At 48.2% G+C, this 102,550-nt stretch overlaps 1 protein-coding gene across 5 annotated transcripts; it reads left to right on the top strand.

Annotated features, from left to right (window-relative positions):
* The first annotated feature begins 21,224 nt into the window (after positions 1-21,224).
* On the top strand, positions 21,225-89,892 carry PXYLP1 (2-phosphoxylose phosphatase 1). Of its 5 annotated transcripts, none has more exons than XM_079922773.1 (8): positions 21,225-21,463; positions 21,923-22,068; positions 22,640-22,890; positions 57,833-57,964; positions 73,067-73,225; positions 74,579-74,705; positions 82,520-82,659; positions 87,345-89,892. In XM_079922773.1, exons 4-8 carry the CDS (start codon positions 57,886-57,888, stop codon positions 88,280-88,282), a joined length of 1,443 nt encoding a protein of 480 aa, XP_079778899.1. In that variant the 5' UTR covers positions 21,225-21,463; positions 21,923-22,068; positions 22,640-22,890; positions 57,833-57,885; the 3' UTR covers positions 88,283-89,892. The 5 variants fall into 5 exon arrangements, with proteins under 5 accessions (XP_079778899.1, XP_079778898.1, XP_079778897.1 ...); XM_079922772.1 differs by having other exon boundaries at positions 21,854-22,068; XM_079922771.1 differs by lacking the exon at positions 21,225-21,463 and having other exon boundaries at positions 21,744-22,068.
* The last annotated feature ends 12,658 nt before the right edge of the window (positions 89,893-102,550 follow it).

Genomic DNA, 102,550 nt, shown 5'->3' with positions numbered 1-102,550 from the left:
GGTACCAGGCTCACAGCAGGTACTTAGCAGATGGAAGATTAAACCTGAGAATGCAGGGGGCCTTGATTGCCATTACCTACTCCACACACACAGCCTGTGAGTTGATAATAAGTCTCCCGAAGAAGAACTGGCTGGAAGTGACTTTGGGGTGAAAGAGGGAAGTCCCCAGGAAGGGCCTGCTGCAGCCGAGCTAAAATGCCAACGCTGAGATTTGGCCTGGCTCTTCCTTTGCCTGTGACACCATCCCAGCTGGCTGGCGCCGGAAGAAATGGTGGGGCAGATGGGGCTTGTCCCTGGGGCCTCACATCCCTTCAGGTGTTCCTCCTCCCTTTTGTCTCAGGCGGTCCAGGCCTAGCTCCCAGGCACCTTCACCCATGCAAGTTTGTGCATTCGTCCTTTTTTTTGTTTTTGTTTAAATACATTTAAATTATCACACTGCTGCCACATCTCATTTGCATGAAATTCTGCACCACGTATGCTAATCATAGTAAAGTTACCACCCCGCTTCCCGGGGAGGGGAAAACTACTCTGGAAGATAATTTTCACTGAAATCTAACCAAACTTCGTTAAGTGGACTGTGACAGGATTATAAATGATATGAAAAATAACATTTTCACATTTGGCCATCAACTTAAGGAAGTGGTTTGCCTATACACATTTTTGTAATTTTTAATATATTCTACCGTCGTAGCTCGCAGGCACTCTCAGCTCCCCGTCTCCCCTTTTGTCTCAGGCTTAGCTCCCAGGATCGCTGCCTGCGTCCAGCAGTTTCCCAGCATCCCAGGACCCCGAGAGCTGTAGGTGGTCATGGAGCAGTGGTTTAGGGTGGCCTGAAACAGGACCTAGAAGCAGTGTGCATCCTGAGATGCAGTGGCAAGGCAGGTATGATAGGATTTGATCACTGGCTGGGTCTAAGGAGATAGGAGGGAATTGAACGTGACACCACGGTTTCTAGTCTGGACAAAGGGTGAGCCAGGAAGGGAGCTGGGAGGGAGGGGTGGTATGGCACACAAGACAAGCAGCAAGTTTGGGAAGGGAGAAGGTCATCAACTTAATGGGCAAGAGGAAGAGAGATGTATCAGGATGCCTGCTGACTCCCTATCTCCACAGATTCAACAGGGACTTAAACACACTGCACAAGTGTTCTGTTGTCTGTGTTTGTTTTCCTCTCCCATAAAAGAAGTCCTGGTGGGCATGCAGGGCAGGTGTTGAGGCTCTACCAAGTTATCCAGACTGCTCCCATCTTTTTAATCTACCACTTGGGGCTGCCATCCTTAAAATCGCCTCATGATCCAAGATGGCAGTGGAGTCAGGCATGACATCTCCTTCCAGTCTGTGAAAAGGAGGAAGTGGGAAAGGTAGGCGGGAGGTGACCCCGCGTGAAGTGAGCTTTTCTGAAGTAGTCTTCTTAGAAATCCCGCATAACACGTTCGCATCAGCTGGACCGAGTCACATGGCCACAACCTCAGGCAGGGGAGGCTGGGAAATACCGTCTTTATTGCGAACCACCACGTACCCAGGTAAATATCGGGGATCCGTTACTAGGTAAAAAGGGGAGAATAGATGCAACCCGCAGTCCTGCTATAGTCATCATCCCCAAGATGCCAGCACTTTCCAGGGAGAGGCGTGGTGTGACAAATGATGGTTATGACATCAGCCTTGCTCAGCGAGAGCACCCAGAGTGGGAAGGTGCCTGAAGACGAAGCCGGGCAGAACTACCCTTTCAGGGGCGGGCGGGGGGAGGTGGGGGAAGGACCACGTGGAGGGGCAGCCGGAGCTGAGACGCAGGAGGGAAGCCCCCGGGGCGAGGGTAAGGTCCCAGAGCCCGAGGACCCGGGTCTGGAGCGCAGGGCATGTTCCCAGCATGGAACGCAGCGGAGAGAGAGGAGCGGGGCTGCGGGGTGGGCACTGGATTTCGCAGCAGAGAAGTCGCCCGTGGTGTAAACGGAGCAGGTTTCTGTGGAATGGAGAGAGCGGCACCCCGATGGGAGACCTGGGACTGGGGATGCCTGGACCGTGAGCAGAGACGACTTTTCCAGATCTTGGCTGAGAACTAGGGCAGCAGCTAGAGATGGAAGACGAGATTTAAAGAGGGTTCGGGTGGGCTTGGGGCTTACCTGGTGGCGCAGTGGTTGAGAGTCCGCCTGCCGATGCAGGGGACACGGGTTCATGCCACGGACTGGCTGGGCCCGTGAGCCATGGCTGCTAAGCCTGCGCGTCCGGAGCCTGTGCTCTGCAATGGGAGAGGCCACAACAGTGAGAGGCTCACGTACCGCAAAAAAAAAAAAAAAAAAAAAAGGAGAAAAAGGGTTTGGGTTTTTTCTTTTTTTTTCCTCCCCCAAAGACTGAAAGAGAATTGAGAGTCTTTAAATCCACATGGAAAGAAGCCAATGGAGATAGTAGTTCAAACGCAGACAAAGAGGAGAAAATAGATGAGGGAGGAGGGAGCAGGCAGGAGGGGTGAGAACAGAAGACTCAGGCGATTTGATTCTAGGGAGATGAGCATCTCTTCCATTAAGGGGGACTGACTGGGGGAAGGGGCGGGCGTGTTGGGGGAGTGGGACATGGGAGACCTGTGTCCCAGGGAAAAGAGTGGTTTTCTAAAATCAAAACTGGAGACTGCCACACTGCCAGATGGAGAACCCCCACACTTAGTCTTGGAGGATGGTTGAACTAGTATAGAATTCCTTCAGCTCTTTGAAGATGTCATGTCAGTTTTTCCTAGCACTTATTTTTTGCTAATGAAAATTCTTCTGCAAGTGCAAGTCTCTGACTATCTCCAGGTGGTGTCAGTGGCTCCTGGAAGCTGTAGAATAAGCTGGTCTTCAAATAATATGATCTCACAGAAAGAGAGAAAAACATCTCTTCTTCAGCAGCCTTATCCATCCCTGAGAAAGATTCAAATTGGCTTTGTCGAGCCATGTAGCTGACAGAGTCTTGGTGCTCCCGCCTGGTGACAGGCCTGAGCCTCTGAGGTGGGAGAGCCAAGTTCAGGACATTGGACCACCAGAGACCTCTCGGCCCCATGTAACATCAATCAGCGAGAGCTCTCCCAGAGATCGCTGTCTCAACGCTAAGACCCAGCTCCACCCAATGGCTGGCAAGCTCCAGTGCTGGATGCCCCATGCCAGTCAACTAGCAAGACAGGAACACAACCCCACCCGTTAGCAGAGAGGCTGCCTAAAATCATACTAAGTTCACAGACACCCCCAAACAAACCACCGGACGTGGTCCTGCCCACCAGAAAGACAAGATCCAGCCTCATCCACCAGAACACAGGCACTAGTCCCCTCCACCAGGAAGCCTATACAACCCACTGAACCAACCTCACCCACTGGGGGCAGATACCAAAAACAACGGGAACTACGAACCTGCAGCCTGCAAAAGGAGACCCCAAACACAGTAAGTTAAGCAAAATGAGAAGACAGAGAAATAAATAGCAGATGAAGGAGCAAGGTAAAAACACACCAGACCAAACAAGTGAAGAGGAAATAGGCAGTCTACCTGAAAAAGAATTCAGAGTAATGATAGTAAATATTTTGATCCAAAATCTTGGAAATAGAATGGAGAAAATACAAGAAACATTTAATAAGGACCTAGAAGAACTAAAGAGCAAACAAACAATGATAAACAACACAATAAATGGAATTTAAAATTCTCTAGAAGGAATCAATAGCAGAATAACTGAGGCAGAATAACGGATAAGTGACCTGGAAGATAAAATAGTGGAAATAACTACCACAGAGCAGAATAAAGAAAAAAGAATGAAAAGAATTAAGGACAGTCTCAGAGACCTCTGGGACAACATTAAACGCACCAACATTCAAATTATAGGAGTACCAGAAGAAGAAGAGAAAAAGAAAGGGTCTGAGAAAATATTTGAAGAGATTATAGTTGAAAACTTCCCTAACATGGGAAAGGAAATAGTCAATCAATTCCAAGAAGCACAGAGAGTCCCATACAGGATAAACCCAAGGAGAAACACTCCAAGACACATATTAATCAAACTATCAAAAATTAAATACAAAGAAAAAATATTAAAAGCAGCAAGGGAAAAACAACAAATAACATACAAGGGAATCCCCATAAGGTTAACAGCTGATCTTTCAGTAGAAACTCTGCAAGCCAGAAGGGAGTGGCAGGACATATTTAAAGTGATGAAATGGAAAAACCTACAAACAAGATTACTCTACCTAGCAAGGATCTCATTCAGATTTGATGGAGAAATTAAAACCTTTACAGACAAGCAAAAGTTAAGAGAATTCAGCACCACCAAACCAGCTTTACAACAAATGCTAAAGGAATTTCTCTAGGCAGGAAACACAAGCGAAGGATAAGACCTGCAATAACAAACCCAAAACAATTAAGAAAATGGTAAGAGGAACATACATATCGATAACTACCTTAAATGTAAATGGAGTAAATGCTCCAACCAAAAGACATAGACTGGCTGAATGGTTACAAAAACAAGACCCGAATATTTGCTGTCTACAAGAGACCCACTTCAGACGTAGGGACACATACAGACTGAAAGTGAGGGGATGGAAAAAGATATTCCATGCAAATGGAAATCAAAAGAAAGTTGTCATATCAGACAAAATAGACTTTAAAATAGACTATTTCAAGAGACAAAGAAGGACACTACATAATGATCAAGGGATCGATCCAAGAAGAAGCTATAACAATTGTAAATATTTATGCACCCAACATAGGAACACCTCGATACATAAGGCAAATGCTAACAGCCATAAAAGGGGAAGTTGACAGTAACACAATAATATTAGGGGACTTCAACACCCCACTTTCACCAATGGACAGATCATCCAGAATGAAAATAAATAAGGAAACACAAGCTTTAAATGACACATTAAACAAGATGGACTTAATTGATATTTATATGACATTCCAACCAAAACCAACAAAATACACTTTCTTCTCAAGCTCTCATGGAACATTCTCCAGGATAGATCATATCTTGGGTCAAAAATCAAGCCTTGGTAAATTTAAGAAAATTGAAATCATATCAAGTATCTTTCCTGACAACAACACTAGGAGACTAAAAAAAAAAACCTGTAAAAAATACAAACACATTAAGGTTAAACAATACACTACTAAATAACCAAGAGATTACTGAAGAAATCAAAGAGGAAATCAAAAAATACTTAGAAACAAATGACAATGAAAACACGACGACCCAAAACCTATGGGATGCAGCAAAAGTAGTTCTAAGAGGGAAGTTTATAGCAATACAATCCTACCTCAAGAAACAAGAAAAATCTCAAATAAACAACCTAACTTTACACCTAAAGCAATTAGAAAAAGAAGAACAAAAAACCCCTAAAAGTTAGCAGAAGGAAAGAAATCATAAAGATCAGATCAGAAATCAGTGAAAAAGAAATGAAGGAAACAATAGCAAAGATCAATAAAAGTAAAAGCTGGTTCTTTGAAAAGATAAACAAAATTGATAAACCATTAGCCAGATTCATCAAGAAAAAAAGGAGAAGATTCAAATCAACAGAATTAGAAATGAAAATGGAGAAGGAACAAGTGACACTGCAGAAATACAAAGGATCATGAGGGATTACTACAGACAACTATATGCCAATAAAATGGACAACCTGGAAGAAATGGACAAATTCTTAGAAAAGCACAACCTTCCGAGAGTGAACCAGGAAGAAATAGAAAATAAAAACAGACTAATCACAAGCACTGAAATTGAAACTGTGATGAAAAATCTTCCATGAAACTAGGCTTCCCTGGTGGTGTAGTGGTTGAGAGTCCGCCTGCCAATGCAGGGGACATGGGTTCATGCCCCAGTCCAGGAACATCCCACATGCCACAGAGCGGCTGGGCCCGTGAGCCGTGGCCACTGAGCCTGTGAGTCCGGAGCCTGTGCTCCACAATGGGAAAGGCCACAACAGTGAGAGGCCCGTGTACCGCAAAAAAAAAAAAAAAAAAAAAAAAAAAAATCTTCCAAGAAACAAAAGCTCAGGACCAGATGGCTTCACGGGTGAATTCTATCAAACATTTAGAGAAGAGCTAACACCTCTCCTTCTCAAACTCTTGCAAAATATAGCAGAGAGAGGAAAACTCCTAAATTCATTCTACGAGGCCACCATCACCCTGATACCAAAACCAGACAAAGATGTCACAAAAAAAGAAAACTACAGGCCAATATCACTGATGAACATAGATGCAAAAATCCTCAACAAAATACTAGCAAACAGAATCCAACAGCCCATTAAAAGGATCAAACATCATGTTCAAGTGGCATTTATCCCAGGAATGTAAGGATTCTTCAATATATGCTAATCAATCAATGTGATACACCATATTAACAAATTGAAGGATAAAAACCATATGATAATCTCCATAGATGCAGAAAAAGCTTTTGACAAAATTCAACACCCATTTATGATAAAAACTCTCCAGAAGGTTGGTATAGAAGGAACTTACCTCAACATAATAAAGGTCATATATGACAAACCCACAGCCAGCATCATTCTCAATGGTGAAAAACTGAAACCATTTCCTCTAAGATCAGGAACAAGACAAGGTTGCCTATTCTCACCGCTATTATTCAACATAGTTTTGGAAGCTTTAGCCATGGCAATCAGAGAAGAAAAAGAAATAAAGGGAATCTAAATAGGAAAAGAAGAAGTAAAACTGTCACTGTTTGCAGATGACAGACTATACATAAAGAATCCTAAAGATGCTACCAGAAAACTACTAGGGCTAATCAATGAATTTGGTAAAGTAGCAGGATACAAAATTAATGCACAGAAATCTCTTGCACTCCTATACACTAATGATGGAAAAGCTGAAAGAGAAATAAAGGAAACACTCCCATTTACCACTGCAACAAAAAGAATAAAATACCTAGGAATAAACCTACTTAAGGGGACAAAAGACCTGTATGCAGAAACCTAAAAGACACTGATGAAAGAAATTAAAAACAATACAAACAGATGGAGAGATATACCATGTTCTTGGATTGGAAGAGTCAACATTGTGAAAATGACTATACTACCCAAACCAATCTACAGATTCAATGCAATCCCTATCAAACTACCAGTGGCATTTTTCACAGAACTAGAACAAAAAATTTCACAATCTGTATGGAAACACAAAAGACCCCGAATAGCCAAAGCAATCTTGAGAAAGAAAAACGGAGCTGGAGGAATCAGGCTCCCTGACTTCAGACTATACTACAAAGCTACAGTAATCAAGACAGTATGGTACTGGCATAAAAACAGAAATATAGCTCAATGGAACAGGATAGAAATCCCAGATATAAACCCACACACATATGGTCACCTTATCTTTGGTAAAGGAGGCAAGAATATACAATGAAGAAACGACAGCCTCTTCGGTAAGTTGTGCTGGGAAAACTCGACAACTACATGTAAAAGGATGAAACTAGAATACTCCCTAACACCATACACAAAAATAAACTCAAAATGGATTAAAGACCTAAATGTAAGCCCAGACACTATAAAACTCTTAGAGGAAAACATAGGCAGAACACTCTATGACATACATCACAGCAAGATCCTTTTTGACCCACCTCCTAGAGAAATGGAAATAAAAACAAAAATAAACAAATGGGACCTAATGAAACTTAAAAGCTTTTGCACAGCAAAGGAAACCATAAACAGATGACGAAACAGCCCACAGAATGAGAGAAAATATTTGTAAACAAAGCAACTGGTAAGGGATTAATCTCCAAAATATACAAGCAGCTCATGCAGCTCAATATCAAAAAAACAAACAACCCAATCCAAAAATAAGCAGAAGACCTAAATAGACATTTCTCCAAAGAAGATATACAGATTGCTAACAAACTAATGAAAGGATGCACTACATCACTAATCATCAGAGAAATGCAAATCAAAACTACAATAAGGTATCACCTCATACTGGTCAGAATGGCCACCATCAAAAAATCTAGAAACAATAAATGCTGGAGAGGGTGTGGAGAAAAGGGAACCCTCTTGCACTGTTGGCGGGAATGTGAATTGATACAGCCACTATGGAGAACACTATGGAGGTTCCTTAAAAAACTAAAAATAGAACTACCATATGACCCAGCAATCCCACTACTGGGCATATACCCTGAGAAAACCATAATTCAAAAAGAGACATGTACCACAATGTTCATTGCAACACTATTTACAATAGCCAGGACATGGAAGCAACCTAAGTGTCCATCAACAGACTAATGGATAAAGAAGATATAGTACATATATACAATGGAATATTACTCAGCCATAAAAAGAAAGGAAATTGAGTTATTTGTAGTGAGGTGGATGGACCTAGAGTCTGTCATACAGAGTGAAGTGAGTCAGAAAGAGAAAACCAAATACTGTATGCTAACACATATACAAATAAAACAAAGAAATGGTCCTGATGAACTTAGGAGCAGGACAGGAATAAAAACGCAGATGTAGAGAGTGGACCTGAGGACGCAGAGAGGGGGAAGGGTAAGCTGGGACGAAGTGAGAGAGTGGCACTGACATATATACACCACCAAATGTAAAATAGATAGCTAGTGGGAAGCAGCTGCATAGCACAGGGAGATCAGCTCGGTGCTTTGTGACCACCTAGAGGGGTGGAATAGGGAGAGTGGGAGGGAGATGCAAGAGGGAGGGGAAATGGGGATATATGTTTATGTATAGCTGATTCACTTCGTTATACAGCAGCAACTAACACACCATTGTAAAGCAATTATACTCCAATAAAGATGTTAATAAATAAATAAATAAATAATAAATAAAGTCAAAACTGGCTGTGGCTTCTTCCCCACCACCACTCTCTTATACCAGAGGGTCAGAGGGGGAAGGAATTTCTCTCCTTCTCCTGAGCCTGGCAGAGACTGGGGTACTGCAGAGACTCACAGGAGGTGCCCATTGCTTGGCTGAATATGTGGTCTTTGGCCACGTAAAAGGAGGTCTGGGGTGATTTAAGTGTAGAGGCTGGGGAGGGCGACAGTGCTCTGAAAAAGAAGTGGGGGAGGAGTGTTGCCATTGCTGGGCTGTGAACAAAAGCGAAGCAGAGGGCAAGGGAGAGTGGCGCCCCGAAGACGTACTCGAATTGGCACAAGTCAGTTAGACTGAGGGAATTTTACAAACAGGAAATTCTAACGTTCAATTTCAGGTTGTTTGTACTTCTATGATCTAAACTCCATTGGTGGCCAAAATGATCAGTAAAATCTACCATACCCATGATGCTTTGTATGAGCGGTATGACTTCCCTCTCAGATCCCCAGAGTTGGTATAAAGATTATTTTAAATTGAAAGCATTTGAGCAACAGAAGATGTGGAAGGAAACCTTATCTGACTAAAGTAGAGCCTCCCCAAAACACAGCTGCTGAATCCCCTCCCAGGGAGTTTCTTGCGAATATACAGCTGCCTAGAAGACCAACTGCCCATTCCCCATAGCATCAAAAAGCCCGGTAGAAGGACTTCCCTGGAGGTCCAATGGTTAAGACGCTGTGCTTCCACTGCAAGGGGCACAGTTTTGATCCCTGGTCAGGGAATTAAGATCCTGCATGCTGCCTGGCACGGCAAAAAAAAAAAAAGCCCAGTAGAATTTCCCACCATACTTTCCCACTGAAGCACTAACTCCCACTTTTGTTAAGTATATATATATTTTAGTTTGAACTATTTTGTGAGTTTTTCCTTTACTAGGATCTCCTGCTTTCACGTGTGAAAATAAACCTTGTCTTTTCTCCTGTTGGTCTGGCTTTTCTCAGTTAATTTGCAGGCCCCCAATCATCGGACACAAGTTGGAAGAGGAAAAGTCTTCTTCCCAACAGCGGTTTTATGTGGGCATTAAAAAAGGGGAGGTATGGAGTAGGGAGGAGGGGGCAGTCAGCCGGAGGGATGGGAGTAAGGCTGAGGGGTCCACTGAGGCAGGCACTCAGGACCAGAAGGGATGGGGGGATATGAGCCCCCAGGTATATGCAGACAATTTTTGGGTGAATGTGGGAAGGGGGTTAACATTTGATGGTGTGCCGGCAGGATGCTGAAAGACCACCCCTCCTTAGAAGCGGGGGCAAAGTCACCTGCCGAGAGTGTGAGGGGAGGGGCGGGGCTGGAGCTTGGAGAGGTTTACAAAGACCTGCTGTGGCACTTTGGGGGCAGAATTCCTGCGGCATTGAGGACCCAGCTGAGTTGCATCCATGGGGTTATATGCTGCCAGCCAGAGATTGTGGGACGTTCCCCCAGAAACTCTCAGCCACGGGGAGGTGGGCACAGTGGAGCAGACACTTGGATTCCTTCAGAACTGGGGATTTGGGGGTTTGAATAAGATTACAGAGGGGCAAGGAGGTGGAGGATACCGTGAGAGGGAGGAAAGCTTGCGTGAAGAGCTGTGAAGCCTGGCGGGAGTCTACTAAATGCTTGCAGATCTCACGGAGGTGAGGGGCAGGTAGGGGGGAGGAGGGAGGGAGAGCTGAAGATGGGCTGGGTTTAGAACGTGTAACGGGGATTCAGGGTGCTCATCGTGGAGAGCAGCTAAGGCTACGTGACGGGAGGTCTGCAGTGTGGCTATGGGAATGGGTGGCTCAGGTAGGAGAAGGTGAAGGTCCTGGGAAACATAGCCGTCTAGGACCTGAGAGGCTAAGATCTTGGGAGGGTCAGCCCTGTAGGCACTGGAGCCCCCGGGCTAGTGACAGTACCTGAAAGAAGGCATCCCGGAGGGTAACACAAGTCAGCCCTAAGCAGGGGTAGAGGGAGATGTGGTTGTACGGCAGAACCCCAAGGAGAGGGGATTTCATGCCAGCTGGTTTGGGAGTGCCAGGAGGAGTAGGAAGACTGGGATTATGAGGCACGAAGGAGGCGAGTTACCTGCAGCGAGGAAACCTGCAGGGGAGCAGTGGCCCAGGGGCTAGACAGTGAAGGGAGATGCTGGAGGAGGACTTGGGTTAGAGGGGAAGGACGAAGAGGGGTTGTTTTCTGTGAAGCAAGGGTTCCCGGGGGCTCAGTTTGAGGAACTGGCTGGTCCCCACTGCCACGTGATTGCCTGACTGCTCTGTCGTTTGGGGGTTTTTTAACTTATTTATTTATTTATTTGCGGTACACGGGCCTCTCACTACTGTGGCCTCTCCCGTCGCGGAGCACAGGCTCCGGACGCGCAGGCTCAGCGACCATGGCTCACAGGCCCAGCCGCTCCGCGGCATGTGGGATCTTCCCGGACCGGGGCACGAACCCGTGTCCCCTGCATCGGCAGGCGGACCCTCAACCACTGCGCCACCAGGGAAGCCCTTTAATTTATTTTTTAAATTTTAATTTTGTTGGAGTATAGTTGATTTACAATGTTTGTTAAGTTTCAGGCATACAGCAAAGTGATTCAGTTATACATATATATATATATATATATATATATATATATTCATTCTTTTGACAGACATGACTAATGGATCATTGCACTCTTCTCTGGTGAATCCTGAAGGGGTCTCCACCTAGTTTTCCCAGAAAGTCACCACCAATGGACTGGATCAAGGGTCAGCAAACTACAGTCTGCAGACAAACCTGACCCACTGCCTGTTTCTGTAAATAAAGTTTTATTGGCACACAACCACACCAGCTCATTTATTTATTGTCTGTGACTGCTTTCCTGGGGCAAGGGCAAGGGTGAGTCATTGTGACAGAGCTGGTATAGCCCAGAAAGCCGAAAATATTTACTATTTGCCTCTTAAGAAAAATGTAGCTTGATTACAGCCTGAATGAGAGATTAAATACACTTGTTCTTCCTGGATTCGAGGAATACCCTGCTCAGGACTAACTGCATTCTTTAACATTTTCCCTATTTTTCCCTATCTTGTTTTCTTTTGTGACGTTGAAAAAGGGTGACTTGAAGTAAATTGCCAAGAGTGCACTATTTTTCAATGTACGGCCAATGAATTTTCACATATGAATACACTCATGTCGCCACCAGCCAGATCATGATAAAGTATATGTCCAGCCCCCAGAAGGTTTTTCTGTGCCCTTTCTCAGTCAGTATCTGCCACCCTGAGGTCACCTCTACTCGGACCTTTCCTTTTCTTCATGGCAATAATTTCCTAATTTACTTATTAATAACTTATTAATTTACTTTACTTATTTACAACTGGAAGGGAATGTCCATGAAGACAGCAAACTCTCTGCCTTGTCTACCAGTGTGTCCATGTCACTTAGAACATCGGTAGGGGCTTGTATGAGTTATCTACTACTGTGCAACAACTCGTCACAAAGCTAGTGGCTTAAAACAACACGTATTTATTGTCTCTGTGTTTGTGTGGGTCGAGAATCCAGGCATGGCTTAGCTGAGTCTTCTGCTCCAGGATATCTCATGAGGCTGCAGTCAAGGGGTTGGCCAGGGCTGGAGTCTCATTTGAAGGCATGTTTGGGAAAGGATCTACTTCCAAGCTCACGTGGTTGTTGGCTGGATTCAGTTCCTTCCGGGTTGTTGGAATGAGGGCCTCAGTTCCTTTCTGGATGTTGGTCAGAGTCTGCCCTCAGTTGCTTGCCAGAGGGGGGTCTCTCCATAGTGTAGTTCACTATATGGCATCTTGCTTCATCAAAGCCAGTGAGGGAGAGAGTCAGCTAACAAGACAGAAGTTACATCTTAGGTAACATAATCGCAGAAGTGTCATCTCATCCCCTTTGCCCTATTCTATTGTTTAGAAGCAAGTCACAGGTCCTGCCATCACTCAAGGTGAGGGGGTGACACAAGGGTGTGAATCTCAGGAGGTGGACATCACTGGGGGACATTTTAGGGTCTATCTGCCACATTACTTGCTCAATAAATGCCAAATATTACTAAATCCAATGTTAAACGATGGCACTGGGCAGGAGAGCTGTAAGAGTCAATATTCTTGCAGTTCCTCTCTTGCACAATGTAGAACTTCTGTGAAATGTACTTGTTTTTCTCCCCCCAACTTCCTTCTGATACTTTGTCACCGGCCTGGTCTGCTAGCCTGTGTGGGCTGCCCCAGGTTTTGAGGATTCACTCAAGGGAAGTGACCCACCCACAACCCAGGCCCTTCAAGAATCTACAACCCGAAGATCACCATTCACAGAGCTTATTCTTTATACGCCAGGATCTCTGGAATTAATGAGTTGTATCTTATTTATTCTGTGCTGGAAGCGGCGTTCTTGAATGGGCACTTTGCATTTATGAGGTCTTGTTGCTAGCCAAGTTAATAATGCATCTAATAAAAAAAAGAAAGAAAGAAACATCGTTCAGTTGGGTAGATCTTATTAATATGATTCAATTTTAAAAGGGCCATTGCTTCAGAGTCTTGATGTCTGGGATGCCGTTAAAGAAAAAAAATTTTTCAGAGTCACCATGACAACAGAGAGACCCCCCCCCTCCACATCCCTTTGAATCAATTACAGATTTGTCCATGTAAGAGACTGGAACACATCCAGCTTATTGGAAATTCTTTTCTGCCTCCTTTGGCCAAAGCCCTGGCTTGTTGTCCAGAGTGAGCAGGAGCCTCAAATCCATCAATATTTACTGATGAAGTGGTTGCCATTCATGAACAGGAACAGGAACATGAACAGGAACTTGATCAGCAGACGTTTATTGATCACGAGAAACTCTGGGGGATTCAGCACCATGACCATCTGAGAAGCTTACAGGCCTACTGCAGTGACGAGGCACAGCCACGCGAGGCATCAGGAGCTGCATGGGGCCCGCCTCTGGGTTGTACAGACCCTGCTGAAGGACCTGGGACCTGCACAAAGGACCCTGGTGAAGAACCATGATGTCATGACATGCGTGCTGGACAGTTCTGCCCTGCGAGGCGCATCTTGATCTGTGGGGGAGGGCTGCAGTGATGCGAGGGTTGGGGAAACCTACCCTGGGCCTTGATGTTATACAAACTCAACCACCAGATTGCTGGGTCACCCAGGCATGCCCTTTAACCTCTCTAGCCATTACTTTTATCCCTTACATAAAACGGGATTACATTTTTTCCTGCTGAACCCACAGTGATCACATGGCGATCTGTTGCTTGTTTGGCCAGGTGTCTCCCCAGACAAGCCTTGGAGGCTGTCCTGGCAGTGACGATTCACTGTTGTCTTTGAGGCCCCCAGCACAGTACTGGGCATGTCCTAGGCACTCAATAAATGAATGAATGGGGAGTGAAGGCTTCTTGCAACCTCTCCATTCTTTGCCCACCCCTCCACACTGCCCTTATGCTGGCCTCTCACTCTTCCAAAGGGACTTGGGTCCATCCCCCCTTTGGTTCCCCAGAACAGCAGGGAGCACCCCAGCTGTCCCAGGCCTGCTTTCCACTCCACCCCAGATATGGTTCAACTCAGCTTCTCTGCTTTGGACCATTTTGCAACCCAGGGAGGCTCCAGGGGAGTGGGATAGGGTGTTGGAGGCAGGTAGGATGGATAGAGAGAAGGGGCAGAGGAGGGAGGGTGAGGGCTGTGTAGCTCCTTGCTCCCTGTAAGATGTATGAGAATATACTGGGTGCTCTGGTATTGAGGGAGCGGCTAGATCTAAGAAGTGCTTTAGTTTCTTGGGAAACTAAAGAGTGGAAGGACTCTTTTGAGCCCTCATCAAAGTCAGGTGGAGAGGTTTTTCACTAAGCCCCCAGCAGGAGAAATGAAAGGAAAACTACATCAAAGCAAATCATCATCTAATTGCTTAAAAGCAGTGATAGAGTGAAAATTATAAAAGCAAGCAGGAGCAAAAAAGACACATTACATAAAGAGGAGGAGAGAGAAGAATGACAGTAGATTCTTGTCGGAAACAATACAGATCAGAAGACAGTGGTGCAACATCTTTAAAGGACTGAAAGAAACAGACGGTCAACCTAGGATTCTATACCCAGAGAAAATATCTTTCAGAAACAAAGGTGAAGTCAAGATATTATTCAAACATAGAAAAGCTGGAAGAATTTATCACCATAAGACGTATAGTACAAGAAATGTTAAAGAGAGTCCTTTAGGCAAAAGGAAAATGATATTAGATGGAAATGTGGGTGTACACAAAGAAATGGAGAGCGCCGGAAACGGTGAATACGTATGTAAGCATAAAATGCCTCTTTCTTATTTTAAAAACCACCTTAAAAGATTGTTGATGTTTTAAAGCAAGAATGATAACAATGTATTATGGAGTTTGTAACAAATGTAGATGTAAAATGTATGAAAACAGTATTGCAAAGAGCAGGAGGGGGAAACCGAAGCATATTTTAATAGGTTTCTGATACTGACCATCAAGTGGTACAACGAAACTAGCATGACTGTGATAAGCTAAAAATGTATAGTATAACCCTAATACAACCATTGGAAATAAAAAAACAAAGAGATATAACAAATAAGCAGAGAAGGTAAAAAGAAATAATAAAAAATACTCAACAAAAAAGAAGCAAAAAAATATAGAATGGGACAAACAGAAAACAGATAGTAAAGTGATACCATTAAACCCAACCAAATTATTAATCTCATTAAATAAAAATAGTTTAAACACCTCAAATAAAAGGCAGAGATTGTCGGATTGAATAAGAAAGCAATGTACAACTTTTTGATGCTTACCAAAAAACTACTTTAAATATAAAGACACAAATAGATCAAAGGGAAGAGGGAAGGAAAAGGATGTACCATACTAACTAAAACAAAATTAGAGTGGCTATGTTAACATCAGATGAAGATTTCACATCAAAGAATATTAAAAGGGATAAAGAGATAAAGGGGCAATTCATCAAGTGTACATAAAAATCCAAAACATTTCTGCACCTAATAAAAGCTTAAAAACACATGAAGCAAAACTTAATAGGTCTGAAAGGAGAAATAAATCAGTTATAGTAATTATAGTAGACATCAACTACTCACTCAATAATTTTTAAAAATTAATTAATTAATTTTACTTTTGGCTGCATTGGATCTTCGTTGCTGCATGTGGGCTTCCTCTAGTTGCAGAGAGCGGGGGCTACTCTTCGTTGCAGTGCACAGGCTTCTCATTGCGGTGGCTTCTCTTGTTGCGGAGCACGGGCTCTAGGCACGTGGGCTTCAGTAGTTGTGGCTCGCGGGCTCTAGAACGCAGGCTCAGTAGTTGTGGTGCATGGGCTCAGTTGCTCCGCAGTGTGTGGGATCTTCCCGGACCAGAGCTCGAACCCGTGTCCCCTGCATTGGCAGGGGGATTGTTAACCACTGTACCACCAGGGAAGTCCTTCACTCAATAACTGATAGAAAAAAAAATTAGTGAGGATCTGGAAGAGTTGAAAAACACTACTGAATTAATTTGCCTTTGTATGACATTCCACCCAATAATAGCAGAATGTACATCCTTTTCCATTACTGTGATTGATTTGGGGCAAATCGATTACCCTCTGTCTCTCGTTTTCTCTGAACATAGAATTCGACATTGGCAATGACTTCCTTTCAGCATTCTAAGGCTGTCTCCTAGCTTCCATCTTTTCTGTTTTGGGTCCTAACAGGAAGTCTGGGGTGTCAGCTGGGCCTCACTTCTCTCATGGACACTGACCTCCCGTTTTTGGTCTCCCAAGCGGCCATGAGATCGCAGAAGGCTCCACCAGATTCCCACTCTCCTCCTGTCTCCTTTCTGCTTGGCTTCTAATTGTAAAATGAGAGGGATGGGCTCCTGGCCCATTCATCCATGCATCCAATTTTTATACGTCAGTTTTTGGCACTTTGGGCACTGTTGTAGATGAAATAGACAGTCGAAATCCTTGTTGTCCTTTTATGATTCCTAAATAAGATCTGTGTGAGTTCATCTAGTGCTTGTTTGTTTCTTTTTTCCTTAGAAACATCTTTTGGTTGGGCTCAGAGGTGAGAGGACAAAAATGAATATTTAGACCTATTAATCAGCAGATGACTTCAGTTCTTTGTGATTTTTAAATTTTATTTTTTTTTTATTTTTGCTGTGTTCGGTCTCCGTTTCTGTGCGAGGGCTTTCTCTAGTTGTGGCAAGCGGGGGCCACTCTTCAACGCAGTGCGCGGGCCTCTCACTATCGCGGCCTCTCCTGTTGCGGAGCACAGGCTCCAGACGCGCAGGCTCAGTAGTTGTGGCTCACGGGTCTAGTTGCTCCGCGGCATGTGGGATCCTCCCAGACCAGGGCTCGAACCTGTGTCCCCTGCATTAGCAGGCAGATTCTCAACCACTGCGCCACCAGGGAAGCCCCTCTTTGTGAATTTTTTGGCTCAAGGTCAGGTTTGAAGCCATCTCTTATTTTTATTTAATGTGGTTATTTTGTGTTCTGTTCTTCCAGATTTGCTTTTCTAATTAGATTTCACCCAGATAGATGGTAAAAGGAGTTTGCGCTCCCTGGCTGCTCTTAGGAGGGGCAGGGGCTTGTATAATAAGCCTGCTGGGGTGGGGGAAAGAGGTTGCAGCTGGTAGCAAGTACAATGAATCATGCACACATAAATAATAGAGCACAGACCACCCTGGAGCTGGGAGGCCAGGACTGCAGTTTTGAAAAGTGTACGTGTGGTAGGGAGAGTGCAGGATTTTTGAAAGAACCTAAGAAATGACCCCTAACCTTTTGCAGGATATTTATATCCCTGAGGCCCTGGGGTCGCCAGTGGTGAAATGGAAACATGTATGGATTAGTCTTCTCACTTTAAATCTTAGTTTGATGTTTACTATATTATTTGACATCAATTTATTGCAGATAATTAAAATTTTCATCTTTATGTGTACTTAGTCTTTTCCCAAGTTTTCACAATGAATGGGAACTTTTATAATCAGAGAAACAAAACCCACGGTACCTGGAACTTAAGAATAACATTTGTCATCTAGATATTGCGGCGGTCACAAAAGAAATGCTTTGTACAGATGTATAACTCTGTCGGAAGGCAGGGCTGTGGGCAGCACAGACCTTTGGAACTTAGAACCTGGTGCTAATAAACCAGTTCACCTGGGCCCCTAGGGGCCTCCCTGGTATTGTTAAGTGACCTCAGACTCTGTCAGAGACTAACTGTCTTCCCCCAGTCAACCCTTTCAGGGTGGGAGCAGTAGCCCATTGTTCCTCTAAGTCTACAGTGCAGGACAAAGGAGGCTGTACAAATATTTGTTCAGCTCTTTTTTGCTCAACGGGTTGAAACTGAATTGAAGATGGCATCTGCTCCCAGCAGCTCAGGCAGGGACTGCTTGCATCAAATGACAGCAAGTGCTGCCTGCCAGAATATTCATGACTTGGCTGAGTCTGGGACTTTTTTTTTTTTTTTTTTTTGCGGTACGTGGGCCTCTCACTGTTGTGGCCTCTCCCGTTGCGGAGCACAGGCTCCGGACGCGCAGGCTCAGCGGCCATGGCTCACGGGCCCAGCCGCTCCGCGGCATGTGGGATCTTCCCGGACTGGGGCACGAACCCGTGTCCCCTGCATCGGCAGGCGGACCCTCAACCACTGCGCCACCAGGGAAGCCCCTGGGACTATTTTTATAAGATGGGAGGGTTCGACTTTGAACAAATTTTGAGTTTCCCTGGGGGGCCAAGATGTGTGTGTGGCAAGGACAAATGCTGGGAATAGAAGGGGAGACTAAGGTTTGGAACCAACGGCACTGCGCTTTTTCCTTTCTACTCTGTTTTATCGTCATCGATGGGCATAGCTTGCTCCTGTATCCGATGAACAAAGATGCTGATGGTTACTCTTTGGCAGGGACCAACGTGCCAGGAGCTGTGCTATGGGTTTGTGCTACTCAGGACTCTTGGGTACAAGTGATAGTAGAACCAATTCCAGTTTGCTTGGGGAGAAGCAGGGATACATGTACTTGAAAAATCCAGGTCCTAGTTTTAGGAGCAACAGGAAGCTGCCTGTCTCTGGACTCTGTTTTCCTGTGTCGGCTCTGGCATGGCATCCCCTGGTGCTGGTCAGAAGGCCACCAGCTGCTTCAGGCCCCATCTTACCTCAACAACAACAGAGGAAAGAGGTTTAATGGGGGGAACGGTTTTGAGATGCTGCCCAATATATATTTTCCCTGTGGAAATCTTTTTCTTTCCTGTAGCCCCTTCCTCCTTTAAGTTTCACCCAAGAAGTGTTACTGCCCCAGGGGCAGGGAAGGGTGGGTACCGCTCCGAACCCAAAATCCACAGGGAGGAGGGAGAGGACACCTCCTTCAGAACGGAAGGGGGGATTAAGCCATCAGAGAATAGGGAAAGTGAGGAAAGAGATTGAGAGGGTGAGTCTAGGAAGAATATGACGTCTGGTTCCCCGAGGGGCCTGAGGCCATCTCCGTACCAAGTCTTGACTTACGGAGGGGGTATGATACAAAGACAGAAATCCCAGATAGGCTGAGGAGGAAGTTGTAAAGAGAGAGGGCCTGTGCCCCACTTCTTGTTTGGAACAAAACACCCCGTGCCAACACAGGAGGGCTGCAGCTAGGTGAAGCGTATTGTGGTATACTTTGTGGGGAAATGGTTAGCAATGGTGTCCCGTGTCACCTTCAGTCCCACTGTGACAGAGAAGGGATCCAGGAGCAGGCACTGGTTCCCTGTGGAGGATGAGAAGGTAGCAGAGAGGGGGCGCTCACAGTGGCTGGGAGAACAGGATGGACAGGTGACCCAGTCGTGCCAAGCAGAGTCGGGACACAGGCTTGCGGGAAGGGTGGGCAAAGAGAAGCCGTTTTTCTGCTGGCTTTGCTGCTGCGAGGTTGTGAGCCTGAATCTGCTGGGGTCTCGCATGGAGCCCGAGAGTATAGCTCACATGGAAGGAAGCAAAGCTGGGAGATGGAGAGTCCTTGAAGGCTTTGGTTTCCAGGGCCTGAAGCAGACAGTGCCCTGAGCTTTTAATTTACGTAAGTCAATCAATTCCTTTCTGTTTAAGCGAGTGTGAATTGGGTTGCCTGTCATTTAGAGCAGGAAGTGCCCTAACTCATGTAGGGAAGACGGAGGCAGCACCGGGGAAGGGGTAGAGCCTGGAATTAGTGAGAGGACAGCCAGCAGGTTCGTGGAGGGAAGGAGGAGAGGTGTTGGGTGGGGGTGGGGTGCGGTGGACTGAGAAACAGGTGGGAGAGTCTGGGGCAATGCTGAGGTGGACAGTGAAAAGATTTTGTGCTGGGAGGTGCGGTTCATGACTGGGAAGGGGTTGTGTCAGTGGTCAGGGCAGGAAGGAGCTGAGCACAGTGTGGCATCCCAGAAATGGGGAGAGAAAAGCAGGTTATCAGGATTTAGAAGCAAAGCCTCCCTGGACATTGAGCCTTCAGCTGAGGAAGGCAAACCAGGGGGCTGCATAAACGGTGAGACCATAGAGCAGATGTAATTGGGAGCTGGCAAGAGATAGAATTTGGTGCTGGGAGTGCTGAACTGAGATGGAAAGTTCTAAGCAGAAAACCAGAGAGTAGGTAGAAATATGGGTAAAGCATCTCCGTGTCGAGTGTCGTCGATTAGGGAGCCATCAATATAGGAGTGAAAGCAGAGGCCAAGTGAGAAACTCCTCCAGAAAGTGCGCCCCGGGAGGTCAATAGTAAATATACTTAGGAGCCTGTTTTCCGCAAGATCAGTTGCTCTAGGGCACGTAGGGGTCACTGCAGTTCCTGAACTGACACCAAAGTCCTGTCTGACAGTCGCAGTTGGTCAGATCATCTCACGCAGAGAAATCAGGTAGGAATCACCACCAGCTGGGACCCAACATTTGAAAGAAATGACCCCCAATACGGTATCATATCAAGTTCAACTGCACGTCTCTCGGGTGTCTTAACAGGGAGTTACAGAAATCAGTCAAGTGCTCTGTGGCTCTCCAGTAGCTCCGAGAACGCTGAGAACCACGGGACGGGGAAGGGGTGGGGAGAGACGTTGCCCGGGCCGCGACCTCGCCAGGGCGCCTGCAGGCCATCCAGAGACAGCAGGGTGACGGTCTAGAGTTGACACACAGGGCCGGATGTGGTGGGAGCCGGAAGGGAAACGTGGAGTAGCCTGCAGGGGGGGGGGGGGGCAAGGTGGCGAGAATCGTGACAGTTTGGATCAGTCACCGGCAATGGTGGACCCCAAACACTCGCGTCCAGCTCAGCACCGGCCCCCGGGTGGCGCCGGGTCAGGCACACGGTCCACAGGCACCCACACTAGGGCCCCGGGCCGTTACTGTGTACCCGGCCTAGGCGTGCGTCCATGCATCCCTGATCCCGAGTCCCGCGTTGTTACGCGCGCAGAGGCCCTGCGCTCAGGTGGCCGCGGTCCCCGCGCACTCAGGGTGCCCGTGACCGTGACTTTCGCACGCTGGGATCTCTGAAGACTGGCCCGTCTCTGGGGCCTGTGTTTGACCTCCTCCCATCAAGTGTCCTCTCCGCAGTCCCTCTGCTCCCTTCCGGCCGGCCGGGCCGCACCGCATCGCCGCCTCCGGGGCGGAGCTCGAGGGCGGCGAGGCCACTAGGGGACGCTGCGCACCGTCGCGCTGCCCCGAAGTCGTTGCGCGCCGCCCTCGCCTCCCCCTGCGCCGGGCGGAGCGGGCGGCGAGCGCGGAGCCGGGCGCGCTGTGGCGGAGCCGGGGCCGGGCCGGGACCATGGGCGGTGAGCGCGGCGCGGGCCGCGGTCGGGGTGTTTACCTTTGAGGCTGAGCGGAGCCTCCCGCGGAGGCTCGAGGCGGGCGGGTGTCCCGGGGTGCCGGTCTCGGAGGCCGAAGGGGTCCTCTGGACGCGCCAAGGCCGGGACGACCGGGCGGTGACTCCGGTGGGAGAGGGGTGGGGGGTCGGGGGCGCGCTTGTGAGCTCCGGGTCTGAACCCCCGTTACTGAGCTCCCTCCTCCATCCCCGCCCCTTCTCCAAACCCCAGCCCCCGACTCGCTTCCACTCCCCCACGCCCACGCGCCCGGATCCCAGTCCCCGCCTTCTCATCCACCGTCCCCTCTCCTAGCCCCAGCGCCCCCTAACCCGGCCTACGATTCCGCCGCCCTTTCCCCAGGCCTTTGCCCCGCAGCCTCCGGTGGGTGCCTCCCTTCACCCGCGCTGCGTCCTGCTTCTCCACCTCCAGCCCCGCACCTCGCCTGCCTCCATCCGCGGTCCCGCCCCTCCAGCCCGCTCCTGCCCGGCCCCCGCACGCCTGCCGCCTGATTCCTGCCGGAACTGGAGCTCGCAGGATCCCCCTTCCACGGCCGTGGCGAGCCAGCTGGTCTCCAGGTAAGGAGGCTGCGGTGACGGCAAGTTCTCTGCCGTCTTCCTCGGGGGTGGGGCCGGCTCCTGCCGGCAGCTACCTGCGCCCGGTAGTCCCGGGGCCCAGCGGAGGGGGCCGCTGCGTGCGCAGGTTAACATTCCAGGATGCTCAGGTTAGGACTGCGTGGTTTACACCCCCGGCGTTGTTTTTGCTCGTGAAATTGCTTAGGTCGCAGTCTTTTAAAGAAGCCGGCTTTGTTACACACACGAAATTGGTTGTGCTTCGAGCTGGTGGCCTTCTTGGCGGCTGCAGCCGTCTTTCAAGGTGTTAAGTGTGGGTGGTTAAAGGATTAGCAGTGCCGGAGGATGTGGAGCCATATATTCCCGCTTCGGCGGGGCGTTTCGAGGGGAGGGAGGACATCCCCGCCTGGGTGGCCAGTGCCTTCGTGGGAACACAAAGATGCTTTGTAAGCATTCGAAAAGTAAAATCAGGAGAGATGTGGAATCAGATCGCGTGCGAATGGGCAAGTGTGGGGTGGACGGCCAAGGGAGCCTCAAGAAGGCTCCACAACTTGGGAACATCTGTTGCTGTTTGCAGAAGGCCCGCGGGTGAACCCGAGTGTGGAACAGGCAGTGCCCAGCCAGCCTCACAGACGTGACGTGACTGCGGACGGAGCTTGGCAACAACTCCTCCTCGGAGGTGTTGGTGCCCCGTCAGGACATCTGTGCGAAGAGGATCTAAAGCAGGTGGTTTGAAAAGCCTCGTGTTCCCTGGAGAGAGGTGGAGATGCAGGGTGACAGCCAGAAAGCCAGTGCATGAACCTGCCCCATCCCTTCTCCTGGCTTTCAGTAAGTCTTGGATTAAGTTAATTGCCTATTTTAGAGAAAGGGCTTGTAGGAGTTGTGTCTCTTCTACAGATTAGCTCCTGGCCAGCCCACCCTCACTGATGATGCTTGGGATGCTACTTTTGGGCACCAGGGCCTAGATGGGCCACCTGACCTTTGGAGCACTGCATTTGGAGCATTTGCGGAACTGCGATATCTGCAACTCTTCCTTTTTAGTGATTGGCTCGAAGAGTAATTAGCTCAATATTCGTTCACTGTTGAGTAGTGAATTAGTAAGTAATTAGCCCAAGGTCACACTGGGGCTGGGTAGGCTCCCTCTGAGTGCCTACACACTCCTGTGGGTATCCCCTCAACCCCCGCCAGGTTGCTGTGTGATGAGTTGTTGAATGTCAGATGCCCCACTGCCCAGGATGACCTTCAGCTGTGGGGTGGAACCATCTTTGTGGCCCCAGACCCAGCCTGGCACCCTCTAAGTGACAGGTACTCAGTGTTTGTCTAGTAAAGAAGTGGGTGTCTTTCCTGAATCCGGGCTGAGTCCATTACCCATGGTTCTGCGTTGTGCTGCACTGTTTCCAAAACATCATCCTTTGATTTATCAGATTTTAAAGAAATACCTTATCTCAACAGAGACATTCATTTCTGTGTATATTGGGGGCAGAGAGCTCAATTTATGGGTCAGGCTTTGACAGCTGGGTCTCTGACCTCAGAGGGCACTCCAGAATTTCCGTGAAGCAAAGCAGTTGTCCTCATGCCACAGCTAGGGTGAGGTGAGGGGCACTGCGGGCAGCTAAGGCTTCCTGCTGAGGGGTGCGTCCTCCACGGCTTAGCCTCCAGGGCCCTGAGCTGTGGCCGCGGCCCCCTTCAGCGTCCCTCATCCCTGCGCATGGTGGGGGAAGCCCCTTGCGGAGCCCTGCTGCCTGCTTCAGACCACAGCATCTTCACTCCAGTGGCTGCTGCCCACACCAGGGAGAGCTGGGAGCGCCTCTTCTTGCACTTTTCGGGCAATCTGATTTGCTGCTGTTGCGGGGGAGGGAGGCTGGTGTTTGGGCAAGATGTTTCTGTCCGTGGGAAGTGGCCGTGACCCACTGGCAGGTAGATCAAAGTCTAGCTCTTCGGCCTCTGTCAAAGGCCAGCTCTGGAGAGAACGGCCAGAGGCTAAAGGGGTGGGAGCAACCTGTGTCCCCTTTTCTCAGGAGTATGGAAAGGGCTGGAATTCAGAATGTCCCTTTGATGTGGGAACCTGCACTGCCCACAGGTTCACAGCTGTCATGGGCTTATCTTCCTCACCTGGACTGTCTGTGTCTCCAGGTCTGGCTCATACCCAGGATAGCTGCAGCTGGTGAAAATCTGTTTTCTAGAAGACATTTAATTAATGCCTGCAGTTTGTGAGTGAGAAAGAAAGGGGGGGAGCGAGAGAGGAAGAGAGAGAGAGAACTTCCTCTGTGGAGGGGGGTAGGAAAAAGGGTAGCAGAATAGCCAAGGTCCTGAAAACTCACGGAGGTAGACTTCAGCCCCGGGACGAGGCTCTGGGCTGGTGGATGAGGACATGGGCCCACATTCAGGTGGAGGGGTTGCCATTCTGAGCAAAGTCACTGTGATTGGAAAAACGGCCCCACAGTTACCTGGAATAAGGTGTGCTGGGCCCACTGTTCTGCTTCCTAGAAAGCCTTGAAAGCCAGGTGAGGGCTGGGAGAGCACTGAGCCATTTGAAGGTTTGGATGAGGGTTGTGCCCCTTTGGAAAAGGTGGCTTGAGTGATGCCATTGGTCTGGGATCTGGTCTGGGGGAGGCAGCTCACACCTGAGATGCTGAGGGGAGCGTTCAGGCCGGTGGCCAAAAGAGATGCGGCTGGGAGGGTCTGTGCCCCTGCACTTAGGGGGTGGAGAAGAGGTAACAGCTGCCTTCTGGTAGGATGGTGGGCCTGTTGGCAGAAGCAGCCTCCCGCACACTCTTCTTGAGCCTGCTGGGCAGCCTTGCGGATGGTGTAGGGCCTGCTAAGGCCCCTCAACCTGGAGATCCTGCAAGGCAGCCACGAGGAGGCACCCGTGAACCGGGAATGACCTGTAGGTCTGCTCTGAGTCCAAAAGGCAGGAGGGCCAGGGTGGCCTGAGCCGCAGACTCCAGGATAGTAAGTAGCCTTCATCCCTAGAACCAGGAGGCTGCTCTGAATCTTCTTGGGCCTTGGTTAGGGAGGCCACTGGCTTTGGAAAAGAAACAGGGCTATCAGTAACGAAGAGAGGAGACATTGCAGGAGCATGGAGGATGTTAATGATTAAAAAGGCATTGAGGGCTTCCCTGCTGGCGCAGTAGTTAAGAATCCTCCTGCCAATGCAGGGGACACGAGTTCGAGCGCTGTTCCGGGAAGATCCCACATGCCGCGGAGCAACTGATCCTGTGCACCACAACTACTGAGCCTGTGCTCTAGAGCTTGCGAGCCACAACTACTGAGCCCGTGCGCCACAACTACTGAGCCTGCGCTCTAGAGCCCACAAGCTACAACTACTGAGCCCTCGTGCCACAACTACTGAAGCCCACGTGCCCTAGAGCCTGTGCTCCACAAGAGAAGCCACCGCAATGAGAAGCCCACGCACTGCAATGAAGAGTAGTCCCCGCTCACCGCAACTAGAGAAAGCCCGCGCGCAGCAGTGAAGACCTGACACAGCCAAAAATAAATAAGTAAATAAATAAAATTTATTAAGGAAAAAATAAAGGCATTGAGAAAGGACTTGGAGGAGCCTAGTTATGTGGTTCCTGCAGCCAGGAGGCAGCCTTCACCCATATCCTCTACTCCGCAAGGAGTATCTGGGATTCATCCCTGCATTCCGGGCCCTCCCTCCCTCCCTCCTGGTCCCTCTGCCCCACCCGCCTGCACTGCACACATTGATCGAGCCACCTCTGTACTGGTACTAGGGTGGAGGAGAGGTTGGGCAACTCAAATATCTAGTGGTAGCAACTTAGGAACTTGTAAATTCTGTGTGTATTTGCGTAGTCACTTCCCCAATGTATGTGTTCATGTTTCTGTATTATGAGGCATCCTTTTGTCATCTGCTTACCACTCTCTCTGTCTCTGTGTATAACCAACTTCCTTAGAGAGAGCCACAATCAACAGCATAGAAACCAGAGCTTTAAAGAACAGACTAAGATGAAAATTATTGCACCGGGTCCTGATACCGCCTGCCCCCTCCTGTCCTCTCCTCTCCTGTTTGTGGTCAGACTCCTCATTTACACCCAATTTACAAATAGTTGGAATACTATTTGAGCTACCCCTCAATTACATGGAGACATGTGTCTTGCCAGCTAACAGAAACCACAGCTTACTTTCCTAGACCCACCTCATTCTTGGACCTAACACCAAACTTCAGGCCTTCAGAGATAGAGCAGTATCATGTTGAGCTTTTTAGCTATAAAGCTCAGATGAAGCTCTGTTTGCTAGTTGTGTCGGCTGCTAATATAGGAGAATTTGAAGTTAGAATAAGACATTTACTGCCTTGTTAACTATGCTTCTAAAATGAAAGGAGCAGTTGGATTAAGGTAGGGGATGTAGAAATGTCTGGAAACTCAGAAGTGATAACAGAGGGACACAGTCTTACAGAAATAAATTAAACTGTAAACGTTGTTACTGAAATGTGGAGAGATAGAAATAGGAACTACGGTAGAAGTATATGCAAATACAAAACTCTGACAAGTATAGATTGATAGGTAATAGAAATTCTGGTCTGTCATTTTATTGAAATATATTAATTTTATGGTCATATATTATGCTTATGTAGTAGCTTACCATTTAAATAGGCAACTATGTCCATGATCTTGTTCAGTCCTTCTAGCAAGTCTGGGATCTTCTTAGAGATGGGGACATGGGACCACAGAGTCTTTATAAGAGCTCCCCTAGAATTCAGGTCTCTTGAGTGGAGAAATACTATGTACGTGGATTTCCTGCTACAGTTGCTTGATAACTCAATGTGGTTACATAGTTATTTGAAAATTACAGAACATCTTTACAATGTTCTGTAAGCCGAACAAACACAAACAGTGTATGCTTAGCGCCGTCAGAAACTGTCTGGAAGGATTTTTCAGGGTTTGTGGATGTCAGAGGTTCTCTTTTTTGATTTTAATTTAATTTTTTTTAATGGAAGTATAATTGATTTACAATGTTGTATAGAGGTTCTCTTTTGATGACTTCCTAATACAAAAGTTCCTGTGATTGTGTCCTCATCACAGTGTAGTGGTTCAGCGGGTAGGCTCTGAAGCCAGATTGGCTTTAAATCCTGGATTTATCATGATTAAACTTGTACCCTTGGATAAGTTACTTAACCTCTCTATGCCTTGGCTTCTTCTCTTTTGTGAAATGGAGGTGATGATAAAACTTACTTCATGGTATTGTTGTGAAGCTGAAATGAGATAGTGCATGACAAGGACTTAGAACACAGAGTGCATGCTTAAATGTTAGCTGTTTTTTGTTTGTTTGTTTTTGTTTTTGTTTTTTACTATTCATTCATTCCTTAACATATTCATCCAAAAAACATTTTTGGTACCAACCAACTGCACTGAGATGGTGGGTGTAGGATGACGGGTAAGATACACATAGCCTCTGTCCTCATGGAACGGAGGATATCACACTTAAGTTCACAGCGAAGGACAGGAATAATAGCGCAGGCATTTCCCAGGCACTCACCTGGCTCCAGGCAACCTTTTATGGCCATGAGAGGCTAGGGTGTAGCCTATGAAGGGTTCACCGTGACTGGGGGTGGTGGCAGGGGGCTGGCAGATGGTCTTCAGCGGGTACACAGTGGTGACGTGGCCTTGCCAACTGTTGAAGACAGGCGCTCATTTGACTGGTCTGTGTCTGACACACGCTGGTTGTTCACGTTTTAACTATCACTCTTGGCCTCAGGTTGTTAGTGGGAAGCGTGATACGAGACTGTAAACCCCGTGTTTACTCACCTGGTTTGCCAGCGCTGTTCTCGGTCCTGGTCGACAGCACCAGATGCCCTGACCACTGTTCTGGGCTGGCTCTCTAGCAGCCCTGGAAGCCCACGATTCTATCAGAGACCCAGTTCTCTGAGTGAGGAATGGCACAGCTGCTCCCGAGGGCGGGTAGGGGACTAACCTGAGGCAGAGGCCAGACTACCGCTCGCACACAAAATCCAACCGAGTAAATGTGAAGATCTAATTGGCTTTGTTCAACGAGTCGTGAATTGGGCAGCATCCCATCTTGTAAGTAGAAGCCCCCTCTGAGGAGCTGCACTAAATAGAAGGAGGGAGGGGCAAGGAGGCTATTAGTAAAAGAAAGTCAAGGGTTGCTTCAGGCCAGGTCACCTTCTGGGTGAGGGGCAAGGGTCTATCATGTCGTTTACCTCTACTTCCTTTGGGGGATGTGGGGGGATAGAGAGGACCCATGTGACAGATTATTTCATTGGTGCTGGCCAGAAAATTCCAGACTGGCCAATTAAGATTACATTTCTGGGGAAGGCTGAAGCTGCAATTAGGTTAGGTAATAAAACTAGGTTTGGTATCATGGGTTTTAACACAAGTGATGCCACTTGGGGCCTGTGGTTTTCTCTTTAACACTATCATGTGTCCTGTGTCTGCCATAGCTGGAATCTTCTTCATCTGAAGGTCTCTGGGAAACTGTTGATAGGCTTGGGTTTAATAACAGGTCCTGGAAAGGGAGGTCCTTCCACCTCAGACCTCACCCCTCCTTGCTCCACGTGTTCTACAAAGAAACTCCAGTGTGGCAGCCTGCCCAGCCAAGCCCTTGCCATCCTGCGGTGGCCCCCAGCGGCGGGCTGAGGACTAGAGAAGCCTGTGATTGCTGCCTCAGAACTCGAGCGCTCCTCTGCCTTGCGTGATTAGCACACCCGCTGCTCTGCACTGGAGTTCTTTGTACTCATGAAACAGCAGTCAGACTGGAAGCCTGATAATAAGTTCTCTTATTGGAGAGCCTGCTTATTTTATTCATTTTTAAACTTCTGGAGTCTGAAGTCAATGAGGCTTTGTCTTTTTTTCTTAAAACACTTTCCCCATTCTTGGAAAGTAAAGAAATGGCAAGTAATGCCATTCATTAAAAAAAAAAAAAACATTTGTGTGTAGGCAGCATTGAGTTAAAAGGAGGAAAACCTTTTCTCTAGTTTCCGGTTTGTTCCCTAGCTGCTCTGACTTCTCTGGTTTGGTTGCCTCTTGATTTCCCAGATGGGGTTGACTTCTGTCACCAGTTTGTCTCCATCACGGTTCTTAATGGAAGCACAGACCTGAGAGTCGGAGCTTGGACATTTATGGTTGAAGGTCATGGCTTAGACGTTTGATTCTTTGGGCTCTGTCTTCAAGGTGAAACATGACTCTGTCTTTGAGAAAGAGAGTATATTTTAGGAGATCCGAATATCAATAGGCAGGATGATCTAGGCCAGCCTGCCTCATCCTCGGTTCACGTAATTTCCAGCGTTTCTGAGTCAGCGGCGTATGTGTTTTTATGTTCTCCTCTTGTGCATCTTGCTCTAATGACTGCTGACTATCTTGAAACAGTTGCATCAATTGATGGTGTTTAGGGACTCAACATGCGGCAAGTAGTTGCAGTTGCCTGGCTCGGCCGAGCATAGCACGTTCTCGCTACTCGCTTTTTTATAGCTTGAGGGGTGTTTGCTGTGTGTGCCCAGTGCCAGAAAGGGAGTGGGGAACTCCTTGCCTCAGTGCACACCCACCCACCTCGCCCCCTGCCCCCACCCCCAGGACATAGTGTGTCACTGCAGCATCCGTTCCCCCTGCACGCAGGTTGTCTGCTCAGAGGCCTTCTCCCCAGCTTGACTGGGAGCTTCTGGAGGGCAGGGGCTACACCCAGCTCACCCCTGAATCTTCATCCTTAGCCCAAGAACTGGCATGAAATAGGCCTCAATAAAGGTTGGGTGAATGAATGGTTGCAAAGCGGTTAGGATTGTGTTTGGCTGCAAAGCAACAGAAAACCCTACCTTAGTGGCTTAAGTTGACAGTGGTTTATTTTTCTCATGTAACAAGATGTTTGAAGGTAGTGGTTGCTGGCATTGGTCTCAACAGCTGATGTCTGTCTGGACTGACACTCTGTTATTTTCTCGGCCTTTTCTTCATGATGGCAAAATGGCTGCTGCAGGAAGGAGACACCAGCCACATGGGTACCTTTTATTAGGAAAGCAGACATCTTCCCCCAAACATCCAGCAGACCTCCTCTGATGTGCCATGGCCAGAACTGTGTCACACGGTCACTCCCAGTTAAAATGGCCATGTGAGCATTTAGCAGGGCACATTGCTGCTTAGAACAGTTAGGGAGGCTCCCCGCTGAAACAAACAAACCGAATACAGCTGACCCTTCAACAACACATGGGTTTGGGGCACTGACCTCCCCCAACCCCCAAGTAAAAAATCTGCAGGTAACTTTATAGTTGGCCCTCCATAGCCACAGTTCCGCATCTGTGAGTTCAGCCAGCCTCAGATCACGTAGTACTGTATTTACTATTGAGAAAGATTTGCCTATAAGTGGACCCATGTTGTTCAAGGGTCAGCGGTACATTTAATGACTCAAATATGGCGGACATTTACATTTTGCTCACACAAAGTCCAAAATGGCTGTTCCTGATTAGGGAGGTAGGGCCTCTTTTCCAAAAGGCCGTTCAGGGACCCAGGCTCTTAAGGCTGCCATGCTCATTTGCATCAATCAGTGGAAGAGGAAGGGACATGGAGGATGGAGTATGGGAAGATTTTATGGGCCAGACTTGAAGATGGAGGATTACTTCCACTGACATTCCATTGGCCAGGGCTCAGTCAGATGACCACACTTCCTGCAAGGGAGGCTGGGAAATGTGATCCAGCCCTGTGCCTAGGAGGAAGAGGAGATGGGTCTCATGGTGAGCTGGCCATCTCTGCCACACTTTCCCTCCCCCGCCCCCCACCAAATCAAGATTCTGTTGGCAAGGAAGGAATGAATATTGAGGGGCAACTGGAGGTGTCTGTCCTGGAAGGAAATGCTGTGCTAAGAAAGCTCCAGCCAAAAATAGTCTCTATTCCCAGATCATGTGTCTTAAATCCTGGCCTCTGTTCCCGTCTTTGGGAGCCGGACTAACAGGACAATGGAAAGTCCTCATTATCCCTCTTTCTTAACTCAGGCCATGTTCTTTTTTTTTTTTTTGCGGTACACAGGCCTCTCACTGCTGTGGCCTCTCCTGTGGCGGAGCACAGGCTCCGGACGCGCAGGCTCAGCGGCCATGGCTCACGGGCCCAGCCGCTCCGCGGCATGTGGGATCTTCCCGGACCGGGGCACGAACCCGTGTCCCCTGCATCGGCAGGCGGACTCTCAACCACTGCGCCACCCGGGAAGCCCTCAGGCCATGTTCTTAACAGCTTTGAGGGAGTGAGTCCTAGTGGATTCCCTTCAGCAGTTGGAGGTTACCCCAGAAGAAATGGCCTTCAGCCTCAAGACCAGAGGAGCCTCTGAGAACTCGAGCCCGTGAGAACTGCTTGCTCATGAGCCTTCCAAGTGCCCCCACTCACCCATCCTCCCAACGTTTCTCCTCCTCTCCATCCACCACCCAGCCCCCCTCCAGAGGAGGAGAGGCCACAGCAGAGTGACCTCAGCTTCCCACTTAAACCCACTGAGAAGTATTTCGCTACCACTTCCTGCTGTCTTTTCCCGGTTACCTTGTTGGTCAGTGGTTCATTGATCTATTGGGTTTCAGTGCTTTGTTCTTGTTCAGTTTGCCGTAGGTTTCAGTGACAGGTGCTTCTCCAACCACAGCATCCTTCTTGGTGTCCTTTCTTCCCTCCGTCCCTTCCTTCTTCCCACACACATCTAATGACTACCTGCTGCTTTCTCAGCTCCGCATCCACCGAGCCCTGGGGGGAGGTGGGCGAGGAAGCTGACACAAGCCTGTGGCGTTGAGGAGTGTTGTGGGAGGGCTGTGGTTGCCCCGTGTGGGAGGACCTCACCCAGCCTTGGGTTCAGAGAAGGCTTCTAGGGGGAGGTGGGATTTGAGCTGAGTTTAAGGATGAGCGAGTTAACAAGGTCAAGAAGGCGTCTGGGCCGAGAGAGTGAGATGGCACAGACACTGAGTCAGCGGAAGGGGCTCTTGGGGTTGGGGGGACCGGTAAGTGCAGTGCGCTGGAGTTGATGCACCGGGACGTGCGTCGTTCACTCATTACGCACTCCTGTGCTCCAGGCCCTGGGGTTAGAGCAGTGGACGAGGCAGATAAAGTCCCAGCCCCAAGGGAGCTCGAGGTCTGGGCTGTAATGGGGGATGAAGCTGCAGAGGAGGGTGGGCTTGGCTGCTGTCCTAGACTCTGCTCAGAAGGGTTTGCTGTTGGAGTCCGAGTAGGATGTGGGCCCCGTTGCCTGTGCCCTCGCCTCTTGTGCCCTGTCCCTCTGTCTCCAACTGCCGTCTGGTCCTTTGCATGACACAGGCTATAAAAATAGACGCTGGCATCAGAACACCAGCATGTAGTTGGTGAGGAAAGCTGGAGACTGTCACTACGTATCAAGATACGCACCAGCTAGATTTTTGGTGGAGCTCGTTCTTGGAGCCCCAAGGATAACGTCCTAAAGTTTGCTTACAATTTTTTTTTTCTCCTTTCAACTCATACCAACGCTTCTGGCCACTTGGCTGAGAATGAATATGTACTGGTTGTGCCGATTCCCCACCTATGCGCTCGTTGAAATGAACGTTTAATGCTGAGATCCACCAAGTGAGGACTGGCCTTGCCCTGGGCCAGCCTGATCGGAGGGGCTGAGTCATCTCCACAGGGCAGTCCATCCAGGGTTCGCGTCCAGGTGAAGACTCTGGTCAGCACTACCTGAGAAGGGACCAGCTCTCACCAGCCTGAAAGGTTTTGCTCATCTCCCCAAGGAAATGAGGGCTGAGCCAGGGTTTGGAAGAGCTGTCAACTGCCTTTTCTGTGACGCATGGGGGCAAGCGTGGTTTCTTTCTTTCTCCCTTCCCAGCCCTGTTTATTAAGGTGGAATTGACAGTGCTGGAGGCCGGGGGCGGAGTGCAGAGAGAGGAAGCTTCATGCTAGTCTGAGCTCAGGGCTGAATGAAGGACACTTTGTTTCCAGATAGAGGGATCTCAATCCGTAGGCCAGTCCTATGGTGTTTATTGGGTACCTTTTTGGAGCCAAGTGCTATAGGGAACGTGCATAATAATAAAATGAGGAGAAGGACATCACATTACAACCTGGGATGTTGTGATTTATAAAAAGAAGTATATATTTGTTCTTCGTCACTGTTTGTGGCACGGAGCTCCTACAAATCTTGATGTTTCCTAGAGGAGACTGGAAAGGTGTCTTTTATTATGTTAATGAGGTGACTTTTGGAAAGACCCTAGGGAACCTAAGGATGGGGGCTGGTTGCCAGGAGAACCAACCTTGTGATTAGAGGATTGGAACTTTCAGTCCCACCCCTGACCTCTGGGCAGGGGTGGGGGGCTGGAAGTTGAATCCGTTGCCATTGGTCAATGATTTAATCAGTTATGCCTATGTAACGATGACCTTGGTTCTTGTCTTCTTTGAAAAAAAAATTTGGAAAGAGATGTAGGTTGTAAAGCAGGTAAAGTGTTTATTAGAAGCAGAGTACGTGTGAAAAGGACATACGGGTGGACTCGGAGGGAGAGTTGCCCTTTTCGGGTGACTTCAATTGCTCATATGGGGCATTTTTCCAGGTTTCCCCGGGCCAATCATCTTGCTAGTTGTCCGTATCTGATCTGATTTTAGGGCCCTGCCCAATGTGTGTGCGCATCTTTTAGCCAAGATGGATTCCAGTGTGAGGGTTTCTGGGAGGCTGGCAGGACATATTATGGGCTGGCACTTCCTCCCTTCCCTGACCCCTGGGCAACCTTTCAGTGCACATGTAGTTTGGGAGGTCTCCTTGACCCCAGGAATGAGAAATACGTGGCTTCCTTTTTCACCCAAGCAGGGATCAGCTTCTGCAGAGAATTATCTTTATCTTGAAGTATCTGTCCTCAAGAGACAAATTCCAGCTGCTCAGCTGGGGCCCATCTATCTCCTCCCTCAATGATGCCTCCATAAAAACCCAAAGGACACAGATTGGAGAGCCTCCAGGTTGGTGAACGCGTGGAGTTGTAGGGAGAGTGGGAGAGAGTGGGAAAGCTGTAACACCTTTCCCACATACCTTGCCATGTGCATCTCTTCCATCTGGCCGCTCCTGAGTCAGATCCTTTTGTAATACACTGGTAATCTAGTAAGTAAATTGTTTCTCTGAGTTCTGTGAGCCCCTCTAGCAAATTAATTGAACCCAAAGGGAGGGGGGTCGTTGGAACCTTCAGTCTGTAGCCAGTTAGAAGCACAGGTGACAACCTGGATTTGCGGTTGGCATCTGAAGTGGTAAGGGGACAGTCTTGTGGGATTAAGCCCATAACTTGCGAGATCTGAGGCTATTTCCAGGTAGACGGTGTCAGAGTTGAGTTTCTCGACTGAAAAAAATGCATAACCTAAAATTTGAGAATTATGTTTTATTTGGCAGACGAAGCTGAGGACTTAAGTCCAGGACACAGCATCTCAGATGCTCTGAGAGACTGCTTCTGCAGAGGTAAGGGAGGAGCCGGGATATGTAGGAAGTTTTGCTACAAAGATCACGCAGTCAGAACATCAAAAGATTACTGTTAATTAAAGAAAACCAGACATCACAAGTTAAAGAATTTAGCGCTTTTCTACGTGTGGGAAGATGCAAAGGTCAGGGCTCGTTGAAATCATTCCTTTGATACGCACCTCAGCTCTCTAGGGCCAGTATCTTGTGCTCTCTCATCCTAGTCTCCTCAGGGTGCACCTTGGGGGGTGGGGCGAACAGCCAGCTGGTGTTGGAGAAACGCTTGGTGCTGTGGGGAAGAAAACCCCACACACACTGGAATTAGATGAAGAATCATTAATACCCTAAGTGCTTTCCAGGAAATATCTAATCCCTTCGACAAACCCAGGAATGGGGAATTTTACATTCCCCTAGAATGTAAGCTCTGCGCGGGTAGGAGTTTGGACTGATCTGGTCACTACTCATCCCCAGTTTCTATGACTGTACTTGGCATACAGCAGATGCTCAGTAGCTATTTGTTGGATAAATAATTGAATCACCATTTACAGGTGAGGAATCTGCAGCTCAGAGAGGTAAGGCAACTTGCCTGAGGTGCCACAGCCTGGATCTCAACCCCAGGGGAGGTATCATGAGCTGCGGCTTGGGGTTCCCAGCCCTGTTGCCCTTGGAATACGGATTACTTCTAGGATAGCGCTGCCCAAGTGCAGCACAACCGTGACAAAACCTTGAGCTGAGTGGCCCAGAAGGTGGTCTGTCTTCCTTCTGCCAGTGCCTTGTAACTCGAGGGTAGGCTGAATATGCAGGAGTGTACCCATCAGCAGATGGATGCGTTCGGGAACCTCCCGTGGCTCTCTTCTCCTACGGGAACCTAGTCTGGTCCCAACCGTTCTCCACCTGTTCACCGATGAGTCGCTGCGTAAAGCCTGTCATCAGTCGACGGTTCAGGGAGGACTTGGCTGCCCTGCCGCCGGCTCTGTACCACCGCCCACAACCTTCGCCCTCCTCCAAATGCCTGCTCACATCAGGAGCGCCCGCTGATGTCCTCCTTGCCCTTTTAGTTTTGACACAGTTTCTGCCGCTTCCCTGAGGCCTTCTCTGGCCATTCTAGCACAAGCCACCACCATCCCCCTGCAGCCCCAGTCTGTTTGTACAGTGCATTTCCTAATGGTGTTCCTGGAACCCTGAATTCTGCAGTGTGATGGGGCTTCTGCTGAGTGGGGCATGAGGCCCCTCCTAGCATACTCTGCCTTTATCTTTCTAACACATCAAGTTCCATGTTGCATTGTGTTTTCAAAGGGGGTACTCTTTCAAAACCACTGGTCTCTTTATAATTTATCCTGTACCCACCTTGTGACTTCTTGCTTAACTGCATGGTAAATAAATTTTACAGCTTGCTTTCTTTTCTGATTTTAAAAGTAAGACATGTCTACTTAAGAAAATTTGGAAAATGCAGAAAATTACCAAGGAGAAAAGAAATCTTCTAAGATCCCACCACCTGCTTAAAGAAATGTAAGCCAGTCTTCTGTCTTGACATTTGTTTGTTTTAATTAATTAATTAATTTATTTTGGCTGCATCAGGTCTTAGTTGCAGGATGTGGGATCTTTCATTGGGGCGCGGGCTCTTCATTGTGGTGCGCCGGCTTCTCTCTAGTTGTGACCTGTGGGTTTTCTCTCTCTAGTTGTGGCACACGGGCTCCAGAGCGTGTGGGCTCTGTAGTTTGTGGCATGCGGGTTCTCTCGTTGAGGCGCGTGAGCTCAGTAGTTGCGGCGCACGGGCTTAGTTGCCCCACGGTGCGTGGGATCTTAGTTCCCCAACCAGGGATCAAACCCGGATCCCCTGCAATGGAAGGTGGATTCTTTACCACTGGACCACCAGGGAAATCCCAAGATTTGTTTGTTTTAAAGAAAATTAAGATTACTTGTAATCCCAGCTATAAGCACTCGTAACATTAAGGGCATTTTTTTCCTCTTTCCATTTTTTTTTTTTAATTGTTACTTGTGTTATTTTTTAAAAATAGTAATAGGTTCAAAGTTCTGAAGAGGAAACAATAAAAAGTCCCACTCCCGTCCCTGTTTCAAACCACTCAGTCCAGTTTGGTAACATATCTTCTTTATAACATAATTGAGTTCAAACATAATTGTATTAGAGCTTGCTTTTTTCATTTAGCAGTATCACATTTTCTTCTATCATTACTAATCTTATAAAATTTGTACACAACATGTTGTAAAAAGAAAGCATTAAATATGTAAGTAGGTATCGAAAAGTACAAAATAGAGGTTAAAAGTCCACCCCTGTTAATTTAGGGGGCTGTCTCCTTCCAAACCTTTTTCTAGAAGTTTACATGTTGTCTTAAAATTTCCATATGTCTGTTGAGATATGCAAATGTACATTCTACCTACATGAGATGCTCCTGTATCTGTTATGCTGCTGCCAGCACCGGCCCATCTGTCTTTCTCTGGGCAGTGTCTCCTGGAGGTTTGTCCACCTCCACACATAAATCTACCTCTTCCTTTTAAGGCTGAATCATGTTCCACTGTATGGACAAACTAATTTTCCAGCCATTTCTGTACACGTGAACATTTCAGTTGTTTTCAGATTTTTGTAGTTATTCCTATTGCTGCTTTGTACACACAAGTGAGCAATTTTGGGAACTAGATACCCAGAATACGAATTCTTAGGGCAAAGGGCATGTGTGTTTATTGTTTTAATAAGACCACTGGTTCTCTACAGATTCCAGTCCAGTTAACCCTCTCACCAACAGTATGTGAAAGAACTCATCCCTTTCGAGACTAGCATTCACCGGAGATGAACAATCTTTTATTTTTTTGCCTATCCGAAGGGTGAGAAATGCCATGTCATTTTTTAAAAAATATTATTTATTTATTTATTTTTGGCTGTGTTGGGTCTTCGTTTCTGTGCGAGGGCTTTTCTCTAGTTGCAGCGAGCGGGGGCCACTCTTCATCGCGGTGCACAGGCCTCTCACTGTCGTGGCCTCTCTTGTTGTGGAGCACAGGCTCTGGACGCGCAGGCTCAGCGGCCGTGGCTCATGGGCCTAGCCGCTTCGCGGCATGTGGGATCTTCCCAGACCAGGGCTCAAACCTGTGTCCCCTGCATCGGCAGGCAGATTCTCAACCGCTGCGCCACCAGGGAAGCCCGCCATGTCATTTTAAAGTTTGTATATCTTTCCATCCTAGTTTTCCAAGCATATACATATATATTAGCGTCATGCAGTACATGGTTCTGTGTGCTTTTTTTCTTTTTCACATTAAGTCACATTAAAATTTTCATATTGTCTTTTCCCAGTCATTGCGTTGTCCTCAAAAGCTCAGTTGTTCGGGGGTGGTGTCTTAACTGAACTATTGCAGATCACCTGGAGTTTATTTCTGTCCTCGATCTCCAAAGACCCTGGGAATGACAAGGAAGAGAAAAGAAACCCTCTGTAGAGAACTGACACAGGTCTGTCCAGTAAACTGGAGCCAAATTGAAATCTGAATTCGATGTTTGCTCAGGGGCTCACCCTGTAGGCGTTTGGCAGGGAGGTGCCTAAGGAATCAACATGAGCTCTTGTTTCATGTAGGTATCGAATACCATGTGTCCAGTGGTAAGACGCCTCACCGGTTTCATGTGTTCCATTATAAAAAGCGCCCAGCTTTGTTTGTTGTTACAGCGCGTTTAACATCCGTGAAAATATCCAGGAGGCAGTGTAGTGTAATGGGAATAGCATTGAACTGGTGAGGCAGAGAGCTGGTTCCAGGTTCCAGCTCTTCCCCTGACTGCTGTGTAGACCTGGAGAAGACACTCAACCTCTTGGGTCTCCCGGGATCTGTGTGGTGAGGATGACCAGGGTGTGAGTAGATTTGGAAAGCCTGGTGGCGGATAGGCTAGTAGTTATAGGCCAATTCTAACTCAGTATTAATGAGAATTCTAAGAATTCTCAGCTTCTAATAATGGGATTGGCTGTTGTGGTATCATAAAAAACTTAATAGTTGGTCTTCGTCCCAGGTTCCTGGCACACAGCTCCTAAAACCCTTGGAATCTGGAGTGCCAAGAGTGTCTCTATGCTAATGAGATGACAGGTTGTGGTGGGGAGGCTACATAGCTTCGGGCTGAGGGCCTGTGTCTAAAAGACCAAGAAATGACTAAAGGGTTGTAATGATTAGCCCCACCCCGGATTTCCCGGTCGGTCGGGAAGAGAAGAGAGCTGGAGGTTGAATTCAGTCCTTCAGGGGCCAGTGATTTAATCACTCTCGCCTACATGAAGCCTCCATAGAAAACTCTAAACAGCGGGGTTCAGAGAACTTCCAGGTTGACAAACAGAAAGGTGCGGGGAGGGTGGCAAGCCTGGAGAGAGCGTGGAGGTCCTGTGCCCTTGCCCCATACCTTGCCCTTTGCAGTTCTTCTCTTTGGCCGCTCCTGAGTTGTATCCTCCATAATAAATCAATAGTAAGTAACAGAGTTACTTATTCTGTTTCCAGATTTGTGAGCTGTCCTAACAAATGATCAAACCTGAAGTAGGGGGTTGTAGGAACCCCCCTGGCTTTGGAGCCATAGCAGGACAGAAGCGGGCAGCCTGGGGACCACGACTTGTGACTGGCCTCTGAAGTGGGGCAGTCTTTGGGACTGAGCCCTTCAACCTGTGGAGTCTGAAGCTAACTCTGGGCGGTCAGTGTCAGAAGCGAATTGAATTGTGGGACACCCAGAGCTGGTGTCCGGAGAACTGGAAAATTGGTTGGTGTGAGAAAAAAGCCCCACATGTTTGGTGTCGCAACTATTGTGAGTAAAAACAGCTGAGCTGAATATCGTCCTTCTCCAGAAATGTTCTGACGTGCCGTCAGCCGGCTCTGTGCCAGGCTTTGTCCAGTTCCGGAGACACACTTGTGAACAGACAGACCCCGTCCCTGCTGTCGGGTGGCTTACGGTCAATCGCAGGTGACAGCGGGCCAGCCAGGGATTTCAGCGTGCTTGGTTATGTAATGACAGTGCTGAGGAGTGTCATGAAGGAGAAGCACAGGGTGACTTGACAGTGTCAGACAGGATGCTGATCTAGATAGGGGAGTTCAAGGACAGCTGCCCTGAGAAAGTGATCCAAGGGCTGACTGGGAGTCAGCAAGGTAGGAAAGAGGGAGGGACAGGAGAGGCAGCGTGCCGGCCGGAGGAAGGCAGGGAGGATAGATTGCTGGTGGCTGGAGTGAGCCTATTCTCTGTTCATTCATTCGTTCATGAATCTGACAGATATTGACTGAGGACCTGCTCTGGACCAGGCATCGTTCCTAGCACTGGGGATACAAGAGCAGGGAGCAGGGCTAAAGTTCCTAGCCTCATGCCGCTCACTGTTGCTGCAAAGCAAATCATCCTCAAACTGGATGCTTAAAACAACCCTCCTTTTACTCTCATTCTCATGGTTTGGAGGTGAACCAGGCCCAGACAGTGATTCTCACTCAGATCTCTCACACAGTCCTTCAGGCAATGGCTGGTCTGGAATCATCTGAATGTTCCCCCACTCACATGTCTGCTGTTAGGCATCCCCACCCCCGGGTGCCCTCTCATGTGGTCTCTCCTGCGTCGTGGCCTCAGAGCTCTGAAGCAAGTGACCCAGGAGAGAGAGAGCTAGGTAGGATCTGCATAGACTTTTCTGACCTGGTGTTGGAGCTCACACAGCTCACATCATTTCTATGCCTTTCTACTCCTCAAGGCAGTCCAACGCCTGTTGCCAAGACCTAGAACCTCCTCCTGGTGGGAGATGTAACGGAGAATTTGTGGACGTGCATTAAAACCACCACGCTCTCGTGCTCTGCTCTCCCAAGCGTTTCAGCCTTGGCTTCAAGCTTACCTCCCTGCCATGGCTCACTCACCAGAGTCTTCCCGAAAGAAGGCAGCCTAATGGCCCCTGGGGGTTCCACCTCCCTCCTCTGCCCGAGCAGCTTCAGAACGGTACAGTTTTCTCCACCTCAGGTTCTTTCCTGTGAGGGGTTGTGCCCCTTGTGGGACTAGCACCCCAGGCAGGCATCTGCCCAGCTGCCCCACCTCCTAATGGGTTGTCAGAGGACAGGCATGGACACAGGTCCCAAGTCTCCAAGGAGCAGGGCTCTTCTGTGGGGCTGAGACATGGCCAGGATGGCTGGAGGGCTCTCGTGTATGGGCTTGAGGTGAGGCTGGGCCTGCAGGCCACGGGCAGGGTTTGGTCATCATCCCAAGAGCATTATGGGAAACCACTAAAGCGCCAGCGTTCTAATGACCACCTGCTGGGAAAATGAGAGAAGACTGTCCTTCTGGGGACAACAGGAGTTTGGTTGAACATGGTTTTAAATGAATCTGTTAGAATGGTTCGTTTTTCTTACAAAGGAAGATATCAGGTATGTTCCTAACTTGAGGAAAAGGAACCGATCTCCATCCTGATTGGATCAGTCATAACAAGACTAGTGATAGGGCAGTCTGCAGTTAGTTATCACAAGGTTGGTGGGCAAAGCCAGTCTTCCATAACCAACAGTTCACAGCACTGTTACTGAACACGATCCGCAGCAAACACTCGCACCACCGTGATGTCCTGTGATACACACAATAGTGCCCCACGAATAACGCCACAGATTTTGGAAGATGACTGTTAAGGCTCTAAATATTACAGGATAGCTCTTTGCCCTGTTTAGGAGACATACTTAGAAACTCAATTTAGAAACTCAATTTTATGGTGAGAATACAGAATAGGTATTTGCTCATGTAGCCTGAGTTTGTGGAAACTGGTGAGTAAACAGGGTTCATGACTGTCCCTGTGCTCGGCATTCTCAAAAGCTCTTGCATCGACAGCTTCTCCCTTCATGTTTCTCATTAAGCATCGCTGACTTTTCTTTTTAGGACCCCTAGTAAAGTACAAGTAAGTATGACTTACTTTGGAAAACTTGAAAGGACCTGCCATCCACTGAGTGAGATGGCTGTCTTTGTTCCAAGGTCTCTCCCTCTCTCAGCTCCAAGTTAGGGTTCAAGGCAAACGTCATATTCCAGATGACAGAGTGATTTAAAGATGTAAATAGTCAGAACTCTCCAGAAAATGTTGCCTGATAATAAGCTTAGGGGGTTAGCCCTAATCTGTACATTTAAATATTCCTAGAAAATGCTTGCTCCAAAGCAAAAAAAAAAAAAAAAAAAAAATTTATTGGTATATTTTCCAGTGGGTAGCAGACCCATGAGCAGAAAGGAACTAACCGTTACTGAGTTACTGTGACTCAGGTGTTTTGTGAATATTTTGCTTAATCTTTATCAAAAGCCTACGTGTATGGGAGTTCCCTGGTGGCACAGTGGATAAGACTACAAACTCCCAATGCGGGGGGCCTGGGTTCGATCCCTGGTCAGGGAACTAGGTCCCACGTGTGTGCTGCAACTAAGAGTTCGCATGCCACAAGTAAGGAGCCCGCATGTCGCAACTAAGACCCGGCAACTAAGACCAAATAAATAAATATATAAATATTTTTTTAAAAAGCCTATGTATGTGGACAAGTAACTGTTAGGGTTAGTGTTAAGCTGCTATAACAAATAAACCCCTGAATTTCTGTGGCTTAACACAATAGATTATTTTTCCCTTACAAAAATGGTCCAGTTTGGTTCCAGGACAATGGTATCAAGGTTGGTGGTGTGTGAAAGTGGTGGGAGCTCTGTTGCACACAGATTTGGGGCCCCAAGCTTGTGGAAGCTCTGCTTCTGTGGCATGTGACTTTCAAGTTTGCCTTTTTCTCTTTTCTTTTGGTTATTTTATTTTATTATTTTTTAACACTGTCCATTCATATTTACTGAACATCAATTTATATTCTATCTTCTTTTTTCCTCCAGTTTTATTGATATAATTGACCTACAACATTGTGTTAGTTTAAGGTGTACAACATAATGGTTTGATACATGTGTATATTGCTAAATAGTCACCACAGTAAGTCTAGTTAATATCCATCACCTCACAGAGTTATAAAAAATGTTTTTCTTGTGATGAAAACTCTGAAGATCTACTCTCTTAGAAACTTTGAAATATACAGTAGAGTATTGTTAGCCATAGTCACCATGCTGTACATAACATCCCTATAACTTATTTATCTTATAGCTGGAAGTGTGTACCTTTTTACCACCTTCACCCATTTCGTCTAATGCCCACCCTCCACCTCTGGCAACCACCAATCTGTTCTCTGTTTCTGTGAGTTCAGTTTTTTGTTTTTTTTTAAGATTTCACATATAAGTGAGATCATACAATATTTGTCTTTTTCTGTCTGACTTATTTCACTAAGCTTAATGCTCCCAAGATCCATGCATGTTGTCACAAATGGTAGAATTTCCTTCCTTTTCATGGCTGAATAACATCCCATTGTGTATGTGTGTGTGTATATATAAAGAACCTAAGTGTCCATCAACAGATGAATGGATAAAGAAAATGTAATATATGTATATAGATATAGATATATATCTTGGTTATTATAAGTAATGCCGCAGTGAACATGAGATGTAGATATCTCTTTGAGGTAGTGATTTTGTTTCCTTCAGACATACACCCAGAAGTGGAATTACTGGATCATATAGTTATAGTAGTTCTATTTTTAATTTTTTGCAGATCCTCCATGCTATTTTCTATAGTGGCTGCACCAATTTACATTCCTACCAGTAGTGCATATGGGTTCCCTTTTCTCCACACCCTTGCCAACACTTGTCATCTCTTGTCTTTTTGATAATAGCCATTCTAATAGGTGTGAGGTGATGTCTCAATATGGTTTTGATTTGCATTTCCCTGATTATTGGTGGTATTGAACATCTTTTCAGGTACCTGTATGTCTTCTTTGGAAAAATGTCTATTCAGTTCCTCTCCCTTTTTTAAATCAGATTTTTTTTTTTTTGCAGCTGAGTTGTATGAGTTCTTTATATATAGTTTAGATATGAATCCCTTATTTGATATGTGATTTGCAAATATTTTATCTCATCACATAGGTTGCCTTTTCATTTTGTTGATGATTTCCTTTGCTGTACAGAAGATTTTTAGTTTGATATAGTCCCACTTGTTTATTTTTGCTTTTGTTACCTTTGCTTATGGTGTCCACAGGAGCCAAAGGAGTTTACCCTCTATGTTTTCTTCTGGGAGTTTTATGGTTTCAGGTCTTATGTTCAAGTCTGATCCATTTTGAGTCAATTTTTGTGTATGGTATGAGACAGGGATTCAGTTTCATTCTTTCACATGTGGCTGTACAGTTTTCCAATACCATTTATCGAAGAGGCTATCCTTTACCCGTTGTGTGTTCTTGGCTCCTTTGTTGTAAATTAATTAATCATATATGCATGGGTTTATTTCTGGGCTCTCTGTTCTATTGATCTATGTATCTTTTTATGCCAGTAGTATACTGTTTTGATTACTACAGTTTTATAATACAGCTTGAAATCAGGAAGTGTGATGCCTCCAGCTTTGTTCTTTCTCAAGATTGCTTTGGCTAATTGGGGTCTTTTGTGGTTCCTTACAAATTTTAGGGTTGTTTTTCTATTTCTGTGAAAAATGCCATTGGAATTTGGATAGAATGTGTAGATTGCTTTGGTTAGGGTGGACATTTTAAGTTCTTCTAATCCATGAACATGGAATATCTTTCCATTTATTTTCCCTTCCGTTTCTTTCATCAATGTCTTATAGTTTTCAGTGTACAGATCTTTCACCTCCTTAGCTAAATTTATTCCTGGTATTTTATTCTTTTTGATGCAATTGTAAATGGGATTATTTTCCTAATTTCTTTTTCTGGTAGTTCATTTTTAGTGTATAGAAAGGCAACTGATTTTTGCATATTGATTTTGTAGCCTGTAACTTTACTGAAATTGTTTATTAGTTCCAAGTTTTTGGGTGGAGTCTTTAGGGTTTTTTTGTATATAATATTACATCATCTGCAAATAGAGACAGTTTTACTTCTTCCATTCTGATTTGGATGCCTTTTAATTCTTTTTCTTGCCTAATTGCTCTGGCTAGGACTTCTAGTACTGTGTCGAATAAAAGTGGCAAGAATGGACATCCTCATCTTGTTTCTGATCTTAGAGGAAAAGTTTTTAGCTTTTCACCATTATATATATGAGTATCATTGACCTTGAGGCTTGTGTTTCATTACAACTTTAAGCTGAATCAGTCTAAATGGAGCTTATTACAGTGTTATTCCCTACTTTATGGGAAGGGAGCTGGGACTAATAACAGTTCAAATTCCTTCCAAGATAAGTGTCTGTGGTTCTCTGTGACCGTGTTCTTAGCTCTGTTTTTGCTCTACCTGTCTCTTTATACATGCAAAGAAACCAAAAAAACCAAAAAAAGGAAACAAAAAAAACCAGTTTTGAGAGTTTCTCAAAACATCTGAATCAGAGAATCCTTGGATCTCAGCACATGGCTGCTCCTACAGGTCACCCATGCCAGTCCCTCCACAGCACCTCCAGCAGGTAACTGCCCATTTGACCACCTCCTTGGGCAGGAGGGCTCATTCTGTATTGACACTGATGCTGCCAGCCTCCCACTGACTCGCCCAGCAGTTTTCCGAAAGTTTTTTTAGAGGCATGGAGTTCCTGCCCACCAGCACTGGCAGTGATGTTGACACACAGAGGACCTGGGGCCCCACGCCTCATCGTGACCGAGTCACGGGATGGGCCGGCAGTGAGCACAGGTTTTGTCAAAGCTCTGTAGGTGAGTGTGCTCCCAGCCTGAACAAGGCCTCCCTGGGAGAAAAGCCTTGATCCGTTGCGTGGATGAGCGCCCCATTCATGTATCCACCCAGAGAAAAATTCTATTTCCATGTAGTACTGTTAACATAGAAAAAAGGCAGCTTTCAGAAAGCATAAGTGGCCTTGGCAAACTGCACTTTCAGGCGTGCCTGGTTCACTTTGGACAGCTGAGATTCTCAGGACAGTGTGAGCTTTTTGGTTTTTTTTTCCTTTAAAATTTTGACTTCCTCACTGAAATCTTCAATTGTACATCACTTATAGTTCCAGTTTTACAGCCCTGCCTATTTAATCCTTTTGTGCTTTCCTTGACATTTTAAGAAACTTTTAATTGACACAGTTTGCTTGCAAAATAAAAAGAATCAGTTTTTAAGTGGCTTTGTGGTGCGTAAGGCATGCCAACTGCGTGTTCTCCCTTTTTTGTTGAGGTACTTATCGTTGCTCTTGACATTCTAAAATAAGAATGCCAGTTTCAGATGTGACGCTTCTAAAACTTAAGAAAGAGCAAAGCAGCCAAGTTGGCTGGCACCCAGACTTCTCGCCAAATGTCAAGAAAAACATCACTGAAGAGTACATAAAAGTGCAAATCCTGGCTTGCTGAATTATTTATTTCAGTCTCTTCTGGTCCTGAGAAACGATCAGTAGCCCTGACAAGTTTATCCTTTGTCGAGCTGGAAAAAACCTCAAAGGGAAGAGTGGTGGGCATGTGTAGCTCACAAATGCAGGGCAAAAAAAACCCTTCATTATTTCAGGGATTTAAAAATACTAAGTCTGCAGATTTATCTGCCTCAAAATCCTTTTTGGAAAGAAACGATAGTTAAATATTTCATGCTGCATATTTCAGCACGTGTGAAATACGGAAAAAAAGTCTTGTCAGTAGAACATGTAGTCAGTAGTCTGAGGGATGCTGCTGTGCTGGTTGTACCCAAGCAAACTGATGCTCGTTAAACATATAATTATAACGACATGTGCTTTGATTGCTAGATCTGAAAAGGGCTGGTACTGTCATCAGATGACTGGGTTTGAGAATAATTTTTTAGAGTCATTGTGTGTGTGTGTGTGTGTGTGTGTGTGTGTGTGTGTGTGTGTGTGTGTGTTGTCAAATCTTCTCCAGCTGTGGGTTGTTACAGGCATCCCCTCCCTCCCTCAGTCCTAATAGAACTCCGATTCTGTTCACCATCTCCCTCCCTGCATGGGCCTCCACCAGGAGGTGAATCCTGATTGGTTTCACCCAGTCTCAGCGGTCCATTCGTGGTGCTGGTGATCAGTTTGGGGCATGGGCATGTGACACAGTTCTGGCTGTTAGACGTTTGGGGAAGTCCGCTGGAGGGTTTCTGGGAAAGGCATCCTGGCGTCCAGTAGAAATGTGCAGGATCATCCCTTCTGCCTCTGCCTGTTGCCAAGGGTGATGCCTAGAGAGTGGTCACCATCTGTGATCCTTGGGTGGAGCCATCCTAGGGACACGACAAACACAGAGGATGGCAGAGAGCCCGGAGATGGAAAGATCCTGACTTCCTGATGATGCCTTTGAGTTGCTGAATTAAGCAACCCTGCTGCAGCAGTTCCTAGCACTGTGACTCATGTGAGAATGTCGATGGGTCCCTTTGCGTTAGCAGGGTTTTCTATTACCTGCAGCCAAGCCATCTTCATAGATATATGAATTGTTTGAGATAAAACAAAAAATATAACTCAAAAAGAACAAAGGGGGGCTTCCCTGGTGGCGCAGTGGTTGAGAGTCCGCCTGCCGATGCAGGGGACACGGGTTCGTGCCCCGGTCCGGGAAGATCCCACATGCCACGGAGCGGCTGGGCCCGTGAGCCATGGCCGCTGAGCCTGCGCGTCCGGAGCCTGTGCTCCGCAACGGGAGAGGCCACAACAGTGAGAGGCCCTCGTACCGCAAAAAAAAAAAAAGAACAAAGGTTACCCCGGCCACGTCTCATTTATATCACATCTAAGAGTGATGTTCAGCCTGGTCAGTGATGAGCCTAATGCCATTAATCAGGAGTGTGTGTGCTTGTTCATCACAGCCCCCAGAGGGAGCCGCATGGAGAGGACCCATGTTCTTTAGAGCTAGTGGTGAGTTCTAGTTAGGGGATTGCTCTGGCTGCTTTAGCAGAAATGACAATGACTTTTTTTTTTCTTTTTAATTTTTATTTTATATTGGAGTATAGTTGATTTACAATGTTGTGTTTGTCTTGGGTGGACAGCAGCCTGGTTCAGTTATACATATCCACGTATCCATTCTTTTTCACATTCTTTCCCATATAGGTTATTACAGAAATAACAATGACTTTAAAAGATTGTGAGATTGATTTTTCTCTCCCAAAACAGTTTGACCTGGTAGGCAGTTAAGGAGATGGATGACCCGTGGGGTCATCCAGGGTTCTTCTCTGTCATCTACAAGGATGTTGTCTCCATGGGCATCGAGAAAGCTGGCTCACCACCATGCCAGGGTGGGGGGTGGGGGGAGGGAGGAAGGGCAGAGCCGGGTAGTGTAGGCAGCCTCCTTTTGACCCAGCCTTGCACATATTACCTCCAGTCACAACTCATTGACCAGAACCTGGTCACATGATGACAGCTAATTGCAAGGGAGTCTGGGAAATAGCTATCTCTAGCTGGGTGGCCACATGTCCAGCTAAAACCTAGAGGATTCTGCCAGTAAGAAGGCGAGAATAGACACTGGGCGACAGTTAGGAGTGTCTGCCACATACGTGCCCTCTACGGTGAAGAGGAAGGAAGTGACTGAGGCAGAGTGCTGGCGGCCACTCTCTGGTTGTGAAGCAGGGGTGCGTGCCGGGAGGGCCAGGCTCCCTGAGCAGCCTGGAGCCTTGTGCTGGTCGTGACCTGCCCTTGGCCTGTCTTCCGGTCAGACAGGGGACTTGAACCAGGTGGTGTTTAAAACCTCTTCAAACTGACTTGGTCTGTTTGCCGCAGTGCAGGCATTTATCTCTAGGGTGGGCACGGAGACAAGGCGGCAGCAGGGTGAGGACCCCACGTGTGGGTGGTGGGTATTAAAGCCATGAGAGAAGTCACTGCTGACACTTACTGAGAGCTTATTAGGAGCCCGAAACTGGGCTGTGTCCCTTACAAGAATTAACCCCGTGAGCCTTACACACCCTGTGAGATGGATCGTTCCCATTTCATAGATGGGGCAGCTGTGGCTCAGAAAGTGTCAGAGCAGGGCTCTAGACCTGGCCAGCTGACCCCGGAGCCCACATACTTAACTCCACGTCGTGGGAAGGAGGACTGGGGCCTGCAGTGGGATTTGTGGGGTGTGGCCAGGTCATAGTGAGCCCGGAAAGCAGGGCCAGAGAGCGCTGGGCCTGATGCTGCCCTTATCCAGGGCCAGCTTCGGGCGTGATCTGCAGCGTTGATTGCTCCCCGCCCCCGACTGGTGACCCCGTAGCCAAGGAGGTGGGTGTTGCCACTCCGTGTCGCATCTGGGCATGATGCTGTCTTGGGTTACACCATCCCTCCCCAGCCCAAGGTAGAAGACAGGCTGTCCTTCAGGAGGAGAGCAAGGCGGGTGAGAGAGGCGTCCGGGAGGGTTGGTGTGAGGCACAGCGCAGAATGTTCCAGGGGCGGCACGTTGCGTGGCTCTCAGGCATCCTTTCAAGTGTCACCCCTGCTGAGAGGGGCAGGGAGGCCTCAGGGCCTGCTCCTGTCCTGTATTCCCAGCAGAGGCTGGTGCTGGGAAGAGAGAGAGAATCCCAGCCCTAGAAAATGAGGGTCAGTCCACGAAGTAGGCCTGTCCCTCAAGCTGGCACTGATTGGTGGCCTGGCTCCTGAGATCAGACCCCTCCCCTTGCTCCAACCTGGAGGTCAGTGGCTTTGGGCCCTGAGGGGACTCCGGGAAGGGAGTGGGCATCAGTGGGTGAGCAGTCCAGTCCCTTGGTGGTGGGATTCCTTGGGGTCCATTGATAGGTTGGCCTAGGTGGGGGGAGTGAGGCCCTTGTAGCCACCTGCCTGTTGGCGCTGGGTCACAGGCAAGCTCCCCGTGGAGGAGCAGACCCAGGTGAGGTGAGGGCTCCCTAGCCCAGCCCTGGTGGGGCCTCTGGGCAGCCGGCTGTCCCCGGGTGCGGCAGACTCACTGCAGGTGCAGCTGTGGGGTGGTGCCCGGACTAATCCGCCTCCCCGCTCTGGCTCCTCTCACACACAGAGATACAAACCCTCCTAGAGTCAGGACAGTCTTCCATAGTGCAGTTTCTTTGGTTCGTTCCTAAAACGCACATGTTTTCCTAAGATGCAGTTGTGAACCCGTCAGCTCCAATCCGCTCTTGAAGATTGAGCTCAGCTCGGGCCCAGCTTTCTCCACAGGAAACAGTACCACCACCCGCTCTGGGTCTAGGTGGGTCCCCTCCCCTCCCCCGCTCTGCTCCCCCACCATGGTACTGGTTTCACAGGCCAGATGTTCTATTTACTCATTTCTCCACTGACCAGACCGTGAGCTTCCTTTTTTTTTTCTTAACACTTAAATTTTTTTTTAACCTCAAACATACACAAAAGCACGGAGGATCATATGATGTGCCCTTAGGATTCATCACCCAGCTTCAGCAATTGTCAGCAGTTTGCCAATCTTGTTTGAGTAATTCCTCCTTGACTTTCCCCCGCCGCTCCCCCTTCCAGAATATTTTAAAGCAATTCCTAGATCTCATATCCTTTCTCTCATAAGTACATTTCAGCTGTGAGCTTCAAGATGGCAGAAACTGTGTCCTGTATCCTGTGTCCTCAGCACTTTCGATGGTGCTCAACACATATTGGCTTTGGGGAAATATGTTGTTTTGAATCAACGGATTGACTGGATGGGTGAATCGGTTTCGGCCTTCAGAACCCAGCCTGCAGGTTAGCTGGAATTTGAATAACTGGAATGTGAATGACTGCTGGGAGCTCACAGCCCCCTTGGTGCTGTCCAGGAGGTCTGGAATCTATCAGGCTCTCACTCATCAGACTTTAAGGTTGGTTTATTCTTAGCCGAGCGTCTTTGATTTTGCAATTCGACTCCACTTTGAGGGGACCTTGGAGAGGGAGGATTATGAAGATGTAGCTTTTACCTTTGCTTGGTTCATATTTCGTTCACAATTATAGACTCGAGGGCTTTTCTGTTCATTATAATGCTGGATTTACTTAGGCCAAAATGATTAAGACCGAAAAAAAATATACCAAAGTATAGAATACATCTAAAGCATTTTCTTTCATACCGTCTTTCTATTCCTGGTAATGGTATTTTAACTACACATATGAGATAATTGAATGCATATTTTTCTTTCAAATGGTCATGCTCACGTTTCAAACCCCAAATTCTGTACACTTTGAAGGGGACTCTGAGACCAGAGTCACCAGACGTGGCATTTCCAGCTTTTACAAGGTGAAAATCAGGCCAGGGCTTGGGCTTTGGCAGTCTCTGGTGGTAGAATGGTAGCTTGTAAAAATGCCTTTGATATATTCCTTTTTCCTCTTAATTCAGAAATGGTATTTCCCATAATACAATAATGGGAACTGCCTATTTACTGGTGCTTTTTTTTCAGAATTACATTCTAAAATATCTTCTTTAACTATTCAAATCTGTTGTAAAGTTGAATTAAGTTAACTGAGTTTTCTGTTTGCATATTTGTTTTCTTTCTCACTGCTTCATCAGGGATTCAGAGTAATAATTCTATTTCTGGATATCAGAGATTTTCACCATGTGGGTTTAGCAGTGGGAACTAAGGCTGGGCCCAGTAGACATTTGATGAATGGTAACTGTTAATGTGTTCAGCCTGCAACATGAAACAGTGGTTTCCACGGAAGTATTTACAGGGATTGGATTTGCTCATGATGTCATATTGAGTCAAGAGCATCTTGCATGGAAGGTGATGGGACCTGAGAGATGTTTGACGGTTAGGAGAGGTGGGAGCTGTACTGAAGTAGGTCGCCATCCCGCAGCATCTCACCCTGCCGATGTGGCAGTGACTCTTCCTGTGGACTTTGCTTTCTGGGCTGTGAGCAGGCTGTGGGGTTTCTGCTGTGGGCCCGGTCCTGGCTGTCTCTTGGCATGACTTGGACAAGTTCAATGGGTTATCTGGGGGAGCTGCAGTAGATCCCAGGGGTGTGCGTGCTCCGAACTCCTGTGGAGGGAAAATGCAGGAATATGACTGGAAGGAGACCCAAGGAATGCTTGATGTCTTGAGTGGCTGAGAGCCTCCTCGCTAGGGATGGGAAAGGAAAAAGGGTCTCTGGAGAATGGGGCTGGAGCTTGGGCCAGAGAGACGGAGAGAGCCCGTTGGCTGGTAATCCTGTCTTCTTAGGATGTGGCCCAACAGAAGCTGAGACAGATGTTCCAGGCTGGAAAACCTGTGGCAGGGCGGGACACCACAGCTGAGTCAGCCCCAAGGAAGACCGGCATGGTGGGGCGGGCCAGGAACGGGCTGCAAACGTGGCCGCCCGCCCTGACGGATGGGGCTGGGCTCGTGAATAAGGCAGTGGCCCGTGGCCAGGGTTTGGAAGGGGAGCCGCAGCATGGGGCAGAACAGCAGCTCCGGGAAAGGTTGACTGTTTGTGTTTAGTTGGTGGGCAGAGGTCTGTGTGACTCCTCCAGAGCTGGGGGTCACACACAGCACATCCCTGCTGTGTGCCAGGTGCTCTGCGTATTATATTTACTCCTGCTCTTTATTTTATTTTATTTTTTTAATAAATTTATTTGTTTATTTATTTTTGGCTGCATTGGGTCTTCGTTGCTGCGCGTGGGCTTTCTCTAGTTGCGGCGAGTGGGAGCTACTCTTCGTTGCGGTGCGCGGGCTTCTCATTGCGGTGGCTTCTCTTATTGTGGAGCACGGGCTCTAGGCGCACGGGCTTCAGTAGTTGTGGCTCACGGGCTCAGTAGTTGTGGCTCATGGGCTTAGTTGCTCCACGGCATGTGGGATCTTCCCAGACCAGGGCCCGAACCCGTATCCCCTGCTTTGGCAGGTGGATTCTTAACCACTGCGCCACCAGGGAAGTCCTACTCCTGCTCTTTTACGCTCTTATCCCTAATCTTATTTAAAGATCAGGATCCTGAAACTCGGCAAAGTGAAGTTGTCAGGAGGACACAGAAGAAAATAGCGGCAGAGCAGGGAATTGACACAGATATGCTGGTCTCTGAAGCCTCATGTTTTCCACTATATCAGGGCTCCCCGGATCTCTTCCACTGAAGAAGTGAAGAAACACCCCAGGGCGGAGCCATGCACCGGGTTCTCACATTGGGGTCCTAGCTCCAGCTGCAAATGCAAACTTCAAAGCCATGTAATTATATCGTTATTCTTTAGCCGTTTAAAAAAAAAAAAGAACAGAGCGTGACCTTCCTTTCCAAGTATTCTAGGAAAATTAGCTCCAGGAGAAGGCATGTATGTGTTTATCCCAGGTTCGGTGTTAATGTGCTGCCCCCTTCCCCCTCCCCCCGGCCCCTAGGCTTTGTGCCACCAGGCTGGTCCTAGCACAGTGGCAGTAATGAGATTCTGACCATTATTTGCCATTTGCAGTCTGCCAAGGGAGAGTCAGAAGGTAGGGGCACCAGAAACCCAGAACATATCAAGGGGAAACGGTGCGTGTCCTTTGATGGAGGCCTGTGTCATCAAATGAAAAGCCACAGATAACGTGGAGACGTCAGTAGCCCAAAAACTAAAAGCACTACGGCAGTCATGTGATCCCAGCCATCTGGTTAACCCAACATATCCTCGGTATTTTAAATCTGGAACTAAATATAGCTCCTTTCGCCAAAAGCCCTCAGCATGTTGAAGAATGTAGATGAGATGAAGCTTTTGTCTAAGATGAGGATATAGGGATCTGGACCCTGGCTTAGAGTTTCCTGGTAGAAACCCAAGGTATTTTCTCTTTATTGGATCAGTTAGCTTTTGCTTTACAGGTCTCCAGCTCCCCAAACTTAGTGGCTTAAAACCTTTACATATTTGCTGTGATCTGGGGGTTGGCTGTGCAGTTCTTTTAGTCTGGGCTGACTCTCCCGATCTGCATCTACAGGGGGTAAGGCTGGGCTGGAGGGTCTCGGATGGCCTTGCTCACGTGTGTGGTGATTGGCAGAGAGCCTCAGCCAGGACTGCTTGCCTTGGCCCCATGTGGTCTCACATCGTCCAACAGTTCGCGTCTTCACACGGTGGTCTTGGTGTTCTAAAAGCAGCCAAGGAGGACAAGCCCTAATGCATAAGTACTTTGCATGCCTCTGTCTGCAGCTCATTTGCTGTCGTCCCATTGGCCGAAGCATATATACCTTGTCCAAGCTTAGAGTCGGTTTGGGAGGCATCTACACAAGGCCGTGGGCACAGAAAGGCATGAACAGACTGGGGGCCGTCACCGCAACAAATCAAACCTGTCTATGAGCCTGAGATTTAACTTAGCAAAAACAGTTGTTTCCACCTGATGCCCACCTGAAGACGACTCTGAACCAGGCTGTGACTCACCCTCCCGTAAAGAGGCAGTTCTAATGGCCTCATCTGTCAGTAAGTGTGGTGGAAAATCTCTCGAGAGCCTGGAGGCAGGAAGTGCTTAAAGGTCAGACCCAGCCCAGCACCAGACGAAAGTTCTCACCACCCACACCCAAATGCAGGGCAACCAAGAGGCAAGTCTGGTTCCCCAGCTGCTAAAGCAAGAGACACCACCAGGCTCAGAAATCAGTGGGGGGTGGTTTCCGCCGGGCAGCAAGGCTGCATCCCAGGCCCACAGTGAGAGGCTGAAGATGGCATCTGAGCCAGAGTGACAGAGGGACGGGTGGGGCTGAGAACAGGTGACCATTTTAGCACTCACATAGCTGGAGGAACCAGCAAACAGGTTGAGAAACTCTTCCTCTTTCCCAGGAGGAGGGAGGAAGCAGCAGAGTGAACTGACAGAAAATGAGTAGGTAATGAAGCCATTTTCATTTTTTTAAAAATTTATTTATTTTATTTATTTATTTTTGGCTGCTTTGTTGCTGTGTGCGGGCTTTCTCTAGTTGTGGCGAGCGGGGGCTACTCTTCCTTGCGGTGCGCAGGCTTCTCATTGCGGTGGCTTCTCTTGTTGCAGAGCACAGGCTCTAGGCGCGCGGGCTTCAGTAGTTGTGGCTTGCAGGCTCAGTAGTTGTGGTGCATGGGCTTAGTTGCTCCGTGGCATGTGGGATCTTCCCAGACCAGGGCTCGAACCCATGTCCCCTGCATTGGCAGGCAGATTCTTAACCACTGTGCCACCAAGGAAGCCCACATTTTCTTTTAATATTTATTTTATTTATTTATTTATTTTCCTTATGTTTTTTGGCTGCGTTGGGTCTTAGTTGTGGCACACGGGATCTTTGTTGAGGCAGGAGGGATCTTTTCGTTACGGTGCGCGGTCTGCTCAGGTTTCTCTCTAGCTGTGTCGTGCGTGTTTTTCTCTCTCTAGTCATGGCCACGGGCTCCAGAGCACGTGGGCTCTGTAGTTGGTGGCACGCGGGCTCTTTCGTTGAGGTGCGCGAGCTCAGTAGTTGCGGCGCACAGGCTTAGTTGCCCTGCGGCATGTGGGATCCTAGTTCCCCAACCAGGGATCGAACCCGCAACCCCTGCATTGCAAGGAGGATTCTCTACCACTGGACCACCAGGGAAGTTCCTGACAATCATTTTCTTTTGAGCGTCTACCATACGCTGAGGATTGTACTTAGCCTCACAACATCCCCAGGTAAATTAGTCCCAGTTTACAGATGAGGAAACTGAGTCTCAGAGAGATTAAGTAACTTGGCCCATGGTCGCCGAGCTCGAGGTTCTGACCCGGCTCTGTCTGCCTCCAGAGTGCCGTGTGCCCTTTCTCTGCACGTGCTGCCGATGTGGTCCCACAGAGAAGCATCTTCAGGCAGCAAGAAAAGCAGAACCCTCCTCACAGAACTCTGAAAGGCCCCAAAGGCCACCTGGCGGGCAGGAGCACTTGAAGATGTTCGTGTAAAGGCAATGGAGCCCTTCCAAAGGTGGTATTAGCCTCAAAAGAAGGTGGTAGCGTAACAGAAGGGACAGGAAGGCATGAAGGAAAGCCCCAGGATATTTATTTTGGGGGGAACAGGGACACCCAAAAGGAGACATTGCTCTGAACCTTCTCCACATTCTGTGATCTCATCTCCATCCACACACCCCACTCACCTTCCCCAAATTAAAAGGATCCCCTCATAAGAAGGTCATTGTAAAGTAGAATAAATCCAATCGGGAACGACTGCGTTAGTGAGAGGGTTCTGAAATCCACAGGCTGGTGAGCCAGAAGCAGCCAGCCGTCCTCAGGTAGCAAAGAAGCTGGCACACGCCAAGAGTTAACTTGTTCTGCGTAGATACACGGGTTGCAACTCGAATCAGTATGTGGACACGTGGGGATGACACTGTAAGGCATAAGAAAGAGCTTTAGAGGCACAGATCTCATTTCGTATCTTGTCATCACCACTTAATAACCTCGTGCCCTTGAGCTTCGATTTTCTGCTTGCATGTTAGAAATTACCAAGCCTGTCCTCAGGGCATGTCACGGGAATCCTAAGGGAATGGATGGTTTTGAGAAGTTAGAAGTTCCTGGTTCCCAGAGGAGTGGAGCAAAGGTTGGAAGCTGCCCAGGGGAGGCTGCTCCGGGGGAACACTGACATTCCACCCGGGTGGGGTATATTTTGGAAATACTGGCCAGTGTTTGCAGCTGAATGTCGGTGCCTTCCATGCTCATCCCTGCGGAGCCTGGCCAGGCAGCAGAACCTGTCCAGGGTGAGGGGTAGAGAGACTGTGACTTGGATTTGACTTAGGTTGTTTTCCTTTGGTCGGGGAGGGGGGCGGTTGCTGTTGAACCATCAGAGGAGCATTGCCAAGGACACCCCCAAGGTCAAGGATGTGAGAGAGTAGACTGTGACGCCTCCCAGACACCCCAGGCAAGGAACTCGCCAGCCTGGATCAGCGGCCCAGAGCCACCCAGCCTTGATGCTTTACATCTGGGATTGGGGTTTGTCGACATGAAGGCTTCACCGTCTTTGTTGCCTCAAGAGGGAACAGCTACAGAGCCACAGTCAGATGGACCCACATCCTGTCTCTCACTGTGACCTCAGCCACCTTGGGGGTTCAGTGCAGAAGTCCTAGCCTTGGCCTCTCACCAAGTGTAGATTCTGGTGAGCTGCTTTCAGGGTCTGTGGGTGTCCTTGCAAACACCCCCAGGGGGAGGCCATGGGGAGTTTGAGTTTTGGAAACAGAAAACATTTATTTGGGGTCCTAACTATATTAAATCCTGGGTGGGATCAACCAGGGTTGTGTGTTGTTTTAGCCAGAAACACCAGAGAGCTTGTGGGGCTGGTGAGTCCCCACCAGGGCAGGGAGGTGAGTGTCCCCAGGAGGATAGATCACCTTGGGACATGAAGTACTGGCCCCTGGATAGGAGCGGTGACTAAAGGGACAGAAGCAGTGCTCATTTGAAGGTATAAATTGGGATCCATTTGTTAACAGAGTTGCCGGACACTGGACGTACAGGCTCAACTGTGAGGTGCAAGTGTATTTTCGTCAGTCTTTTAGCCACTGTTCTCTTGTGATAGAAAGTCTGACAGGTCTTTTAAAGGAGTGGTTTCTCAGACTCCCTTGTAGGGCTCTGGGTGTGGAGGTGGGTGAGTTGGGGGAGGGCAGCTGGGAAGCAAGAGACCCCAGGGCTCTGGCTCCTGCGTCGTTCCCTGCACATGTGCTCTCTTTTTTTTTTTTTTAACAGCTTTGTTGAGGTATAATTCACATACCAAACAACTCACCTGAAGGGTATAATTCAGTAGCTTTTAATATATTCATAGAGTTGTGCAGCCCTCACCGCATTAGCAGGTGAGCTTTTATCTGATTGCTTTTCTATTGTATTTGAAGGAGAAAAAGATTCTGCCACTAAAATCAGGTTTGAAATAACTGTTATAATCTTGCTGTGGTTAAGAACCTTTTGTGAAGAGGCTGTGCTTTTCAAGTTCTATTTTAAACCCCAATGAGAATCAGGAAATAAATTTGGTATCTAAGACTGATGGGGTGAAACCCATAGCAACCATTCACGTTTTTCACAGGAGGGACATTTAGAGCCTCGTTCAGCGTTTTTTTAAAGTCCTTTTGCACAGTTCTAACATGGTCAGAGAAAATTAGAATGGTGAGTGGGGCTGCAGGAAGACCCATGGATGCAGCTGAAAGAGGCCCAGTGGTCCAGGATCGGGGGAGGTCTCTAATTAGCAGATGTTCCTACTTGGCGAAGGAACAGATCCTCGACACAGCCCAGCTGTCCCTAAAGGCATTAAAGTGGGGCATGAGGTAGTGATTGACATTCAGGGTAACGATCGAAGTTAAAGAAGCAGGGTCATTGTAGCGAAGTGTTCATCAGAAACGGTTGAAGATTTAGAAGTCGGGGGTCAGAATGGGGTGAGCATTTGCTGGTCCTTGTAAAGACTTCCTGAGTCTGGCGCACTGTAAGTGCTCAATAAACATCCTGTCCGTTTTTCTTTGGAAAGGCCATGCTGTAAAATCTCCTTCTCTCTTGAGGTCAGATAAACGAAGCATTCACAGACTGTTCCCACTTGTTAATTTGAAGGGCACCTTCTCAGCTGGGCTAGTTTGGGGGCGAAGACAACGGCGCAGGAATGTTCTCCGAAGGGGATTCACGCTTCCCTGCCGGAGGGTGGGGCTAATTAGATTATTTCCGGTTGACAAACTTGGTTTTCCACCTTGGAACACATGTTTCTTGCCTCTCCTCTCTTCACAGGATGTGTTCCTGATTCGAGGTGAAACCATGAAGAGAAGATAAAACAAATAATAATGCTTTTCCGCAATCGCTTCGTGCTGCTGCTGGCCCTGGCTGCGCTGCTGGCCTTCGTGAGCCTCAGCCTTCAGTTCTGTGAGTGTGGCTGGGCTGGCGGGTCCCGGCTGGGGGAGTGCTTCTCTCTGAAATAGAAGGCCCCATGGGGAGGAAGCACGTAGGTCCCAAAGCCTTTGTTCTTTCAGTGAACAGTGAGGTTTCAAACAACCCAGTCTTTTTATCGTTGGCCCTAGTGGTGGGAGGCTGTGATTCTGTGCCTGTGAGGAACAAGAGCAATCACTAAGCCTCGTGACGCGTTTTTGGCTTCTCCCTGGATTCCTAAACTTCCTGGTTATTCCTGGATCTTTAGTTCAGGTTCCCAAGGCGAAGACAGTGAGTGGTCAGCTCGTGTCCTCGTGCCAGGTCGCGCAGCAGAGGTGCCTGGCCCACCAGTTGGTTCTTTGGGGGTTGGGTGTCTGTTACTAGGGAGGGTAGGGGGATTAGGTCCCAGTACCAAATGCAGCCCCTGGGCAGCAGGGACTGTGCATGGGAAACCCCACATGGCAAGCACAGCTGAGGAAGCCAGTCCATGGGCCTCACCGCCTGCACTCTGCCCTTCACTGGGAGCCTGTGCTCAGGCTGGGCCCCAAATCTATGTGCCCCACTGCTCCCTGAGGGAGTTTGTCTTCAAATAACAGATCTGGTCTGGTACCTTGTTGGTTGTAACCCTTCAGTGGTGGGTCCCCGGGAGGCCGCTTGCCTTCCTGGGGCCCCCTCTCACCTTGAACTTTACGCCATAGGCTTGTCGAGTGGCTTGGCGTTCTCTGCACATCCAGGTTGTGCTCTGTGCCCAGATCCTGCCGGGCCCTCCGCCTGGACTGTCCTCCTCACCTCCCTTCCATCTTCTCCTCCACATGGTTCACTCAGCCCTTTCTTTTTCAGGAACGTTCCGTGACTCCCTAACTGGGTCTGGGCTTCTTGGCTCTACTTCTGGGGTGCCCCGAACCTGCTCCCCTCCTGCACTAGCCTTGCGGCATCATACTTTTCAGTTCTTGTGTCTTTTCCATCTACAAGACTGTCTGCTCTTTGAGAGCAGGACCCACATCTGTTTCCCTCTTTATCACGGGAACCAGCATTGCCAACCACACAGGAGGTGTCTCAGGAATGTTTACGTGAATGAATGAACCTACACCTGCTCTGGAAAGCAGGCTGACCCTAATTCCCTGTCCTTCTGGTGCTGTGTACTTGAAGCCGAGAAAATATCTGGGCAATGCCGGCAATTGTGTTTTTGCTGCCACCTACCTGCCCTCCACTTCCCCCCTCACCCCGATGGGTGGGAAACAAGGGCTTGGCCTCCATCACCGCCTGGGGCATCTCTGTGAGGAGGTGGCGTTGCCGTCACTGTCTGCCTGATGGAAGGAAGGGCAGGTGGCTGCGAGAGCAGGATGTTCTGAGTGTGCTGGGGTACGTGGGAAAGACTTGGCATTTGGAATAAGTGGTTTGAAGGCAAGAGGCTTTGAGCAAGTTTCTCCGTTTCACCTCCAATCTGTGACATATTCCATGCACACATCTAGTGCATATGATAGGCACTTCTAACAGTAAAGAGAATTAAAAATACTCACTTTGTCCTTCCAGAATAGGGAAAGAGGTCAAGAGAAGATACTTGTGTAAAGTTTAAAGGTTCTCCAGATGGTTAATAAACTGTTTTTTAAAAAAAAAAAAGAATCTTTTCCAGAAAGTTAGGACTGTCATTCATTTAGTTGTTTATAACTTTTCATTAAAAACTTTCCATCCTGTCACTGGAGAGGTAGGATGTTACCATCAACCTTGATTGTTATTCTGAGACCCTGACAGGTTCTGAGACGTGAACGTGGGTTACTTGTGTTTGCTGGCTTTCTCTTGCATGAGGTGGTTTCCGCATCACTCAATTGGCCTGTGTGTTTCGCTTATATAACTCTTCTGAAAGTACCTTCTGTTTTAGGAGAGCCGCTTTTCAGCCGTACTGTTTTTCGGGAAAATTCTGCAGGGTAAATTGGCCTGCCTGGGTCTGAGGTCTTTATTCTTGAATACATTGGAGTTCGGGAAGACGTTAAGATATGAACATTCTTTCTGCTCTTCTGCTTCTAGGTAAACTGTAACTTTGGAATTTATTTCCGTGTGAAAATTGAGTTACATTGCTTTATTTTTTAGTTGCTTTATTGGTTGCTAATTATTATGGTGTAAGAAACTGGACTAATTCGTAATACAAAGGTGTCTGCTTAAGTAACGCTTATATTTTCATCCTTACCCTGAAATATATGGACTTCTTTCTTTACCGTTTCTTTTGACTTATTTTTGAATACCGGATTAGCTCATATAATTGTCTTAGGTGATATATTTGAGACAATCAAATAGAACTTGGTTTTCTCATGTTTTAAATGAACAATATTGTTTTATTTGTTTTCTGAAATGATTGTATATTTTATTTTGTCTTGTTGATAGTTTTCTTTTTCTGATGTTTTGAATATGAGAAAGTTATGACCCAGGTTACAATGAAAAAAATCAGGTTGTTTAAAAAAAAAGCATTTCTTCCTCTCGGTACAGAAAGTGTGTATGTGAACCCACATATATTTATTAAGTGCTTATGTGTGTTAGATATTTTTCTACACTGTCGGGGTAGAGGTGGTAGGGAAAGGATACAAAAAAGATTAAAATACAGTTCATAGTTTCTCAAACTACATTTATTTTAAATGGTAGTGATGACTCCTTGTATGGTAGTAGACACTAATGAAAATCATTCATTTTGTGTTTTCAAGTCCTTGATGTTTTTGACTTTGGAAATAGAGGGATTCTGAAATTCCTGATATTCAAATCAAAGAAGGGAACAAGTAAGGTATATACATCATTAGTTATTCTAGTTAAAATGTGTGCAAGTGGAAAAATATCTTCTCAAATTGAGGGACTCCTTCAGTGCGACAGGAAAAGACCACTGGGTTATGAAAACCTGTGGATGATTCGTTATTTTGCTGCTTTTTCTGCTCGTCTGTAATCATCCATTTTCCTGCCGCGACCCACCCTTTCCTTCATGCTTATCCTGTGCTCATTTCACCACGTTCCAACCACCATTCCCCAAATGGCAGCGTGGCAGGAGCTCAGCTCGCAGACCCTGGAACCACAGCCTTGGGTTTGATGCTGCTCTGCCACTTAGCAGCTGTGTGCCCTCGGCAGGTGTGGCCTCCTGGAGCCTCTGTTCCTTCTTCTGTAAAATGGAGATCATTGTTGCTACTTGGAAACCTTGGCGTGAGAACGGAGATTTTGTGGGAAAACCCTTGGCTCGGGGAAGCACAGTCAGTGTAAACAGTAGAGTCCTGTCATGATATATCATCACCAGAATCCAGGGCTCTTGGTGTCCCAAAGGCTGCTTCAGCCACTTGTGGAGAGAGCTTTTGAAACAGTATCATGCATTTCTTTCTTTTTGATCAGAGTTCATTGGCCGTGATAGGAGTCAGTCTACACTGGGCACGTGTATCTTGGGCAGGGCCCTGGTTGACCAGAGCACGTTTCTAAGGGAGATGTCCAAGGTGGACTGGAAACGCAGATCCCCAGGTAGAAGAGGGGAGGGTTCACCTGCCAAAGTGAAAGCCAGAGTGAAGGCTGTCTTCAGTCTCTGAAGAGCCCTGTCTCTATCTAGTATCTGCAAGAGGAGTGAGACCAGCTCTGTGTGGCCTGGTGGCCAGGGAGACACATTTTAGTTAAGCATCAAGCGAAGCTTCCTGAATGTCATCGTCCGGGGGAGGTGGAGCGGGCTGTGTGCATACCCTGGAGCATCGCTCTATGAAGAATAGGACAGTAGGCAGGTCACTGGACCTGATCCCATTGAAAACCTCTTCAGACTCTGAGGTTTTGGGAATTTTATCTTTCCTTGTTGATCCAGTGCCGTGAGTTTGCATAGCTTTGTCCTTCAGCAAACATTCCACTGTGTGCTGGGCCAGGGCTGGGCGTTTCATCTCCTAGGAGCCACAGGAGCTCTCTGTCTGGTGGAGGAGAATCCTGAGCAGATACTTGGAACACAGTGTACAATATGCTAGGACAGGAAAGAGGCAGCCCCACGAGGAAGTGGGAAAGAACGTGGACTCCAGAGCCAGACTGCCTGGGTCGAGTCCCTGTCCTGCCACCTACCAGCTATGTGAGGTCAGGCACGTTACCTACCCTCTCCGTGCCTCAGTTTCCTCATCTGTAAAATGGGGATAATGAGAGTTCCTATTTCATTGGGTTGGTAAAGGATATTTATAACACACCTAGAACAGTTCCTGGCACGTAATAATCCCTCTATGCATGCTTGTTAAATAACATGAAGGAGAGATGACTCGTGACAGGGTGACACGGGCGGAGGAGGGACAAGAAGCCGATCCAGCGTAGGAGGGCAGGGAAGACTCATTCCCGGAGGAGGTGACATCCGAGCGTCAGCCTTGAGGGATGAGTTGGAGTCGTCCAAAAAGGAAGCTGGGAAGGGCATTCCTGGCAGATGGAGGTGGGTGTGCAAAGGCAGGGCAGGAGAGAGCAGGACCAGGTTAGTCACCGGTGGGTAGCTGTGAAGGTGGACAAAGGCCTAGGCCGCCTCCATCACCGTGTTATATCCTGAAAGTATGGGGAGCCACTGAAGCAGGGGAGACAGCGTATCATTAGATCTGTCTGGGAAAGACCACAGTCTGGTACAGTGTTTGCAGAAGGGCTGTCTCCTGAGCCCCTTGATTACAGTAGCCCCGGGAGTCTGTTAAAACGCGTGTTCCAACACCAGAAAGAGAGCACATCTGTGCCCTTCCCCAGAGAACCAGAATTGTGGGAGGAGAACTCCCTGGGGCTTCTAATGTGCACAGAATTTGGGTGCTGCCCGTTCAGAGGCCGGTGGGAGGCTGATACTGAGAGACGACTCGGGGCCACTTTCCTCCTCCAGTTAAAGGCTGGGAGTGGCTCCGATGAAGGTGTTGGCCCCGAAAGGAAGGAGCAAAGCTGAGAGCATCAGGTGATTCTGTGGACTTGGAGCTAAACGGTCGGGCGGTGCAGCGGGCCCAGGGTGAAGAAAGAGAAGGGAGGGCTCTGCCACGCCGTGTAGGGCTCAGGTGGTGCAGCGGGCGCTGCCTTCATTCGCGCATCCACGCAGCCGCTCACACAGACGGCCCCTCCACCTGGCTTAAGTGTGCCGAAGGCCGAAGGCGGTACCCAGCGCACATTCTGGGAGGTCGCCCGTGGGGAGCTGTTGGCGGTGGGTGAGGAGGCCCGGGGAGAGCAGTCTGAGCAAGCGGAGAAGCAGGGCAAGCCCAGGCAGCCGGGTGGGAGCGGAGCAGGGCGAAGAGCTGGGGCCTCCGCCTGCTGCCCTTCGAGCTCGGCTGCTGGCATTTGCGGCTCCAGCTCTTCGTGGGCCCCCCCGAAGGTCCGTGGCGTGTGGTGGCGGGGATCTTGCTGAGGCACAAATGCACATAATCACAGCTGTGAGTGGGCACCTTGGGCTGTGTCCCACCCTGCAGAGCTGCGGGGCCTTGTCATTCTCTTTTCTCTGTCCCGTGTACATTTTATGGAGGAAAGCATGTGTCCGGGTGACGTGTGTAAATTTGGGGATCCGTGAAGACCTTGATATGTTTTGGTGGCAAAGGTTTGGGGATGCAGCCCTTAGGATGCCAAGGCTCTAATGTACTGTGTATTTAAAAAACACAATAAGGGTCCTGCTGGGTTTTTATTTTGGTGAGTCGAAGTCCAAAAAACGAGAAATTTAAAATGAGGGCTTGCATTTTTAACCTAAGGGTTCATAGGATCTAAATAAATTCTTTATTTAGTATTTTTTTAATTAATCTTGATCCTTTTCTTGGAGATTTATTTTCTTTGATTTCTGAGAGTTTTAATGTTGCTTTTTCTTTGAATGTTTCATGGCCAGCTACCACATAGAGTTAAATATCTTTGGGTAGGAAGAATTCTGTAGGTAAATGACAAAATTAAGTCTGACAAATCAGCTTTTATCTTAACATCTTAAGCTCATGTCATGGTTATTATTGGAGGAGGTGAGAGTATCGTGTACCACGCAGGCCCTTCCACGAACTAAAAATGGGACACATTTATGTCCGTGGGTTCTTTCTAGTTTTCTTCCGGGGTGGGAACATTGTTTCTGTCTCTGTCTCTCTCTTTTTCTTTCTCCCCCACTGCTTCCCCCTCTCTCCCTCACCTTCCCTCTCTCCCTCCCTTCCTTTCTTCCTTCTTTCCTTCCCTCCTTCCTTGTTTCTGATCTTAGAGAATTTCTCCTAAGAATAGACAGAGGACAGAGATGTATGCTCAAAGATGTTTATTGCATCACTGCTTATAATAGGAAAAAGGGGTCGACAACCAAAGTGTCCAACAGGAAATACTGCTGCATCCATTATACCATGTTTACATAGACCTGTCTATATTGACTTGGAAGGTTGTCCATAATATATCTACTAAAAGGACATGTGGTATTTGTGTGTGTGTGTGTGTGTGTGTAGTCAGCAATATTGATAAGAAGGGGAATCTCCCATTTTAGAGGAGAGGAAACTATCCAGGCTAGTTAGTAAAACTAGGAAGTGTTAGTAAAATGAGTCAGTGAATTCAGGAGAACATGTGCCAATCGCCAAGACTGTATGAGGAGAGAGACAAAGTAGGAAAGGAAGCTGCAGGATGTTGACACTGGAGTACCCACTGAGTGGAGCTGAGCCGGGGATGCAGTGGGAGTCTGCCCAGGTAGAGTTTGCACTGATCAGCTTGGGCCCCACTCCTCTTGTCTTGGCAACAGGGCTCCAAGCTGATGACATTAAACAAAAAGAAACTTGAAGTGAGGTAAGTGGTCATCAGAGGCAGAGCCGTGTGATCTTGGTAGCATCCCACCAGGGGGAAGGGGTTGGAGGGGGAGGTTTTTGAGACTGAACAGCAGTGAGGTCTTGGGGGACAGAATCTGAACCCCAAATAAGAAGGTGACATCAGGAATGCACACAGAGAGAGCTCTGGAACAGTCTCACCATCCTTCCTGCCAGCGTGGCCCCGGCACACGACGCCTCACTGGGGCCCGGCAGAGCCAGGCCGCCCAGAGTGGGAGGGACAGGGAGTTCGCCACAATGCAGGGCCCTCTCTGAATTAACTGTTTTGGGCTCCGGCATCACCTCTTGCCCTCCCTGTCTCCCTCCCTCTTTTTTCTGTATCATCTGAGGGGCTGGACCCCACTGGCCAGGGGTTTTGCCTCTTGGGGAACCTGGAACCCCGCTCTGCTTCTCCCCGGTCTCAGGTATCTAGCAGAGAGTGAGATGGCCAGTCTCCACAGCGTCCAGATACCTGAGGCCCCCTTGCCCCCCGCAGTGCGTGATCTCTCACTGAGGTGGCCTCCCCAAGGCTCTCCCACCCACCTGACGGCTCTTCCCTTTGACCCTTTTCACAGAAGCAAATGACCAGCCTTGACCCACCTTTCTGAGCAGGTGGTTTGGTGGCCTCAGTGGGGTGCAGACCTTTGAGACACAGAAAACTTTCTGCTCTTGGGGAAGGGGGAACAGTGTCCTTGGGCCATAGTGACCCTGTCACCATTCCCACCAGAGCAGGGACAGGAGCACAGTTTCACCTCTGGCAGGACATCCAGCCACACGCACACTGCACCGTTCACTTTGGGTTCTCTGGGTGGGAAGAATATACGTGACTCACTTCTTTTTATACCTTAGTATCGATGGCTATTTTAGGATGAACACGGGTTTATATGAATTGTAAAGATCCCTTTTCATTTTGTAAAAAGAGAAAAATCTCTTCTCGAGGGCGTTGACGTTGGAAACCTACTTCCAGGTACACTGAGTTCTTAGCCTGAGTTCATGGATATCTGCATTGTCTCACATGGCTTCAGGGGTGCTGTGAACCCCCAGAAATCAAATTTAAAAGTAAGTGTATGCAGTCCTTTTTCAAGGGTGAAGATCATCGGTAGCTCTTATCAGATTCTCAAAGGTAAGGTAGAGGGGATCCAGGCCCTGAGTTGGGTAAGGATGTCTGAGGTTCTTTTCGTAGCTCTGTTTGGGGACCAGTCTTGAACAATCTCTCTGATTTCTAGTCTCTGTCATGATTTGTCCTTGGTGCTCGCAGCATCTACCCCAGGGGACCCGGTTAGGTCAAGGCCAGTTACCAGTGGTCCCATAGGAGTGTGAGGTTTCCTGGCTCCTCCAGGAGTCCGCAGCTGGGCTCAGGCTCAGGTCGCAGTGGGTCTCCTGCCCCTGCAGTCTGGCCGTCCTGTGGACTTGGATCTCAGTTGTCAGAAGGAGGTCAGGCAGGGAGGAGATGAGAGCTTGCAAACAGCCTAGGACAGAAACTGAGTCCTCAGCCGCATGAGGCCCACCCTGTTGTGGGCTCTGGTGGTGTAGTTCTGGTTTTTATTTGAGAATTACACACATTTTTATATTCAGTGCAGGCTGGAGACAGAAAGGGCATTAAAGACGCCTTAGTGGATTGAGGAACACAAAGGGAATTGTGGGAATTACCTGTCAGAGCAAATCATTCTTCTTTGGCAGGCCAGTGAAGGAGAGAATTCAAGAGCCTTTTGGACTATTGGGAGGAAGAAATCAGAGACATCAGGTGACAGGACTAGGGGTGTTTAACTTATGAGAAGGCACCATCTTGGATAAGCAGAATTATTTAAGGGAGTTGTGGCCCCAGGGCTGACTGAGGACAGACTTGAATGGCACAAGGAAGAGGTGATTCTAGTCACCTAGGCAGGTGACGAGCCCGGGGCTGAGGTCCCAGCAGGCATGAGGCAAGCTGTGGAGCTAGGAAGGTGAAAAGCAGGTGCTGGGGCCACACGTCGGCCCCACGAGGTTCTTTGCCGGCGCAGTCAGTGGTGAGACCTCTGGGGCAGCTGAGCGCACAGCCGTGGAGACAGAAGTCAGCCAACACTTGCCCACCTGCCCTGGGACACCTGTGGATCCCTGACACCTGTCTGCAACCTGCCAGGGTGTCTGTGTAATCAGAGGAAGAGCTGACAGCTAAACAACAGCAGGATAACTAAACAACTAAGGCAGGGATGGCAGGAGGTGCGGGTTCCGAGGTCACCTGACTCCCTGTAAAACTGACTCTTCCACATGGGGAAGTTCTCTCTCCTGGAAAGGGCCTTTATTGACACAGTGGTCTAGTTGCCAGGTCCCATCCCTGGGGCCATCAGGATAGCAAGGGGAGGGTCCTGGAGGAGGGGCATGACCACGCCCACCACAGCACAGGATTGGCATGGGAGAGGAGCCACCCACTGAAGGGAAGGAGGGGTGGTGCCCTGATCCAGGCGTGGGCCCACGGTGCTCCGTCAAAATCTTCCTGTAAAGGCCTGCATACAGCGGGTTCTTCAGGCTACAGCTGCTGGGAGAAGGCCAGGAAGCAGGTGGGTTCTTGTCCTCTGCCCTGGGCCAGAGCCCCCATATGGAGTGAAGAGCTGGAGGCCGTGGGCACCGGCTTAGTGCCCTGGAGGAGAGGCACTGGCCTGTCTTCATGCAAGTCAGAGTGACTCCCAGGGAATGAGCTGGCTGCACACACCTGGCTGTAACATGACCCGCTGACTGTGTGCATCGCTGGGCATCTGGAAGTAACTAAGGGGGCCTGAGGCCCGAGGCCAGACAGGAAGGAGCCCTCTGCCTAGCGGCCTGTGCTAATTAAGTCGTGATCTGACCCTGACCCTGGACTCTTTGTTTCTCTCCTTTCCTCTCTTCCGTGGGGCCGTCAATAGAATAAATAAAAATTAAAAGAAGCAAATCATCATTGGATGAAACATCTCTCTCCAGACACGTTCATAGCATTGGCTGCTGGGCAGAGACTTGCTGGTAGGCCGTATTTCACCTGAGGCTCTTCTCGAGCACTCTTAACACCCTCCCCAGCTGGACTGTAGGCTCCTGCAGAAGCGCAGAGACCGTAGCCTTTTATTCTCTGAAGACTTCCCAGCAGGTGCTCCATAAATGCTGGATGGCTGGATGGGAGATGCATAAACGCCCGGCCTGGCAGGTCAGCAGGCCTGGCTTACAGGCTGTGGAACCCCAGGCCAGTCCCTTGACCTGCCTCTGCCTGAGGTCCATTGCCTGGTAGATGGTTGCTCTTCCTTGATGAAGTCCAAGGCTGGAAAAAGCAGTGTGGGCCAGTTGGCTCGAATTCTAGTCACAGCTACAGGGATGTCTGCTAATGAGGCACGTGGACCCATCCTCTGCACGTTGGGGAGGGTGTGGGTGAGACGGGGAGGGCCTGCCTGAAACAGCACCTGATGGTTTTACTCTGTGCTTCTAAGAAGTTTGCTAGTTGCCTTTACGAGTGAGGGGGCCCAGGGAACTGCTTTGAGGTCTTGTTCTCGGCCATTATTTGACATTGAGACCTCGCTGGCATCTTCGTATACAAGAAGGTTTATGGATGTGAGACAGGATGAAAATGACTGTAGGTGAGATGAGCAGGTAAAGCAGACATAAACGGGAGAGACTCGTATCCACGGGGTGGCTTATGAAGTGTTCTCTTCTGCTGGGAAATTGCACCACAAAGAAATTGCGTGCCCAATGGTGCTGAGTTAATTATCAGTTAAAGGCATCTCCTATTCTGTAATTCATGTTGGCCACAGTGATACTGAGGTCCCAGGCACTCATCTAGGTTCATGGGGTTTTTTACACCTACATGATGAAACTTGTTATCCTTCCATCTGTTTGCCTGCCCGCTGTTCCTTCTGACGCTCCCACAGTCCTTTTTTTCTTCTGAGCTGCTGTCACCTGCGTGGGATCAGCAGAGCTCCTAATTGTCCTGAGGGCATTGGAGGAGCTGGGGAGGCCTGCCAGGAGAAGCAGTATCCTGCAGCGCCAGGCCCCAGGCGTGGAATCTGCTCCCCAGCCCCCGAGTCTGCCCCACAGCCCCCTCTGAGATGAACAAGGCAAGCCCAGGACTCCTAATGGGCAAGTCAGGCAGCAGCCGGGGCAGAGGTGCCTCCAGCCCAGGTCTGCTCCTTTGCAGCCGACCTCTCCCCGGATCCCTGCGCGTCAGCCCCGGTGGGACCAACTGGACCGGGCTTCAGAGGTATCTCGATCCAGCCTGCTGCCTCTTGTCTGCTGTGTTTGTCCTCCCTCCTCCTCCTCTCCTCTTCCCCGTGTTGCCAGCTTCATTTCTGCCTTTCAGTCCCAGCTTGGGTGTCTTCTCGAGGAAACCTGCTTGGACGATCCCCAGCCCCTGGGCTGGTCAGGTGTCTGCTTTCCCTTAGTGTTCCCACATGAGGATTCAAGAAGGTATTTCACCAGAAGCATGGAGCACAGTGCCTGGCTCAGGGCAGACCTTTAATTCAACAAGTATTTATGGAGGGCCTTCCCTGTGCTGGTTGCTGGGGGAATATAAACTTGAAAGAGGCGTAGTTCTGGCCCTCTGGACATTTGGGTTGGCGAGTTGATAAACTGTGGGCACCTCTGCTTACATGTACTGTAGTGTGAGCTAGGAGGGCAGCAAGAACCAGGTGGGCTCATAGGAGGGGGATGTCCAAACTACTTGGGGATTCGGGGTGGGCTTCCTGGAGGAGGTGACCCCTGGGATGAGTTATGGAGTTAGCCAGATCTGGGAAACAGAGGTTGGGGTGAGGTTAGAGGCATAAGCAAGAGGAGGGAAACATCCTGAAAAGCATCCTGTGGGAATGGGGGCAGCTCTGAGCAGTTCAGGACAATGAGAACCAAGGTAGGGGAGGGGACGTAGGGAGATGGAACTGGGGAGACGTCTCACCCCGTGGCCTCTATGCATCAGAACTTCCCCTGATTGTCTGGCATCTCGAGGACCCTTCAAAGGACCCCACATGGACTGACGCTGTGTCCTGGTAACTCAGGAAGGTGCGAAACAGTGGAAGGTAATTTCAACAGCTAGTGGGCGAGGTTGACAGGCCCAGATGCCAGAGGAAGCAGCAGATAAAAACTTTCTGGATGGAAGGTTTCTTTACCTGTGGCTTTCAAACCATTGCTTCCTTGAGTTGTGGGTGGTTCCTATCTTAGTCTGTTGGGCTGCTAAATAAAAATACCGTAAACTGGCTGGTTTACAAACAACAGAAGTTTATTTCTCACAGTTCTTGAGACTGGGTAGTCTAAGATCAAAGCACTGGCAGATTTGGTGTCTAGTGAGAGCCCACTTCCTAGAAGGCATCTTTTTGCTGTAACCTCACATGGCAGAAATGGGGGTGGGGGAGATCTTTGGGGTCTCTTTTATAAGGGCACTAATCCCATTCATGAGGGCTCCACCCTCTTGACCATATCACTCCCAAAGGCCTCACCTCCAAATACCATCACCTTGGTAGTTAGGATTCAACGTGTGAATCTGGGGGGACATAAACATTCAGCTTATAGCAGTTCCCAGGTGGCAGCCCCAACAAGCCTAACCCCATGTGCTCTCAGATAAGCCAGCAAACTGTGGGGACTCTGGGATGTGCAGGGAACCATGCCCCTCTGTCCCTGTGTCACTCATATTATTATCATGTCTCCTTAGCTTCGCTTTTCCCTGGCCCAGACTCAAAGGGAGTCTGCCCACAGGCATGGCCAAGGGGCCAGAACCTGGTACCACTTTATAACAGAGCAGAGTAAAGGATTGAGGGGTGCAGCACAGCCGGAAGGGCTGGGTCATTGACATACTGCCTTAGGACATCTACTTCTCATCATTCTCTTGATCTGGCACAAATCCTCCCATGGTATATGACCTCTGGACACCAGAGCTAGTATTAGCAGTTCTGGGGCCTTCTAGCTGTTAGGAAGAAAGTGCCTCTAGGACCAGTCAACGGGCTAATCTGAGTTGTTGAAGGGCCAGCTCTAGCTCTGTGGTTGTTGTTTTATCATAAGTAATGAACGAAAATATGCTTATTGAAAAAAAAAGTATATCGAGACATTATAGAAATATGCATATATTTCTATACCTATAGAATATATGTAACATATGCTTATTGTTAACCCATATCTGCACATGTACGTGCGTGGATTTGTAAAACAATATAGACAGTTATAGAAAAACAAGTGAAAATACTTCTTCACACCCCATTCTACCCATTCCCCAAAGGCATTGTGATAGATGTCCTTGTAGACATTTTTCTGTTCATTTACATAATAAGAGTGCCTGTATATTCACATGTTTATGGTTAATTTTTTCTTTCCACAAAAAGGCTTATATAGATATCCAGTGACTTGGCTTATTCACTGCATTTATCTTTGACGCTTTTCCATTCTTTTTAACTGTGGCAGAATATTCCACTGTGGATGTAACATTCTGTTCTGCTGATGAAAGATATTTAGTTCATTTCCCTTTTTTTGTTGTTGTTATAAACAGCGCTGCAGTGAATCTCTCTGGCCATACGTCTTGGTGATGGGAATTGATATCTTTGTCGAATAGATTCCAAGAGGTAGAATAATGGGGTCATGGATAAAGCACATGTAACATTTTAGTGGCGACTGCCAAATACTTCTTCCGAAGAGTCCTTCCAGTTTCCTCTCTCACTTGCAGTATATGGAAATGTAGGTTTCACGCCCTTGCCAGTACTGATATTATTGTTAAAATGTGAATTTTTAGTCTGGTGAGGTGGGGGTGAATCATATCCTATTGTTTTATTTTGTATTTCTTTAAGTAGGTATAATGTTGAACATTTTTTCATGTGTTTATTGCCATTGGTATTTATTTTTCTTTAATTAGCCTGCTTATATCCTTTATTGATTTTTCAGTTGTAGATCTGTGCACTTTGGATATTAATAACTTGTAATATATGTTGCAAATATTTCCCTCTCAGTGGATTGCTTATCTTTTACTTTTGTTTATGACATCTGTTTGCCAAAGGGAAGTTTTAAATATTTACAGAAGAATTTGTAGGAGTAGCTAGGGAATTTAAGTGGACTTAGACGGGGGATTGGGCCCTGTTTTAGCTGTCATTCAAATGTATGCATATATATTATATGATGATTAATAAGCCTTTTAGAAGTTAAATGATTCATGGGCACACCTATTTCTGTGTATTTCCTCAGTTGGCGATGCTAAAAGTCCAACTGTTATTTTGTAGGGAGTTCCAAATTGGGAACTCTTAGAAAGACTGGGGACCACTGACCCAGAAGATGGACTTACATCTGCTTATAAATAATTGATAAAGTGTATGAACCAGGACTCATTTCGTTGAAAGTAACAGAAACCCAACTCAAACTAGCTGAAATAAGACGACTTTCTCGACTTACAGAACTGGAACATCGAATGGACACTTTGACCACCTCTGGACCCAGGGGCTCGAAGGGTGGATGTCCTCAGGTCTTCCTTCCTCTTTCTGATAACTCTCTTCATTTGTTGGTCTGGCTTATCTCTACTTAGCCTCATTTTCTTCCACTGCAGAGGCTGCCCATGAGCGACAGATGGCTGGGGCAGCCCCAGGTTTCCATTCTTAGAGATCAGCGTCCGGGAGAAAAGGAACCCCTTTCCCCGTGTGTGTAGTGTACCTCTCTCAAGGAGGCAGGACGATGTGATTGACAGTTCACCCGAACCACATGCAAGGGAAGGAGTGGTTCACCAGCAGAAAGAGCAGTAGATGGACAAACAGAACAGACTGCAGGTCCAGCAGACAGTGGGGGAGAACCTGGTATGGAGGCAGAGGGGTGAGCTTGAGATGGCTTTCCATCCACCGTGTACACCTTGGGCAGCTGCCTCAGCCTCCCCTTGGACCCCTGGCTCTCTGCTCTGTAAAGTGGTCTCTTGAGGATTAATGAGCGGATGCCTGTGCTTGGGCTCAGGGGCCCACAAACTGCAAAGCAGATGATATTAAATGAGATACGTCAGACACCTGTCCAGCACTTTATAGGCACTCAATAGGTGATGGTTTTCCTCCTTAGTATTTACCAGAATTCAGAGGCTGTTCAGAACGAAGTAATCGGGTTGCATGAAATTAGTGTGTAAGTTCTTCCTTTACCACCATGGGTGAGGCCCCCTCTCTCTGGGGGGCCCACCTGGTGTTGCGTAGATAATTACTGATAAGGAAAGGATAATGGCATTGAGAGAAAGAGGCAGGGCTTGGAGGGGGCTCAAGAAACAGTTGAAGCTGACTTTTTGCTACATTGAAGTCCAGCCTAATTCTGAGGGAGTCGATAGTTACGGTGAAAATGCAGCTGCCCTCTGGGCCTGTCTAGCTGGCCTGTGCACCCTATCGCCGCCCCCCGCCCAGGACCATGTGTGTCGTGACCTGCTTTGCTTTCTCTGCAGTCCACCTGATCCCAGTGTCGGCAGCTAAGAATGGAGTCACTGGCAAGAATCGAAAGAGGATCATGCCTGACCCGGTGACGGAGCCCCCCGTGACGGACCCCGTTTACGAAGCCCTTTTGTACTGCAACATTCCACGTGTGGCCGAGCGCAGCATGGAAGGTAGGCCTGGCTGCGCTGCCCAGCGTGGTACCATCTTCAACCAGCATCTAAGGAGCTAGACGGCTAGGGCCCAAAGCTTGCAGTTGCCACCAGGCTGTGTCCTTGAATGAGTTTCCAGGTCTTAGTTTCCTTGTCTGTAAAATGGGCATAACTTGCCGTCCCTCCTCACAGGGCTGCTGGGAGGATTAAGTGACCTCTTTGAGCAGCACGAGGCTCATGATGAGCCCTCCACAAATGTTTGCCATCATCCTGATTATCAGTGAGACAGCAGTGAGATGGAAAGGTGGCCTTGGCTGGCCCTAGGGTGTCATCCTCAGCTAACTCCTTTCCCGGGCGGGCTCTCTCTAGGCTTAGGACCTCCACAGCATGCCCTGCTGGTGTCTTGAAGTGAAGGTGTAGGAAAATATGATTTCTATGTTGAGTTTTGCTTTGTTGAAAGTGTATCAAAGAACGATGTTGAATATTTATCTGTTTGTGGCCTGCTGTGTTTTACGAGAGTGAGATTTAAAGAAGTCATTGATTCCAGTACTTCTGTGGGCCTCCCCTAGTCTGTGGATGTGTGTGAGGCTACATGAATAGTCTTTTTTTTGCTTTACAATGTTGTGTTAGTTTCTGCTGCATAACAAAGTGAATCAGCTATATGTATACATATATCCCCATATCCCCTCCCTCTTGCGTCTCCCTCCCACCCTCCCTATCCCACCCCTCTAGGTGGACACAAAGCACCGAGCTGACCTCCCTGTGCTATGCAGCTGCTTCCCACTAGCTATCTATTTTACATTTAGTAGTGTATATATGTCCATGCCACTCTCTCACTTCGTCCCAGCTTACCCTTCCTCCCCCCCCGTGTCCTCAAGTCCATTCTCTACGTCTGCATCTTTATTCCTGTCCTGCCTCTACGTTCTTCATGACCTTTTTTTTTCTTAGATTCCATATATATGTGTTAGCATACGGTATTTGTCTTTCTCTTTCTGACTTACTTCACTCTGTATGACAGACTCCAGGTCCATCCACCTCATTACAAATAGCTCAATTTCGTTCCTTTTTATGGCTGAGTAGTATTCCATTGTATATATGTGCCACATCTTCTTTATCCATTACATGAATAGTCTTGCCCACGTTTCACTGGAGGTCAGGTGACCCCCACCACACCCCAGAGCCTCCCCATGACTTCCAGGGGGCTGGGGCATAAGCAGCCCTCTCACGTTCCTGTGCCCTGCCCGGTGAGGCTGGTCAGAGGCCTCCCACCCAGCTCAGCACCCTTCCACCACGGTCACCCCTCCCCTCCTCTGCGAGGTCAAAGGGATGGACATCTCCTGGGTGATAACCAGACAGTGTGCTTCTCTCTCGCAGGTCACGCTCCGCATCATTTTAAGCTGGTCTCAGTGCATGTGTTCATTCGACACGGGGACAGGTACCCCCTGTATGTCATTCCCAAAACGAAGCGCCCAGAAATTGACTGCACTCTGGTGGCTAACAGGTAAGTTGCAGTTTTCCTAAAAGCCATTTTCAAGAATCTGTTGCCTCTGTTGAAATTAAAAGGCTGACCGGAGAATTACAGAATCGGGGAGTGGCCTACACTTGTCCAGTGAGTACTGCTTGCCAGGAGTCTGATCGTCAGAACACTCCTGCAGGGGAATCCCATTTCACAGTTGAGAGGATAGAGGCCCAGAGACGTGAGAACACCTGCCTAAGGCCACACAGCAGATAAACTGAGATTTCAGCCCAGGCCAGCCTGCTATCTGCAGTCTCCCACCCTGCTATTCTTCAGTTTGAGAAACAACTGGGACGGGGTGCAGTGAGCACTGGGTTAGGAGTCCTCGGACCCTGGCGTGGCTGTTCCATTGAGGGGAGCAGGTATATCCCTTAGGCTCTCTGAGCCTCAGCCTTCTGTGTCTAAAATGGGGATAACGCTGCTGACCGGACAGGGATGGGGTGAGGAATATGTGGGTTGATAAGGAGATGCACATTACCAGTTGCAAAGCCACAACCGGAAGACATTTATTTCAACCTTTTCATTCTTCACAGGAGTAGGGACAGCCTGCCCTTGGTTGAGAGCCCTTATGATGAAAAATACTTGAAAAGAGAGTAGAAATTGTGCATGTGGACATGGCATGGCTCTACAATGAGAGGCACAGTTAGCAATAAAGTGATGGGCCAGGCCTCAGCAAATGTGTCAGGGGACGCATAACCTCCCAAGCAGAGTTTACTGAATGAGGAGCGGAGGCGGGGGAAGTGCTCTGTGGGGATGACGTTCTTTTGATGGAATGCCTTGGGTGCCAGCCCGCCCCAGCAGCGCCAGCCTGGTGGAGCCATGGATTGCAGCCCTGCAGCCAGGCTGTCCCTTCACAGTGGACTGCAGTGTGGACCCGGGAATTCCAGGTTAACCCTTTGCATCTCAGCCTTCTTGCTGTCTAATATCAAGGGGAAGATGAAGTGAACCATTTTATGTAAAAACATCACGAAATACCATGTGACTCTAGGCTTTCATTTCCTGCTGGAGGCCACGAGCCTCGCAGCCTGGGGATTTACGTCTTCTTTTCTGTGTTCAGCAAATACGGATGCATGTCCTTGTGTCCCATGGGCTGGGAAACACCCTGGATGGAGTCCAGCCCGTGTCAGAGCGCCGGGCAGTCCCTGGCTTTCTTCCTCGTCTCTAGCCCTCTGTGCTGGCCTTTCTGCTGGGACCCTCGGCCCCTGCCGACCACTGCCTGCCAGCCCCTCACCCTTCAGGCCTTTGCACCTGCCGTTTGGCTTGCTGGCCCCCTTCCAGAGCTCCTTCGAGGCCCCCTGAGATGGTACGCCTTCTAGGAGACCTCTCCCAGTGCGTCAGCAGGGATTCTCTGCTTGTATCAGGCACCACCACTGCCTCAGTCAACCTGAGAAAGGGGGACGTAGGGAAGAATCTCAGAACAGAATACTTAACGACCAGACCTTAACTGGCTTAGGACTAGGCAAGGGTGGAGGCCACTTGCTGTGCTGGGTATTAGCCCTTTAGTTTCTGGGCTGGAGCATCCAGGGTGGCGGGAGGACACAGGGAGGGCAGCTGGGGGGAGTGGCTTTGCTCCTTCGGGCGCAGCAGAGTGTCAGCGTGTTAACAACTGGCACAGTCCTGCCGTTGTACAGGACTTTGAACAGCCCAGGGACAGGCGGGCCACTAGGCCGCTGAGCTGGCCGGACCCAGAGCAGCCTCAAGGGCTTTGTGGGAGGTACCACGCTTCAGCCGGCAGCTCGCAGCTTCTACTCCCCTTTCTCTGGCTGGGCTTCGGGTACCCAGGCGTGAGAATGGGTCTGCCCCCCGAGGCCAGTCTGCTGTTGCTGGAGAGGTCCCTGAGCCCCGCGAGGCCTCGAGGGCCACCTGGCTCTTCCCAGGGAAGGGCCCAGTGGGCAGGGCCGCCGGGCGGCGTGCAGGCCTCCAGTGGGCCTGCTGGTGCTCTATGACTTGTCCTCTCAGCATCGTTGTCTGTGCTCTGCCTGCACCACCGGCCCCTCAGGGCACTGAGTCTTATACCTTCCATATCACTGGTGCCCAGCCTGAGCCTGGCATGTAATAGTTGTTGGACTGGGTTGGTTGCAGAATGAATTCAGGAGCCCAGTGAGAATCACAGGTCATCATTGCCTATCGTGTATCTATCATAGGAGATTTGAGTCTTGACCATGAAATCCTCTGAGGCCGTTGTCACCGGTTTGATGTACGGCAAATCCCTTTACCTCTCTGAGCCTCAGTATTCTGTCTGAGAGCATGTGGATAGTAATACGGTAAGTCCCCTGCATACAAACAAGTTCCATTCTGAGAACGCGTCTGTAAGTCCAGTTTGTTCGTAAGTCCAACAGAGTTAGCCGAGGTACCCAAGTTTTACAGATGACACCAGACACGTGAACTAACTTACGTGATCGGACATGCGAACGTACGTTCGCATCTTTGAAAACTTCGGAGGTTCGTATGTAGGGGACTTACCGTACCTCCCCTAAAACATCCTCGTGAAGTCTACTAAGGTGATGGAGTAAAGCGCTGAGAGCCTGGTTCCCACTGAGAGCTTGAGAAATGGTGTTTCATTTACCAAAGCAGCCTGGAATCTCCCAGGCCCGGCCTCTTTTCCTCTCTGAGTGGTCGTGGTCACAGGGCCAGGTCGGGTCCCGGGGTCCCTCGTTCTGCCACAGCCCTGACGGGGCCACTTCTGGAGCTCCCAGCTGAGATGTGCAGTTCCTGGGGACCAGCTGCCCCCGCTGCCTCTGCCTCATTTCCCCCTGGCCTTGGTCTTTTGGTCTAGTTCTATTTCATACAAATGCATTCTGTGTTTTTAGGAGCTACTTTGAATCGTTTATAGAAAGTGGGTGGAGTATGCATGTTTAATTAATTAATGGCATTTAATGAATTCCATCTTTTATAACAATAGAAGTTGACTTGTCATTATAAACGCACATTTAGTGTAAGAGTGAGCAGGACCCCCAGCTAAGGGGACCCACTCTGGGCCTCTGAACCCCCTGGGACTGTGGGATCTGGGTCACCAGCTGTGCCTGCTGCCTTCCCAGGTGCCAGTTCGGCTTCACGAATTACTAATTTTTATGGCCTCCTCAAAGGCGGAGCGTCCTGAATTGTGCCCATTACTCCCGTCTGGTGAAGGACACTGTCTGGGCTGGCGGCGGGCGTGCAGTGAGCTGAACCAGCAGGAGCCGGACACCCCAGTGTTTCCCTTCCTAAGGACACCTTCCACGACTCTCAGAGTCTTTGTAGTGGAAGCTGCCTCCTCGTGAGTAGTCGTGGGGCTCAGGAACGTTGTCTGGCCGGGAGGTAGAGGTTGACTTGAGAGTTTAGCATGTAGACGGCAGCCGAAGCTGTGGACTTGAACGGCATCACATACAGAGCCTCTGGAGTGAGGTAAGGGCCAAAAACAGAGCCCTATACGAGCACCAGCCAATTACAGCACGGAGAGAAAGGCGGGTCCCAGGAGGAGATGGAGAAGTTGCAACAGGAAGGAGGCAGGAGAGTGATGTTATGAGAGCTGAGGAAGCAGAGTTTCAGGAAGGGGGAGGGGGTGGGTAATCACCTCAAACAGAGCGAAAAGGTCCAGAAAGCTAAAGACTGAGAAAGGTATACTAAGTTTATCTTTTTAGAATTTTGTTTTATTAATAATATAAAATAATAAATTCTTTAATTAGCATAAATTGTAAAAATCCATGCTATGAACTTGTTATGGTTTCTAGCCATATAAGCTTTTTTGAATTGTGTTTCCTGGTAACAGTGTCACTGGTCTTATACCTCTTCTCTGCTCGTCTTAATGATCTGTACAGAACTCAGTAGTTGCTCAGATTATGGCTAAAGCACAATAAGTTTTCTTACAGGTGTGTAGATGAGCCTTGGGGTTCCACGTATGCTTTGTGGCATAAATAGGTGTGAAAATGCATATAAAAATGTAAACAAGACCTCTGAAGTGAATGGTTTGAAGGCTTAAGATGGTAGCACTGCTGGTTCTTTCCATTTTCAATATGAAAATAGATTTCCAATGAGAATACAGTAACGTGGGTTTTTCCTGAAGAAAACTTCATCATCACAGATATAATCATTTCTGTGTTGGTCAGGGTAAGGCTAGGCTGCATGCTGTTATAATAAAGACAACCAAGGAGGAATTCCCTGGTGGTCCAGTGGTTAGGACTCGGCATTTTCACTGCTGTGGGCCTGGATTCAATCCCTGGTCCGTGAACCACAAGCTGCGTGGTGCGCCCAAAAAATAAAAAAGAGAACCAAGAATGCATTGCCTTAGATAATAGAAGTTTATCTCTTGCAGGAAGGTCTGAGATGAGTGTTCCAGGTTGTATAACTTGGCTTTGCCTGGTCATTCAGGGCCCCAGGTTCCTTCCAGGTTGTTGCTTCCACCATGCCCTAGGCATGTCTAAGTGACTGAACCTGGGTTGCTGCAGTGCCTGAATAGCGGCCAGACGGAAGGGAGAGAGTGTGAAGGGGGCACGCCCGTGATCTGAAAGCCTAAACACAGACTGGCATACATCCTTCCATTCCACTGGAGAATACTCAGTCACGTGGCTCTGCCTGACCACTAGGACTTCAGAAATGGGCTCTAACCAAGTTGCCAAGAAGAGGAGGATAGATTTTAGTATATAGCTGTTAAAGAAAAAACAGAGCCAGAGAACAGATAAAGTGGTAAAAACAGATCTCATTCAGGAGTTAATGCAGAAGGGTAGAACTGGACTCAGTTCCAAATACAGCATGGACAAGTGGGGTTTTATAGCCCAGGAGCAGGGTGTGGGTCAGTGGATGGGGAATTACTATGAGGAGACATCAGGGGTCAGGGGGTTCTGGCTAAACTCACTCCACGGGACTCTTGCTGAAGGCAGACCAGGGTGATCAGATACCACCGGGGGTGAGGAGTTTGATCACGTATCAAGGGTGATCAGATATCAAAAGTGGGAGAGTCTGGCTAAACAGACTTAGCAGGATTTTTGCTGAAAACGGGCAATGCAAAGACAGATATAAATCGAAAGAAAATGAAAGTCCAGAGGTCAAGGCTTGGATGGGAAGAGGGTTCAGAGGAGATGAAAATCTGGTCAAAGAGAGTCTGTTACAAGTAACAGTCTCACTCACAACAGCCTTTATTTTTAATATTTCCATCAAAATCTGGATACTTTAATAAACACTGTGGGAACTTGCCATATTCGTTGCTACAGATTAAAAAGGCTTGGACTTCTCTTGAAGCATCGAAGGTTGGGGCACTTCCCAGTTGAAATCATTTCCGTGTGCTTCTGAGGTATTTACCATGCGCTGGGTACCCTCTCCACTGCGGGGATGGAGCAGTAGATGCCGTAGGCGGGACTAATCTCGGGTGGCTTTGACAGTGTCAGCTTGAAGTGGGAATCTCAGTTGCCTGACCGGGGATCGAACCCAGGCCACAGTGCTGCCCTGGCCTGCTTTGAAGAAAGAATTCAGCAAAGAGACAAAAAGTAGTGAGGCAAGTAAAGTGTTTATCAGGAGAGAAGATACGTGCGGAGAAAGCACGGGCGGGCTCAGAGAGAGAGAAAGAGAGCTGTGGGCTTTTGGGGTGGGTTAAATCACTTATATGGAGGCAGTTCTGCGTTTCCAATCATCTTGCTTTGTCTGGCTTTGAGTCCATATCTCGTCTGGCTCAGGGCCCTACCCTGGGTGCACTTGCATCTTTTAGCCAAGATGGACTCGGGCGCTAGGTTCCCTGAGAAGTTGACAGAACATATTATGGTCTAGCACCCCCTCCCCTGAGGATCCTTTCTGCACAAGCGTAGCTTGGGGGTCTCCTTGACCTCCAGAATGAGAAATATGTGGTCTCTTTATCTTTGATCTCGGCAGGACTCATCTCCTCCTGGCTCCCACCATTGTCTTTATCTTGGAGTATCTGTCCACAGGGGAGACTTCAGCTGCTCAGCCTGGGGCCCGTCTGTCTCCTGCCTCAGGGTCTGGTCATTCAGATCCAGGACAGGCCCAGGGACTCAGGTTACCTGGTCCTCTTCCTGATTAAAAGTCTTTTGTTATTCTCTTCCGTAAGTGAAGTTTTTCTTCCATGAATCGTCATCTTTCCATATCAAAAACGAGTTTCCATGAATACAGTTAGATATTAATGCACCATTAAGGAGTCAGATTCCCTGAAAACTTTCAGGAGTGAAATTTCATTTCTAAAACTGGTAGCAAAGCTTTTCTTAGCTCCTCAAACATCACCAACCTGAAATAATGGCCCGGAGCAGAACATTTGACTCCTGTTGGTGGATAGCCTTTGTTTATGTGGCCTCATCATCAGTCTGGACATTTTATTTCACAGTTTGCAGATATTTATGTGTTTTAGCCTCAGGGAGAATAACACATTCTCTGTTTTTATGGAAAGCCATAATGCCCTATAGCAATCCAGGGTGATTTATTAGACTATATACTGTATGTCAGGATTAGCATCCTCTAATTTTAAAACATATTTCTGGAATGGATTATTTTTTTAGCTTTATGTTTTTGAAAGATAAACCCATTTTGGCAGCCATTGTAAAACACTGCCAGAGCTAATTAGGCTCTCAGACAGCGGGGGTCTGCCGTTAAACCATTTATCTTTGCTTCTTTTCGTGCTGATTTAGTTTAGTCGGGAACTACTCTATCTGTCCACCTCTGTTCAGCTGGAAATGTATAAACGTTCATAGGCCATTTCATTATTTAAAGAAAAGGTGTGTATACTCATAGGTCATCTCATTATTCAGAGAAAATGTGTATATATTAATGGGTCATTTCATTATTCAGGGAAATTGTGTCTTAGTGACTAGAACAATAAATCTTGATTTACCGTGTGTACTTCATGGCAGAAATGTAAGTAATGTCAGATCTCATGAATAACCTGGTGTGTTGTTTTGTTTTTTCACTATTCGTCCCCACCCCACATGCAGTGAGATACCATATGTGCAAATTGCGTAGTGAGCTGTGGAGATCTGGGTTATCTTAATCAGTTAATTTTCTTCACAGGAGATTTTCCAGAGGTCACATAAGTTAAGGATTAAGGGTTACCCCAGTGAAGGTCGGGATGCATTTTCTAGGAGGAAGAGGCAGCATGTGGAAAGTCTTGGAAGCATGAAAGAACAGGTGTGCAGGGCCCACAGAAGGCAGATGCTGTGCGTGGCCAGAGCACAGCATTAGGGAACCCTGGGCCTCAACGTGAGGCAGGGCCAGAGTAGACTGACGGCTGTGCGTGGCTTCTTGGGAAGCTGGCACCGTGGAAGAGCAGTGACAGTCGGGGTTGCCTTCTACGTCGACCTCACTGGCTGTGGAGGAGGCAAGAGGTGACTGCAGGCAGGCCAAGGAGGGGCCCATGCCATCCAGACAGAGGCTGACTGAGGCAGACCCTGCTCAGGGATGCAGGGATACAGGAGGGGGGGGCAGAGAAGCCCAGGAGGACACATGTGCAGGGCGCAGGGGAGGGAGAAATTGAGGAGGACCCCCAGCCTCGGCTTGGCTGCCTCGGGTCCGGGGGTTGGTGGCCTCCTGGAGGGGGAGACAGCAGTGGGGCGGCCTGGGGAACCGGGTGGATGAGGTCAATGCTGACTCCCACGGTGCTGAGGATGATGGGCACTTTGCTGGAGAGCGGGGTCTCGGGCTGGCCTTTCGGAGTGGGGATTTTATGTGTAGGTGGCAGCGAGCAGGTAACCTTGAAACTGGACTGTACTATTATTGTGGGTGAAAAAGGTCTTGGCTCACTTGGGATCCTGCTTGCTGAGGCTGAAATCGTCACGGACGGTTTTGGAGCACGCTAACCACTAACTCTCTCTGTGTTGCCTCTTTAGGAAACCGTATCACCCTAAACTGGAGGCTTTCGTGAGTCACATGTCCAAAGGATCCGGAGCCTCTTTCGAAAGCCCCCTGCACTCCCTGCCTCTTTATCCCAGCCACCAGCTGTGTGAGATGGGAGAGCTCACACAGACAGGTATGTGGGGCTGCCCCTCCCCCACTCAGTCTCCCACCCGCTCTTGTATTTGGCGGACGCGTGTATCGGGGCCTCCTTGGAAAGACGCTGCGGGCGCAGGGGTGAGTAGGGCCAGCACCTCAAGCAGCTGTGTGCCCACCAAGGTATCTGATTCAACATGTGATTTCTAAATATTAAAAACAACATTTTGGGCTTCCCTGGTGGCGCAGTGGTTAAGAGTCCGCCTGCCGATGCAGGGGACACGGGTTCGTGCCCCGGTCCGGGAAGATCCCACATGCCGCGGAGCGGCTGGGCCCGTGAGCCATGGCCGCTGAGCCTGCGTGTCCGGAGCCTGTGCTCCACAACGCGAGAGGCCACAACAGTGAGAGGCCCACGTACCGCAAAAAAAAAACCTTTTTTCTTATTACAAAAACTATATATGTTCATGGAAGAGAAAGCAGGAAAGACAATTAAGCAAAAGGAAGAAAATTTAAAGCACTCATAATCCCACCAAAGAAATGAATAATCTTTCTTCCTGTGTTTATATCTGCATGCACTCGTGGGCGTGCACGTGCACACACACACACACACACTCATTCTCACAGGTGGTATCTTCCTAAACACTGTTGTGTAACCTACTTTTTCACTTAACAATATGTTGAGATCATCTTTCCCTATCAATAAATGTTCATCAACAACGTCATTTCTGACAGCTTCATATTATTCCACTGTGAATGGGCCATGACTCATGTAACCAGTCCCATGTTCTTAGCTACTTCAGACAAAACAGCTGAAAGGTTTCAATGCAGCAGATCTCAGGGAGACACGCAAATGGCAGAGCCCCACTGAGCATGGCGTTTGTCTGGCTTGTGTGTTCCTCACAGAAACCCATCTCTCCCTCCGCAGCCCTGTTCATACTGTTGTGCTGCCAGTTCACTGTCAGCGTAGGTTGGTGATTTAACAGTGGGGTCCCCTTTGTCGGTACGAGAAGGAACTGGTGGTCCCCTAAGAGGTTCCAGCTTCCTACTTCCTCAGTCTGGGACCTTAAAGGACTTTTGTGTGGCCACCAGCCTTTCTGGAGGAATCAAGGCGACCGATTGGCCACGTTCTGTTTCTTGATCCACCAGCATCTTAGGACCTCAGCTTTGATGGAAGGAAAGTCTCTGTCCTGTACTTGGCCCTGTTGGTTTTGCCATGTTTTGAAAGCCATTATTATTGGGGATACAGAATGACAGAGTGGGGCGAGCTTAAGTCTCTGGAGGACTAGCCTTGAATAAGGAGTTTTGTCAAAAGCTTTTGCTAATTAGTTCACGTGCACAAGCTCTGCATTAGTTTAAAACAGGAGTTCTCCTCCTACCAGATCCAGCACCCCCTTTTATTAACAAGTGTTTTGTGGTGCTCCCTGAACTATCCTGAAGTGAAATTCGAGTATAACTTTTCTGTATACATAATTTTAAAAAACAGTTATGTCAGGCACCCTAATTGTAATATGAAGTAGAAACAACAGGAAGCTAATTTATTACATAATTCTGTATACCTCAGCATAAATGCCTGAGCGCACCTTTGTTAGAAAATAGGATGAAATGATCAATTGCTTGCACTTCAGTGTAGACTGATGTGTGTCACAGCTACAAATGCAGACTGATCGAGGGATGTGTATTGGTGACTACTACTCCGTGTCAGGACATGATTTTTTTGGCAAGTTGTGATCAAAACAAAAGACACGTGTCCCTTAATTTATATTGCATTTCTGGAAAATTCAGTGGATGTTAATGTTATGCAAAAATGGTTTTGTGTTTATAGACACAAACGACCAGATTTGAGATTGAAGTATTTAAACAGGGTTTTCACATGAGGGAATGTCTTATACATTCAAAAGTTACGTGGAACAGAAAACAGTTCCTTGTGAAGACTGTCTGGCCCTTGGACCCCACCCACGAGGGATGGGGGAACGTACTTCCGCATATTATTGTGATAACCCAAACCCTCCCTGAGGGCAGAACCGTGCTTGTCTAGAACCACTGATTGCAAGTAATAGAAACCAACTCAAGCGGAAAAAGGACATTTATTATAAAGATTCAGGGTGACTCACAGACTCTTAAGGGCAAGAATATGACCAGACCTCAGAGACTGGTACCAGCAATAAAGAAGCTGTCTGTCCCTACCTCTGTGGTTTTGCTGTGTGTCTGTCAACAGAGACAGTCCTAGCCACGTGTAGATGAATTTACACGTTCAAGTTCCTGAGGGAACCTGACGGGGTCCTTGAGGGTCAGTGTCCATCAGCTGGCTAGGAAGTCAGGGTAACTGCATCGAGCAGCTATTCATTCTAACCTTTCTTCCCCATTGACCTGTGATCATCATCGTTTTCTAAATTAGTGTTACCCTAGAAATCATTTTTGCGGTTGTTTGCTCCTATTCCCGCGTTCTCTTTGAGTGGTCACGTTTATCTTCTATTTGAAATTTCACATCGCTGTTAGAATCATCACTTGTAAGTGGCACACTTTGGGCACCGCACAGGAGCTGCGTAAGATGCGACTGACCATAAGTGCCTACTCCGTCCCAGATGCTTTGGCAGCTGCCGCAGGTAGGGGAGGGGCGGTGGCTGGATGACTGAGGTGCTGTCCTAAAGGAACCTGCAGCTGCAGTGGTACAGCGCATGGAGACCCCTGAGGGTGTTGCTGCGAGTCGCAGGCTCTTACAGAGTAAACACGGGTTTTGGAGTAGACAGACCTGTGAAACGGGGCTCGTAACATCTTCCCGACAGCGCTGGTGGCAAGCTGCAGTAGACAGCATGTGTAAAGCGCCCAGCACGGTGCTAGCATATGCTAGGCTCAATGTATGCAGCTGTTGCCTTAGCGGTCCAGCGGCCTGTGCAAACAGGAGGGAATGATTAATTGGACCTCTGGGGAGCGGGGGAGGAGGAGGGAGACAGAGAAGGTAGTATTGGAGCCAGGATGAGGATTTCACTGGGAAGAGAAAGGGAAGGGCGTGAACAGAGGCATGAAGATGCAGGCCGTGTTTGGAGAGAAGGAGAAGCCCCGAATGGGTAGTGTTTCTGCAGGAACATGTAGGGAGGAGGTGACGTGAGCACAAGGTTGGGCTGGGGCAGGGGCTGGAGTTCTGCTCGGCCACGTCTTAACTGTGAATGGCTTGGGCCTCAGTTTCCTCATCTGTAAAATAAGGAAAAGGGGGATAATGATAATATACCTTCTTTGCTGGGTTTTCGTGAGGATTAAAGGAGAAAGGCTGGCACACAGTAAGCGCGCCAGCCTTAACGTACATAGCCTCAGAATACAGGGTAGGCCCAGAGGGGAACGGGGGCAGACACACATTCTGGATGTTTGTCACTCATGGCTGGTCCCTTTATGCGGGTCATTTGGAAATGCGAAGACCTACCCCAGCCCAGATCTCTCAGGGAATTCTGCTGTCAATACTCTTCATTCAAAGTAGGACCTACACATCCTTCTTTTTTTTTTTCCTGAGCTATTCCCCTTCCTGGGCCAACACTGTTCCCTCTGTCTCACGCATTTCAGCCTGAAGTCTTCTCATCTTTGTGGTGGGGCTTTTCAAACCATTCGGGCATCTGAATAAGTGGCATTACTGGTCATAGGGCCTGCTTGTGATTGACACTCTCGGAGAATGCAGACCTTGCACTGAAATTCCATCCCAACATCCTGTTGGCTGCAGGGTGAGCTTGCTTTCATCTTGGACCACCTTCTCCTGCTCGAAGATAAGACTTTTGCAGTTTTTTCCTTTTTTTTTTTCAAGATACTATACTGTGGTATAGTTCCTGTGTGTAGTTCGAAACTATGACAACTAAAGGGTAAACTTAAAATTCACGCTCCTACCCATGTTCCACCTCCCCCCCCATGTCTGTGCCCCTATCATCCCCAGGTAACCATTGTGCATCCTCGCAAAATTTTCTGTGCAAAACACAGACAGCTGCCAATACACGTTCTTATTTCCCCCTCATTTTTATTTAAAAGCAGCATAATAAACATACTGTTCTGCAGTTTGCTTTTTTTTTTTCCCCAAATATTCTGAGTATCTGGGTGATCATTCCAGATCCATACAGAGATAGTACCCTTGCTGATGAGCAGGTAAAGCCCTAGCAGGATTGGGCAGAATGTACCCAGAAGGTGAGCAGAGAGCCTTCAGCTGGGACAGTAGGGAGGATGGTGTGAAGGAGGGGACGTCCCCAGGGTGAGGGGACTAGGCAGCCAGCAAGTGACTTGTTCTCCTTGCCTGACAGATTTCCATGAACTCCCCGGGCACACCGAGGAATGATTTGTCCCAGCACAGGAGGGAGAAAGCTCTCCTTAGGCCCCTGCCAGTTACCTCCTAGACGTCCACCAGTACGATCGTTCCTACCCTCTGAGCCCCGCCAGTCACATCCCTCCTCCAGGGGAGGGACCAGTCAGAAGGGAGGAATCAAGGCAGATAAAGGGTCCTTGTGCTTCCCAGAAAGGCGTGGGTCCAGAGGACCGGGCCCCGCTCTGCTCGTCCCTTTGTGGATAACCCTGAGGGGCTCCTTTTGCACGCTGACGTGAGCCCGTTCTCGGGGCTTCCACGCACTGGGGGCCAGGCTCGAGGACGTAATCGTTCGCCGTCTAAAGCATTCCAGAGTTGGACGGGCCTCGACTCCCCATGCTGTTCCTTCTGCTAAGCTGGTAGCAAGGCAAGCGTGTGGCACTCTTGTGTTTCAGGGGTTGTGCAGCATCTGCAGAATGGCCAGCTGCTGAGGGACGTCTACCTGAAGAAACACAGACTCCTGCCCAGTGACTGGTCCACAGAGCAGCTTCGCTTAGAGACCACTGGCAAAAGCCGGACGCTGCAGAGTGGGCTGGCTCTGCTTTATGGCTTTCTCCCAGATTTTGACTGGAAGAAGATTTATTTCCGGCACCAGCCCAGCGCTCTGTTCTGCTCCGGGAACTGCTACTGCCCGCTGAGGAACCAGTACCTAGAAAAGGAGCAGCGTCGGCAGTACCTGTTGCGTTTGAAGAACAGGCAGCTGGAGAGGACCTACGAGGAGATGGCCAGGATCGTGGACACCTCCACCAAGCAGCTCCGGGCCGCCAACCCCATAGACGCCATGCTCTGCCTCTTCTGCCACAACGTCAGCTTCCCCTGCACCAGGAATGGCTGTGTTAACATGGAGCACTTCAAGGTGATCAAGAGGCATCAGATAGAGGACGAGAGCGAGAGGCGGGAGAAGAAACTGTATCTGGGGTACGCGCTCCTGGGCGCCCACCCCATCCTGAACCAGACCGTGGGCCGCATGCGGCGCGCGGCAGAGGGCCGGAAGGAAGAGCTCTTTGCTCTCTCCTCTGCTCACGACGTCACTCTGGCCCCGATTCTCAGTGCCTTGGGCCTTACAGAAGCCAGGTTCCCGAGGTTCGCGGCCAGGTTGATCTTTGAGCTCTGGCAAGACAGAGAGAAGCCCGGCGAGCACTCCGTCCGGATTCTCTACGACGGTGTCGATGTCACGTTCCACACCTCGTTCTGCCAGGATCACCACAAGCGGTCTCCCAAGCCCATGTGCCCCCTCGAAAACTTCGTCCGCTTTGTCAAAAGGGACATGTTCGTGGCCCTGGGTAGTGGTAGCACTAATTATTTTGATGCGTGTCACAGGGAAGGATCCTAAAAGGTACGTGGTGCGGCGCTAACAGAATCTATGCCAATACAGAGGGATGGGAAAGGTCCACTTCTAGTTCTTTTGGTTGCTAAGGGTACAAGGTGATTTTTAAAGGCCGGAAATCATTGCTTGGGGGCCACATAGATTTAGGGTTGAACAGTGACTATGTTGCTGTAATTGGGTACTTGAGTTACTTGGTACACAATGGCCAGTTCACAGAGAAAGGAAGGTACTTTATCATAGCCAGACTTTGCTTAGGATGCCAGAACAATGCGTCAGTACCCAAAGCTGCCAGTCCACATATGTGTTCTTCTGATCTGCCTTGGTACTGTATGATGGAACCAGCAAACCTCAGCCAGAAGCTTCTTCATCTGGGACAGTCTTACCTTGTCCTTATTCAGTGAACAATTTCCTGAAGTGATTTATCTAAAATAGGGGTAGGCAAACTTTTTCTGTAAAGGGCCAAATAGTAAATATTGTAGACCTTGTGGACCCAAAGGCCACATATAGCATCTGTCACAGCTACTCGATTCTGCTCTTGTAACTTGAAGGCAGCGACAGACAGCATGTGAATGAATACGCATGGCTGTGTTCCTAGGCCGCACAGAACAGGCACTGGGCCAGGTGTGGCCCGAGGGCTGTAGTTTGCTGATCCCTGTTCTGAAAGCTAGGCTCTACTACAATTGCACTTTCAGCACTTTGCGAGAGAACCAGTTGCATACCCAGAATTATTCAGTGGTGCCTCCAGTAACTTCTGCTAGAAACACAGAATCTGGTCTGTATCCGACACTATAACACAACTTGAGGGGAAATAAATATTGAGTCAAAATGAATCATAGAAAAATTATTAGAATATTCCTTGATGTTCATGATGATGATGGTATAAGATAGTTCTGAGTATGTCTTAAATATTTGTCTGCTGTAGTCTATTTGCTGTACATGCTGAAATTTTTGTATTCCATTTAGTATTTTTATAGTCTAGGGAAATATTTTCTAAGACGAGTTTTAGATGTGCTCTGATTCCTCTGAAATATTCAGTTTACTGTATCTGCTTGGGGGTTAGAAGGGAGCCAGAAGCTGAATTCAGGCACTTTCTTCCAGTAAAACTAATTATGGCTCATTGCCTTCGACGAGCAGTAGAATTGGATCGATTTTTAAACCATTTTCGTGTTTCAAATGGTACATTGAATTGAGTTTTAAATAAGTTTTTGGAAGAAGTTTGTTACTAGATAAATAATCTTTATAAGGTATTTTATATATTAGAAGCAATTATAATTAAGTCTGTGATTTCTGACTAAAATGGTGCTAGTTCTGTGCGAAGAAATATAAAGTGAGATTCCCCGATGTCGCTGGTATTCCAGCCTTTTCTGTTTGGTTTTTGTCCAGTGTTGCATTTGACTACATCCGTTTCTATTAATAAATTTTTGAAGATTACTCGTACACACAACTCATGGTTTGTACCTGTAAGTCACTTTATTTCCTTTCAAGTGAGTTCATATGTTTTTTTAATTTATCTTTTTTTTAATAAACAAAAGCATTTTAAATTAGAAAGCTCTACAGCAGGGGTCCCCAACCCCCAGGCCACGGACCACAGCCTGTTAGGAACTGGCCGCACAGCAGGAGGTGAGCTGCGGGAAGGCGAGGGAAGCTTCGCCTGCCGCTCCCCATGGCTCCCCATCGCTCACATGACCGCCTGCACCATCCCCCATCCCCCCACCCTGTCCGTGGAAAAACTGTCTTCCACGAAACCAGTCCCTGGTGCTAAAAAGGTTGGGGACCGCTGCTCTACAGTACATGTGGGTAAGGGAGTGCCAGGCCCCAGCCTAGTGTGGCCAGCCACAGGGCAAGCTGGGCCCTCAGGGGTGATGGGAAGGGACAGCAGTCCTGCACTGGACCACAGAGGGGCTGCAGCTTCCTTCTCTGACAGCAGCATCAGGGCTCGGTGGCCAAGAGGATGTGTCACAGCTGGTGGCCTTGGACTGGGTGAAAATTTATCCCCAGAGCTGCAGGCCTAGCCGCTCCTTGGCATGTGGGATCTTCCCGGACCGGGGCACGAACCCGTGTCCCCTGCATCGGCAGGCGGACTCCCAACCACTGCGCCACCAGGGAAGCCCCCCAGAGCTGCTTTTATTGCTGAAAATTGTGTGTTATCTCTCGAGTATTTAAAGCCTAAGCAGGTTTTTTTTTGTTCCCACTCACAATCTATCTGAATCAGAACTGCTACACACAGCTTGAAGATTTAAAAATAAAGGTGAATCAGAAGATGTTTTAAAAGTCAGTTCGCAACATCTGTTGGTAAAGGTGGATATTTTGCATAAGAGCCAACATTAAAAGTGTAGATAGAGGTTTTGCCTCCCAAGACATTGGGTATGCATGGCATTAAAGTATCCTCCTCAATATCAACTTCTGAGACATTTCATTTCCATAAACAAACACTGAGCACCCAGCTGAGGTTTCCTTTAACAATATGTCTTTTAGATATATTTCTCATTAAGCTGCTTCCCATAACAGTATATCTTGGAGAGTTCCACATTGAGAGAGGGTGGTGGGGCAGAGGAGAGAGAGAGAGAGAGAGAGAAAGAGAAAGGGAGAAGGAGAGAGAGAGATGGTGGGGGGGGAGGGGGGAAGAGAGAGAGAGGGAGAGAAAGGGGGGGAGAGGGGGGAGAGAGGGGGAGGGGGAGAGGGGGAGAGAGAGAGAGAGGGAGAGAGGAGAGAGAGAAAGAGCGAGAGGGAGAGAGAGGGAGAAAGAGAGAGGAGGGGGGAGAGAGAAAGAGAAGAGAGAGAAAGAAGGAAGGAAGGAAGAAAGGGAAAGAAAGAAAAAGGAAAAGAAAGAAAGAAGGAAAGGAAGGAAGAAAGGGAAGGAAGGAGAAAGAAAGGTGGGCAGCTCTGGGCAGCTCTTTTATAGCTATAGGCATAATTCATGATTTCATGATATAGATGAGACATATTTTTAAATTTTCATTAAAAATGCATGAAATTAAAATGTAACACCAAGGTACTAACATAGGACTACAAGGCTTTTGAGGTACATGGAACAAAGTAGAGAGACCAGCAATTGTATGTGTTGATTAATATGAGTAGAGTACATATTCTTTCTCTAAATTCACTTAGAAATAGAAATGAAGAACTGAAATGAAGAACTGAAGAACAGCAATCCTTAATTGCTGTTAAGCCTATTTGAGGGTCTTTGTAGCTATAGCAGAATTAGATGTTTGAAAGATTTGAGTGATTCCTTTTTTCTAGAACTCACAGAGACTGACACGGGATAGGCAGGGATGCTTCCGTTTCTCTGAATCTTTAGAAAGCCTTCTGGACAGGTGGAGCAGTCTAAGCGTGTTTAAACACAACATAAGTAGAAAGCGGAAGACAGCTGGGGTTCACGCTGCAGGTCGCGTTGATCGGGGCTCGCTCAGAGCTCTGGCCCGGGCACCAGTTAGCTCCCATTGCTCGAGGCCCCTGAACTGAGCGCTGGGTTGCACCCTGGAGACCAGTGCCTGCCCAGTGGCCAGCTCAGGCTTGACACTTCATCAGAGCGTCCGGTCAGGCCTTCCGGGCCTGTGAAGCCCTACAGCCAGCTGAGAGTGGCGTTGATGAGAAGGTATCCCCGGGACAGCTCCTCCCAGGGCTGCAGAGCCCCTCACGGAGGGGTGGCCTGAGGCCTGGCTTCTGGAGAACTCAGTAGTAAAGGCAATATTTTGGGGGTCCTGCTTCCCTCGGGGAGGGCCACCCCACAAGCATCTATCAATCTAACCCTCTGAGGGAGGTCCTATTACTCCTAATTCAATGAGGAAACAGTCTCGTCAGGGTGAAGTCACTTTTCAAAGGAAGAGTCAAAGTGCAGATTCTAACCCAAGTTTACATGACATCAGTGAAACTTACAGCACATGGACTGTGACACACCGTGTCAGAGGCTTTCCTGCACTCATTTAATCCTCCCAATAACCCTACAATATACCATATTTGCTGGCGAGTATCAGTGAGTACTAAAATATAGTGGGATTACAACAGCTATAAATTTAAATCTAAATGGTTAGGAGAATATTCCAACTCTGCTTCTGACCAAAAACTGGTTACAGTTTTTGTTAAGAAAAAACTACTTACATGAGTAATTTTACAAACGCATTTTTGCAGTGATGTTATATTATACTCAGCCACTAGGGGGCAGCATCAAATATAATTGTTAGACTTCGTGACCCAGTCTTCCATTTGTAAAGGAGGTAGGTATTTCGGGAAATGTTTTAATAGGGTGACCAGCTGTCCTGGTTTGCCTGGGACTGAGGAGTTTCCCAGGATGTGGGAGTTTCAGTGCTAAAAGTGGGCAAGTTCCAGGCAAACAGGGACAAGTTGGTTACCCTAGTGTTACATGAGACACGCATTAGGTGGTACTGTCATTTCCACTTTTATAGAAAAAGGGAGGTGTGATGGAGTGAATTCTCTGAAGTTTCACACAGCTAGCTGTATGCAGCAGAGCTGAGGCTCAAAGCTGTCGTCCATTAACCCAAAGGCCCATGTTCTTAAGCAGAATATGATTACGCATCTCTGAACCATCCAGGACTGTTTGGTCACATGCAACAGAAAACTGTCTACAGTGATTAAGCAAATAAAGCCTTCAGTGGCTTTATTTCTCCAGTGGCTCCACCATGTCATCAGGAACCCAGGCTGCTATCTACATCTTACTGGCCAGAATGGGGTCCCGTAAGCCACTGCCACTGCAGAAAAGTCTAGGAAAGGGAGTATTTTTATTGGGCACATTGCTGTCTCAAGCAAATCAGGCCTTCTTAATAAGGAAGAAGGGGGAAAGTGGATACTGGTTAGAGAACCAGCAGTGACTGTCACATTCTCCAAAGCCACCCCTTAGAACTGAAGTGTGGCGGATGCTATACCCTACCCAGATTCCCCACTTCAGGACTTCTTTCCCCAGTGGCTGGGGGTGTGCAGGCTGGCAGTGCCTCTTTCCCAGGCAGCCACACCCACTGGCTGGGCAGGACAGGGATTGAAAGACCTGGGGACAACCCTGAAGGGCTATCCCAGCTTTGGTGCTCCCCACGGGGTTTGTTGAGGCCTTGGGACTGCACTGCAGCCCATTTCTTCTGCCCCGTCCTGCTTCCTTGCCCTCCTTCACAGTGTCGACCCCAAGAACACTCCCCAGTAAACTTCCTACATCTGCATCTGTCTCAGAGTCTGCTTCCTGGGAACTGAGCTGCAGTGGAAGGTAAGCAAATCCTAGGGACTAAGGCCTCTGCTAGTCTGGGCAGTAAAGCTGGAGTCATTTATCTGAAAGAGACAATGTAGCTATTGATCACAAATTTCTTCTATCGCTGCCTATGAGAGGCTTATCATGTCATTGCGGAAGCTAAGTAAGCACACGTGAAGCGACAGGAGACACAGAGGGCTGTTACAGTAAAACTCACCATTTATTGAGCACATATTAGGGGCTGGACACTGGGCCAAGCACTCAACTGACAGAGTCTCTGTCTCAGAGTATGAGTAGGCATCTATGATCTCCGTTTTACAGGAAAGGAACAGAGGCTCAGAGGCAGACACCTGCCTAGGATGGCGTAGCCACTAGTGAGTAGCGGACTCAGGACTGGGCTGGACTACAGAGCTCTCCCAGCTTCCTTAGCTCACCCCTTCCTCTACCCTCACACAAGTGAATAAGTAAAACTGGGAACTTGGGGTGTAGGCAAGAGTTTACCCAACCCCAGGGAATGATCGCTGTTCCAGATGTTCATGTTTCTAGTAGTTTCTAATGCAGCATTTCAAAGAAATTAGGATCATCTTATAATGGTTATCTTAGCCTGGGTTCCTTTGAAAAGCAGAGTCTGAGAAAAAAAACCTTAAGTGTAGGTATTCAATAGGAAATGTGGTCCCCAGGAGCAAAGGTGAAGGACAGAGGGGGGGAAAAGGGAGGGGAAAGCCAGCGCGAGGATGCACACTGAGCTGACCATGGTGATAGGCCATCCAGCCGAGGGACCTCCCAGAAGCCCTGTGAAATGCACCTCCTCACTGGTCACCTGGGGGAAGGGGGGGTACGTTTATCCCTCAGCTGTGTCCGCAGCTGTCTCCCCCTCGCTTCTGGGTGGAACATGCATGAGTCGGGCCACCTGAGCATCTGAGAAGCCCTCGGGCAGGAAGCAAGAGAAGGAGATGCTGCAGATCAAAGCCTGCAGGGCCCGGTGGTCACACAGTGGCTGGGAAAAGACACGAGGCCGAGAGGACTGGAACTGGAGCAGGCGCCGCACAGGGTGAGACAAGCCAACGTTCGTTGAGCGCTTTAACGTGCGAGGCGCTGTGCTGTGTTTCACAAGCATAACCTTGTTTCATCCTCACAGCAGCCCTGTGGCTTAGAAATCATCGTGCTCATCTCTCATTTGCAAGAGGAGGAAAGAAACAGAGAAGAGGTCATTTGCCAAAGCCTCATAGGCAGGAAGTGACAGAACCGGGAGTCAAACCAGCCTGACCCCTGAGCCCTCGCTCAGGATCACTGTACCATTATATTAAACATGCCTCCTGGAGCCCCACGGGAAGTATGTGTGAGCGCTTACTAATATGAACTAAATACCTGCTCAGTATTTCTGCCATATATGGATTGTACCTTTGTGTCAGTGCAAATCAAATCATGCCACTCCTTGTTAAAAACCCTCCACTGCCTTGTAGAGAAAATCCAAGCTCCCTACGGTGACTCACCAGGCCCTTCATGGTCTGCCTCCCACTTAGCACTTCAGCTTTATTACTTGCAATAGTACGTGACTGAAGGGCTTGTCCACAGAGGGTAGTTGTGATGTGTTTCTTTGCACACCTGGAAGAGAGAAAAAGGGTCTTTGTACCACCATGTGGGACGTCAGGTTTGCAGAGTCTCTGAAAGGCACAGTCCTGTCCAGAGCCACCCCCAGCAACTCTCCCTCAGGACCTAGCAACCCCCAGTCCTTCACCGTCCTCCCCTTCCCCGCCTGTGTCCCCTTCCCCAGATCCCAGAAAAGGAAAGCACTTTGGAACCACACAGACCGAGTTCAAACCCAGTTCTGTATCACTTCCCAGCTACGAGGGCTCAGGCAAGGTATCTAGTCTCTCTAGGCCTCAGGTGCCTCACCTGTAAACCAGGATGGCATCTCCCACGAGAGAGTGCAGGTAAAGCCCCTCACACGTGGGTCACCTCCACAATGGAGCCTCCATTACTGCCCCCACTTACGCTTCCTTTTAACTGTGCAGAGTCACCGAAACCAGCTAGAACCAGAATATTGTCCCTGCCCATTTTTTAAAGCCAGGAAGCCCACCTGGAGGCACAGCATCACGCTCTACGCATAACTGGGAGATAACAACTCCCTGAGCTCATGCACTTCTCTTTGGGAGAGGAAAGAACTTGAATCTTCTGAGTCCTGCCTTTGTGACAGTGTCGTACTTGGCACCTTATATAAACATCTCCATTATTTCTCAAGGGAAAGGAAGCTCACTGCTCGTCCTTTCCTCATGTTTCCGTCATCATCTATGTCTAACCTCCAGCCTCCTGCTTTAGTTAGAGTGGCTGTCCGTTGCAGAAGCAGCAGCTGAGCACAGCGTTCAGCAAAGGAATGGCAGTCTGGAGGCTTTAGGCCATTGGTCTGGCCCCTCCATGGCCCCTCGAGGCACTGAAGGAGAAGCAGCCCGGGAAGTGACGTGCACCTCGACAGAAGACAGATCCTGCCCTGGGTGGCTCCGCTGTAGGAAGCTGCACCCGTCCCTGCTCCTGGGGCCCACCAGTGAGGCACTCCTTCTCCATCCTCCCTCCTCCCCAGTGCTCAGGAACGGCAAGTCCTTTTCCTGGTGGGCAGCTGGCTGCTTCCTCCCAGCATAGAGCCAAGTGTGTCTTGGCTAGGCACTCCTCACATGTTCAGGAGCCTTTCTTCAGAAGCTGGCCAGAGACGGGGGCTTCCACAAATGGTCAGGGGCACCCTGTGCCCGTGAAGGGGCGCCACAACGCCCTCTAGTGGCAACTCCGTCTGGCCCTGTTCTGCAGTTTTCCCTCTTTCCCAGCAAACTGAAGCTCCCTCTGGTGGCCTAGGAGTCAACTCTTCTCTCCACCTGTGTCCACAGTCTTCAAGATGTAAGTAGAGACACACTGTCTCCATATGGTCTCACCCCAACTGCCCTTTTGTCTAACTGATGAACCAGCTGTTTAGCAGTCTCATAACTGGCTCCCTGATGGACAACTGTCCATCTGAAAAATTAATCCTGACTGGCTGGTTGGCTGATTAAGTTTCTAAATCACAAATCATTTGATTGACCTACAGTCTAACTGACCTACTAAGCCTAAATAACTCAACACCACCTGATAAGCTTTTTTTTTTTTTTTTTTTTTTTTAGGTCACACAGCTTGTGGGATCTTAGTTCCCAGACCAGGGATCAAACCCGGGCCCCCTGCAGTGGAAGCACAGAGTCCTAACCACTGGACCACCAGAGAATTCCCTACACCTGATAAGCTTGAACTGCCTGCCTGGATGACTCACCCACTAACCAGCAGAGGACTGGCAAGACTGACAGCCTGGCTCTAACTAGGGCTAACACTTGGTTGGGAGGAGAGGCTGCCCCTTCCTCATACCTTGATTCCTCTTCGGGCTTGCGGGCCTACTCTTCTCCCTTCCAGAGCCACCTGAAGACTGCAGAGGGAGCAACCAGGAAACTGACCTTCTGATCTACCTCTAGTGAGGTTCTTAACCAGGGCTCCACAGACGGGTTTCAATTCTGTTTTCCAAATAGCATGGCTATAAAGATGTGTGCTATCTTGGAAGAGGGTTCACAGCTTTCACAGGATTCTCTAAAGAATCCAGCATACACAGATATCTTCAGAACTACTGCTCGGGGAAGGTCCTCAGCAAACACATTCAGATAGGCAAAGCCCTTACCTAAATTAAAGCCCCATTTCTCTCTCACATTGGGTCAGGGTGGCAAGAAGGTAACTAGGAAGACTGGGAGAGTCATAGTGGACATGGATGTAGTAGGGTGGAAGAATAAAGGCTGAGCTGTGATGCTGGGCACCCTTCGCTCTGGGCAGAGACTCTTTGAGCTGAGACAAAGGATACATTTACTAGGGCCTTTGTCTGGGGTAGGGAGTATGTGGGACCGTGTGATTACGAGCTATGTGGCTGTGTGTATTTACACACCAGTGTGCTCACAAGGGTGGGCCTAACAGAGCCGTGTTGCTATGTGCGTGAATATCCTTTGGGTCAGTGTACATCTGAATAGTTTTGTGACTATCTACACATGTGTGCTCACTTGTGGACCCCCTCAAGTCTTTAAGGGAGGTTGAAACATTCTGGTAAGAATTTCACTAAGTGAGAATATCTACAGACACGCCAGCAGCCCACACCAGAAATCTGGGAATCCTCTACTCCTCTCCATCCTTGAACCCCCGTCATCCCCTCAGTCCACTGTCACCATTGGCTCCCATCACCTCTCCCTGGACTACTATTCGGTCTTCAATGCCCTCCCCTCGCCACTCCTCCGAACCGCAGCCACAGTGACCTTAAAAAATGAAGTTAGGATGGCAGTGCGCCCCACCCGAAACCGACAACAGATTTACACTGTCGGGGGATAACGCTCATCTCCTCCGTGTGACTCGAGGGTCCCTGCATGGCCGTAGCCCTGCTCACTGGGAACTCTGCGCTCTCAGGCCCCGGGCTTTAGATGCGTCGCCCCTGGGCCTGGTCCTATGCCACACCCCGAGCTTTGGCCCTTAGGCCCTGCTCCTAACCCTCACATCGCGGAGATTATCACTTGCTGCTGCAACTGCCCAGTTACAATTGGCAACTGTAATTGACAGAGAACCCAAGTCTGTCTGTCACGTCCCACCTCGGGACCCCTACCCACAGGACAAAGCCTAAGGCGCCGTAGGTCAGAAGCCCACCACGCACAAGCGCACACGTCTCTCTCCTGCGCCGCGAAGCATTGGAAGCCGGGACGTGCAGACGGAAATGCGCGTGCGCATAAGGACCAACAGGAACTACGACCCCCAGAATCCTCCTGACAAACACTCCATTTCCCACAAAGCCTCGCGGGGCCCACCCCGGAACTGCGCTCTTTTCCTGAAAGCGCAAGTTAGGGTGAGTCCGGCAGTGGAGTGGGTTTCGGAGGGAGTAGAACGGTGCGAGGTTTTGAGTATTATCTACCTCCAGGGGTCGTTCGTGAGTCAGAGAAACCGGGACTTCAGAAGGAAAGGACCTGGCGAGATCTCTCAGTGCATTGTTCCGTTCCCTCTGGCGCGCATGGTTAGGCCCGCTGCAGCCTTGCGCTCTGCCCGCTGCGGCTTTGTCGCCCTCCCGCCGCTGCGTGCTCTCTTCCCACCTCTGGACGTCTCTGGGGATAGAGGCCGAAGGCTAGATGGTCTCAGGTACCCCTTATTCCCAATCCTGCATTGCCTGTCTTCCACTGGGAAGAAGTGAAGACCTTGGCTGTAAGGGCATAACTCACGGGGCTCCCCCTGTGGGTTCCACAGCTCTTTTGCTTCTTCCAGCAGTAGCTGCAGGAGTCGAAGCTGTGGGCAGTGGGGACAGGTGTGGACAGTAGCGGGGGTGGGGGGGTGGAAATTTGTGGTTCCTGACCTGCTGTCCCAGTTCCAAAGAGGATAACTTTCCTGTGGCCCCAGCCTTATGGCTATATAGGGTCCGTCCAGCACATGTCCTTAATTGCTTGGATTCTGGAGAAAATCAGCCTCCTTCTTCAGACCCTCCAGTCCCAGCCTCATCCCTCAGACCCCAGCAACGCCTGTCTGGGCCCCACTGCCGATTTCACCTTTTCGCATTTTCGAAAGTGTGACTGGAGCTAGACTGTCTGCTGCCAGGGTGGCACACTCACATGGCTGTTGGCAGGAGACTCAGTTTGTCACCATGTGGACCTTTCCATAGGGCTTTGAGTATCCTCGCAACATGGCAGCTAGCTTCCCCCAGAGCAAGTGATCCAAGAGAGAGGGAGCAAGACAGACGCACTGATGTCTTTTATGATCTACCCTTGTAAGTCACACTCTGTAATTTCTGCCACATTCTATTCATTAGGAGTGAGTCATGTGTAAAGCCCATACTCAAGAAGAGGGAAATTAATCTCCACCTCCTAAAGGGAGGAGGACCAAAGAATACGTGGACATATTTTAATAGCACTACATTTAGTGAACCAATATTTTCCAAATGTCCAATGCATGATGTTACAAAACCATGATGCATGGGTAAAAAAAATCTATTTCAATTGCAAGATAACCCAGCTGGTTTTTAATGTAACAGAGTATGAAAAGTTCATTGATGTAACAGAGTATGAAAAGTTCATTGATGTAGCTAGTAAGCTTTAAGAAGCTATCATTTGTTGAGTTTTGGTATAGTATCAAATAAGAATATCCAAAATTATCTGAAAAGGTTATTAAAATACTACCTTCATTTCCAACTACTTATCTCTGTGAGGCCAAATTTTCTTCATATACTTCACCCAAAACAATATTAGAACAGACTGGAATGCAGAAGCAAGTATGAGAATCCAGCTGTCTTCTATTAGGCCAGACAGATTTGCAAAAATGTAAAACAGTGCAGCCCTTCTCAGTAATTAATTTTTGTTTTTTTCTTAAAAAGTGAGTGTGTGTGTGTGTTTGCATTAACAAGTACTGGATTTATTATTGTAATTTTTAAATGACTTAAATATTTTAAAATCTTCTCAGTTTCAATTTCTAATACGGTCATTACTGATAGATGTAATCCATATAAACAGGGGACTTCCCTGGTGGTCCAGTGGTTAAGACTTGCCTTCCAATGCAGAGGGTGCGGGTTTGATCCCTGGTCAGGGAGCTAAGATACCACATGCCTTGCAGCCAAAAAACAAAACATAAAACAGAAGCAGTATTGTAACAAATGCAATAAAGACTTTAAAAATGGTCCACATCAAAAAAATCTTTTACAAAAATCCTTATAAACCAAAGCCTTTTGGCATCCTCAATAATTTTTAGAGTGTAAAGGGGCTCTGAGACCAAAAAGTTGAAAACGACTGTCTAAGCAATCACAGTGGTCCTGGTCACCCTTGAAATGACATGTTTAAGTATGGGCATGCGGTGCAGTTCTGGCCGATGACACATGAAGTGAGGTGTAGGCATTGTGTTCAGTTTTCAGTTCAGGGTATTAAATGGAAACATACATAGGGTCTTCAAAGGGATTGGTAATATTCTGTTTCTTATGCTAGATGATTGATATGTGACATTTATTCACCTTCTTTATCTCTTACATATTAAATTATTTTGTATGTGAAATATTTTATAACCAAAAAATTAAAAGAACACATGTAAGAGAAGATTCCTCTTCCTCTATGTAAGCATTGTGTCTGTTTTGCAGCATATTCAATTGGTATATTGGGCTCAAGTATGCACTGTTGGGCTCTGAAGAATTTTGTGTGTGTTTCATGGCTCTCTGAGCCTGTATCAACAACATATTTGATATTTGACTTGTAACCTGAGAGTCCCCAGACCTCTCGCCACATACGCAATCTCACCACATTCACAAGGCTGTCAGTTCAAGATGTACAAAGTCCCTCATAAAAAGACCTTCCCTGCTCTGGTTTAGTCTCTTCTCCCTGACGGTCAAGCAGGATACCAAGGTCTGTCATGCATCACATTTTTGCCAAGTTCTCTCACCTAAGGCCCTTACAAGAGTAGATATCAACTGGGCTTGCCAGCTCACCAGTTCTGCAAACTACCACACACTGAATCCACTTTAGACCCCTTTTAGAATTTGTATGAGCACCTTCTAAATGGAACCCACAACAGGTACAAAGGCAGGCTCACTACACCGTTGTTGAGTGAGTGGACCCTCTCCCAGTGTGGTCACCCATGTGGTTCCAGCAACCCGCAGTCACACTGAAGGACCTAGAGCTATGAAACCATGGTTTCTGGGTTTCTCCTACCCCTCCTCTTAATGTAACTTTCTCAGAAATTCATGAATCAAGTAGTAAATTAGAGAATTAAACAATCCAATTAGGTTTGAGTGGATACCTGAACGAGATCTGGGCTTGGCTATCATGGGTGAAGGGGGAATGCCTATTGGCCAGGTACAAAACATGTCTGCTACAATTGTCTACATATATATGTATATTTTAAATCTTTCTACAATAAAGTGTATTGCTGTGTGACTAAAAAAGAAAATGAATAAAGGTAATGAATATGAAGGGGAAATAGACAAAGAAAACAAAGAAATGCAGCCACATTTTGAGGTATTGAGACAGATATGCTTAGAGGAAGCAGACCCATTTGCTGAAACCCAATTTACTGATCAATGCACCATATTTACTTGCTGCTTTTGCCTGTTTATACAATTTACAGCAATTCATACTGGATGGAATTTTTTTGTTTGTTTTTTTGTGTGTGTGGTACGCGGACCTCTCACTGCTGTGGCCTCTCCCGTTGCGGAGCACAGGCTCCGGACGCGCAGGCTCAGCGGCCATGGCTCCCGGGCCCAGCTGCTCCGCGGCATGTGGGATCTTCCCGGACCGGGGCACGAGCCCGCGTCCCCTGCATCGGCAGGCGGACTCTCAGCCAGTGCGCCACCAGGGAAGCCCTGGATGGAATTTTTAAAACAACCTTTGAACATTTCTAAGGTTTTGGAATACTGGCCAAAATCTAAGTAGGCCAGTATTCCATTATATCTGCATAACAGCACTTTAAGGGCTCTTCAGTCTGTCACAGCCCGGTTAGAAGAGAAGAGATGTCTAGGAGAAAATATTCATGAGACATATAAAAGATAAAAGCCATAGCCCACATATGTAAATCAGTAAGAAAAAGGCAACCTAGTTAAAAAATGGACAAAGAATATAAACAGGCAATTCACAGATTCAGAAATACAGTTGACTGAAATACATTTGACAAGGTTTTCAACATTAGTAGTAGAAAATACAAGATAAATACAAGCTATGACAGCAGGAATATGCTTAATTTTACAACATATTATCAGTTAAAAAGAGTAATAGGGTTGGTGAAGGTGTTTCTGACATCAAGAATTTTCATAGAGTTCAATGTTGATGTGAGTGAAAATTGGTACAGAATTTTTGGTAGGCAATTTGGCTGTAATCAAAACAGTATGGTACTGGCACAAAAACAGAAATATAGATCAATGGAACAGGATTGAAAGCCCAGAAATAAACTCACGCAGCTATGGTCAATTAATATACATCAAAGGAGGCAAGACTATACAGTGGAGGAAAGACAATCTCTTCAATAAATGGTGCTGGGAAAACTGGACAGCTGCATGTAAAAAAGATGAAATTAGAACATTCTTTAACACC

The sequence above is a fragment of the Stenella coeruleoalba genome, assembly GCF_951394435.1.
Source record: "Stenella coeruleoalba genome assembly, chromosome: 5".
Lineage (NCBI taxonomy): Eukaryota > Metazoa > Chordata > Mammalia > Artiodactyla > Delphinidae > Stenella > Stenella coeruleoalba.
Note: the sequence above shows the minus strand (reverse complement) of the source record. Positions and strands in the feature narration are given on the sequence as shown.

Excerpts from the sequence above, each read along its gene's own strand:
- PXYLP1 (XM_079922773.1), top strand. The coding sequence starts at position 57,886 with ATGCTTTTCCGCAATCGCTTCGTGCTGCTGCTGGCCCTGGCTGCGCTG. Across the intron at positions 57,965-73,066 it reads GAGCCTCAGCCTTCAGTTCT|TCCACCTGATCCCAGTGTCG; the intron begins GTGAGTGTGGCT and ends CTTTCTCTGCAG. Across the intron at positions 82,660-87,344 it reads GGGAGAGCTCACACAGACAG|GGGTTGTGCAGCATCTGCAG; the intron begins GTATGTGGGGCT and ends CTTGTGTTTCAG.